The sequence below is a fragment of the Octopus sinensis genome, unplaced genomic scaffold (genome assembly GCF_006345805.1).
Source record: "Octopus sinensis unplaced genomic scaffold, ASM634580v1 Contig18757, whole genome shotgun sequence".
In the NCBI taxonomy this organism is placed as follows: Eukaryota; Metazoa; Mollusca; class Cephalopoda; order Octopoda; family Octopodidae; genus Octopus; species Octopus sinensis.
Window position 1 is genome coordinate 220,573 of NW_021835999.1, and position 144,179 is coordinate 364,751.

The 144,179-nt window shown below is 38.7% G+C and overlaps 11 protein-coding genes, 1 long non-coding RNA gene and 3 pseudogenes across 12 annotated transcripts; 9 read left to right on the top strand and 6 right to left on the bottom strand.

Moving 5' to 3' along the window:
- Nucleotides 1-496: 496 nt before the first annotated feature.
- LOC115231729 (TNFAIP3-interacting protein 3-like) lies at nt 497-1,642 on the top strand. Its single transcript, XM_029801686.1, has 2 exons — nt 497-835; nt 1,295-1,642. The coding sequence occupies exons 1-2, from the start codon at nt 497-499 to the stop codon at nt 1,640-1,642; spliced, it is 687 nt and encodes a 228-aa protein (XP_029657546.1).
- Nucleotides 1,643-8,934: 7,292 nt separating this feature from the next.
- Nucleotides 8,935-10,268, bottom strand: LOC115231730 (tRNA modification GTPase GTPBP3, mitochondrial-like). The gene is made up of 2 exons (XM_029801687.2): nt 9,995-10,268; nt 8,935-9,361 (listed from the first exon to the last, which is right to left on the bottom strand). Exons 1-2 carry the CDS (start codon nt 10,266-10,268, stop codon nt 9,189-9,191), a joined length of 447 nt encoding a protein of 148 aa, XP_029657547.2. The 3' UTR covers nt 8,935-9,188.
- A 240-nt stretch (nt 10,269-10,508) lies between these two features.
- On the top strand, nt 10,509-11,559 carry LOC115231731 (annotated as a pseudogene).
- Nucleotides 11,560-17,431: 5,872 nt separating this feature from the next.
- LOC115231732 (filamin-C-like) lies at nt 17,432-17,916 on the bottom strand. Its single transcript, XM_029801689.1, has 2 exons — nt 17,797-17,916; nt 17,432-17,766 (listed from the first exon to the last, which is right to left on the bottom strand). The coding sequence occupies exons 1-2, from the start codon at nt 17,849-17,851 to the stop codon at nt 17,432-17,434; spliced, it is 390 nt and encodes a 129-aa protein (XP_029657549.1). The 5' UTR covers nt 17,852-17,916.
- A 4,140-nt stretch (nt 17,917-22,056) lies between these two features.
- Nucleotides 22,057-22,637, bottom strand: LOC115231743. The gene is made up of 3 exons (XR_003883544.2): nt 22,380-22,637; nt 22,215-22,349; nt 22,057-22,181 (listed from the first exon to the last, which is right to left on the bottom strand). It is a non-coding gene; the product is annotated as an uncharacterized LOC115231743 (long non-coding RNA).
- A 2,022-nt stretch (nt 22,638-24,659) lies between these two features.
- LOC115231733 (filamin-A-like) lies at nt 24,660-26,834 on the bottom strand. The gene is made up of 3 exons (XM_029801691.1): nt 26,762-26,834; nt 24,917-25,254; nt 24,660-24,824 (listed from the first exon to the last, which is right to left on the bottom strand). The coding sequence occupies exons 1-3, from the start codon at nt 26,832-26,834 to the stop codon at nt 24,660-24,662; spliced, it is 576 nt and encodes a 191-aa protein (XP_029657551.1).
- Nucleotides 26,835-28,981: 2,147 nt separating this feature from the next.
- On the top strand, nt 28,982-30,718 carry LOC115231734 (tubulin polyglutamylase TTLL13-like; the record flags this gene model as incomplete). Its single annotated transcript, XM_036500148.1, has 4 exons — nt 28,982-29,176; nt 29,328-29,498; nt 29,839-30,560; nt 30,592-30,718. Coding segments are annotated over 3 exons (1,002 nt in total), but the record flags the coding sequence as incomplete, so codon positions are not given.
- Nucleotides 30,719-30,810: 92 nt separating this feature from the next.
- LOC118761950 (uridine phosphorylase 1-like) lies at nt 30,811-33,155 on the top strand. The gene is made up of 3 exons (XM_036500149.1): nt 30,811-30,861; nt 32,307-32,450; nt 32,482-33,155. The coding sequence occupies exons 1-3, from the start codon at nt 30,811-30,813 to the stop codon at nt 32,689-32,691; spliced, it is 405 nt and encodes a 134-aa protein (XP_036356042.1). The 3' UTR covers nt 32,692-33,155.
- Nucleotides 33,156-41,174: 8,019 nt separating this feature from the next.
- On the top strand, nt 41,175-42,534 carry LOC115231744 (annotated as a pseudogene).
- A 3,756-nt stretch (nt 42,535-46,290) lies between these two features.
- LOC115231735 lies at nt 46,291-47,034 on the top strand. The gene has a single exon (XM_029801693.1). It carries the CDS (start codon nt 46,291-46,293, stop codon nt 47,032-47,034), a length of 744 nt encoding a protein of 247 aa, XP_029657553.1.
- Nucleotides 47,035-48,191: 1,157 nt separating this feature from the next.
- LOC115231736 lies at nt 48,192-48,815 on the top strand. The gene has a single exon (XM_029801694.1). The coding sequence runs from the start codon at nt 48,192-48,194 to the stop codon at nt 48,813-48,815; it is 624 nt and encodes a 207-aa protein (XP_029657554.1).
- Nucleotides 48,816-56,286: 7,471 nt separating this feature from the next.
- On the top strand, nt 56,287-57,278 carry LOC115231737 (glutamine synthetase-like). The gene has a single exon (XM_029801695.1). The coding sequence runs from the start codon at nt 56,287-56,289 to the stop codon at nt 57,229-57,231; it is 945 nt and encodes a 314-aa protein (XP_029657555.1). The 3' UTR covers nt 57,232-57,278.
- A 16,052-nt stretch (nt 57,279-73,330) lies between these two features.
- Nucleotides 73,331-74,823, bottom strand: LOC115231738 (annotated as a pseudogene).
- Nucleotides 74,824-77,518: 2,695 nt separating this feature from the next.
- On the bottom strand, nt 77,519-78,437 carry LOC115231740 (outer dense fiber protein 3-like). Its single transcript, XM_029801696.1, has 2 exons — nt 77,839-78,437; nt 77,519-77,689 (listed from the first exon to the last, which is right to left on the bottom strand). Exons 1-2 carry the CDS (start codon nt 78,265-78,267, stop codon nt 77,519-77,521), a joined length of 600 nt encoding a protein of 199 aa, XP_029657556.1. The 5' UTR covers nt 78,268-78,437.
- Nucleotides 78,438-109,834: 31,397 nt separating this feature from the next.
- LOC118761951 (ankyrin and armadillo repeat-containing protein-like) lies at nt 109,835-116,695 on the top strand. The gene is made up of 9 exons (XM_036500151.1): nt 109,835-109,839; nt 110,516-110,686; nt 112,379-112,734; nt 114,072-114,179; nt 114,212-114,427; nt 114,582-114,805; nt 115,351-115,505; nt 116,238-116,317; nt 116,349-116,695. The coding sequence occupies exons 1-9, from the start codon at nt 109,835-109,837 to the stop codon at nt 116,693-116,695; spliced, it is 1,662 nt and encodes a 553-aa protein (XP_036356044.1).
- Nucleotides 116,696-144,179: the final 27,484 nt, after the last annotated feature.

A 144,179-nucleotide genomic window follows, 5' to 3' on the forward strand; every position in this document is an offset into this window, starting at 1 on the left:
TTTCTCCTCGTCAGAAACAAAATAATCAAACTATTCAACAAGTCGCCACTTTGACCTTAAAACAACAAAAATATTTCCACATTTTACTCTCCCTTTTGCGAATCAGTTCAACTAGTTGTTATGTAATCATATTTGTCACAAAATTAGACACTTTATGGCATATTTGAGAGATTTATCAAACTGGAGGGAAAATTTTGTCAATTTTGTTCTATTTTTGAGGCCATAGTCACAACTAAGAGATCACAACACCGAGAAATGTCGAAATTAAAAGGTGAGACTCCAATAAATCAAGGATTCAGAGATCATTGAGGAACTTGATAGAAAAAATGAGGATTTAACCAGCAAGTACCTTGATTTGGCCGAGAAATCAAAAAATGTGCAAAAAAGTAGCCCGGAGACTGTTTATTGTGCATTTGGGGAGTCAGTTCAACTGGGAAGAGACTTTTTCAAATCTCCTACACCACACGTGGACGATGACTGGTTGGACGAACTCGAAATGGAGCGAAATGAGCTCAAGAACACAGTGGAAGGTCTAAGAATAAGGAATAAGGAACTTGAAAGTCGGGAAGAAGCCCATTTATCCAAGATTGACAATTTGATATTGGAGAATGACAGTCTAAGGAGGACATTGGAAGAGAAAGAGCGAGCATTTAAAGAAATGAAGGACAGTCGTGACTCTCTAAAGGAGGAGACTGTCTCACTGAGGGAATGGGACGACTACAATCGAGACAAACAGGGGATAATGAGTAGAGAGATAGACACTCTCAGAGATATGTTAAGAGTAGCCAATTCTGAGAATGCCCGTCTGCGCCACAGGCCATTGGAGTCAGCCCATGTGAGGAGTCCCCAGATTAGTCAGCTGAAGGGGTGTAGTCAGGGGGTGTCGAGGTGTCATGAGAGTTGTGAGAGACAAGTCAGAATAAGACTGCTCCCCCACACTAATATATTCCATTTGGTGTCCACTTGTGCTGATTTGTTGAGGAGTGTCCAATTGGCTGTGAATGGGCTGGAAATGGTTGTGTTGACTGAGGGAGTGTAGAAATTACAACTCGTGTTGTGCAGATTGGGGCATTTTCGAGTAGCAGGGGTGAGGAGGACTGTTTTGCCTGTGGTGGAGTCGGACAGGGGGAGTGAGATGGACTGTGTGTCGATTCAGGCGGGGGATGACTGCTATAATTTGTCATTGTTCTACAAATCAGTCTTTTCAAAGTGGAAGGAAAAATATTCTCGATTAAACAGCACATTATTGTCAGTGCAGTCGAATAATGGGGTTTTCTTTGTGTCTTGAATTAAGGAATTGAGGTCACAAATCGGGAGGCTACGAGGTGAGAATTCTGTGCTGCAGGTGAAGCTTGATCGGGCTGATCTTCTGTATAAATATTTAAAGAAGAAGGATGAAATGTTCACAGTTTGTTGTATTGGTAGGAGATCCCCAGTTGTCACGGATGATTCATTTGCCCCTGAACTTGATGGGATGCGGTCACGAGTTCACAAATTGTGTTCGGAGAGACTGAGCTTGCAGTTGAAACTTATTGAGTCTAGAAAACAGATTGACCAACTTCGAAGGGAGTTTAAAGATAGGGAGTCGGAAGTTGTTTTAGTTGTGGTAATTGTAGATGGGGTATCTCAGGCCCCAATGTGAGGAGAGTTTGACTCGTTTATTGTAAGGTGGGACTTTTTGCACAAATAACACATTTGTATGCACCTATGTAGGTGATTTGATTAAAAGTAAAAAGATTGAAAGAGCACTCTATTCATATTTTGATAAGTTTGGTTGGAATACAATATAACAAATATTGGTGTGGTTACACCTCAGTAGTGGAAATACCAATTTAAATTAAGATTGCACTGATTGTCCATATATCAAAAAATGGACGTTAGGAAAGATCATGTATTCTGACAACTGCATTAAAAAATGTAAAAAACCATCCTGCTTGAATATAAAGATGATGAAATTGTGCAATCAGCATTAGAGAGATTTCCATTAAATATTTTTTATGATTTTAATAAAGAATATAAACAAATTATCTATTTCCGAGATCTTGCATATGCATTTCTGAACTTTGGAGGGGCGGAGAAAAAATTCATTGGAAAAAATTTAAATTTTTTTGATACTTGAAAATTTAGAAACCTTGCTTGTAGTTTCCCATTGTCCCCAAACTGTCTAGGAAAACATAGGCGGGGTTTGGAGGAGGAGGTCAGTAGAATTAAAATAAGACCATGAATTGATGGTGGCAGTTTTGAGGGATAATCGGAATTTAAACGTTTTGTGAATATAAAAGAAGTAATAGTTTTGGAGGGTGATAATTGTGACGAGACGTCGGGTTTTGTCGATTTTGAAATGCGACTGGGCGTATAAATATATATTCGCTAATCTGGATAAGGTTTGTATGACTAATTATTTCTAGTCATTGCATTGTGTTTTCATATGCGTGTATAAAGAAATAGAAAATATACACTCCTTGACAAAAAATACAGCAGTATTATAACAAATACATTTCTCAAATTAAAAGGAAGCTGCTCGTGTCCACCCGATCTTTGAAGAAAAGTCTTCTATAAGATATCGACTTTGACTGCGAATGAAGTCTCGCAATGCATTAAAAATTCAAAAAACTCTCCCGCAACTGGCCCTGACAACATTTCAATCTATCATCTCAAAAGATATTTGTAGATAATCTTATGATCTTATGCAATTATCCAATATTGAAAAAAATCAATATTTTTTTTAATAAGCAAGAAAAGAAAATAATTTTCACTTGTTAAATAGCTGTTAGTAAGAAACTAGCGTATCAATCTGCATACACCCATAGCTTCCGAACTGGTTATTTTCATGTATATGAAATCTTTATCATTCCCATCGTCTTCACAAAAAATATTTCTGGAGATTAAACATATTTCATCATCGGACATGATTCCGATACATTCGTCGTCCTCATTAACAACATCCATCGCTATTTCATTTTCAATATTACTAAATTCTTCCCCGACTTCTTCATGGAATATATCTTTGCCGACTTCCTGATGGAATCCAGCCTTACGGAAACAGTTGTAAATTGTTGTTATTTTGACTTCTCTCCAAGCCATTTTGAGCATATGTAGTGCATCCAAAGAGTGATAGAATTCACAACGGATTTGATACAGGCATCGTCTGAATCAATTATGGCAGTCACTCTGTAAAAATTCCAATCAGTAGTTGTGCTTTAGACTTTTTATTATCCCCATATCACATGGCTGAATGCATGCGGATGTGTTTGGTGGGATAAAATACAATCCGACATTTGATAAATTTTCTCCAGCATCTTTTGGCTGCGCAGCACAATTGTCAAGGACCATGGCAATATTTCTTTTTTGTACTTTCATTTTCTTGTTAACACATGATAACCAGTTTTTAACGATTCGTGATGTCATCCATGGATTCTATAATTCTACTGAAATTGACGTGATACTTTATTGGCAACGTAGTTAACTGGAAATGTTTTGATACCTTTGAAGCATCTAGAATTCTTTCTTTTCCCAATGACCATAAATGGGTGTTTGTCCAAACTCGTCATGTTGGAGGATACAATTACTGTGACTCTATCCTTTATTTCTTTACTTCTAATCGGTATTTTATTGTTAAATGAGAGTGTCCCGTCTGGTAAACCTCGGAATATGAGTTCTGTTTCATCACAATTATAAATGTTTTCCAGTGTATAATCTCTTTTAAAAGATCTTTTAATGTCCATTGGCACCAGAATTCCGCAGCATTTACATCGGAATCTTTTTTCGCCCCATAAATGCGTTTAAATGATATGTTTCTTCTTTCTTTCCAACGCTGAAGCCATCCTGAAGTGGGAATAGTCATCCATTTTCATAATTTTAGCAAAGTTAGTAGCTTTGTGGCTTAATATGTGATCATTAATTGGGACATTTTTGTATTTGCATGACTTTCCGACTAATGGCCCAAATAACTTACATTGTCTTAGGCAGATGACATTGTTATTGTTTCTAAACACGCAAACTACATAGCAGATTCTTTGGCTCATTAAAAACAGGTTCGAGGCTTCGCCCTCAAAATCATCGGTCACCTTATTATCTTCCGATAGAAGAGGATCAAACCTAAACCCGAAGTTATCTCTCTTTGGTTCTGACTTTCAACAACCCCACTCCGTTATGCAACAACCCCACTATCCTCGAATTTACCTTCGATCCAACTATTTCATTCAACAAACATCTTCAACAAGGCAAACAGGCTTACAAACATCCTGAAAGCAATAAGTGGTCACATGACTGATACCCCGAAGCCACTCTTCAAACGAGTTTACAAACAATACATACGACCCGTATTAAGTTATGCTGAGCTGAGCGCCCTGCCATCTACAAGCTTGATACTGACACTTCAATCAGTACAAAACAAGGTCATGCTCACTATATCTGGATGTCTGAAATTAACCCCAATTGATCACCTTCACTGTGAAACAAACTTTTTGCCGATTGAAGAACATATAAATATAAGAGGACTATAATTCCTATTTGCATCGCAAAATCCCTATCATCCTTGTTCTGCTGTAAATGTGCTAAACAGAAATGGTCGTTCAATGTCGGCGAATCTATATTCCCGGACCCTTCTAAAATTGATAGTCTGTACAGATGTTCACATCCAATGAAAAGAATTCAAGGTCTAGTCTCAACGTCAGCAATTCTCAAGCTGACGCCTGACTCTGTCCTCAATAAGCTCCACCGGATGTTCATCCTTCAAAAATGCTTCTTGACCGTTCCGCTCAGATAAACCTTGCTCGTTTCCGTTCTGACCATCACCACTCACTAAACCACTATGCACACAAAATGAACATTTCTATCTCCCTCTTTTGTAACATTTGCTGTACTGACGAACACTCAACTGCTCAACTGGTCTTCTTTCACTCAGCGAAAAATTTGATCCTATGGGAGCAACGTATAAGGCGCTGTTATTTCTGCTAGCTGCTGATCTCATTTTGGCTTGAATACTTATTGTCAGAACAGATATATTTCCTTCTTGTTGCTCTTTTTCGTGCTTGTCTGTTTCTGGCACAGCATCATCCTCTCAGGAATAACGACAAAATGGGGAACAGAATTGAAATTTGTGTTTTTGTTCCTTGAGTACTGCCTATTTGTGGCTGTAAATTTGGTTTATTTTTGACATCTACAACCAAGTAGTACTCGTTGGTCATCTTGAGGCCTTCAATAGAAACAGCACTTGTTTAATCGTTTTCTAACATGTTTTAATATATCTTGACTGTTATGACACTTTTTTGTATTTGAGCAAATAGTCAACAGATCTTAGGAATCAAAACATACAAATTTTTTTCTCCTGATTATATGATTCTTAGAATATCCAGATGCATCCATAACTATTCAGAGATATTTCAGATTTTTCTTGGATTTTATTACTCCAGTGTCAATACAAAGATCAGGTTTCCTTCTGTTCTTACCAATCCAGGCAACAGTACTTTTTAAAAAGATAAAGACAAGCTTTTATCTTTACACCGTCTTGCAATCTTTTTAATATGACCAAAAGTTCTTTTCCATGATATTGATTTGCACTTGGAAAGATTCATAAGTAAAATATCATCTGCATAAATCTCCATGTCAGGATGATCCACTTTAGGAATATCGCACATCACACAATTATATAGAAGTGAACTGATGACAGTGAAACTCCTCTCATAAACGAAATTTTCTTCAAAATTGGTTTCCGACCCGTATGTGCGATTCTCTTCCCGATAGGAAACTAAATCCAAACTAGGACCGTCTTTCCAATATTGAAATCGTGTAAAGTTTGTAATAACCCAGCATGTCAGACGCTATCAAATGCTTTTAATATGTTCTTTTGGATCATGCGAACAATTGTCCTCTTCCATGTTTCAGGGACCCAGATATCACATATTGAAGGGGTCTAGCTTTTTGAACCCATTTTTAACTTAAGTTATTTAGACCGTCAAATTTGCAATTATTTTCAAAAATTTTTCTCTTACTGTTCCCAATGTAATCGTATATGTCCTCATTTATTAGTTTTTCGGGATATCCAATACAATGCTGGTTCCAATACCATATTTATGGCTTAGGTCTTTTTGTGTTAACTTGGATTCGAATACAGTCATACTTGTCTAAACCGGACCCCGACAGAATTATAAAAATCGTCCGATTTACAAAGAGGTCCGGTTTATCGAGGTTTTGAGATTGATGAAAATCATCTTATAAAAAGAACTTAGGTAAGATTCTTTTATTTAAATAAATCTGTCAGAGAAGATTGTTTACAGTTTGATTTTTTGCTAAATAACATTTGTTGGGAACGCACTGGTCCTCCCATGGTGGCAACATATCACCTCTCAATCTATCATAATGCCTGTCACAGTGACTGTCAAAATTAATTGCATTTGTTTATAATCGATAACTGTTTCAACAATAAAAAAGTTATTAAAATTAAGCGTTTATGTTTTTTTAATTGATTCATGTTAATTATTTTAGATTTCTCAGAATGTGTCTTAATCTGATACGTATAATATAAAATAAACCACTAGTCAATTGTATGACAAAATTTGAATAATTTCGGCTAGTTCGCCATATGGGAATTTAAATCTGTTTAGCTACGGTGAAGTTGAAAAACTTTTATACTCATGAATGACTGTATTTAGGCCAGAAACTCTTCTCAGTTTTTTAAATGATGTTCGTTTATTAAAGAATGAATAATTGTGTTATGTATGAAAGTGCTTCGTTTAATAAATTGGATCCAGTTTTTAGTTGATTCTTCACTCATAAGCTTTGAAAGATTTCGTGTCAAAGATTTATTAAACCTTTCCACAGTACCGTAAAAAAGATAAATATTGTATCATTACTTGTGATTGAGGGATTTTGTTTTTAAGGCAGAAAGAATGAGATAAATATTCTTAAATTCCCTTCCATTATCTGTTTGTAGAATCTCTAAAAAGTCGAGTTCAAAACATCTTTAAATGCTTCACAAATATCTAAATTGTAATATAAGATTTACAAATACATATTGCAGATTTATTTTTAACTCCTTTACAGATGGCATACTTACTGTAAACATTGATGACGGTAAATATCCATTTTTTACAATCATTTGAGTCCTTAAATTTTTTAACGCCTATAAAGCCTGTTTAGGATCGTTCATTTGGTCTTTTGGCAATCACATGGAATTTAGAATCGGAAACCTGCGATTAGTTTTATTTTATACTTTACGTAAAATAGAAAACTTGCAAATTGAGTATTCTTTGACAACTCTTTCTATAATTTTTCGTTTTATTGTAAAATAAGAGTGTAAAAATTCATGTTGTAGTTTACAAATTATTTCAATGAATAGAATCTGCAATAGTTTTCATTTCACTCTCATTATCCATTCTGAAGTATAAGCTGTAAACAATAACAATAATTTTGGTAGATTTTTTAGTTAATTTATATTTTATCTGCTTTGAAAATGTCTGTACAGGCTCGCCATTTAAGATACTCACTATAGTTTGATCTGCGATATTTTTCACAAAACCTATTATTAAAACATTTTAGAGAGGACATGTTTAAAATTCAGAAATAACGCTAAAAATATTAAAAATGTCCCACGCGAGTAACGCATGATAAAAACCACATTAATCATGACATCTGAACTTGTAAAAATGATCTGTTGACAAGTGACATGTAGCCAACATGGGACGCGACATAAAAAGTCATCCATGTTCGTGTAGGAAATGTATCATCCACTATAATGTGACTGTCCTTGTAAACCAAAATATTACCTCCGAATGGATATTATTTATTGACGTACTATGCTGTTTATATCTAACATGAAATTATAAAAAATGCATGAAAACCTGATTTTACCCAATTAGCTGTTTTTTATTCTCGAAAGCTTTAATATTGCTAATAATCAATCGTAAGTCCGATTTGGATAAAGTGATGTAATAAAGGACGTAAATATTATTTTTCCCTATTTCTGGACGAACTAATCCAAGTTCAGATTGAGCAATTCATTTATTTAATAAATATAAAATCCAATGTATAAACTGGATTCTAAAAAAAGAGAAATTTCAACAGTTGCATCATTTTGTGGAATTCCAATCCCAAGCTGATCAAAAGGGCCTTTTTCTCAGCCGGGTTTTGCTGATTCTGAAAATGTCACATTTTTTTCTCTGCTCTCGACTATGTTCCTTCTTAGTGTGAAGTCCCGTTTATGTAGTCTTTGTAAACTAATATCAAACTAAAACGAAGAAACTTTGCTAAGCTATAAGAGTTGTTGAAAAGGTTCATTTTTATTGCTAGTCTACTGATTAATACCTCCCGTTTTCCACATTCGAAGTCAGTAGCCCAACAAGGATATTTTATAAATGAAATTCGCTTTTCGCCGGAATCCAAAATGATCCTTTTTTTGTTCCATTATTTGAATAAATAATGACCAAATCTACCCTGTAAGCTCACAAGAAAAGCCACCGAGCTTAAAATCGCAGGATAGAACGGTAAACCAATTATCTTTATCTCCCCTATCCTTTCGGCCACTTACCTGGCTATCATCTAACTTTGTTTTTTGGACTCTCACTTGTAATAACTTGTTTATTTTCCCAAGAATATGTTAATTAAACGTCGGTAAAAATTGTAGAACAATACTTCACAAATAATTTATTTTCCCACACAAAAATTTTTAAATATAAAATCCAGAACTTGTTCATCGACACCTCCATTGACCGCATGCCCACTGGAAACAGCCATTGCATTGGCCGCCAATCTCAAATCTTCTGCTGCCAAAACAATCGAAGTCTCCTTCAAAAAATCACCCAAATGTTCCTGCGCTTTCCTCACATACGACTCATGCCACGTGTCTCGACCAATCACTTTGTCCTCACACCTGAAAAAATAAAACACGTGAAATACAAGGCCATCAATCTGGCCGACAGTCCTGTCAGCAGGGCAGTGACTCCCCTTCCTTCGTGACACGAAATGGGATAACTGGGGAAGGAAGGAGGATCAAATTCCTCAACCAAATCTGTTTTTGTGACAACAAAAATGATTTTTGAAATGTCAAAGAATTCACTTTGAGGGACATTTCCCAACACTAACAGTCTCCGAGGATCCTCAATACATCCTCGGGCACTCAAATATTCATTCACATCAACCAGTCCAATCACGAGGTCCGAATCCCTCCACCTCCAACATTAACCACACAATCACATCTCCAATGATCTCCGAACTGCCTCCCCGTCTATTTCCGATGACCCACTTTCAAAAATCCCCGCCGTGTCTGTCAAAGTGACCGAAAAACCGGCAAGATCAAAGGCCACTTCAACACAATCTCTGGTCGTACCACAAAGAGCAGAAACAATTGACTTTGGATGCCCACCTCACGATAACACTCCCCCCTTACATAAATAATTCAAAAGTGTGCTTTTCCCTGCGTTTGGCCTTCCAATAATCGAAATCCGCGGACGACTGTGAGTAATGGCCTTACCCAACGACTGCTCTCGAATGTGGGCTAAAATCCTCCCAAGAAGACTCGACGCCCCCTCCGTGGCTAAAAGTCCCCAATAACAATAACCCCGTGATAATGTCTCCCACGGAATATCCTCCGTGTCGGAAAAGTCAATACAAGCCTCCACTTGGGAAAGGATCTGAGGAAGGTTATCACATCCTCCACTTTTATGATATCCAAGTACCACTCCCGGTATGTTTTGGAGACCGGATTTGTCATTTTATCAGCAGCCAACCGTCCCTGCTGGTCAGTCTCTGAGTTAATCAGTTCGAGGACCGACTCTAATTCAAAAGAGGTCATTTTTTGGTTAAGATAGGCTCTTAGGGTGACTATGTGGGATTACCGACGGGCGAATTCTCCAGGCTGGGCTTTATGGCAGAGGGGAATCACATCGAGGGCCTCAAAAAGGGATTTCCGAACAGCCAGTCCTCCGTGGATGTGGAACTCTGCGTAGTCCTCTCCTGTATAGCTGTGTGGAGCTGAGTTTGAGGGATAGTGGGCCACCTTTGAAGTACAGGACAAGTCCTTTGTCGATTATTTGGTTGGTTTTTGGGTGTTTTATGTGGCGAATGTAAACTTGTCGGTGTTTTGGGGGATTTTTAGAAAAGCCAGCAATGGATTGGAGGACTGTGAGGCATTGAGGTCCGCTTATTCTTATCACGGAGACAGCACATTTGCCTTCTCCACTTGCCAGGGCATAGATTGTGCTGTGAAGGTAGGCCACTGGGGGTGATAGGGCAATGGATCTGCCAATTTTCAACAAACACGAAATAAGCATCCTTTTTCAGGGGTTTTATACTAAATTAAATTTTTTAATAATTAACTAAAGCTTAATTTCTACTAAAAAATAATCGGAGAGTTAAAAATATTTTTAATTATCCTGAGCTTCCACCTGAGCAACCACCAATAAAATATTCTTTTTTAATTATTTGTAAATTGTTTCAAATTTCTGTATAATTAATTAAATTTTGATGCCTACAAATTTAACGAATTTTTTAAATAAAACGATAATCATTTAATGGAAAATTTGGCTTATCAAAACCAGAATTCCACAGAAGATAAATGTGATGGCATAAAACGAATTTCCGTGCCACCAGAAGAGGTCATTCCTTCAAAAAATAGCATAGGGAATCACGGCACGGAAGTTCCTGGCCTTTCTGGGACCCGGGTTTATGGTGACCATTGCCTACCTCGACCCCGGAAACATCGAGTCCGACCTGCGGACAGGATCAGTGGCCGGCTACAAAGTGACTAATCGAATTATTCCAGTTGTTGTGGCTGTTGTTTGTCTCCACTCTCCTCGGGGCGCTGCTTCAGAGATTGGCTCTTCGAGTCGGGGTCGTCACAGGCAAAAACCTGGCACAGAACTGTCGATTGTACCTCCCGAGGATCCCCAACATTCTCACGTGGATTATGGTCGAAATCGCCATCGTGGGTTCTGACATGCAGGAAGTAATCGGGACGTCTATTTCCCTCTACATTCTCTCCCATCAAAAGTACTGTTTGTCCTCACTCAGAATTCCTCTCTACGGTGGAGTACTCATCACAGTGATGGACACGTGCATATTTCTACTCATCGACCGGTATGGGTTTAGGAAACTGGAGTTGCTCTTTGCTTTGGGAGTCCTTCTTATGGCCATCATGTTTGGATATTTGGTAGTTTCTTGATTTATTTCAGTATGTTGTTTCCACGCCGAGTCATGCTGATATTCTCAAAGGAATGTTTACACCGACATGTGCCAACTGCAGTCATGAGGCACTCGTGCAGGCAGTGGGGACTATTGGGGCAGTCATTATGCCGCATAACATTTATCTCCATTCTGCACTCACTCAGGTCTGACTTGTCATTATTTCAGACACGCAAAATCGACAGAACCAGAACTTGTAAAATAAAAGAAGCCAATTTATTGTTTTTTATTGAAAGCACTGTTCTTCTACTTGTTTCGTTTGTGATCAATTTGTTTGTGGTCGCCACATTTGCTTCTGCCTTTTATTCAGGGAAGCACAACTCTTATCAATTGGTTGTTTTTTCCACTGATTTTCAAGTATCAGAAATGTCTAAAAAATAACATTTCCGACGGAGAAGTGTTTCGAAACAGCACAGGCGACCTGAACATATACACAGGGGTTTGTGTGTCTAATTTCAGTGCCAGTCGATCTTTCTGGCCTGTAACTATGGAGTGGTGACGACCTACATTTGGGCAGTGGGGATCCTGGCTGCTGGACAGACCTCGACGATGACTGGCACATACACGGGACAGTTTGTCATGCAGGTTATTCCCTGTTTACATTACTAAGGGATTCCTAAACATCAAATGGAAGCCTTGGAAAAGACTTTTGGTCACTAGAATGATTGCTATTGGCCCCACGATTGTTATTTCCGTGTTTCAGGGGTTGGACAGACTCACGGTGTTGAACGACTTCCTCAACGTGCTTATGAGTATTCAACTCCCCTTCGCATTGCTTCCCGCCATTGCCTTGACGAGTTCCACTAAAATAATGGGGACTCAATTTGTGAACAGCAGGTTTGATTTGAGGTTATTTTTAGAATTTCTAAAATATTTTATGTTTTTCTATCCTTGGTGATTGTTGGAATAAACGTGCACTTGATGGTGGAAATTATTCAACAATATACTCTCGGAAATGGAGCTTTTCAGGCAGGAATCATCATCGTTATGCTTATCTACTTTATTTTTATAATCTACATGGTTATTCCACAAATGTATATTGCAGACAATCAGTTTTCTGGCAATTTCCCAAACCATTCAGTTCGGGAAGTATACACACTATTTGGCTAGAGATCCCCTCGATGAATTGGTCTCTATAAAAGCACAGAGTACTCTGGTGGGGCTGAAGAGTCAGTTCTAACTCCCAATTATTAACAAGTGACTGCTTAATTTTATAAAAAAAAAAACTAATTTTTTATTTTATTCACTAACTATCTATAAAACGGACAATTGTGGCTTTCGACAAACGGCACAACCAAATAAAATTTATTACTAAAATAGTACAACCAATTAAAAAATATCCATTAAATCTTAAAAATTAATAATAAAAAAATTTTAAATAGTAAATCACTCAGTGGGACATGCCTCATCATATGCCACCAACAAGCTCTTTAAATGAGTCAAATTCTCATGCAGCCTGTCAAGCTCAGAGGACTGTGCGTAGAAACTCTCGTTAATTTCCCGCTCAAAACTCTCACTCGTCTCCAAGTACAGTTTCTGGGGTGAGTAAACAAGCATACCTCTGCCTCGGGGGATGAACTGTCCAGGGCAAAATATTCCTGAGTCAATTCAACATATTTTTGTTTACATTTGTTTATTTTTGTGTATAAATTTACATATTTTTCGTAATTCTGCTCAAAAAACGTGACTGCCCGAGAAAACTGTTTGCTGTCTTCAAGTTTGGTCATTTTTCTGGGGTTGTGCTCACCAAATCTCACCGATAATCACGGAAAATGTCCTCAACTGACACGGACTGAGCCTTCTTGGGGACTGCTGGCTTGGACTCGACAGAATTCTGACTTTTGAGCTTTGATTTGAGTTTATATACAGTCCCCTTGTTGGAGTTTATTTCGATGGCAATCTCGGCCAATACTTTTCCCAAGGCCTGGTGATTTTGCCGAGGGTCGAATTTGATTTTCACTATCAGTGAGACCCCACTAGGCATACTGGCCAAATTCCGTTCCAGGCTTTTTCTGGTGAGGGCAAAGGAGGACAGACACTCGGAGACCGCCGTCCTATCAGTCAGGCAGGGGGATTACTTCAAATTCACGGAAACTTCACTTTTGGGCTGCGGAAGGGACTCAAAGATTAGTTTGGGACTGGCTGATGGCTTTTTAACCAATCCGATTGGTCTTTTGGCGGGAGTTGGTTTATGTTTTGAAGTGGCGCCATTAAATGATATATTTTTCGCGCTCTTTGAATTGGCGGGCCTTTTTATTTCTTTTACACTTTTAATTAATTTTTTGGTGGTAAACCATGTTTGTTTGACTTCGTCCTGAACCTGTTCTATCCGTTTCCGTGTATTGGCAATCGAGTCAGCCTTCGCCTCAATTGTAAATTTGCGGGAAATTTTCCCAACAAGATCAAAGGGTGCCGACAAATTATTGACCTTGGAAAGACACGTGGTTAAATCATGTGATTCCACTTTGTCGATTGAGAATAAAAATGAATCTTTTTGGTCTTGTTTTGTGGGGATTTTGATAGTCTAGGATGTCAAATCTGGTTGTACTCCTTTCCCGTCCTTGATTATGACTTCTGGGATGACTTTGTTGCTCTGAGCTATGAATTCTTGGATGGTCTTGTTGAGGGAGTCTGTCAGTTTGCAGTGGGCGATCAGTCCGTGGAAGTTTGACTTGCTTTCTATGTTGTTGACAGTTTTTGTCGACATGAAATTGAAATCACTAGAAATTCAAAACTTGATATTTATATATTTGAAAAATATAATTCATTTATAAATCTTGAGACTTAATTTTATAATATATCCAAGAATTAAAAAGTCCTATAAAAAACACGTTAAGAGAATTGATGCAAAAGTCGGACCAAACTGAGTCACCACCTCCCAGATTGGCCTGGTCTTGAATGTAATTACTTTAAACTAAAAATTATGGAAATACTATTTTTATATTTATTCGACTTATATTTAAATATGGAATAGATGTAAAAAATAATTATGTCAGTCGTTATTTATTACTTGACAAATTTTTCCTTATTCGGAACGTGTATTTTCCTTATCATGAATTCCATTGTACCGCAGTCTACAATGATGTTTTAGTCATGTTCCGTCAAGTCAGGGAGAATTAATGCAAGTTGTGGAAACTTGTTAAACACTTTGGTCATGTCTTACACGTTTCTTCTAATCTACAAAATGTTCATTTCTCCCCTCTTGGACCCTCCTCCTGTCGATTTTGACGAAAAATAATTTTTAAGTATAATTAACTAAATTCGCATTTTGTGAATATAAATGAACTTTTATTACGAAATCTAAAATATGTACAGTCAAACCTCTAAATCTCGTCATTTTTGAGACCGGCAAATCTTGGCGAGATTTAGAAGTTGGTGAGCAACAAAGGCTTCTTTAGAAATTTTCAATTTTTTGAAAAAATGTGGCGAGCAATAGAGGTTTGATTGTATCTTGAAAATTAGAGTCTTTGTGTACTGGATTCAAAAAAATTAAAATTTAAAGATAAATGGTTAAAATTTGCTCCGTCTCTATAGTAATGAGAGACATGTGGTTAATTCCCTTGACGTTTTTAATCTTCTTGAAAATGTTCAATAATAGATTTTTAGTCGCAGCTGTTTATATTCTTGCAGAATCCTTTTTCAAGTTTTCTTTATTGCTGTATTCAATTAAACGATTTATCGCTTCAATCTATTTGTCTTTAAACCATTGTAAAACAAATCCGGAAAACACTACTACTAATCGGATTATATAAAACTACGTCATTCAACTCCTTTTTAGCGAATACATTATATTTCTATCACTATTAGCTTCTAGACTAATGTTCTGTAAAAATTTACGGTTAAAATAATGAATTTTTTGTTCGGTAACAAAACCAAACCAGTTTTAAATATTGAATTTAAATAGCAATTCCTTCTCGAAATAAATATCGATAGTACACAATTAGTTGTTGGTTTGATATTATTCGATTTACCACAACTTTATTATCAATTGTTTCTAACATTCTTCAATTAAATTATCAACGATTAAATATTTTTATTTTGGAAGTTAAACCTTTCTAAAATTAAAATTTCAGAATCTACGAAAATCGACTAAATATGATCCCTGCTATTACTTCATATATTCATGACGACCAAACGGATAACAAAAACAGGTTATTAGGTCAAAGATTAGTACTAATCCGGATATTAATAAAACTCAAGCATATAAGGCGAATCTGCGCAATGCTCTCCGTTGGATGTGATGCCCAACAAATATAATCCAGGCTTCTCAACGCAGTACAACACGTTATAAACATCGTCTGCCGAATGCTGCACACAGAAATCATAAAATGTCTTTCCCTCGGAAGTCAATCCAATTTTTAGCATTTCGAGACCTTTAAACTCACGTTGGTGGAAAACCTGCGGTCCCTTGTATACGAAAGTTATGTTCAACTCCGCACTTTAGGGAAGAAGACAATCCAAATATTTGGACCAGATTTGATCTCCCCGGTTTTAAATTGACAAATTTTGGTTTCCCAAGAATCGCAGAACACAACGTCCTATGCATTTCATTACTGACATGACTGATTTGGTGACCAGCTACAGTCGTGGCAATAAAACAACCAGTAGTGACTATAAATGGAGATCCATTCAAATCCATTGCCGAGTCATCATCCCAACTGTTTTCCGCTATTTTGACAGAAATGAAGTATTCTCCACTACTTTCTACTTTGTATGTAAATTTATATTTAGAAAAAAGTTGATCTTTCATTTCTCATATTTAATTTGGACGAAGGATGGACCGTCAATACTCACCAGCAATCTACCCTCCTGTTCTCCCCCCACAGTTACAAAAAAATAATTTTCTTCCTCTTAATGATAAACAAATAAAAAGGCTAACCCAAATTGACAGTGTATAATCCAGGTCCTTCCACAATTATATTTTTATAGTCAAAAGTGTCTTGTAAATTCATTCCAAGTTCGGGAGATGGAGCTATTTCTACGGAAACAGGTTGTGATTCTTCGATATAAGCAGTATAGGGAGAATCGGCTGTTCTTTGATTATTGTGGTAGATGTAAATGCTGTAAGTACCGGCGAGTGGAACTGTATATGAGACCACAAAACATTCATCGTTGTATTCCTTGTCAATGTTTACCGTTGCCTTTGCAGGACCACAGATAGAGACTGAAAAATTCCCATCTTGTAATCCTTGTGTGTAAACATTAAACGTGTCTAAACATTCTAGTCTGGTCACTTACTTGGAAAATTTGTTGTTCCCTTCGATAACCCACTTCCCCTCACTTTAATTTGTCCCCCAGGAGAGTGGAGTGATTCAACCGTGAATATAAATGGAGAGCCTGTCGACTGGAAATGTTATTATTACCAGAAAGCATTTGTTCTCTTCTGGAAATATACACTTTGTGTTCTCCGAGACGTTTGGGAATAAACGTGATTCCGTAATTGTCAGAACTACGTTCGACAATTCGGCAACTCACTTCTTCCTCGTTTGAGTCAATTACAGTGGCTGTAAACTCATCCAATGAGCTATCTGGAGATTGGTGGGGATTTTGGAACCTGGAATGATGAGAGAATATTCACAAGGCTGACTGACGTGGAATCGGGAACTCCGAAGATATGGAACTTCGTAGACTACTTCTTCGGGTAAAGTGACTGTGAAGGGACATCCTTTGGATTATTTGAGATGTGGCAACCCGGGACTGTATTGTTTCCGAATTTGACTGCGACTTGATATTCTCCTGGCTGGTTTGCTCGAAACATGACAAGACACGACTGTTCCTCTTTCCGATCATAACCAATTTCACAGCTGCCCGGACCCTTCACAGTAGTAGTCAGTGTCCCATATCCAGCATTTTTTATATCCACCGAAAAGGAATTCCACATTCCGACTTTTCCTTCTGAAATAGGCTGGAGATTCACCAAGGAAGCATTGGCTATTTGATTTTGACTTATCTCCAACACAAAGGGCGGCATTCCTGTCGATTTCTGCCGCAAAGTCAAGTAAACAAAATGTCTCCCCGGCTCAAATGGAATGAACTCAATCACTAGGTCGGTTACGTGGTTAGAAAACCCATGTTCGTTCGAGTTACTTCCATAATTTTGCAACTTTGTCCTTTCCCCGATGGACTGATGACATGTGCTTCCATATCTTGGGAGAATTCCTCTTTTTTAGATTCCAACATGAAAGTCTTTGTTGCCATCATTTCGTACTCTTGTTGTACAGAGGAAGATTCTGTCAATTTCATTTAGACTTATCTAACCTAATATGACGACCCTGAAGGGAGACCCAGAAATTTGTTTCCCGCCATTCGTAATGTGAATTTGATATCTTCCTGCTTTTGTCGGGAAATATTGAATTTTAGAAATGTTTGGTTCGACTTGCTTGCACACAACACCGGTCTTTGATGGTCCAATTATATTTATTTCTGACTCAAAGGTATCATCTGAGTCATTCATAAGACACAAACCAAATTCTTTTGGACATTCTAAAAAGAATTCACAGATTTGATTCTCTCTGCCAATGACAAGTCCCTGTCCATGTGCTATTAGCCCTGCATCTTTGCTGTTCACATAAAACTCCAATTCATTCGCTATAAAAATGTAGTCAAGAAAAAGCATACGTTTCTCTAATCCATATATTTTATGTTTTCCAGCTTCCTTAGGAGTATAGGACATATAAAGTGTCTCGTCTTCCACGTAAATCTGATCAAACTGTGCACGCTCTCCCAATGGTGTAATGACATGGCCTATTCACAAATTATATATTCAACTCACTTTTCAACCCGCAAGACCCATATTCGGGAATTGAGAGATTCACGTCATAAAATCGAGTTTTCATATATTTGTAATCTTCTCACTGATTACCTTAATCAAATATTTTAAAAATTGAGTACATCTATTTTTGCAGGTTCTATGAACTCTCCGCCAAATTTAAATTCGAGTAAATATTTCCCACAGTTTTCGGAACAGAAAAGCACAGAACTTATTCCTGGGATATCTTCAATTGTTTTTTGTTTTAGTTTTTTTCCATTTTCATCCCAGGAAAAACATAAAAGTTTTCCATTGCCAGCCGAAGATGTGTCAAATTGGAGTTTAACTGTTTCTCCACAACACACAAAGTTCGGGAATTGTCCTATCAAAATAGTAATTTCGAGGTTAGTTTATTAGTCTGGTTTTACGTGACACACAAAATTAGAGTTATGATAATAAATAATAATAACTGACCAAGTCTTGTCACCAATTCTGCACACCCTCCTGGGGCAGCTACCATTTCTCTTGAAATTATGTTTTTGTCGCAATAAGTGACGTCGATGCAATGAGAGCCAGTTTCTTCTGGAGTATATTCAACACGGTATAGTCCAGACTCTTCTTCGTATAAACTGTGTGGAACTATTTCTTCAGAACTCTGAGAATAGAATAATTCCAACTAGCCTGAATAAACACAACTGGTTTATATCTGTTCACTTGTCGCGTGTCGATCCAAAATTTAGCAGGAAGACTCGCAGTTGGTGTTTCATAGTCTAAAAGTCGTGTATCCTCCAAATTATAAACAGGCAGCGTGGAAACACTAGTCATCACGAGAAGTTAACTCTTACAATTGATCAGGTTGAATAGACATCAGTTGGTGGTCTCCCATCACTTTTGGTGTCCAGGAAAGCTGGATGTCTCCACAATTCAGTCGATTAGTTTGTATCTCACAAGGATTTCCTGCAGCAATGATTAGCATTGAAATACCATCGGGGTCAACAATTTTCGGTTCGAAGGGAATCTGGGTTCTGAAACATGTTTTGCACTCTTTTCCAACAAAATATAGATCTTGAGGCTGATTTATTTTAACATTGTGTATTTGGACTTTAAACGGACTTTCTAAAGTAAATACAACTTGATTTAAACCACTGACGTCGAATCCTTGCATCGTTATATAATAAGTGTAGGTTCCTTCCTCTAGTGGAGTATAAACAATCTTTTGGGTTTCGTTTTCGTTTTGAAATATTCTGGTGTTTATGGATTTGCTGGGGCCTTGGATTTGGCATTTGATTTCTCCAGATCCCGCATTTCGACCGTCGATAGTAAATTCCATATGAGTGCCGACTAATGCCGCAAAAAGGCCAGTTCCATAAACTTTAACAAGCGAAGGGTCAAATCCGCTTTTGCCAATAACACGTAAGGGGGATGAGGATATTTGTGATTCATTGTAGGAGACGACTATAGAATGTTCTCCTAATGGGTGAGTATAATTCATGAAGATCTACCTTCTTTCGTCAAAAAGTAGATAACTTCGCATTGAGTTTTGTTCAAGATAAATTTTTTTGTTTTTGTCAATGTTTCTTGTTGGCCAAATATCAAAACATCCAATTGGTCAATACAAAAGTTTTTAAAATTCGAAAAATCGACTACAAAACTTGCCCATGAATTGATAAATGTTTCTATCAAATATTTTATTCATAAGTACCATTTGACTGGTCGACTATAAATAGTTTCCCTGTTTCTACTTGGGGTCTAATATTGAATATGAAGGGACTTCTGGGGATTTCGATGTTTGCAAAAAACACTGAAGCTCGATAGGAGCCACCTCTCCGAGGGGTAAAGGATATCTCGTAAATCTCCGACTTTGGCTCAACTCTTGTTTTAGTTTCTCTCCCAAGATCATCTATCACTCGAATGTCTAGATTTCCTGCCACAGTAAAGCATATGTGACCAACCATATCCAGCATTCTGACAATTCGCATAAAAATGTGTCTCGATGTTTTGAACTGCCATGAATTCAAATGCTGGTCCCCAAACTCTGACATTTTCAGGTCGACTTTGTTCAACACCCCTAATCTTTCAAGTTCTAAATATAAAAATACAATCATGGGTTTGTGGCAAATTGTTACGTCATCACAAGTAAAAAACAACACATTTTGACCCAACATCACGTTGTAGTTTGCCGAAAAAGTATTATCAACAAATTTGAAAGGAATGTTTGTGCTGTACTGATCATTCAGTGCATTTAGACAGAAATTTCTATCAAAATTTGGCATTACTTCAAATTTGAGATTATTTCCGACAAATAACACTTCGCCAAACTCGCTGGTGTTTATTTTTACCTAAAAATTTGATTAAAAAGTATATTTACGTCGGCTGGTAGAAATCCTGGGTTTTCCAAAACGTCGATGTAAAAAGGAGAACCGTCCAGATCTTGATTTTTGATTTCTGTGCAAAGTACATATTCTCCTTTCGTTGGTGGCACAAAATAAACGCATTTTCCATCATTTCCCAAATTTTCCAACTCAATATTGCATTGACTTGGTCCTCGCAAATTAAAATCTAGTTAGTCATACAAAATACCTATCGATTCGCACTCAGTGGTGTTCCTAAAGAAGAAAACAACAGGAAATCCGACAAATCCTTTCCGGGAACGAGAAGGACAAAATATTTTCGTATCAAATTGCGAAGCAGGAGACACATAGACTGGAAATGGGCTTCCATGGACGTGTTCACCGTCGAATAAAATATTAATTTTGTGCTTTCCAGGAAAAGAGGGAGAGTATGAGCAAAGCATTTCGTTATTTGTGGAAGAATATGAAGAATCAATGTTAAAGCGGCGTCCATCTAAACAATGTTTTTGTAAAAAGAATACTCGGCTGTTCTCCCGTCACTGCAAAAAGATTCAACTCGTCTGTGGGAAGTTTAACATTGAACTGAGTTTTTTCGTTAACCCGAATTCCTCTATTGGATAAACCTCGGCCCTTTGTTTGACAGTCATTGATGTTATAAGCTTAAATCAACTCATATTTACTAACCTTTTTTTACTGTAAAATCGTGACTGCCAATGTCATGTTCGCCATATTTGATTGTCATTTTATGGGGACCTGGTTGTGTGGGAATGTAACGACATTGGGCTTTTGTTTTTGATAGCTGTTTCGCAGCGAGTTCAGAGGCTTGCTTCATTTCGATGGGGGTCATGAAGTATTGACACATATTCACTTTTAATATCATTAATATCAAATACAGTCAAAGTTGTCGTCGTCACTTTCCGAACTGTCTTTAAAGCGATTGAGATAGGCTAAAAAAATTTATTCGTCCGATTAGTTACAATTTAGTAAATATTCAACGTAAAACTCAATTTCTTTTCCTACTTTCAAGTTTTGTTTCGAGCGAACAGTTACTTCTGGTTTGGGAAGTGGAGTTTGACGTGGAATTTGAAGCTATTTGTAAATATGATTGGTAAACCAAATAAGGCGAATCTGCGAAACATTGATTATTATATTCGGCTACGATTATATTCCACCGTTTCTTTACGCAAAAATCACATTTAAGGACATGGGAGTTCACCTGCTTCACATTCAAAGGAGTTCTCTTTCCTGACTCGGAATAACATTTAATCTCAAAATTATTTTTGTTTATTTTCATTCCTAGCCCTTCGACAATAAACTTGACATGTTCCCCAGAATTGAGATTCCCACGATTACTCAATCCAGTTATGGTAATCTAAATAAATCAAAAATGAGTGTTTTAACCAAATTATCATTCCGTTGGGTTTCCGGTTTTACGTTTATCTTAACCGGGGACTGAGCTATTTCGACCGAGTCCGAGTAAATGTGGAGAAAGTAAATCCCAGGACTGTTTGTCTTGAATGAATTTAACGTTCCATAGCTAGGAATGTACTGACAGTCCGTGGCCACGATCGCGCTGGCTGGTCCAGCTACTTTAAATTCTGGGAATAATATACATTGCCCTCAACCATAATTCAACACTTTGGTCAATCGACTTCCGACCACAAAATAAGCTGTTTTGTTGACCTCTATATCTTGAAAGATGTTCCCCCACAACTTTACCGGGCCACATTCATCCACCAAAACCTAAATTTGCTAGAGAGGGCTAGTTACGTCTAAAGGAGATGCGAGGATAGGAGCGTTTTTATAAAGCACGTCGATTGAATGTCTTCCAGGATTTTTTGTGACAAAACTGCACTTGTATTCGTAACCCTCAGTGGCGATTCTCATTTCGCCACAAGTGCCATCTAATCAGTCTATCAGTAATGCCCCAATATAACCTGGATAGGTCAGAATCACCTCAAGTTCAGGGTTAATTTCATTTTTCGAAACAATATCAAAACTAGCCTCCATATTCACCTTTATTCCGCCGTCGAAATTCATGTTGGAAACAACGCATTTATTGGGGTCAAACTCTGCAAAGTTTACTAGATTAGATAAATGACCTTCGGCCACATAAACTATTGGTTTTTCAGTCGATATTGGAGAATTTACATATTCGACATTTAATTCGTATTTCCCGGCATTCATTGGCTTGTATTTACACAAGTAAAGATTTTTTATTTGTAGTTCGAGGCGGCATGGAATTGAAGGACAGTTAGAGTTGGTTGGCTTCAAAAATACCTGTAGCAAATTGCGTTCTTAATTATAAAACGAGTCAATACTTTCATCACTGTCCAATCCGTCAGATAACACTCCTTTATGATTTCCTATAATTTATATTAGAGAAGGCAACTCAAATCAATGTAGAATTCAGTTTCCTGTCCTACAACACCTTTGATCCCTTTTCCGTAAACGCGGAAATTATCATGCCGTATTTGACAGATTGACCGTAGCTTTAATTGTCAAAAGACAAAGTACAAAATATGGCGAATCATCAACAACTGTATTATTGCACAAAATCCACAAAAAGTTGGTTTTGACACGATCCGAAATATACGAACAGTTAAATTTGTTGCGTCCAGACATTTGTTTATTGATTTTCAAATCATTGGCTCCCTCGGCTCCATAACACATAAAAGTCGGTTCAACGTTCTCCGAAACCAAAGCTGCGTTCACATCAAAAGAAAATTTTTTGTTGGTAACGAAATAGTTGATTCCAGGGGATGTTAAACCATTAACTTTAACCTGCAATATTAGACTACATGGAAACCTTGGATGTATCCAGGCCTATTCTTTCATCACATTTGACCAAAAAAGGTGAATTCTTGATTTCTTCATTATTAACAGTCATGCGAATAATGTAGTCCCCCATTCTTGTCACTGTGTACCTGTAGCAATACAGATCCTGTCCAAGTTTGGTGACTTGAATAGAAGCAGCAGCAGGTCCAGATATCTGGCAGTCTCAGAACTAATATAATCTAAATAGACCAGGTAGTGGCTGATTTGGTTGGCAATACACTACAAAACTGGTCTGGTTGTTTAGAACTGCCTTCTCCAGACCAGGACCAAATAATATGTACGTGTTCCGTGCCTTGTCCAAAACAGCAATCTATCTCAATGAATAAAACAAAATTACAGTGAATGGACTCCCTTTGACATTGAATCCTTGATGACAAACTTTTACGGTGTGCGACCCGACTTTTTTGGGTTCAATCGCCCCAACAAAAGTAAAATCGTCTATTTTGTTCATGCAAAGTTTTATTTTTTTGTTTTCTAAGCAAAGTATGAATAATTCTCAATACCTGGATCGAAGATAGTCATAGAAAGAGGTAAATTTGTTGGTTTTAGTGATTTAACCAACAGATTGTTTGAATCTCCAACTCTCTGACCGGTTTTTAAAAAGCCTCTTCCTGAAATTGAAAATGTTGTGAGATCGGGTTCTTTTATTTATTTCACCAATGTTACCTTTTTCCGAGTAGACCAAAAAGGGGGACTTTGGGTGTGGAACTTGGTCAAATGAAACTTCAATGGAGTGCTCGGCTATTTCGGCGGGAGTGTATTCGCATTGATATTCGGTATTGCTTATCTTTTCTAGCGAGCTCTCCAAAATCATTTCGTGTCGTCCAGAATAGTAATTTATTGTAACATTCGGTTCTATCACATTTTCGCTGTTTCCGTCTGCTTGGTAAGAATACCATAAATTAGACCATAATAATTTTCATATGAGTCACTGCTGGATTCTTGAGGCAAGTCAGATCCTATAAAAGTTTAATTCTAAAAATAACTTTGAAATGAAATGCGAAAATAGTTCGGAAGGTCGAGATAAGCTCTTTTTATTCCTCGTCCATGAACACGAACTTTGTTCAAATCGAGCGAATTCTGACAGACTTAAGTTCACAAAATTCAACTTTGACGTCGAAGAAAATAGGTTGATTGGTAATATTCCGTTCGTCGTAAGTAACAGAGGCTGAGTACTTGCCTTGCTGAGGGGGGACGAACGAACAATGGTAATCGTCTCCATTTTTATGTATTTGTACCTAAAAGCATAAAAATATTAAAAGTGATTGATTTCTCTAAAATATGATCACTAAAGTGATTCCATTAAAGCATAAATATATCAGAATATGACAAGATACAATTAATTACAAGTAATGGCAATGTCAAAACTACAATAAATCGAAATACAATAATTATCTCTAGACATAACACTTACCGGTACTTGTAGACCCATTTCAGTTTCTACAGAAACGGCCAGTTCAGAATCTGGAATAGATTGGGTGATTTCAACACAAATTTCAAACACTTTTCCAGTCGAGCCAACTACATTAAATCCTAAAAATGAGTTATTTTTTTCCACAACCAGGATTCCTGATCTTAGCTTGGAAAGGAGGTTCCGGTCGTTTCAGAGGGGCGCCTTCTTTCACTTCTGCCCCACTGAATTGAGCAATATACGTCATCACGGACTTTTCGTCCACGCGTGGATTAATTATTTCATCGGGAGTAATCAGCTTAAAAATGTTAAAACTAAAAAGTTGAAGTTTGTGGTCACACATTAGTTACAGAACCACAAGTATTTAATGAGTAGGGACTATAAAAATACCATCGGAACTGAGAGCCAAGTTTCTGCAGTCTCCATCGCCTCAGTCACGTTTTCCAGCCGTTTCTTGCCGTCCCAGTAGCGCCAGTTGGGGCACAGGCCGGGAGCAAATGAGTCGACAAGTGACCCCACTGCTCGACCGTCGTTCCAATGAGTGGTAAAGTTCTCGACGGGCAGCTCGATTTTGTCAGTGACCCATGAGAGTAATCTTTCCTTTGGCGTAAAACACTTTTCGGTAGTTTCTGGAGGAAAGGTGTCAATTTGAATGGAATAGTGCAAAATAATAATCCATACAAGACCGAGGATAAGTTTTAGATTTTGGTCCACAATATGTCCACTGTCTGTTTGGGTGAGAAATGGGCAAACTTACCGATATTTACTAACTTTATCCCATCCGACGATAGGAGGTTTAGGGCACTGGTCACATTTTCTAATTTTTGGGAGATAAAGCGAGGATTTTTGTTGTATCGTCCCACAGATTTATGAGAAAGGTTTTCTACTAATTTGATAAGAGCGATTCCATCTGAAAAATCCGATTCTAAATTTTTTATGGAAATTTGAGATTTCTTCAAATGCTGATTCACAAATCGTGTAAAAGTTTTGGTTTGGATTGAAATCCATGCATCATCTTGCATGACCACCGATAATTACTTATTTTAAAAGATAAGTATCTATTTATTTTGTTTGAATGGTTTGCCAATCTATTTATTCGAAAATAGGCATCTATTAAAATTAAATAAATATATTTATTAGCAAATGAATTGTTTTAAAAGACTAACTAATCAGTTTTTTCCAGAATTTCAAAGCTCAAGCACGTTTCCAAGTCCTAATCTAAAATTTGGAACCGGGTAAGCCATTTCGTACTTTTTACTAATTATGTTCAATTTCTGTTTGGTAAATTCTCCTTTTAGATTAAATGTAGAAATTTCCAGACAACGAGTACGAACACTTATCGAACAATTTTGTCTTAGCATAGATAAATGTAAATAATGACAATTAGGTCAACAATCACTATTTCTGGGTTAATTGATCAAAGAGTATCTCTCAAATGATAATCAATTCTTAAATATGTATTATTATAGGTTAAATATGAATTAATCTTGGTTCCTTTCTGTCAGTCTGGAAATTCAATAACGTGACTAACTTGTTATTTTTATTTCTTTTTTTATTTTTCTGCTTATTAGATTTGCCTTATAAATTAATAAAATTAGTCAAAACCATTTTCTGTATTTTCACTTTTTGAATCCTTCTTAAAGAACAAATTTTTACGTGGCTGCTTTCCTGGAGAACGATTTTTCTAAAAATCATTTTTATCCAAATACAGGAGAAAGATTATTCAATACAGGAGGGTCTCCCAACTTCAAATTACATTCCTCATTCACCTGATCTTCTTGCATTACTTCTGTGGAATAGTGCCCCGGTGGTTTGTATCCATTTTCGTTAATTTCTCCCTGTGAGTTTATTATTGAGGAATTTACCTTCAGCTCTCTCAAAAAGGTGTCTTTCATGTAATCAACGACTTCTGGAGGCAGCTGTGACAATTTATCACCGTGGTTGATCATAAATTCGACAATTTTTATGTAATTTTTTATGTCATTGAACGTAACATTTTCATTCTACAACTAAACAATGGACAGAATACAGAAATCAAAGTTGGAGATAACACAACCGACAAGTTTACACTGCTCATGTTACAAGAGCGGAGACTTATTTGTTTGAGAAAACTGAACAGATCAAAGATAGTGCATTGCAAGTATCTGGGCATGAGTCGTATCAAAAGTGACAGGGCACTCAACTTGTCCTCCTCCGTTATGTCTAATGGGTCATTGGGGAATAGCCGATACATACTTGGAATTAGCTTCATCGCGTTTTTGATGAATTCTCTTGGAAGGACACGTGGGGAGTATTCACGAAGATACATTTTGAGAACTGACGAATATTCGTGTTGGGAGAATGAATTTGTCTGGCAAAAATCAGAGATTCTTTGTCGTCCGTCCATTAGCACCTTTATGGCATTGACTTTTGAAACCGAGCCAGTTAATCTGAAAATGCCACTGTAATCATCGTCTGCGGTTATGTTGTATTTGCTGTCAACCTTTCAACAGAGAAATGTATTCCATCAACTGACGGATTGTTTCCAATTTCGTCCATTTTGAAAGGTCATCTTACAATATCAAATGCGAGTAAACCCTCAGTCGGCTTGGGTTTTTTGAAATTAAAAAATTTCTTCTTTTGTGGGACTGTGATCACCATAAAGTCTTGCAGAGAGTGAACTTCGATAAATCGTAAAGCGTGCATGGTGAGCACTGTCCGATAGCTTTCGGGGTAGTTTGTCATCATCGACTGGAGAACTCTCTCCATTGACATGTCACTAAGCCCACGAATCATAAAACTGCCGTGATAGCGATGCTGAAATATATAATTAAAATGTGTCGCGCATTCTCTTGACAATGTCGATAATATTTCCTTGATGTTTTGATGGAAACAAATCCCTCATTTATAAAATAGATTATCGTGCAAATTTATGCAGACCAAGTTAATTTTCATAACAAAGAAAAGTAAATTGATAAAATAATTGATGATGAGTTTTGCTTCCTATGCACGTTTTTTTCTCATTCAAACGTCAGTTGCCGAATTTTGAGTCATACTTGACCCAGAAAATTACTAATTTGTCCTTCAATTGCTCTAAAATGAGTTTATCATTCATTTTATCGATTTTCAAACAACTTTCATTTCACCAATCCAAATAACTAACTTGCTCAGATGTGCTTTTATATTGTGTTTTTGGACATAAATAACATTTACAGAAAACAATTTCGTTAAGCTGTGACCACCCTGTTGATTTCCTGGAAAATGGTCGCCCCAAAGATCCCAACATATAAACCACTTTTTTTATTTCTGTTAGTATTGATTTTATTTTTAAAATAATTTTGATTAGCAGCACTCTCTAAGTATTCAATTGACCTCATCAAGTATAAGTAAACGAGTCGAGAAATTTTTGTTTATTAAACAATAAGTATTGGTTAGATTATTTAATTAAGTCGTGTCCGACCCTTGGAAATTTCATAAGCCAATTTTTCCCACCCATCTCGCAATTTCGAGAATACTTGATAAAGGCAATCCCGTGACATTTTTTACCATTGATATCCATTGAATCCTCGGACTTTTTTTCCCAATGATTTTGCTTAGCCTAATGGTTTTTTCCAATGAATCAGAGCAGCCGACATTTCCAAAGAATGCCAAGTTAATAATGACCTTGCTTGTCATTTGAAGCTGTAAAAGTCAAAATAATCAGCAAATTTTGAAACCAAATTTGATTCATTCATGTTAATTATTGAGGAATTAAAGAATTTTGGTGAAACCCGCGCATTACCCCTGACTATGGCCGGGAAGACTCTTTTTTCTAAATACTGGATATTATTTTAATTTTTTTTATTTTAAATGAATTATTAAGATGACTAATTTAATTTCTGAAATACCATATATTTGAATAAATAAATGTTGCTATTATAATAAATCACCTATGACTTTATCTCCAATGAATAATGAGCAACTCGGATCCTTCAGAATTCCGAAATACGAAAAAGAATTGCCAACGACACATTCTGGTCTGTTCATTTTCATTATTTTTTTATTACTAATCGTCAACCCACAATAAAATATTAGACGTATTTGCTTTAACTTATTATTTGCACTTTATCACCATAGAAAAATTGATTTAAATGTTAACAAGTCTTTTTTAATTTTTTTAAATTCTAAATTTTGAAGACGCGGGTTTAACTGACAACAACGAACTACAAAATTTTGCTAACAAAAAACTGAAGAAAAAGAAAAAACCGTTTTCAGTAACTGACTAATCAAATAGGAAAAGAATAAAAATCTGCATTGATTTCTGTCGTTACAAAGCAGGTGGATTAATTCCATAATTTGAAGTTCGGACAACCGCAATTCAATATGGATTTGAAATTGTGGGACAAGACGACGACTGGAATCTGCTCTGGTCGGATTCCTCGATTAATATTGATCGGTTTTTTGCCCTCAAGCCTCATCAGGTCGGCATTTTTGTGATATTCACAGAAAATAAACCACTTTTCGGGGATGGTGGAGATTTGCAGAAAGGATTTCCTCAATCGTAATTTAATGAAGATGAGAAAATTGTTCCCGAAGGAATACAATTTCTTCCCCAAGACATGGAATCTTTCAGCCGAGTTGTCCCCGTTTGTCACGTGTTGCAGCTACGGGGATCTTCAGATGTACATGTCCGCAAAAAAGGGCAAGACCTACATAATTAAGCCCGACACTGGCTGTCAGGGTCGGGGGATTTGGATGACCAAAACACGCGGGAACTCAAGCCGATCCCCAACATGATGTGCCAGATTTATATTTCGAGGGTAGTTTTGTCACCCTACGTTAGCCTCTCCTTATTGATGGGTTCAAATTCGATCTGCGACTGTATGTTTTGATAACCTTCTGCGACCCTTTGCGAATATTTTTGTACAACGATGGACTGGCACGATTCTGCACAGAAAAGTACAGCGAACCAACAATAAAAAACATGGCATGTTGTGCACTTTACGTGAATAATGTTAGTCGAATCAGTACATGCACCTCACCAACTACGCAATCAACAAGCTCAGTGACAAGTTTGTTGTCGACGAGGATCTGGGGAGTAAGCGGCACGTGACAACGACCATGAAGCATTTGTCGGACCTGGGATATGACGCGGACCAGATTCAGGAGGATATCAACGATTTGATAATAAAAACGATCATTTCGATCCATCCCAGTTTGAAACACAATTACAGAGCCTGTTTCCCATCATCCGAGTGCAACAGCAGTTGTTTTGAAATATTGGGGTTTGATATTTTGATTACTGCCAAACAAAAACCAATTCTTATCGAAGTAAGTACAATTTATCATGCTAGGTCAATCTATCGCCCAGTTTCCACACCGATCATCCTATTGATGTAAAAATAAAGGAATCCCTTTTGTTGGAGACTTATTCGCTCATTTCCATTGGATCTTTCAAAAAAAAGAAACCTAACCTTGAAGAGAAAAGACGGATGCAGGAAAGACTAACGAACAACGACGTTTTTAAGATTAACAAGTACAGTGCTTTCAAACAGTTTTTCAGAGATGAATTATTGCGGAAACAAGAAGAATTTCAGTTGAAATTACAAGTTATGGAAAATAGAAGACTTAATAATTTTGTCCGAATTTACCCCAAAGAATGTGACCAAGCCAAATACGACAAGTTTTTTGACAGCATTGGATCTCTGTATAAAGAGACTGCTGCTTACAGGGCAAGACTGAGTTGTGCAAAGTGGATATTTTCAGTTAAATTTTTAGACAAATGCGAGAGAAATTGGTCAACGAGAAAGACAAAATGTACAGAAAAACAAAAAAGTCGCCCATCATTAAACCAAACCTGTCAGAATGTTCGGAAAGTGTTTTGTATCCAATCAAAAAACAGAAAGAAATACAATCAAAACGAACTAAATCTGAGCCTAATAAAGTCGAATTCCTTTTTAAAAATCAGTTGCCCAATCATGGTCGTATAAGGGCGTCTTCTCGGGCTTCGGCAGTCGGAATTCGGAATGATTCAGCACTTCAGAATCAGCTATTCGAACCACTCAGAGAATTCTCAGTATGCCCAATAACTAATATTCATTTGTTAGTTAAGAAAAGAGAGTGCCAGAAGATACAAGAACGATGAAATAGAGACTCTAAAAAACCCGAATACGTTGTATTGGAGCCTTTTCGGACCAAAATCCAGCGAAACTGAACGATACACTGACATCCGAGTATGATATGTTTTAATTGGAATTTAGAACGAAATTTACGCAAGAAAAATCATTGTCCGTCGGAGTTTGGAAAATAACAGTGTAGTACGTAAAATGTTAATGAAAACTCCAAAAGACACAGATTATATTATTGACAACAACTTGGTAATTTATAGTTCACATATTTTTAGAAAACGAGCATTACGCGTAATGTCGATTCTAACTACATTACCGAGGAGAAAACACAGATCCGTGAGTATTATCCGGTTGATGGACAGAAGAATGATTTGTCGGTAGTCGCCACAAAAATGTTCTTGATTCCAACCGAAACTAGCTATGACAAAAATTTAGAGAACTCAAATCCTTAAAACTATTTATTTTAAATTCTAACATAATAAAAATATTACCTCTTCATATTAAAAAATAATCATAGCATCGATCTGAGTCATTTTGAGTGATACATGCAAATTATTAAGCTACATCGATATTCACATGATATTAATTTGTTTAAGCATTTGACCACAAATAATCAACTTTTGTGTTTAGATGCTGGAAATGATTCTTTATAATTAAAATTTTTTGTATATATCGTCGTTTTTTTTTTTGAAATAAATAATGTAATTTCACTAAGCTCCAATAAGAAATCATTTTTAATAAAAAAGCTTGTTTCACATAGTATTTGAAACTGATAATGTGAATTAAATTGAAAGGTGTGACTTAGGGCGTAAATATGGCCACATAAATGATTAACCTTATCTATTCAAAGAAAAAAATTGCTTCAAGAAAATAATTATCGAAGTAGCTCAACAATTTGTAAGTTTTATCATTAGCCCAGCCAATAAATAATTAAACAAAATTTTTAATCTAAGGAACAAAGTAAAGACTTAGCTCTTCCAGTATCTTTGCCTCTTCCCAAAGTTCTTTCGATCTTGTCAACGTTTATCTTTTCTTTCACTCGAACGTTTTGAGTTTTCAGATTCCGTGGTGTCTCCTTAGCCATTGTCTGCGGAAATTGCGTGGCAATTCGCTCCTTTTATGGGCTCTCTTCTGTCTTTTTAATTTTCGAATTAGACACTTGCCAGGAAATTTACTGAGAGAACAGCAAAGGGCTTATTATTCAGTTAATTGCAAATATATCTTACTTTTCAACTATTCAATGTTAAAAATCGTATAGGGGATCCAATCGTGTTTTCCAGAAAAATAACATTTTAATTTTAATTAGTAAATATTAGATTCAAAGAATAGTCATATCTACAAACTAAATTTTGGGTTTGAACAAAAGTAAACCCTGACAAATAGAACAGAACAACAATGTGAAATAAATCAAAATCCCTCGAAATGCTAAAAACTAATTGCAGAGTCTTCTAAGAGATTATCTTTTAGTATAATCCAATTTTAATTCGACGCTCAAATACTTATTTAATAATTCTGATAATCAAAACTTTTTAACCACTTTAATTGATAACAACACTTAAATCGAATTTTCCCAACAACAGTGAAATAAAATGGAAAACACCAATTTATACCACCTTGGAATTGATGCTTCCACAATGGACTTTGAGAAAGAATTCGGAGACATTAAAGTACTCTGAAATATTCTTACTGGATAGTACGTCTGCATTGGCGGGAGTTCAGAACGGGCCAAGATATTCGCTCATTCTCTTTCAAAGAATTTGTTCGGCATCGATAAAGAGTTGGATAATATTTCTGAAAAAACTGACCGGTATGTGATGTACAAGACAGGACCAATCCTTGTGGCAAACGTAATACTTGTGTATATTTAAGCACGGGATTGGAGAAAGTTCAACGTCAATCATGCTTTATGAACTCTTTAAGCTTTTTAAATTTGCAAAATGTGTCGACCCCCTCATAATCAGAATTGGGACATGTGGCGGACTCGGACTGGATCCGGGGACAGTCGTCATCACCCAAAAGGCTTACGATGGATTTCTTCGAGAGTTCCTTTCAATCGTTGCTCAAACTATTCACGTTTAGGCTGTTTTAGGAAAAGAACAAAGACTAATTCCACAATACGACAGTGAAAGTATCTCAGAGCTGCTCGAATGTAAAGAAAATGATGACGACTTTAATCTAATTACGGGAAACACAATGTCTACAAACGACTTTTATTATGGCAAGAAATGAAACTCTATTTTAGCTCAGGGACGTACAGATGGACCAATTTTAATGTACGATGAACAAGAAAGTCAAGATTTTTTAAGATCTCTGTCTTGTTTGGACATAAAAAATATAGAAATGGAGGCGCTTACTGTCGGAACTCTTTGCACTTTCGCCAATATAAGAAGTTAGTAAGATTGATTGATGTAGATGTCGTTATTTGCACGACCCTAGTGGATCGGTATCAGGAATCTCAAATAAATAAAAACAAACAAGAATTGAAAAAAATCAACGAACATGCATACAAGATCGTAACAAGATTTTTGAAAAAGAAACTTAGTCTTAACTAACATTTCATTAATCAATGTCTAACTCTAATATTCGTATATTATAACTACTCAATGTTGCGTCAGATAGAGCTAATATGAATATCACTTCATCAGGATATTAATTATCATCATTCACAGACAGACAATATTAATGTAATGCAACCACAACACAAAACCAAAAATGAAATGTCACGTGAAATAAAGCAATGGAATTTTTTTAAAAATATCTACAGTGACTCCTCTGAAATTGGCCATTTTTGGTTCCACGTGTTTTTGTGGTCAATTCGAGAAATGGCCAATTTGAGAAATAAAATCAATCTTTTGTGTAAATTAAATTTTGAATAAGAACAACTTTTATCCAGAAAATTTTAAGTAATTAAGCATTATTAATGTTCTTAAAGTAGAATTGGATGCCCATCTGCTTTTTTTGAGTTTTAATGACATTTTCCTTATAGCGCCTTATGGATGTAATCAATTGAACTTCATGTTCGTTCTCAATGTTTTTTAGGAGGTCGTTTTCAATTTTAGTTAACTTAACCACAATGTCTTCTTTGTCAATTGAATCATTGGATTCTACTTCATTGGATTCTAATTCAGCTTCTACTTCTTCTTCATTTTTTATATTTTCAATATCCTCAACGTCTTGAAATGTATTATTTTCAGAATATTCAAAATTAAGAAATTCTTCGACTTCTAAGGGATCAAAAATGTCAGTTTTTTACTGCAATATCTTGAACTTCAACTACATGATTCTTTTTGAATGGGTTGCTTGATATTTCTATGAATTTTTCGATAAATAAGTCGACATCTACTGGATCATTAGTTCTCATTTCTCCATGTAACTTGATCATTCGAAAACCATGCCTCTTTTTGAATTTATGAAGGTATCCATTTGAGTTTTTAAAATTATCCAGTTTTAATTCAGCTGCGAATAAATTAGCCTTATTTGAAATTAAAGCATCATTAAGAAAGCCACCTTAATCATAAATTAGTACAAATTACCTTTAGACTCAATCGAATCCATCCATTCAACTAACATAGCATCAAGCTGTGGGAACTTGAGTCTATGCGCATTTTTTGAAGATAGATTTTGTTTTTTACACACTTTGAGAAAAAAATCTTTTTTCAAAATAATATTATTAATTGTCACAGGTTTTATTTTGGACCAGGGTTTATTTTGGACCGAGAAAAAAAATCAATAATAAAAATTTTATTCCACTAAAAATATATTAGTTAATGTTAAATTATACTTTTGTATAGTTTTTTCTTGATTTCATTTAGTTTTTTAAAAAATGGAAGTATGCACAAACCAACCAATCAACAAATTTGATAATTACAGCGTTGCCGTTACGATATTTATTTAAAAATTGGTCTTCCATTCTAAAAAAATTAAAAACTAAATATAATTCTATTAATTAAAAATTTTAAAAATATAACCCTAACACATATACATTCTAATAATAGCCCTAACACCCAAAATCCTAATTCTAAAACACCCTAATTGTTAATTTAATTTTAAAACCCCTATTTTTAATAGTTGTCCAAACGATAAAAAACTTAATTTAATTTTAATTATAAAAATCTTAATCTCAACTAACAAAATTTCAACCCTAACCCTGAACATTTTCTCCTTAACCCTAAACATTTTAACCTTAACCCTAAACAAATTTTTAACCCTAACCCTAAACATTTTCTCCTTAACCCTAAACATTTTAACCTTAACCCTAAACAAATTTTTAACCCTAACCCTAAACATTTTCTCCTTAACCCTAAACATTTTAACCTTAACCCTAAACAAATTTTTAACCCTAACCCTAAACATTTTCTCCTTAGACGCAGTAAATTTAATTTCTTAATAGGCTTTGCATCAGATCACGCCCGAAATGATTTTCATTATGTAATAGCTTTAAATTCAATATATTAGCTTACTTTGATAGTTTTTAGCTTAAGTTCTCTCTCTTCCGAACAAAAAAACGAAGATTTTTGTTATTCTTTACAAAATATGCCTTTTCGTCAACAAAATTAAAAAAATTTGCGATTTTTTAAGGCGATACTTTTCTCTTTTGTCCATATTGGAATCAATTTTTTTATTTTAGAGAAAACAAGACAAAAATTACAGATAGCTAAGTTAGTTAAAGGCCTCACGAGACACCCGACCAGCCGCGCGAATGGCGAAGACGTTCCCTCGGATCACAGCAATCGACAGACGTTCCAGGAGCCAAGAAAACTCTCTTGGATCGTGACTAGTCCTTGAAATCCGTCGACCGAGCGAGCGAAGGAAGCGGAGTGTCTTGGGACCGAAGATCCCGGAGAACTCCAAGGCAATTGGAGTAAAGAGCAGCGAGTTGGACAGGTGGCCGTACTTGAGAATCTTTCGCTCCTCGGCCTGCCTGGAAGCGTGCCCAGGATTGGCGGCGGACAGCGCGAGATTTCCCAGCGAGAACGTGTCCGAGCAGGTAGAATCCCAAATAAGGGATTTCCCCTGGAATCAATTAATATACTATTCTTAATATCACTGATTATTTTCAATTCTTCTCTGATTAAATCCACTAGAACCATTATGCACGCGTTAATTAATTAAATAAATATTAAGGTTTTTTATTAATTTTATATTTTTATCTTTTTTTTTAGTGGATAAAAAAAATATTATTTTATTATAATCTGAGCATGTCGGTCCAAAATAAAACCTGGTCCAAAATAAAACCGGTCACATTAATTGTTTTTCTGGAAATCTTTTTTTTAAACAAATGGGAAAATCTATCAGCCAAATACTGACATGAAACATCTTCATTTTGATTTTTATAAGTTAAAATCTGTATTTTTTGATAAAAAGTGAGACGAGTATAATTACCACGAGAATTGTTCGAAGACATAAAATAACAGGAATTTTATTAATTTGCAATTTGAGAATTGGCCACTTTCAATGGAAATTCGAATTTTTCTTAAGATAATTTTATAAGTGTGGTCAATTTCAGAGGTGGCCAATTTCAGAGGTGGCCAATTTCAGAGGAGTCACTGTATTTGTAATTAAATTGTAAATAAAAGATGCACATAATCAAAAAGGTCATTCTACTTATATTCTAATATTTTTATAAATCCTGTGATCAGATTCTGTTTAGTGCTTTTTTTGTTATTGTTTTTCCTATCGAATATATAGGGAAAAATTATCCTTTTTAAATTATTAAATATTTGATTTTATAAAATTATTTTATTATTTTTACTAATAAATTCACATGTTTAAATTTCTTTGTGTATTAATTTTAACCATCAGCATTATTAAACAGTCAAATCAGTATTATTTTAATTAAATCATCAAGTATTGATGTTCCCAAATCCGAAACGTGCTAAAATGCCAAAAAAACATAAAACTAAACAGATCGATCAAGACGAATCTCCAATGGAAGACAACAACGACATAAATCCCAATTTCCTGTTCGATTTGAGTGTATTTTGTGTGCTCAATCTAATAAAGGATGAAATCCCACATATTTCCGAACATGTCCAAAAAATAGATTCTCTTTCCACAAAAAACTGTTTTTCTACTTTGGATAACCGAATCAAGAATGCGCGGGAAAAAGTATATTCATTTCCCTCATCAGATATCCCACATATTGAAAGACCCCTCTTTTGATGGCCTAATTAGCCATGACCTGTGCAGACCAAAGAAATTGCCCCCGAAAAGTGACCCCACCTCGGTAATGTGAATATTGAATACTCAAGTCCCAAAAAGTGTGTGGCACATTCGACGAAATGGGAATATCCCGGCCACTAATAAGAGTGAATATATTATAATATATATAGGCATTGAATGACATGTCAATAAATGTCCCCACGTCTGTTCAAAGTGCCACTGTCCCCCTCGCCCTTGCTGGACGTGATCTCTCCGTGTGTGCCCTCACTGGGTCGGGTTTGCTGGTAGGCCGATTGCCCAGGAAAGACTGTGGCCTTCATGTTGCCTGCATTCGAACGACTCATCCACCGACTTGAAGGGCCGAGGGCTATTCGTGTGCTCGTGTTAGTCCCCACCCGTGAATTGGCCGTCCAACTACTCCGAGTGTGCTCAGATTTGGCTAAATATGCAGATATTCGGTCCTCATTAGCAACTGGTGGGGGAATGTGGTGATATTTAGGCGGACTGTCCTCCAAGTCGCAGGAAGACCAACTCAGACTGATCCCCGACGTGGTGATAGCCACTCCTGGAAGACTTTTTGATTTGTTGAAGAAAGGCATTTGTGACCTCAAATGTGTGGAAGTGTTGATCATAGACGAGGCTGACAGGTGTTTTGTAGTCCTCAGTGTGTAGATTGTTGGATGATAACTTTTTTGAGCAGATCAAGACTGTTGTGGGTCTTTGTTCTAATAATCGTCAAACCATGCTTTTCTCAGCCACAATGACCGACCAAGTTGACCAATTGAGTGCAATCTCTCTCCACAGTCCGACTAAAGTGTTTATAGACAAGACATGTCAGCTTGTCCTCACTTTGAAACAGCAATTTGTCCGAATTCGAGCAGAACATGAACAGCAGAGATCTTGTGTGTTGGCTGGTCACGTTTTTTGTCTTTATTTGTAGTTTTACTCAGTAAAATTAAACGAGTGATTGTATTTGTTCAGACAAAGAGTTCGGTGAGATATTTGCACGTGCTTATGGGACTTGTGGGGTTCAAAGTTGGGGAATTGCAGGGAAATCTGTCTCAGGTGGAGGTATTTGTTTTGCTTGTTTGCAGAGACTGGAGACTTTGGAACGATTCAAGAATGGGGAATTGGATGTCCTTTTGGCGACTGATGTGGCCTCACGTGGTTTGGATATTGAGGGGGTTGAGACGGTGGGGACTTGATGTTAGTTGGCAGGTCATCAACTATTCCATGCCTACTACTTTGGAGAAATATGTTCATCGAGTTGGGAGGACTGCCAGAGCGGGGAGGAGTGGCACGTTTGTGTTGTGTTTAAATTTGCAGGGCAATTTCATTAGTGGGTGAACATGAAAGGAAAATGATGCGGGATGTAACGAGAGTATCAGCAAGTAGTCCTCTCTCTCGAACAATCTCCACGGGTGAGATTGTGTGTCGACGATAGAATGTCTTGTTGGCTATTCTCGACTGATATCTACATTACAGTCAGACGTGGAACGCATTTTACAGGAGGATAGTTCTGATTTGAGCACGTTTGGTAAATCAGACAAACCGAAAAAACGTTGGTGGAGTAGTGCATTGATAGGGAGACCGAAGAAGGGTGGATTGAGAGTTCATGATTCGGCTAAGGGAGGTGGTTTGCTAATGGAGGGGCACCGTCGAGTAGGAGACAGAGTTCAGAAACTTTCAAAACGAATGTTTAAAAGACAAGAGAATAAATGTGATTAATTTTTTATTGAGTTTATTTGTTTCTACTTTGGTGTATGATGTAGGCAGATATCAAATTCATTTTCTCTACTGTAACAACTCATTATTCTGATTGGAGGATCTACAAATCGCAAAGTAAACTAGATGTATTATCCTACTAATTTGTCTTCAAAAACTAGGCGATAAAGAACATGGGTATTAGTAGAGAAGACAGTTATGCATGTTGACCGTTTTTGGTAACATGTAAATCAGCAGTTATATTAATATTGTATTAGTATGTGAACAGTTAATACAGTTTAATGGCATTAGAATAAGATGTGTGAACTAAATGTCTGTGAAGAGGACCATACTTTTTAAAATGGGGAATTTTCTCCATTCCAATAATAAATTCGTCCTTTCCAATAAGCCCATTTCGATTCAGATCAAGTTCGTTAAAAACCTGCAGTCTTAAAGTGACAAATAACATTGTCAATGAGCGTTTCGATTTGTTCTTCAGTCAAAGTTTTCTTCCTTAAAACTAGCTTAATCGATTTGGCAATGTCATTGCGTCCAATTCGGCCATCTTCGTCAAAGTCTGAATAAAGTCACAACCCATCACCATTTATTCGAAAAATAAAACTGGCCTTCACGGACTGGGCTGCCCTTGGCGACAAAATAGAGTACAAATTCACGTAGTCATCAAAGTCCAGCCGAGACTTGTGCTCAGCAACCACCTTGAATATTCTTTCCACAAATGGGTTGTGCTATGAATGTTGAAAAGTGTACCTCGAATTCTGGAAGTGCGGAGAACTGCTCAAATGTGATGGACGGGAGCCCCGACTCCTCACACATGACGACGTTATTTTTGCCAAATTCAGTAAAGAGATGCATAATCTCTTCGCGGTGAAGATATGTTAGTTCCTGTCAAATGTGGATTAAAAAAACTGTATATTCCTTTATTTTTTCCTCGCTCATAAAACTTGGCCGATTGCCCATTATATGCTAGCAACTGTCGGTCTAAAATGCTTGTTTGATATTATCAATGTGTGATTTATAAATGACATAATATAATTTCAAATATGCATATTTTAACTTGTCTTCAGAGTTTTATTGTCTGTTAATACTCTTTTCCCATACAGTTCGCTCGATATATCGGTAATTATATTAAAGTACATTATGTATTATGTTATTATTTTCAGTTTCTGGATTTTTGTCAAAAATCTTAGAAACTTGATTTTTTGAATAAAATAATTGATAAAAATTGTTTTTTAAAGAATTTTTGTAATATCAGAAAAAATAATATATCATTATCAGTGATCTTGTGCGGAATAAAAAATCTTAAAAATACAAAAATTTGATGATAAATTTATTTTTACGGCAATTCTGAATTATGTTACAAATTTAACAAAAATTATAACATAGCAGAGCATCAAAAAGTAAAGAACATGTAGAAAATAAATGATTAAGGCAACGGGAAACATAATATTTTTGAAAAAAACTTCCTGTGTTTTTGGGGCCAAGACGCTTGCTCATCTCAAGAAACTTGGACACCTGTGCACCTACTGCTCCAGAGATCCGAGGGAATTTATATTCCTTATTCAGAGGATCTCGCTGGCTGTTTTACGCGGGAATTGTCTTTCAATCCTGCAGCCAGTTCATAATAACTAGATTTTTTTTGACGATTTCTCTTAATTCCAAATATATCCTATTACATTTTTGAAAAAATCTCATTGATGTTAAAATGGAGATACAATTCAAAAAGCAAGAAATCGGAACATAAAATTAATTTTAATAGACTTTGACAAATAAATGCTGTAAAACAATTAAAGATATTTATTTAAAACAAAAAAATCTAATTGTAGACATTTTTTAAAATCAATTATTTTTAATTTGTCAGAAATCTTTTTTATTCAAAAATTTTACAAGCCAGTTTAGGATGTTTCGAAAGAAAACCTCAACTGGTCAATTCGATTTCCTCTGAGAAATATCGAAAGTAGCTTATATAATTTTTTTAAAGTAGAGTGGGTGACTGTATGTTGTAGATAATATAAATGAGGAGTTAGAGGAGATTAATGAAGAATTAACAAAGGATTGCGAAATATATCTAGGAAGTATCATTTGCTGATTTTTAGTAAGAGTATCAGAGAGTGTCGAAAGAAATTGTGAATAGTCATAAATTAATACGGATACGCATTTGTCTTTATAGTATCACCTCTTTTCATTTTCGATAGCAACACTAGAGATAGCTGGGAGCGACAACCGCAGTTTACTACATGATTGTAACCTTCATATAATCGGATAGACACGTTCCGTGTTTACATGCTTATAGGACAATGTTATTCGTTTATAAGACATAGGAAGGACTATTTCTGAAGCTTTTCCTTGGGCACTATCTTCCCCTTTATCACCACTGCCGTTTTCAATATGGTAGCATCGACAAGATATGACTAAATAACAGTAAAAAGTTGTTTAAAAAGTTTTACCACCTCCCTTTACGTCAACTGTTTTTTGTTCCTGAGATTAGAGAATATTGAGCTAATAATCTGTCTTATAAGCAAATACAATATTTACTAAAGAGAGCACAAAATCCAGAGAACAGAGAATATCAGGAAATATTGGAATTTTTGTTATTATTTAATTAATGTTTTTTTGGTTGGTTGACCGAAAATAGAATAAACTGATATATTTTGGTAACTAAGGATCGTATTTGACTAATGTCAGAACCTGTGGCTATACAAAATCGCTACACCAATTCAGAACGAGAACTCTACAGCATAAAATGTCACGGAATATCTGAAAATAACCGGGCTGAAAACGACCGTTTGTTGGAAGAATCCCAAAAACTGATTGCTCGGTCTAAAGAATGCGTAGAACAAACTCAACTCGACGTTTCAAAAAAACTGAGTAAATAAATCGTCGTGTCAGAATTAGACCAGAGACTTGCCGACCTCAATTACTGGAACGACGAACTCATATCCCAACACACCTCAATTTCTCAGGAGATCCATTTGATAGAAGCCATTAGAACTCGTCTAGAAAGAGCTCTCAGTCGGATTGCCGACCCAATCAGCACCACCCAGAAATGTCTCGAGTACAGGTACTCCATTTCTGTGACATTAGGGACAATCGGATCGGAATTGACCGTGTGGAAGACGAGATCCAAAAGGAGCTGTACAAAGAAAAGGACGTAATCATCGGGGCCAAAGGCGTGCTGTACAAAACACTAGAGGACGTGTTAGAGCAACTGAGGCAGAGGCCACGCTCTATTTTTAGACTTAATAAAAAGATTAAATTCCAATTGGAAGAAAACATTGAAAAAAAATTGCATGCAATAAAAATCGACAACCACTGCGAGATTCCATCCAACTGTTTGGTGGGCAATCCTCCGAAGAGTAGATCACTGGAGAAGTTGTGTGGCACATTCAGTCTTAGTTACTACACTGAGGAAGATTGGAATGCCGACGTGGCCAGTCTGATCAAGGCCACTCAGAGACAAGTCTACGGGTCCTCACAACTTCGGCTGATGGTGGCCAACATCATTTCCCAGGCCAGGGGCGACATACAACGACAAATCAACGCAGTGAACCTGGCTTTTGAAATCAGCATTCGCGAATCTACGCAAGCAAAGGAGAAACTGAACTGCGAATTATTCGAGGTGGCGGACTAAGCTTAATTCCAGGTCAAGAATCAAATAAGACAGACTTATAAGGCTATTGAAAGTGTCAAGAACTCGATTCAAGAAAAAGAGGAGCCGCTTAAAATTTCCATGGCACGTGCAGACGAGAGAGCCCAACGAAAGGGAGTGGAGTTATGCATGGATGCTGTTTCGTTCAGACTTATCGACGAGGTAGTATATTGGCAGACATTTAGGTTAACCAACTGAGAGGTCTGATGGCACAGTTGGGGTCAAAGTCTGCTCAACTAATATGTTCGGAAAGAGCGTTGATTGAGACTGAAAGGAGGATTGAGGATGAAATTGCGATCAAAGAGAATACTATTTTTATTGACCAAGTGCAGTGCATGAATTTGCGAAATATACTCAAAGTCGATGACTACTAATTGACTAACATTTTATTCTCACTCAAAAACTAAATTATCGACAAAATATTAATCTAACTTGTTGCACGTCAATTTAAATTACCTGCACTTTTATCTTTATTTGTTAATTTTTGACCTTAAAAAAACACAAATCTGTGAATATATTGGGAGACACACCTGAAGAAGGGGGATTCTGCCTCTCGCTGCATCACCGCCAGTTCGAACTGAGGTCCCTCCGTGAGCACAAACTCAATCACTCGGTGGATCCGCCGTAATTGAGACCTGGAGTTGCACACAACCCCACCAGCTGGAGAACTCATACTAATCACTGAAAAAATGAACTTCTTTCACAGACGACAACTAAAAATCCCTACTGGAGATACGAACTATTAATTCAGAAATTTTAGACTATTAATTGACAAGTTATCTCAACCTGTGCTAGAAAAATAGTTCATCCAAATTAATGCTGAGGAGACGGTGACAACAACCTTATGGCGTGAATTAACTCGAACTGATGAAAAATGGAAATGCTATAAAAAATTTGAGTCACAGCTCTGAGATCTTGAGGATATCTAATACAACAAATATTGGATGTCCCGGCATTCAAAAAACTATAGGAGCAGCCTGGTATAATCTTAAACAAATCAGTACATGTAAGATTATACAATGCCTTTGTAAAACTGGTCCTAATGTGCAATTAGGTCCAAAGCTGAAAACTGGGATGATCTGGACATTCTTAGAGAAAGTGAAAGAACCGTAGTTCTTGGAGGTAGTTAGTTAAGAGAATAGTTGAAAGAATAACCAAAGCACGGCACAAACGGAACCTCTATTAAATAAATCACTTTTTGGTTTCTTTGAAGGTAGTAATAATAGATAAACTGAATCGAGACACCCTCTAAAAAATTAGGAAGTATTGTAAGTCAGCTCAACTTGATTATTCTATAAGTTTGGAAGAAAAGTCACAAATACGAAGTTGTCAAAATTCAGTTTCATAGAGAAAGCCACCTACATTACAAAAATGGTTCAAAGTTGCGTTTCTTTGGTATCAAAGAGTTAAAATTAATTGAAGTAGTGGGTTCAACACAATCTTAATCAATTTGGACGTGATCTATTGTACAGTTTATTGACTCTTAGCATTTATGGTGCCACGCGTACTGATCTGCCTTTAAAAAACATTAAAATTAAAAATGTAATGAACAAAAAAAAATAACTTCAGAAAATAATTTTTATAAAAATTATAAATTTAACCAATCTGACGTCCCGACCTACGGTGACAAAATATAAATAATTTTCCTCTTTAATAAAGAATAGCCCTGACAATAAAGAAATGTTTAAATGATGATAACTCAATTTACCCAATTATTTGACAAATTCCCCATTAGGTGATTAAAGTATACTCAAGTTCCTACTCTAGTCTTGAGTGAATATGGATGAGCCAATAAATTTGATAAATAAAGCCACCACCAATGATAAATTGATTTAATACGTAGTAGTTTCTATTTATTCACTTTATTAGAAATGCCACAAAGTCATTTTAAACTGCTTGTTTCGAGAATTGTTGCATTAAAAAGTTATAAAACTAAATCAATTTTCTGGCAACGGCGACTATTTGCTGATCAAGTCGAACTAAAGTAATGACACAAAATAATGACAAATATGACATTGCCGTGGACGGACAGAAAGGGGAGTCGACAACTCAAAAAAATCATCAAAAATCAGGACAAATCTCGAATCCACCCGTTCCTCAGGATACTCACAAATATATTCAAATGACCACCAGCACTAAAAAGTCCTCAGTCCACATCACGTCCACCAAATTGACGTATCCCAACAGTTTTCCCAACGGAAACGACTTTTGTGAGTCTAATAAATAAACCGACAGCCAATCATACACTCCCTCGTCCTTTCCTCGAAGCACACGGCCGTCGTGGAGGCAATCCACAGCCTTCCTCGGTGGGGTGTATACACGACTGATTCCGCGAACCTAATCAACAAATCGCAGTAAAATATACTTTATGATCCCCCCAACCAGCAGGGAGGCCACTGGCTGGTCGACGGGGAGACACATCCCGGGATCCCCCTTCCCACCAAGTCCATTCAAATGACCCATCTTTCCACCCACATTTCCAGAAGGGGGACTCACACTTTCGTGGACTTTGTTGGAATGGCCTATTTTGGCAGCCTCTGATGTGAGATAAGCCATCTGCTCCAGTCGGACTTGATCAGTCACATCTTCGACTGAATTGGGTTGGAGTGAGACGTGGAATTTGTCTGATTTTAAACATTTGTCAATTCGGTCCTTCAACTGGTCAATTTCTCTCCTCTCGGACGAGTCAGTCCACTGATTGACAGAGAAGTAGTCCATTTGGTCGTCGATAACACGAGTTCGTAGTCGACTGCCACTAACATTAATTATTTACCAATTTCTGTCAAAATCTAACAATCTGTCTTTATTATCCAAGGCCTGTTGAAGGGCGGGGTGGGGGGACTCATCGTCCGCGTAATGACGACAGTTCTTACTCCTGACCTACCAATGAGGAGGAGGCCGACCATATCCCCACAGAACAAGCAGGGACCGGCCCCTTCTTGGAGGCAGACCACTCGCCCACAGGAAAGACAGTTGTTGACCAATCCGTGAATGGTCGACTGGCAGGCACACTCCACTCGCCTTCCTGGCACTACATCTCCACTCCCCACGGTTATGTTCTTCCTTACTCTTTTGGCCTTTTTATTGACGGGGATCCCCAATTTTGTGCATTTTTTGATGAAGATTGTGTTTTTGATTGAATCTATTTTGTCCTGTGTTGACTGGTCTTGCACACCCACCAAATCTTGCAAGTACTCTCTGAATTCCTCGGGGTCCGGAATGGCTGCCAGACACCTGTTTGATAGAAAGTGTGTTCAAATGCCTAATCAGTTCGGGAATGTCCTCAAAGCCGAATTCGGCCTTTAGTTTGTCCCGAAGATATGAAAAACGTTCAGATTGGTCCATACAACCACAACGTTCGTTTAATTCAAATATATATTTAGTAATTATTTAAATCATTTTTTAGGCTGTTTTTTTCCAGATTTTTTATTTTTATTTCGAGGCTTATTTTGCATACACAGAGGCTTAAACCCACGGAGACTGAGTGCGTGAGGAGCGTTGTGTGCAATGTAGTACAAATTGAGGAGAGTCTGTTCTCTATCCGCCGAGGTTCCCCCTGTTTTAGGAATTGGAGATTTCTTCCCAGTCTTTCGGACTTTGGAGACCTTGGACTTTTCTTTTTTCGGATTGTCGGACAGTTTTGGGAGTTTTGTGGACTTTGTTTTGGGCTAAATCTGATTTTGGGGTGGCTAACCTTTGGGGTTTTCTTTTTTTTGGGTTGTGCTACTGGCGTGCTTCCATAGAGTGTCTTTGCCCTGGGAATAATAAGAGACAAACCAGCATTTCCAATCGCAGCTGTAGTGATGGCTGGTTTTATTAATCAATTTAGCGCGATAATTGATTTCCTTATGTTTACCTCATCGAAACGTCATCGAAATAATTTCATTTAAAATAACAATTATTGACTACAATGCCGAAATCGATAGTCCTGCCTGCCTAATGAAACAAATTGTTATTATTAGACACATAAGACCTTTTGGAATTCAATTCACAAATACTACCGTGTGAACGACCGCATATGTGTACTACAACTGAGACAAAAAACTTTGACCAACACGGATCGAATAATCAGCATTATAAATGTCTACGCCCCACAAAGTGGAAGACTGAAGAAGAACGTGGATGAACTAGACTCTTTCTATCACATGCTATCAAAGACCTACACGAGTATAAAAACATCCTTCCTTATACTAATTGCCGGCGATTGGAATGCTAAGGCAGGCAAAGGCCGTGGTGAAGAAGTGTTCATGGGCAGACATGGACGGGGGATAAGAAATGCACCAGGTGAAATGCTTGTGAACTTCTGCAGCATATTCAAGCTACTGCTATGCAATACGGTCTTTCCTCATGCGGCACGTCATAAAACCACGTGGACCGGGACTAGAAGAAACAAAAATGGGGAGTACGTCAACATCTATAATCAAATCGATTATATCATCTGTAGACAAGAAGAAAAACATCGATTGCTGGATGCCAGGTCATATGGCGGGGCACTTACACTGAGCGATCACAAAGCCATTGTGGCACGATTGAGACTGAAAAGAATTTTTGGATCGCCTCTTTCAAAAGAAAATGAATCAAACCGAATTAGATACTCAGTGGAAAAACTGATTACATCAGATGTTACCAAGGAAAAATACTCCCAGGCAATCATCGAAAACCTAAAAGTAACAGAAACGGTAAAAGACCCAAACAAAAGCTGGGATATATTAGAAAAACTTATTCACAAAGCTGCAACGGAAACCATTGGAACGACTGCATTCAGAAACCACTCAAACCCATTGAATCCAAATGTTGCCGAAATGGCAACAAAACAAAAAGCCATCCAACTGAAAATTGAAAACACCAACGACAAGGAGGCAAAGGAAAAACTCAAAGAGAGAACGTAGGAAAATATCGAGAACAATCAAGAAGGAAAATCTTAAATACGTGAAAGCTTTATTAAACTCTCGAATATCAGAAGTTGAAGACTTAAAGGATGGTGCGCAAATGTACGCAGCCATCAGACTACTACGCCGACGACAACAGAAAACAAAACTGGTTGTGCACGATGAACATGGGAAAACAATTGGAAACCCAATCGAAATGGTAAATACAATCGCCGACCACTTCGAAATACTATTCAATGGCAGGGCCGATGCTCTCGATGAGGGTGAAGAACGTTATCTAAACAACAAAATAACACACCTTGAAGTTTTGAAGGCTATAAAAAAATTAAAAAACAACCGTGCGGCGGGTCCAGACAACATCAACGGTGAATTGATAAAGTACTCCCCAATGGAGATCTCAACTATAATCACAAATCTCCTGAACGAGATGTTCCATGGAAATACCATACCGCCTATTGGGAAAGGAACGCTAATTCCTCTCCAAAAACCCAACAAGCCGCAAGGTCCTCTTAACAACATTCGCCCAATCATACTCTTGAACACAATAAGGAAAATCTTCTCGCTCGTAACACTGGAACGTATTAAGGACCCTGTTAATGAATATCTGTCGGCTAGCCAAAGTGGATTCAGGCCTGGGCGATCAACTGCAGATGTAGTATGGGGACATAGATGGATCTGTGCCATATCTCAGAAATTTAAAATGGCGACCACAATATTGGGCATTGATATGAGCAGGGCATTTGATACAATCCGCAGAGACAAGCTAATGGAGATCCTCAAAACTATTCTTGACAATGACTCGATCAGAATGGTTCGAGCACTACTTATAGACACCGAGTTAACGGTGAAGATCGGACCCGTACAATCAAGATCTTTCAAAACAAGCATTGGAACGCCCCAAGGTGATTCAATATCACCTGTACTATTCATTGTCTATCTTGAAGCGGCACTAAGAGATCTGAGAAAACTAGTGAAGACTACTTCAATAACTGAAGTGATATATGCCGACGATGTAGACTTTTGTCTCATGATAAGTCGACACTCGAAGAACTGCTGAACATTGCTCCTCATGCACTGGAAAAATGGTTCTTAAAAGTGAACATAGAAAAAACCGAATATGTAACAATCAACCGGGAGGCAAATAGAACAGACGAAAAATGGCGAAACTCAAAAAAGTTGGAACTCTTTTAGGAGATAGTGAAGACATTATGAGGAGAAAGATGCTATCGACTGTTGCACTTAACAAACTGCGGACCACTTGGCTACGAAACCGCGAGGTTGGAACGGCCTTACGTGCCAAATTATACAATGCTTTTATTAAACCCATACTTTTGTACAACGGAGGAACATGGGGAATATCTGAGTCTGAATCAAAATCTCTTGATGCATTCCATAGAAGACAGTTAAGAATTCTTATTGGCATCAACTGGCCAAAGAAAATCAAGAACTCCACCCTATACAATATCTGCAACAGCAGACCCGTCAGTGTGGACATTACCGAAGCACGTTGGCGCCTATTGGGCCACATTCTAAGACTCGACCGGGATGTTTATGCTAACTGGGCAATGGAATCATATTACGCAAAGGACGAAAGATCTGCGTCCCGAGGACGCCCACGAAATACATTACCTATTGTAATCTCAAAAGAACTACAACGCGTTAAAAGACAACTGAAAAATGGAGACGACCTAGATACTCTCAGGAGTATAGCATACAACCGCACATCATGGAAAATTATGACCGAAAAGATAGTCTCATATGTGGCACATGTGGGAACTTAATTAGTTTAAATTACATTATGTTCCTATGACAGTGCTAATAATAATAGACACATTAGACTGTTTTTGAGTTTTTCACAAATCGAATATATGCCTGCAAAGCTGCATTTTTCTGCAGTTCCTGATTTAGTTTGGTGATGAGCCATTTGTTGAGTCTCTACACGTGTGGACATGAATCAAGCCTTGAGTGCCGCATTCTCCACAAGCGGACGATCCACCTCCCTCTCGTGGTTGAAGGGCTCACACTTCCCTGCCGAAAGCTGCTCGGTCAGGGCAATCTCCTCTCTCAACCCTTCCCTCAGAGAATGGCCTTAATTTATAAATTTCTCCACAGACAAATGTCGTTGATCTCCGCGTCGATGTATTTTGAAATATCCGAGTCTAAGGATTGTGTGGGCTGGCTTAGAGGAGTCACGTGACTCCGTTCTCTCACCGAAATGTCCTCGACTCCCAAAAATTCATTTTCGTCAAAGTTTCCTTCAAATAGTCGCCTCTCTACTTGATCCTCAGAAAACTTTTCTGTTAAACTGACTCCTTTGCTCACGGACTTGTTGAACTAAAATAGTCAGCAGACACGACTTGTCTGCGGAGGTAGGTCAGAGACCGCGTGTAGTTCCAAATGTCGTCAATATCGCCCTTGGGGGACTCCGTATTACTTTGGATGGCCTCCTGCAGTTCGCCGATGGACTGTTCATGTCTTTCGATCTCGTCTTGGATAGCCTCCGTGGACATTAGAATGCTTCCATACACTCCTCCGTAAAAGTTTCTCTCCGCACTGAAATTAGAAAGGTCAGATTTACTGGGAAATGTGATGACCAACACAAAACGTGTCCGACCGGTCGAGAATGAACTGAAAAATGGAATTATCTATTCGGAGACGGGAAGAGAAGATGACTCCGAGCTTCCTCATTGACATTTCCGTCGTTTTCTCCTTTCATATGGGCAAGGACAAACGTGGGATGCCATGAACCTGATGTGGCGGACAATGCACCCAAACATCATTCGGTTGTATTCGGGCAGAGATTTGATTCTCCGTTCCAGACAGTCCACCAACTGGGTCTCTGAGTGTCTCCCAATCCAGACTAACCAGGGACCGACGTGAACAAGTCAGGCTTGGCTTCGAACAGGGAATTGCCGAGACGTTCGATGTACAGTTTGATCAGATCAGCGACAAAAGTTATTGAAAAGTCGACAATCTGAACTTTTTCCCCAATGTCATAGAGTTGGGCCACTCTCTCCAAATCAGGGACATTTGTGCAACTTCTGTAAATCCCCTTGACGTGGATTCCTGTATTAAAAAGGACTCTTCTGACCTTCTTGTTCCACGTGGGATATCCATTCAGAAAAAAAGTCAGGCAAAAGCAATCCGTCATTTCCTCCTCGTTCGGAAGCTTGTTTTGGGGTGACTCCAAACACCGGGGAACGGACTGAGATGAGACATTGGCACTCACCCTTCTTTGTCGATATAATCGGTTTTTTCCTGAAGCGACTGTCTTTCTTCTATCAAATGACAGAATCGACGTAAGAACTGAATAGAGAATTAATAACCTCGTTAGTCAGCCTCAGTGACTTGCCCCAATGTCGGTCACCAACAATGTCGTTTACTGAATTTTGTTTAATCGTCACTGTTTTGGATCTGGTTTTGTCGTGGCTACTATTTTGGGTGTGAAATGACTATGTGTACAAAAGACGTTTAAAAATTGTGGACATTAGAGTGAGCGTCAACCCTTCTTTTTATATCTAATGATGTTTGCGTCCACGTTTGCATCACAATTTCCTTTAAAGTCCATCCACGAATTTTTTTTGACGTAGTTGCACAAGTTCACTTTTTACTATTTATTTATGCCAATCAAAATGGGCTGTCCCATTCTATTATTAAAGGGCGTCAGATTAAAAGGTTATTACAGTCAAATGCAGACACAACCAGTCTGTCCTTGTCATTTAACCTTATTGTGACTTGTAGTGATGTCAATTTATTTCATTGATTGGGATGATGGTGTTACTTTATTAATTCGACTCGGTAATCAAAACTAATTCATTTTAAGATACAGTGACGTCATCGTTGTCGTTAAAAATAATAATAACGAACAGGTTCTACAGTTGAGGGGCGTGGAGATACTAATAGAGATGACGATTGGTCCAATAAATTTAGGTCATCAGCGTAACCAACAAATCATAATACAGTATAACCTCCATTTGGGGCAGACCTCTGGCTTGGGGAACCTCTATTTTTGGGGAAACCTCTATTTTTGGGGTAGTTTGAAAAGGATATAATTTTTAGCGGTAATTTCCAAATTTAGAATTACCGGAACCTCTAAGTGGGGCACAGGATTTTTAATTATATACATATTTGCTATTAAAATTAAAATTAATTATATAAAATTTCATTTGGAAGCCTCGTGTAATTTTGTATTCTTGTTGTTATGGCTCGTAAGCTTAGTCTTGAGTTAAAGATCAAAATTGCCAAGGAATTAAGTGAAAATAAACATCTTACTGAACGAGATATTGTAGATAAGTACAAAATTAGTAAAGGTTTTTTATTAATGTAAGTTTTTAGGCGCTGTGTCACGTATTAAAAAAAATTATCTCAATTTTTTTAATACTGGGGCTGTTCAAACAGATTTTCCCAGAAATATTCAACGCTCTCCTCATACTTTAAATCTTTCAAGTCCAATTATCTTAACGCTTTATTGGATTTTACTCTTTATTTTGAGGACGTTGAGTTACAAATTGTTAATTTAAAAAAAATAAATCTTCGTCATGTCATAATAATTGTTGGAAAAACATGGCAAAATTTAATCCTGAAACAATAACGAATTGTTGGGAAACATTAATAACTGTCGGCAACAGATTCCTAGTTCAAATTTTTTAGTTAACAGTGAGAAAGAAAATTTGGACACGATAATTGCAGACGTAATTGCTGAAAATGAAGAAGAAAATAATGATGAGTCAATATATGACCAAACTGAATGCAACTGTTCACACTTGGACACGATAACAGCAATGAATAACCTTGAAGAGAATATTCACCGTTTGTTTCCCGATGCGTTAAAGACTATTACAATTTCAGAAAAATATTGGGCATACATATGAAGAAATCTGCAACAGGAAACAAAATAACAGATTATTTTGTGTAATAGAATAAAAATTTTTTTCTACTTGAAAAATACTCTAATTATCAATAAAATTAGTGGAAAACATGTTTAAATGTTCTTAAAATACTTTATTTATTTATAAATTAATGAAAAATATGCTAAAACTATTAAAATTTTTATAAAAATAAAGAAAATTTCAGACCTCCATTTTTGGGGAAACCTCTATTTTTGGGGCAATTTTTCAAAATTGATGCCCCAAATGGAGGTTATACTGTAATGTCAGACTCGTTGATTGGTCAGACCGTTTGTTTGACAATTATGAAAAAGATTGCTGAATTAACCACAATCGAACTTTCAATAATCATTCAAATTCTTGTCGAATTAGAAAGTTCGAGAGCTCGTTCTGAATTGTCAAATTTCACGTTATAGTATTCAGAAGAGTGCCTAATAGACAGGCGTGTCCACAATACAGTAAAACCTCTGGTGCTCGCCACCTCTATTGCTCGCCACATATTTTTCGAAAAATTAAAAATTTGTAGTAAATTTTGATAAATATTCTATTGCTCGCCATTTTCTAAATCTCGCCATTAATTTTTAAAAATATTTTTTTTAGGTAAACTATTTTTTATATAAAAGTTGATCAGAAACAAAAAATTGATGCATTTACTTCTTTGATCTCTGCAAAGATTCAATAATATAATGCTGAAAACATTTATAACTGGAATTTTTTAACCTTAAAAGACGGTCTTCTTTTTGCATATTTTGCCTGGAAAAAAGTAACGACCAAAACAATTACAAATTGTTTCGGACATTCAAAATGGAGCGAATGTGAAAATCAACTCGAAAAACAAACTGTTGAAATTGATAATTATGATCAAATGGTAAATATTTTGAAAATATTGGACCCGGTGGATAAAGATGATTTTATTAATCATGAATTTACCAAAATGTATGAAATTGAAGATTACTTTAATATTGCTGGAGATTCTTTCCCACAAAAATATGACGATGAAGATACTCATAATGACGAATCTCATGTGAATTCAGAAGAGGCTTTGAAAATGTTGAAAAGAATAAAGTCATTCTTTTATCAAAATGAAAATTTTGATATAAATTCGTTGGAACTAATCGACACCGTGATTAGAAATATGGCTGAATTAAAAAAAATATTAAAGATTTTTTAGTTAATTTTTTCCTTTTAATTTCTTTCGATTCTCTTTGTTTCTTTACTCAAATATGACTTGGAAGGCTCACTTATGATCGGAAAGTATCGAAAACCGAGATGTTTTCAAAATTTCAAAGTCAAAAAATTTATTGATTATTTCCATTGCTCGCCATTTTTTCTTTGGTCCCGAAAATGGCGAGCACCAGAGGTTTTACTGTATGTAAAAAACAATTTACAGTCAACCCCGGCCTGGGCTCCAAATTTTATAAAAATTAATGCAGATTATGAATTTGTTATCAATTTGTCAGACACAATGAAAAAGAGCATTATTGCTGGCACACACAGAATCAGGCTTGAGGCAGACTGAAAAAATCCATACTAAGCATCCCCTCCTAAAAGCTAAAACTAGACTGTGCTCATTTCCTAACTAAGTTGAAAATCATAGGCACAGGGAACAAGCATTTGTTGACTGTCTAATAGAAGGTCAATCACACTTCAGCCACTCACATGTCAAAGTCATCGGGCACTATTGGAATACATTTAAAGACCAACAAGGGACGCCGTCAATATCCTCGTCACTGACATATTCCGTGCCCACTGCCACAAAGTTAAGGTCATCCTCCAGTGGTACTCCATCAATGTCAGTCCCACTCTCCGACGAAACACAAGCCTCATCCACGGACGGGACATGGCGAATCTGGTTAAAGTGAGGGACAACCAAATCGAGGAATATGTTCTGAAAACGAATGAGAGTGTCAGTCGAGTAAATCGACCAGTCTTCCCACGCACGGAAACAGTTCAATATTTTGTTCTGCCCAAATTAGAAGGCAGATACCTTGAACTGCTCTCCCCTCAACTTGTCCTCGAATCCCTTATAGACGTCCTGCAACACAACAAAAACCGACTCCAGTTGGGGCTCAAGGCTGGGAAATCAGGCAGAATAACAACAATTGTCGGTAGAAGGAGGCTTTGGCGACCTTACACCCACTGTTGTACAAAATGTCGGACAGGAGGTACATCCGGGCAATCTAATGTGCCACCAATCAATGACCAGTTTGTCCGTGGGGAGTTGCCCAATCGAGGAGACCAGTTGGTGGACAATGTCACGTGCGTGTTCTGCGTGTTGAATGCACCAACACATGACCTCCCCCACCGAACTCCGGGACATTGTCAACTCCTCCAAAAACTGTTCCAATGTCCGCAAATCACTGAATAAACACACAAAACTGACTTAGGTGGGAGTGTCCGGACAGTCGGGAAAATATCGGCCAGTCTGGTTCGAATAAGGGGATTGTCGGCGTAGTTGAGTGGGGGAGGGGGCATCCACAGAGGACCATTCGCGAACATTCGGAAGTGCTCAGTCCTCCAATGGTAGAGTCCATCCCCCTGCCATGAGGACACCTCTACCTGCAGAAGGGAGTACATCTTCCACCGATAGTACACATGTTCGGCCGATTGGCAGTCAAACAGGAATCTGAGAATATATTGGGGACACACCTGAAGGAGGGGGACTCGGCCTCCCTCTGCATCACGGCCAGTTCGAACTGAGGTCCCTCCGTGAGCACAAATTCAATCATTCGGTGGATCAGTCGCAATTGAGGCCTGCTGTTAGACACAACACACCCCCCTGGCGGAATGACCACCTTCACCACATTCTCCACCACATTCAACGGCTGTCCCGACAACTCGATTGACTTGGCTCGCAGGTGTGGGGGACAGAATATTGGACTCCCCACTTCCACTGCCGGTCCCCACGACAGACTCAACTCCACTCCCTTCACCAGGCGGCCTGCTGATTAGGCAATCGACCACCTTGGAAGAACTCGAATGCCCGTTCTGCGTCCAGTCTATTCATATAAACCACAAACCCCGTCTTGTCGCCCACCCCGGCAGCCCCCAACTCCCCGAACTGCCCAAACAAGTCCATCAACTCCCCCTGTGTCACCTATTAGTACAACAACCGAATAAACTGACCTCGACTGACTCAATAAGAATATGTGAGGACTCTGGGGGGACTGTACAGTCAAATCGGGACATTCTTTTCCGTCGTAGTGGACATGTGGCTGCACTTTTTTTGGAGTATTCACGCTCTTTTTGAGACCTTGGGTGATTAGGAGTCACAACCGGAGTAATTCCTTCTTCAGTTTTTCAATGTTGGTCTTTCTTTTGGCACTGCTGGCAAAGGACTGTTCTGGCCGGGGGGGTGATTCGACCTTCGACATCACTTTGGGTTTGTAGAGACCAGTCTCCTCTTCTTTACAGTCGGGGGTCTTGTTTACTACTCCCCCTCGCACCCAGCTGCGGGATATTCCGTGATTGGCCGTGAAGGCGTCCACGAATTCGCGGTAGACGGTGGCAGTGGCCTCGTCCTCCGCCTGTTGGAATGGTTGTGACTTTTTTACCTTTTTCTTTTGTAATTCCAACTCTCTTTTGGTTATTCGGTCTATTCCAGGATTGAGACGGTTTTCGTTCATTCTTATTATTATTACTTATTGACATTTTATTAATATTTGAATTAGGCGTTACCACACATCACACTCTAGTTTAATTACTAATATTCATTTTAATATCCTTTGTTGAAATAGACTATTCTTTGAAAAATAATCAATGATTAAAATATTGAGATTTGTTCAAAGTAAAATTTAACCGGTTGCCCATGCGTATTCATCTGCTCATTTAAGAGTGATGTGCTGAATAGAAAATCCACCAAAATGAATTTTGATTCCAGAATTTGCATTTTAATCACAAGGTAAACCGCGAATAGATTTTCAATGGATCTGATGACCGCATACTTTAAGATTAATAAATGGATTATAATTTATTGAGTACTTCATAGCAGAGATTAACTCCAGAAGGAGTATTGTGGTTTGAACAAGTTGTTGAAAATCAATGTTTTTTCATATCGAAAATCATTAGCGAGAGGCAATGGGCAACCAATGAGGTACTAATCAGCCACATTATCGTTAACGATAAATATAAAACACGCATACACCGTAGCGTGTCCAAATGGATTGGCGATTAAACAAAAACTCGATTGCAGAAAAGTATTCTCGACTTCCACAGCCGGACAACTCAGTCATCGCCACCTATGTCTGGATTGACGGAACCAAAGAGAGAAGTCTTCGCTCAAAGTCCCGGACTTTACATTCCCAGCCAGTCACCCTCGAAGGTCACTTTGCTGATTTGATGACAGATTTCCCCGACTGGAATTTCGATGGGTCGAGCACTGAGCAGTCGACGGCAGAGAATTCCGACATATATATACTTCCCGTTCGACTATACAAGGACCCCTTCCTCCCTCCAAACAACATTCTCGTATTGTGCGACACTTACAAGCCCGATTGGAGTCCCACTGGTCTGCTGTATATTTAACAGCCCAGACTGCAACCTTCGCTTTAAATGCAAGGAATCGGTCAGACAGGCGGACAAGTACGAACCCCTGTTTGGGATAGAACAGGAATACACTCTGTTCGACCTCGACGGCCGTCCCCTCCAGTGGCCACAAAACGGCTTTCCTGCCCCTCAGGGTCCATACTACTGTGGAGTGGGGGCAGATCGTGCATTCGGGCGAGACATAGTGGAGGCACACTACAGGGCCTGTCTATATGCAGGAGTAGAAATCTGCGGAACCAACGCCGAAGTGATGCCTTCCCAGTGGGAGTTCCAAATCGGGGTCTGCAAGGGTCTCAAACTGGGCGATGACTTGTGGATGGCTCGCTATATTCTCAACCGTATCTGCGAGGACTTTGGCGTGGTCGCCAGTTTTGACCCAAAGCCGCTGTCTGGGCCGTGGAATGGAGCTGGGGCACATATTAACTTCAGTACCAATCAGATGAGAAACAAGAACGGGATTGAGCACATCTACAAGGCCGTCGACAAATTGGCACAAACCCACCTCGCCCACATGAAGGTGTATGACGGAAATGGAGGACTCGACAACTATCGACGACTCGTTGGGGTCTGCGAGACTTGTGTCTATGATAAATTCTCATTCGGGGTCGCCAATAGGAAGGCCTCCGTCAGAATCCCCATCAGTTCGGCGGAGAATGGATGTGGATATTTCGAGGACCGACGGCCGGCAGCCAACTGTGACCCCTACGCAGTCGTGGACGCACTACTCCACTCAATAATTCTGGATTCTGCTGTGAATAGTTCTTAATGTGTCCTAATTGTCTTTTCCTACTAATATAACCAAGTGTTATTAAAGATGTTAGCTCAAATGTGCCATGGTTAGTGATGTATATTCTAACTAAAGCTACAATAAATGGAAGGGGCAAATCAGAGAACTGTGGAGATGTCATACAAAGTGAGAACAATGTATTAATTCAGTAGCTCGATCAATTAACTAAGCCACTTTATTACAAACAACTCATAAATTGATCGGTTTTGAAGTTTATAGATTGATTTGACATGAATTTTTTTTATTAATTCAACTTTAATATATTCTAAAGTTTAACCATTTAATGCTACTGATGCATTGGTCAATTTTTAACCATGCTACTAATTCGTATATATTATATTCCGAGAATCCAAGGAGATTCATTGTCCCCGCTGCTATTCGTTATGGCGATGGATCCCCTAAGCAGGATGCTTAACTCCATGTTTCCCAAACTCGAAATTAGTCGGGAAGATCCCAATATGTTGACATACTCCACCAATCATTTCTTCTTTATTGACGATCTGAAAATAGTTGCCCTCAAAGAAGATGTGTTAGTCAAAATGATGGAGGCTGTTAATGGATTTTTTGAAAGTGTCGGCCTAGAGATGAATTCGAAAAATCAGCATCTAATGTGGAATCTTTATCATGCTGTGAGACTGTCGATGGAATCAACGGATATCGCTACTTGGGTGTACTTGAAGATGGCGGAAGTAATGTTCTCAAGAATAAAGTTATGGACTCCATATTGGAGAATGTCAAGAAGAGGATAACTATGTTGTCAAAAACAAACCTGAATGCTGTAAATTTGTTTCGTGGAATCAATGAATATGCATTATCCCTATATAATTATTATATTGGGCTAATCAATATCGAACCTTACGAATTTGATGAGATTGACCAACAAATACGCCGATTGCTTACGACTCTCAAGTTACACCTCCAGCCTGCAAATAAGGAGAGGTTGTATTTGGACCGCAAGACCCTTGGAAGAGGACTTGCCTCAATTTCTTTCAAAAGCGAATTAATACTCTTCCAGTTTCTTAAAAGTTTGGAAAAACAGTCGACTACCTGTCTGCGGAGGTCGGGTATTCTGCGAGTAATAAAAGGAAAAAAATGGCACTTAGCCACAATCGCAGAATTTCTTGTCTCCAAATATGCAGCTGTCGGCAGGGAAAATCTGACCATTGAGTTACTGAAGGACGCACAAAGGAAACTCTTGCTTAACCGAATTAACAGTAAATCACTACACTCGGTGATGTTCAAATGTATGGAGGAATCAGATGTCGACATATCTACTTCTTCGCAATGGCTATCGAAAGGGAACAATGGTCCACGAAGCGAAGCATTGTACTGTCTTTTGCAAGATAGGAATTTGTTCTTTGCATACACGGGATCACTATGCGTCCACTGCAAAAAAAGCAGGCAGACTGTTGACCATCTAGCCACGCGGTGTGGTAGGATGCTAAACAGTGATTATCTCCGAAGACACAACGAAGTGGTAAAGTGTATTCATCTCCACTTGTGTCGAATGTATGGAATAAAACGAAGCAGGAAATTGAAAGGACATTCAGTCGTGTCAACACTGTCGACCCAAAATGTCGAAATCAGAGTTGACACTTCAATTATGACTGAAACAAAGGTTCAATTCAATAAACCTGATATCTTCGTTTATGACAAGAGGAAAAGAGAAATTCATTTAATCGAAGTGGGAGTTACCTCGCAAGACCGTTTTAAAGCAAGTTGAAGTGGAGAAATTTCACAAATATGACCTGCTTGCAAACGAACTGTCAGTTCTCTATGAAGCAAAAGTAAAGATTATTCCGATAGTCTTGACATGGGATGAAGTTATCTTGACGTTCTATTAAAATCATATGGATAAGTTATCCCCTGAAGAAGGAACGAGAACAAAAATCCAATCGGTTGTGCTAAAGAGGACGCTAAGAGTATGCTTATTGAACACAAACATGGAATGAAGGTAGATGACTAAAAGTACGCCTCTGCTGCCAATTTACTTGTGGAGTTGGCATGTCGTGAGGACACTCAGTTGAACAATTACTTTGACGCAGAAATGGAAATGATGAGAATTTTGTTGCAAACTCTTCTTCCAAGCGAAGAAGAGAAATCACTGACGATCTGGATTCTTAAATAATTTAAGATAGAATTTACATAATTAATTTTTATTAAACATTGTTTTCCGAGAATCAATTCCTTATTTTGAAAGTATGTTAACAGGAGGCGGGACTGAAGAACTGAAAAAGAAATGTCGTTAGAGGAAGGTCATTTTGGAAGGATATCTAAAGAGAGGAGTAGACGACAAGAAGAGTGACTGGGGCGAAATGGTGACGGACTATTTGCTACAAAAATTAAAATCCAGAAAATCATAAGAAACGACTGGTTCTAAACGTAGTTAGTCGTTTATGCCCAATACAACTATACCTTTCCAAGTTCAAAGTGGGATTTTCCAAATTCAATACGGATTTTCAAGTTCAAGGATTTTCAAGTCGGTTATTGAATTCATTTATTAATTTAACATCGCCTTACATTACAAAATGTACGTTAATAAAAAGAAAGAAATAGCTGAAAAAGAAAAAATTTGTTGACCGTTTACGAAAATGATGGGGATTGGAATCAAGTTGCATGTTCTCTCGGAATAAAAAGAACAACTGCATACAGGTGGATAAAAGAAGGCTTTAAGCATATGAAGTTTATCTAAGTTCAGTAGTTTTAATAATTGACAATGCTCCATGTCATACAGACATTGAAAAAATACTTGAAGAAAATGAATTCACAGAAAACAAAATACTTCGACTTGCACCTTACAGTCCAATGTTAAATCCAATCGAACAAATATGATTTTTCTTTTTACAAAATGAAAGCTTTTGAACTTGGAACGGAATTTCAGCTGATACGGAATTTCAGCAAAATGTCAAGAATGTGTCAAAAATTCACACTGACAGCCATATCCACATCACACGAGCCAACAAGAAGAGTTTTGCCTTGAAAGTGATGCACTTTGAGGGGATTGGTGTCCGTCAAATTGAATCTAAGCATATATTGACACAGTTTTTTTGATGAAGAGTGAGTATACTGTGCTAAAAGAAAGCCCACACGATCGTATAGAAGACTATAATCTTTCTCGAACGAGCTTTCGAAATAATTCAAACTTGTTTCCCAACAAAGAAACGGTGTCATAAAATGATAATTTTAGAAACAACTTGATGTTAATCCGAAATTAAAGATCAAAGAAACAAAAGAAAATATCAAATTAGCAGATATAACACGGAAATAAGGAACTAAAAAACCAAGTTCTTCCTTCCCAAGTAGACATGTCGATCATGCCTGAGGCATAATAAATAACATGTGTTATGAGGGTATAGAATGTGCCCAATGCATATTACTTGAATGCGTAATTAACCGCCGTAATCGATTACATTTCCGTAATTTCTGACATATAAATACATGGGCGTGTATTATGTGTGTTTCCTTTGCTAGTCTTGATTGCAAAGTCATGTTCAGTAATACACAAACTATGCTTGTCTGGCGACCTCACCATAGTCGAAATTCTGTCTCGTCGTTGCAGAAAGGGTGCGAAAAATTCAACAGCAAAATGTTGTAACTCTTCGGTCTCGACTTAAGGACATAAGCAGTGTTTGTCCTAACAAAAATGTTGGAATTTCACACGAAATTCCCGTTAAACCACTTCCTAAAAAGACTTGTGTGGGAAACGAGGACACCCAGCCTCCCCCCAACGTCCAATCAGCCCCCCGGAAGTGTCGTGGAGGGAACACGGCTCGAGGTTCTGCGAGACCCCAGACCAATCGAAGTGCCTCCTCGGGGACCTTGTGGAATATGGATTTCTGCCACATGTTGGGACAACAGTCCCCTGTCAACAGACCAAACATCCCCACTATAGCTACTAGGCCAATTGCGCCTCCTCAACGTTCTCTTCTTAAAGTGACCCCTCCTCCGAAAATGTTTTATTCTCCTCAAAAAGTGACTCCCCCAAAATTGCATCCTTTCCCCCAAAGAATGTATTATTCGCCCCACAGAGTGACTCCTCCAAATGTTTTTTGTTCCCCCCAAAAAGTGACCCCTCCAAATGTTTTTTATTCACCCCAAAAAGTGACTCCTCCAAATGTTTTTTGTTCCCCCCAAAAAGTGAGTCCCCAAATAACCCCGACTGTGGAGATGGTGTCCCCCATAGCCCACACAAGAGTGACTGCCATCAGAGTAGAGCCCGCCAGAGGGGAGAGATATTTGGCCTACGAAGGACTGCTGAAAAGACTGAAAGAGCGTGGACGGTTAGAGTTCATTTGTGGTGGTCCCGGCTGTTCTTCTGAGTGTCATCGCATGGACAATGTGACTGCGGGTGTTTACGATGAGTCGTGGGATGGTGTGAGGGAATATTTTGAGTTGGTGGATGCAGTGCGTCTGACTGATGGGACTGACACTATGACAGAGACTTTCCATTTTGGAGAAGGACTGGTCCCTCCACACGAGGAAGGTTGGACTGTTATTTGAGTGTGTAGATGACTGTGGGGAGGAGAGACTGGTGGTCGTCAACTACTACGAAAACCGTATTCCTGGGATAAAGAGAGACTGTGGAGTGTTTGTGCGACTGGCCGACATTAACAGTGTCCTCGCGAATTCAAAGGACACACGTTTCCTCCAGAATAAGTGCAGAAAACTGGACATTCCAGTTAGTAGGTTGGTATAGTGGTAGTTGGAGTACTGCACTGAGTGTGAGGTGAATCTGCTCGTCCACTTTGCTAATTCCTCCCACCCCAGAAGTCGTCTTGTGATTGACTTGGCTGGCACTGAGCGCCTTCTCGACTCGATCTTTTATGAACAGAACCCCAGTCGTGTGTCCAGACGGTAGAGTTTATACAATTTGTGAATATTCTTTATGTTTGTACAGTCTTATTTCCACTTGTTTAAAATGAATGTCGTGCGATTAATATCGGTGTTGTAATGAGAGTATTTATAGTCGCAATTGGAGAAGGACGGGCGACGACTGAGTTCGTCAGTTCACTACAACTTTGGATTAGTGTTTGTGCCCCAACAGGAGTCCTGGATTGTTGAGAGAATGGGGAAATATTTAAAAACATTACAACCTGTTTGTTAAGTTATGCATTGGAGGGCCCCAATTTGCTGATTCCATTTTTGGACAAAATAAAATACGTGCAGAACCTCAAAGAAATAGCAATCGAAATCCCTCAGCAGACGGCCATCACGTCGGACAACGTCAGTCTGAGTTTGGACGGAGCACTGTACTTGCGGGTGATCGACCCGTACATGGCACTGCTTGCCCATAACCCTGCAGGCCAGCTACGGAATAGACGACGCCGAGTTCGCCATAACAATGCTGGCACAGACCACCATGAGGGCGGAGATTGGCAAGATCATCCTCGACGTTGTCTTCATGGAACGAGAGAAACTCAACCAAGGCATTGTGGGTACTCATCTCCCCTCCATAAACCATTAGAAGCCATAAACAAGGCTGCGAAGGATGCCTGGGGGATTGTTTGTCTGCGATATGAAATCAGTTAGTCTCCGTCGAGTACTTTAGAGGACATCAAACTGCCCGCGAGGATCCAAGAAGCCATGCAAATGCAGGTCGAGGCAGAGAGGAAGAAGAGAGCCTTCATTCTCGAGTCTGAGGGGAGACGACAGTCCGAAATAAATGTTGCCGAAGGGGAAAAGATCTCCACTATTCTCAAAAGTGAGGCTCAGAAACAAATGAAAATAAACGAGGCAAGAGGACAGGCCCAGGCTGTCTCGTCCTTGGCGAGAGGACAGGCCTTCCGTCTCAGGAAACTCGCCAAAGTGCTTGTTCGCCCGGTCAGTGGTCAATATTATATTTATAGGAACAAGTGAGTGCGGCCTCCATTGGAGTGGCAGAACAATACGTGGAAGCTTTCGGGAAATTGGCTAAAACGTCAAATACACTTTTGCTGCCTGCTGATGCGGGAAACATCTCCAATGTGGTGGCTCAGGTTTGTGGTGATGTGTTCATTTTACAGGCCATGGCCATTGGAACTCGAATCTTTCGGGACCAGACGAAGCCCAGAAGAACACACAGGAGGTCTCCTACCAAATCTCGCGGATAAAAATTATTTTTGGTTAGACATAATTGTTGTCATTCTTTTAACACAATTAGCCATAATTAAATTCCTCTGAATGAGATGCACTCGAGTGCACTTAAGAGGGGGTTTATTCATAAATCCATTCATCAACACAACAGTTGAAACAATTAGCCATTATAAAGTAGTTGGTGTGCTTCGTAATACTACATGATTGAAAGAAATAACTTACACCACTATATGTGTAAATGGGCCCTAACAATGGCAAATTCTAAAAGGACATATATAAAGTGAATGGAACCACGCAACGCCGAAATCTAGAGAGGGCTACTAAGCTTGGGTCTGTCTAAAGGAGTGGGTTGTGCATTTAAGGGGTGAAGCAGTGCACAAAGGATGCATTCCTATGTTGCCTGGACACATTTAAGAATGGAGCAATACACGTGTGTAAAATTTGCCAATTCTTAAAAGTTCTTAAGTTGTAAAAATAGAGAAAATAGTCATTTCGAGTAAACCCACATGAATCAACAAAGTTCAAGTGAATAAATTTATCTTTTTATTAATAAAAATACTTTTAATACATTAATTTTAATAAAATGAGTTTAATCATTCCCAAACGTAAGCACCGTGCCTCTATATTTAGGTACCCCTGAGACTAACCATCCCCCGAGGAGGGTAATTATCCCTACGCCGGCAATTATAAAGTGAGTCGAACGAAATACCTCTCAACCAACTGCCTGCGCACTTTCTCGAATCAACGAAATTTACGGGCACTGGAATGACAAATGACATTACCAATTCCTGCTGTGTGGCTTTTCATTTTCTGTGAGTAACTTTGAGTGACCTCCAGCTTGTGTGGCTTGTAGTCTCTTTGATGTGTGGTCGACCCTCGGGAACTGGCCTGATTCGGTCTTTCAGATGGACTAGACGTAATCTTAGACACACTGCCCTTCAGCCGGCTCTCGGAAACAATAAACTGGCTCGTTCAGAGTGTGAGCATTTTGAGTCAAAAACGTCAGATTTTGGGGATGCGGGGCGTTTTTCCTGACTTGGGGATTTGGCTGAATTATGCAGCACATTTACATTGAGAGAAGTAGTGACTTTTATTTCGGGGAGTTTTGGTACTTGGAGTGCCTTCATGTTGAAAACACGGAATGTGTCAGGTCTGGCATGAGGCCAATTAAATTACTTTGTGTGGTCCTTTTTTCGAGATTGAATAACAGGGACGTAAAAGAAATCCATGGATATAATATTTGTTATTATTATGTTTTATTCTAAAAATACTCATTCATGTTTTTGTTTAGTTTATTCAATCCGAATTGTTATGTCCCATTGAATTCCCGATCAACACTTGAAAAAACAAAACACAACAAATCTCAATCGAGAATAATTTTCCTGACATCGAAAAGAGTGAGAATTTGAGGCCAATTATCTCAGATCTATACTAGCTGGCTACGGATAACGACTTGGGTGCTAAAAATATGTTAGGAAGCAGCATGTGTGGATAGATGTAAGCATACGACTTGATTGCTCATGTTTTCTTGTGCCAAATCCTTGACAGGTCAGGATTGTATTTTTCACCGATAATTTGGTCACAAAATGGAAGGCTAAACTGGGTCATAAACAAATTGGACAAGATCGCTCTTTAGTGGAATATTGATCTTAGATCAGTGGGTAAATCTGAAATAAAGGGAGATTATCAAAATATCCGTTGAGACAAAGATTGGTTTTTTTGGAACAGAAAGTGACCGGATACTTTTACAGTTGTTAGAAGAAGTCGTTTTATTATCTGAAAAGAAGAGGCATCTTTACTGGAGAGGTGATGAGGAAAGAATAAATATTAATTAAAAATAAATGTTCAAATAATGCCAATATAAACTATCAGTTCCTATAGTTATTTAAAGCACAAAATGGAATCGAAAGAACAAAAATATAAACAAAGTACAAATCGTTCGATCGCCAGACTAATAAAATATCTCACCTCCCTGTTGGGAAAATCCGAGACACTGGAAGATTGGATGTCGACAGTGGAGGCACACTTTTCCAATTACCAGAATCTAAACAGATTTGACTTTTTTAGCGAAGTTATCAAATGTCATTAATTTGCAGCTGAATTATGAAATCACTAAAATATCTCGTCATTTCTGCAGCAAGCAAAACCAGATAAACCGACGTCACTTAATAAAACGAAAAATAATCAGCAAAGAAAAGGCGATATCTTCCAGTTCCAGTTCTACTCAGTTCATACGAGTCCAAGAACGTCTGTCGAAAATGATCTTGGAAACTCTTGAGGAACTAAAAGGGGACATTCCGACGTCCACCACTCCGCGGATGGTCGACAGTCTCAGTTGCCACGATATTCCGATCCCAGACGAAAACAACATTTTCCTGACGCCTCCCAACCTTGTTCGTCTACTCGATGTCCTCGAAAAAGACCCGCACGAAGGCCTGAAGATGCTGAATAAATGTCTAACCACCGATGTCATGACCTCAGAACGCTGGGAGAGCATTGCGGGTCATTTGAGTACATTGTTGAAGTCGTCCAGGACTTATAAACTAACCTTCCGGTTTATCTCGAAATGCCTTTCCACCATGTCCGTTCACTCTGCTGCGGTTTTCCGGATTTTGGTCGAACATGCGAGATTTGCTGGGGACTTGACTGACATGGACGTGGAGATTGGGTACCTCATAAACAGGTATTGCACAGAACTCCCGTCCATGTGGCTTAGAATTTCTCCAAAGTTTAAAAAAATTGTTTATTTTGATAGTTTTGCTCTGAATGTGATTTCTGTGCAAATTGAGGCCATTTTGTGCGACAGGGAGTACAGCACCAAGTTGGGTCTGGTCGAATGGGACCCCAAGTGGCTAAAAAGGTGGCTTCATGCAAACTACAGCAGGTTTTCTGGTCATATTAACTCTCTAGGAAAATGATTTACGACTTACTGCAAGTCAACTCACAATATGTCAACAATCTCGTGCAGTTCTTCCTCAATCGGTCCGCCAAAGAAAAAGGTTTGTCGACGTACTGAAAAAGCAGGACTAAACATTGGTTCAACGAAATACAGCGCAGTACAATTAGAATACTTGGAATACTTTTATTACAGCTCAGTCCTTCTCTACTTTCTGACATACAAGAGAGGAATAGACATATTCTCGTACGTGGTGAGGACGTGGTAATCAATGGCAGTGTGCGAGCAACGGGACTGATCTCAGTGATATAATATTGCTCATCAACACTGTGGCGCTCAATGAACCTGACGAGACTGAGGATATGAGTTTCAGAATTCAGATGGAAACGTTTATACTTTCCATTGCCGGGAAAATTAAAACTGCTTCATTGATATTACCAAATTTGGCTGAGCACGACACTTTTTTGGCCCCAATTCGAAACAACTTCAAGTCGTCATGTGGTGGATTATTCCGGGACGATCAGATAGAGTATTATCTGCGACTTGTTTTACACATTTTGTCAGCGATTCCACCCTCGACAGTTCCGCGTATTTGCGAGTCAACAATATCATTTTTGAAGACTTGTTTACCAACTTTGATCAGCAGAAATACGAGAGGAGCACATTCTTGGGTGATTTGATCATCTCATTTCAGGACTCGTCCCCCGAATTGTGAACGAACTTTACTTTTTATGCCCGAAAATGACGTTTTGGGATAAATATTTACAATTCATATTGTTCGTCTGGAAAAATGTATCCAAAAAGGAAATTCGTTCTCTGACTCCCGTCGTGGGGGACATGGGAGAGGTTACATTCCTGAATATACAACTAGCGACGGCTCAACGACTTTGATCTCCTCGAACTGTGGAAAAGTCTCATTGCCGACACAATTTTCCAAATTCCCCACTGCATGTGTCTGCTTGAGAACGACGAGCTTGGACACACCATTGTGGAGTATCTCTGCTTTCGCCAGCAGCCCCGTCACGAGGTTTGATTCCTGGCATATGCGGAGGTTCATAGAACAGCTCGACTTGTCCTCCACAGAAAGAGTGCCAAATGCATGCAGGAATGCCTCTATTTGCACTACTTAATTTCACAACTTTCCGAAACTGTCACAATGGACGTATTCCAATCAATTCATTCGTAGAACATTCACTCGGGGTGTCCTCAGCAGTCCAAGAATTGCCTCCTCAACCAATTGGCGGCAATTCAGTTTTACTATCCATCCATTTATATCATTCTGACTGGAGACAACGACCCAGTTGGGGACCTCGTCAACGTCTGCATCAGTCCTGAAACTTGTTTAAATGTAGTCCCCTCCCAGTCATTCCTGCAGTGGGGCATGTGCTTTGAGGATAACACGACGGTGGGGTTGGATATCCTCGACGGTCTCATTTCTTCCCTCGACATGATGTGTCTGTTCGAGTCCAGATATCGTTTTGCTGAAAATATCAAGAAATTCCAAGTTTTTATATGTCGCTACCAATCAGAGCAATCAGAAAGAAATAATCGACGAATTATATGTCAAAAGGCAAAATATTATCAACAGACTTGAGTTCGTGGGGGGTCCCTCAGAAATACCTTCACCAACCTTTCAATTCCGCGATCACGTGGGAAAGATTGTAGAGACATTTCCGGATGTTTTAACTTGTGATTTATTCAAGAACTTGGACGACGTTTTTTCAATGGACGGGGATACTTCCGCGGATTTGTTGAGGTCCCTACTTCTACGGCATTCCTCAGACGATCATATATGTGGAAATTCTTCTAAGGCCAGGGACGACTTCCTCACACAGGGAAGTCACATGGCTGCACAGTACGGACTGAGATTAGGATTGGTAAGCCATGATTCCTAATTTGTTGATTTCGGGAAACTTACAAAGTCACGTTTGCTCCCTCAATGAGGTCATCACTGTAATGGAGACACAAAATATTTCGGAAATAGGCTACGATTGGTTGGCTGCGACCGTCTATCTCTCGTTCAGAGGAAATCAAGTCGAGAGTGTACGGGGTCTACTAAAGTGGGCGTTGAAGTGTCATTTTAGTTTCAACAAAATGGCAGGAAAAGAGCTTTTGTGGTCAAAAAGTTGTTCGAATCTCATCGGGAGTGTTGTGGAGGATATTGTGGCATCTGAACTTCCCGACATTGCTGCTGCTTTCCAGTGCAGCTCCATCACGATTTCTGCAGTCGTCCAACGCTTGCTGACGCAGTTTTTATGGAATTACGTCGACTTTGTTCAAATTCTCCACTTTTTCAATGCTTCCTTGCTTTTTGGCTGCCAATTTCAGGTTTGTGGAGTTTTATATTCAGATTTATTTGTTTGTGGCCATTTTTTCATTTTACGGAAAGCGCATTCGACGACACCATCGCGACGGGGACTTGGAAATTTGGTTGCTGAAAGGGAAACTTGAGGGACTTTGCTTTAAAGAGTTGGTTCCGTCAATCGAACAAATCCACGCAACCCACGCAACCCTCGTCGATAGCAAACTGAAGACTCATATTTCAACGACTTAACTTGTCCAGTTTTCAGCTTTTTATTAAAACTCATTCAAATTTTCTAATTGACGAGACGTCCACAGGAATGGTTGCCTACCTTCAGCCGTGTCACTTTGTCTCTTCCACTTAGGTCCTTATGTCAGATTATATGGTCCCTTTTTTATTTAAGTATTGTTGTCTTTTCTGTGTCTATCAAATTATGATTGATTAAAGAAATTATGTCGAACTGCCAAATTTTAGGAAAAATCGGAAACTTTACCCCCCTTAAAAAACTTTTTATTCCATCTGCGTTGTTCTCACCCACCCTATCCAATATTCTGTTCGATTTTTTTCGCCTGATTTTCGGTCGCATTATTGTTTTGTCCACTCGACAGGCTGGTTGACGCACAAATAAATTCCTCTTGGGGCTTATCGACGGCGCATACTTTACTCATACAGTTTGAGGTACACTTGACACCTTGCTTACGTATAGACTTCGTTAGACACAGTTTGGAAAATTTTCCATATTTGAGTAAAAAACCTTACCGCTGTTGCAATACACAATTTTTATTACTTTCAGGATTCCGAACCTCCAACTACACAACGTCGCTTTTTCTCAAAATTTTCCCAAAACTTATTCACTCTCAAATAAGTCAGGCCTCTTCCGAATTCTTTTTGCAAAAGTCTGCTTTGTACAGTTGGAAATGCATTTAAATGTATTGAGCAATTGGTCGTGAAACTATCAGTAGTACTACTCATTCAATTGACATTTCAACTCAATATTTTCCACTACCGAAAATTATGTGAAAAGTCGAACAATTTATTTAAAGAAATAAAAGGAAAAATCAAACATGATTAGAACTGCATTACTTGACCTTTCTTCTTCTTTTCCCCGCCCAACTCGAATTTCTTGCATCGTTTGAGAGTTTTTTGTGACTTTTTCTTGCATTTAGTACACTCTGTCTTTAAAACAGGTTTCTTGGTATTTTTCGCCTAAGTTGTGATTAGAAAATTACTTTTCTACGCAAAATAGGCTTTGTTTGACCACCGAATCCCTGCTGTTTCCTGTCATATCGTCTTCTTCCTTGAGCTGTCTTTCTCTCTTTTGACTTTTTGTATAAACTCACTTTGTGTGTGGTGTGAGTTTTGCAGTATATGCAACATTTTTTAATTTGTTTGGGGATGTTAACCTATTCGACATGCACCACACAACAAACCATCTCGACAACGTGGACGGATAATTATATATATTTATTAATAAATTAAATATAACAATTGTTATTTGATAATAGAATATATAAATTTCGGATTTTAAACTGGGATTTGAGACTAATGAAGTATCTTTTCGAATCTTTTCCAACGTTTATTATTAAGATATGCGTTGTACAACTTTAGCTTGAGGTTTGTTTTTGAAGTTTTTGATGATTGCATATCTTTTGCATTTTCTTGTATAACTGCAGAGGCTAAAACTCTCCGGAACATCACAAAGTCAATGTCGTCTGCATATAATTTCCTTTGGCATCGATCCTTCGCAGTTTGTTCTGAAACAGAAAATCGCAAACATCAAAAGATATCCGATTAAGAGTTATCAGAGATAGATGTATTCAGTAGTATCACTGCTCTTTCCTGGTTTATATAAAGGAATTAAAATTCCATCCCCAAGTTTGAAAGGTGAGTTTGTCTCAAATACCATATTGAAAATGTTTGTAATGATGGCTGTCAATTCACTTGGTGCATACTTGATCATTTCTCCGTGTATTTTGTCAGGTCCAGATGCCCTGCTGTTGTTTAAATTTTTAATTGCCAAATCAGTCTCCTTTGGTAAGTTCAGACTTCTTGGTGATTTGTCAAAGGGTTCAAAAATCGAGGTATCATTCTTGTTTAAAAGGCTTGAAAAGTATTCGGCAATAATCCCAATCTTTTCTTTATTATCCAATACATTTCTTCCTTGACTGTCGTGAATACAAATATTCTTAGGTTTCACTCTTCTCTGCATAAGGCGAACAGCACGAAACATTTTCGTCCGTATCCCAGCCTCTCAATTTCACTGACACTTTCATTATTTTTCTGACATAAATTTCCTTCTTTCTTTTTTTGATCTCCCTGCCAACACAACTCCTTTCTCTTCTTAGCACGTTATAAGTATCAGGATCTGTGGTAGATTCCATTTTGAGTCTTATTTTCTTCTACGGGACTTAATTTAACATTTCTGTGGTTCTGTGTACGTGCTATTAATAATAATATTCGTAAGATATAAGAACGAGGTCAAATAATTCCGTTTTATTTATCCAAGTACATCATATATTTTTCCAGGAAACCAACTTGATGATTACATTGCCTGTCCATCCGCTCGTCTAATTAGTTAACATGTCTTGTTTCCATTAATTAACTATGATTTTAAATGGCTCAGCAACTCGGAGCTAATGTGTGGCTGTAATATGACTTGGTCTGTTCACGTTCCTACGGGAAGTGTAATAGACGTCGTTTGTTCGAAGGGCATTTAAAATGAACTCGATAGCTCCGTTTATTGAACAGGCACAAGGGTTTCGGAAATTCTAAATTATATAATATTATTAAAAACATGTCATAGTTGATAATAAATAAAGCAATAAAATAGTGTGCAGGTTGTTTGAATGATAGGGGGAGTATATATATTCAACTACAAAGGGGACGTAATAACCGAGCACGTATACCGGCAGAACATAAAGTAACAAATGAGACTGACATGACAGGAGGGCACACGCAGACCTATTCCGAGTGAATGTAATCCACTCCCGGCACCCCATAAAGTCCCCGATTGTGACCATTGGGGGGCTGACGTACTGCTACATCCAGAAATTGGGGTGTTGGCTGATGGCGATAACGAGCGAGAACACGAATGTGGGGATGACATTCCAATTCCTGCACAACATAATATCCATTCTGGAACAGTGCATCAGTCCCCTCACTGCTGAGAAATTGGAGTCGAAAATGCACTTCATCACGACCATTCTGTCGGAGGTGGGGGACAACGGAGTGCCCCAACTGACGGACACGGCCGCCCTCCTGTCCATCCTCGACTACTCCAATCTCAAAATTAATGTGAGTGTGGTGATTATGGCAGACGAGGGCAGCCCAGTCCAAACTGACAGTGCAAGTGACGGGGCAGATCGGGTGGAGGAAGAACGACATTGTCCACCGACGACACGAACTGTTCCTGGACATAAAGGAGCAAGTGCACTGTCTCATGTCCTCCAGTGGTACATCACTCACTCCAACAGGCGATGTGCTGACCAGTCAGGTCATCGGCAGTATTCAAATGAAGTCCGCTCTCAGTGGCATGCCCGAATGCTCCCTCGGCATCAACGACAAGATCATCCGCTCTTCCTCCACCAAGAACAGGTCTGTCCTCACACTCACCCTCCAGTGCCAGGAGTAGGAAGTTGGTGGCCATCGACGGGTCCACATTCCACCAGTGTGTCAAACTGTCCAAATACGAGACCGACCAGGCCATCACCTTCATCCCCCCCGACGGGACATTCGAACTGATGAGGTAGTCCGTCTCCTCACTCACAGCTACCGCACGACGGTCGACATCAATCTCCCCTTCAAAGTGACCCCCATTCACCGAGAACTGGACAAGAACACGACGGAAATAACCCTCGTCCTCAAATCGACCTTCCCTGCCAAGAATAATGCCACCAAGATCGTGGTGTGTCTTCCCCTCTCCAAGAGGACTGTTCGAGTGAATGTGCGGGCAGGGAAGGGCAAGGCCAAGCACAAGCGAGGGGACAATGCCATTTTGTGGAGCATCAGCAAGATGAATGGAATGCAGGAGTACCACTTGGTGGCCGTCGTGACTGTCATGGAGGACGCCCGCCGAGCCAAGGAGGCCAATCCCAACATCTCCGTGTCCTTCAAGGTCGAACACGCCTTCTCGGGAATCAAGATCCACTACTTGAGGATATTGGAGTCACGACTAAACTACTCAGAGAGAGACGTCATTAAGTGGGTCAGGTATCAGACTCGCAATGGCCTTTACGAGATTCGATGTGACTCGATCTGATATTCTAACACTAATATATTTGGATATATGTCTTCTTATTTGAGACCTATTCGAGCATAAATCTGACAGATCCATCTAATTTGTGTTTAAACCATCGACAGTGAGTCACTCATTTGACACTATTTTTGTTTTCATTCCTGGCTACCCTTCTCATCGTGATCAAAATAATTAAAATATGAATGTTAATTTAATTCACCAAAAAGTAGAAAGTAAGCAAAAATGGATTAATAATCACTTTGTTGAATAGCCGCATCCTTGACGAAAAAACGGGAGTATTTGCCAAGACGAATGGTCTCAGAAATAGCCATAAAACTGATAGTCTAAAATAGTTGGAGGGTGGGACGATCAAACAATATAGAATATGATGACAAAATACACGACCATGATGAATACAATTAGAAACTGATAAAAGACATGTCCCTCAGTGTAGTGTCTGATTATATCTACTATCAAATAAATGTTGATTCCGATAATGAGTAGGATTAGGGCAGTATAAATCACTTTGGAAATTCTACAAAATAGTAATGAACAATTTACCTGCGGTTGACAAATTGTTTGCCCATTATTTTGGGGGAACTGGTGAGAGCAACCACGGGGACCAGAGCGAAGGGAAGTTGAATGCTCATCAGCACATTCAGCAGGTCGTTAAAGACAGTTAACTTGTCTAATCCCTGGAATAGGGCGACTACAATTGTCGGACCAATTGCGATTATTCGAGTCACCAACAGTCTTTTCCAGGGGTTCCACTTGATTTTGAGGAATCCCTGGATTGAGTACACAAGACAACCTCCATGACATACTGTCCAGTATATGTTCCCGCCATCGTCGAGGTTTGTCCTGCCGCCAATATGCCCACAGCCCAAATGTAGGTTGTCAAAATTCCGAATTTGCAACCCAGGAAGACAGACTAGTCCATAATCAGCAACAGAAAACCCCGGAATAAATGTTCATATTCCGGGCGTCGGTCATGTTCTTGAAAATCTGCCCGTCGGGAATATTCCGAGCAATGCATTGGTTGTACTAAAAGTGGGGAACTAACAGAACTATTTTCTGAGAACTCTCCGCCGAGTCGTAGTAGGCAGACGCAAATGTCGCAACCACAAACAAATTAATCACGAACGAAATGAGCAGCAATGTTGAGCTTTCCAGGAAGAAAAGGAAATTTGCTTCGCGAATGCTCGAGTCCTTAGACCTATCAATCTCCCGCGTCTACAGTGAGTAGGAGGATGAACCTCTGTGAGGGAGGAGTGCAAATATATGTTGTGAGGCATGATTACTGCCCCGACAATTCCCACAGCCTGGATGAGGGCATCGTAGCCACAGTTTTTGCAAAGTGGCTCGAACATTCCTTGAATGATTTGCTCTTGGTTGGGGCCGCTAACAATGTACTGGAGGTAGGGAAAAGAGAATACCAAATATCCGAACATTATTCCCATCAGCAACACCCCCGAAGCAAACAGAAATTCCAATTTCCTGAATCCGTAGCGGTCCACAAGCAAGAAAATGAAAGTATCGAAAACAGTTATAATAACTCCTGCGTAGAGTGGGATTCTAGACATTCCACAAGTCGACTACTTTTGGCGAGAAAGGATATATAAGGCAATCGAAGTCCCGATCACTTCCTGCATGTCCGACCCCACAATGACCAATTCCACCATAATCCACGTTGTTATATTCACTGCTTTGGGCAAATATAATCGACAGTTCTGCGCCAAATCCTTTCCAGTCACAACTCCCAGACGGAGAGCCAGTCGTTGAAGGACTGCACCCAAAATGGTGGAAAACATCAACAGCCACAAAAGCTAGAAATTGCAAAATAGGGACACCTTATATCCCGCCAACGTTCCTGTTCTCAAATCAGATTCAATGTTTCCCGGGTCGAGGTATGCGATGCTGACCAAAAAACCTGGACCAAGAAAGGCGAAGAATTTTTTGAATGTTATTCCCTGTATAATTAATTACTAGGAGTGCCTTTTCTTGGGGTACTTTTATTTTTTGGATCAATTCCTGGTCATGAGAAAAATCTTCGGGTGTAATGAGAGGTTCCATTGTGTTCTTGTTTAAATTGATAAGTAAAAATGTATTTTAAAATTATTATTATTACCAACAAAATATATTTTTTAAATTTATAAAAATTAATATTAAATCTAAATACCAAAGTCAAGAAGTTTTTTGGTAACAAAAGAAAGTTTTCCGCAATTTGGGATCCACAAGTTTTTGAGTAAAGAATATTCATTATTATTAAGCATTTATTTTAAATGACTTCCTAAACCCACAAAATAATTGAAATATCAAATTGTAGTGGATAAAAGTAATTATACGTGAAATCAAAAATTTGGTTTTTTAATTAAAGTTGGTTACTAACATTGTTAAGAGGGATGTGAAACAAACACTGATTTAGTTCCTGTTTGAAATATTAGAATCTCTTTTTAGAATAATAAATGATATGATTTATTTTAATTTTGAATCATTAAGGTTACAATAAACAATAAATTCAACAGGTTGATTAGAGTGTAATATTGATCAATACAAGATGCCGATTATGTTGCTCATTCTTCGATTATTATTATTATAGCCGTTCCTCAAGATCGCAACGTAATGTTGAAATCTCGCACTGGCCAGCCACATAAGATCAAGACAGAGAGAGAACATGTTATTAGAAACTAACTAATCCAAACGAAAAATGTCAAAGGAAAACAGAATAAGCTAGTTATTAAATACCGGCTCGCAGGACTGAGAGGCAATTCCCGCGTAAACGGCCAGCGAGATCCTCTGAATAAGGAATATAAATTCCCTGGGATCTGGGTGCACAGACGGCCAAGTTCATTTAGATGAGCAAGCGTTTGGCCCGAAAACACAGTAAGTCTCAACTGCAATTGCCCAAAAGCAAAATCGTCGGTTCCAGAACAGAAGGGAAACCCGCTCTTTCCAGTGCTTTGTGAATTAGATTGTTGATTTCAGTGTGCTGAGGAAATCGGCCGGCACTCATTCTACAAAACAGAGGACGGAGGGGGTCAACTTTAGGGGGTGAGGTCTGCAAACAGGGAGGCGATTACAGATACCATTAATTATTTTCAGACAAGAAATCGGCCTCATGCAAAACGGGCAGATACTAATTTTACATGATTTATTTTTAAAGTTCTAAATAGTAGAGCGAAAGACAACGGTTAATTGATAAAGTACTCCCATCTCAACTAAAAAGTTAACATGGAAAAAACTGAGTATATAATAATCAACCGGGAGGCAAACAGAACATACGAAAAATGGCGAAACTTCAAAACAGTTGGAACACTTTTCGGAGATAGCCATAATGAGGCAAAAAGAAAAATACTGTCGACTGTTGCACTTGACGATCTGCGGACCACATGGCTAAGAAACCTCAAGGTTCAAGTAAACTGTGCCATTACAAGCTTTCACAATCTTTCGTTAATGGTATAATATGTTAATCACAACTTTTTTCCCTTCAATAATTGTGCTTGCAAAATTTATGGCACCTACATACTGAGTAAGACTCACAATGCTGGCAATGGAATCATATTCCAAAGACAACAAATCGGCGTTTCAAGGACATCCACGAACAGCACTGCCTTCTGTCATCTCAAGGAATAAAATAAAACCGCATCTTGGAATAATATGATCAAAAAAGCAGTCTCATATGGGAGGGAGCCTAATTAGGTTTTCTTTACATTATTTTCCTATGATAGTGGGAATAATAATAATCTGAATAAATCACGCTTAAGTTGGTGATGTGTGCGACTAAAGAATATTCACGAGAGCAAGTGAAAGATTTGGTAGAGAACGAAAAACAAAAGTTGCTAATCATCGAAAATCAAGTTTATGACTGTGAATCGTATGTTGACCAAGTAAATAATTCAAATAAAAGTGCAGCATCCCGGCGGGTCGTTCATTTTAGAGTCCTACTTTGGTATATATCTCTGAATATAAAAAGGGACTGACGCCACAAGTAACTTTGAAGACATCGGTCACTCAAAGGACGCCAGAGGAGTCCTCTCTTCTTTAAAAATCGGCGATATTGTGGAGGTATACTTGTTTATATATAAATAGGATGAACACATTCAGTATCAAGTTCTCTTTTTGTAATAATGCTTAGGCGGAATATGTTTCCAGTACTGTCGTTCAGGTTTTGATTTGCTAATATTTTTAGAATATGATGATCAACGTGCCGACTATTATTGCTCTGTCACCATCCCATGTCTAATTCTGTAGAGTTGTGTTATTGGGGGGTCTACTCTATTACTTTTACCACTAAACGAATTGTGCATTTTAAATATTTATTTACGACATATCTTTGTTATAATTACACTCTGTTGTCTGCCTCTGACAGATTATTCGACAGTCACTACCCTAAGTCTCGCTCTCTCCACCTATTGGTCTATTTCACTACCCTTCCTCATTTATTATGTGTCGGAATTATGACGGGCTACTTTATCCTGCTCCTAGTTGTATTTAAATGTCCTTATTTTGAACACAATTCAACTAATGTTAGGCACTATTGTAATGCACTTGAGGGTGGTTGTTATTGACACAATCGATCAATCTGCGCTATTAAATGTATTAATCAAGGGTTAGTTGTTAGTGAGTCCTGAAATACAAATTTAGGTCTTTCTAGTGTTGACAAGTAGGACTACCTTAGTCACTCGTTTCCAGAATGAGAGGAGCGATGTAGGGAGAGTGACGAATTCCAAAGCTGTATCCTGGGGCGGCCGTTTTCACGAAATTAAGCTGAATGGTGGAATATATAAAAGACCTCTTCCTGGTAGTACGTCGCCGGACTGGGCTTCTGAGTTGTGTCCGAAGGCAGGATATTTCGACTCGTCATGCTGTAGATTGGAGCCTTGTTTTTGTACATATTTGGACTTATCGTGTTGTACGCTCCTGGCCCCGGAGTCTACACTGAGAGAGGAAAGAATACATTCTGCAAATCCTGGTGGAATCCTCCGATCTTGCTTTTTGGGGTCATTGAATAAGCGGGTGCCTGTTTGTGCTGACTGGCATGACACTTGCCAAGCACGGAAGGCAGCATGTAAGCATTGGCACCTGCGGGGTCACCACTTCTGGGGTACCGGGAGTTATGTCACTGTTCTTGTCAGATCGCTTCAGTCCAAAGGAGTAGGCGGGGGAGGAACGATATGTTTTACTATTCTTTTCCGGAGCATAGAGACCGGGTCCCGGGGTTTTGTCGGATGCCCATTCCTTTGATCGAGAAGAAAGCGAGAATTTAGGAATTCCATCCTTGCCCGTCCTTAATATGGAAGGATCGGGGTAATAACACGGTCCCGGACTGCACGACTGAGTCGTTTTTGAATATTTCCCAGAAAAACTATAACACGGAGCTTTCGTGTGGACACTTTGGAAGTCGTGTTTGTCAACTCCGAGTAGGGTCGGGAGGGGATATTTCGGTCCCGGACTCGGAAACATGGCGGCAATTGGTCCGCGAGGCACCGTCGGTTTATACTCTGATCCCATTTGATTGTTTGCGGCTCTTCAAATGGTGTATTTAATTTGTTGGCATAGAAATCGTTTTTCACGTGTTGCCATGCAGTCCAAGAAATACTGCGGTCTCGGTCGATCAGCACATTTAGTACACTCCACGACAGTTCTCTAGAAGGACCGTTTCTAATTGGTCATGAAATTAGTCTTCCATTTAAATGATCACAATGAAAGACATTATTTTGATCGCGTCATAAAACACAATACGAAACCGAGAACTATTTGAGTATAAATTTTGTCCTGTTACAAGTAGAGAACTCAACTATTTATGAATACTTTATTTATAAAACCAATAAAAATCAAAAAAGAGAGTCCTGCAGCACATTCTCGACTTGAGTTGGTTTATCTGGAGTAACAAACAGTGTCTACCTGCCAATACCCTTCGAATATCTGCCAATACAATTTCCCTTATGCGGAAAACGGCTCCCTCACTCAACCACCCATCCTGAAAAGTACATTCCCTCTCCTACTCGTCGTCTCGCTACACCAACCTCCCCGTCGTTTTGGTGGAGAATAGTCCTGACCTCATCAATCTCGATCGAATGGACGTAGAACAGCGAATTGTAGTATGAGGGAAGCACGCCAGGAATATATTTCGAAGCCACCCGGGGAGGTGTGTACGACTTGCCCTCCTCGGCCTCCAAGGCCACCGAATCGACTCCCTCCCGAGTCGACGTGATGAAGATTGGTCTGAGTGAGTCCCGCAAAAGAGAAAAGTTTCCGCGAGTTATGCTGGGAGGTGGATCCGGGTAGTCCACTGCAATGTCCCGTCAAATTATACGTTTAGAAGAACGGATTTCCACGAGTTGGTAGGACTTGGCCACGGGGTTGGTGGTCGGGTCAAACCCAATCTTCACCCAGAGAGTCCTCCAAGGGCCATTCCGATATGTGTAGGCGAACACTGAGATGTATCTCTTGAATATGTGGATCTTGATGAGTCCCCGTGCCATAATCTCCGACGATGACCAAATCACTTTTTCTTCAAAGCACTGAAGTGAACTCTAACAATCCACCTTTTCGAATTCTCTGTACAAATGTGGCAGTTTAGTCTTGAAATTGTTGCAAATCTGTTGGTTGGGGGCTTGTTTAGGCACTTTGTCCCCGAAATAGAAGATGTACTTGGAGGGCGTGGAGTACTCTGCTAAGTCAGTCAAATTCTCACTCTTAGTTTTATTCTCGTAGCGATAGGCGTAGTCCAATGATCTTTCGAGGCGGAAGAAAGTCAGCGGCTGCATGAAGAGAGGTTGGGGCTTCGTCAACATCGTCTTCAGGTCCACACTATCCATTTTCAGCACGTTTTGGAGGAGGAGTATCCTTCGGGCTTCGTTCTCTCGACTGGGAGGTAACTAAAGTCGGCCAATCCTTCGAAACAAAAGAAATTCCGTGATTTCCCCACACATTCCACGGAAATGCAATCTCCACGTGAGGAGGCACGGAAAACGAAAACGTGGCGTTCCTTTTTAGTCCCGATTACTGGTTTGGAATACACGTCGTGGGGACGGAAGTTGAGTGTTGGGTAGGCCTCCGAATGGGTCAATGCCTTACGTGTACTACAAGTGGTTACTTTTGTTAGGGTCTCAGTCCCCCCCAACATTCCGATTGCTTTGTCGGGAGACTTGACTATTGCTGGGAATTCAATGCACAACAAGTCATCCGTATTTTTAATTGAAAGATCATGTTTAAACATACTCATTTTTCAGATCAACAATACTTTATTATATTTATAATCAAAAATATGATTTGTTTTAAAATTAATTCCTTATTAAGTAAATCGTTTATTTTACTCGTATAGATGGGGTCATCTTATGCGGTGACTTCAAGCGATCACAACCCGATAACGGTGAAGATCAAAAGAGAAGTTGTCACCAGGAAAGTTCCAATTCCATACAATTACAAAGCGGCCATTCTGGAAGCAAGAGCAATGGCTATTCCTAAACGTCCACCTCACGCTGCTTGTAGTCGAAGGATATCCGGTCTGGCGAAGGAGAGAAATCGCCTCAAAAAGTTAAACCGAATGTCTTCTGACATAATTACCCGCATCCGATATTTAAACAAGGAATTGAAGACCAGTGAACACAGGCACACCTATTTTAAATGGAATCGCATTCTTTCTACCGTGAACCGTAATCGAAGTGTGGAAAGCCATTCGGCACGTGGCCAGGGGGGACGCTCCCGAACCTTTCGAAGATTTTGATAAAAAAGACGTGAACAACCTCATGAATTTCTATGCGAAAAATGCACACAAAGAGTACAGGAAATCCGACTCACTCCCCTCCAACAGAAGCCTAAAAAAACGGGCTGAACCGCTCCTCCTCTCGGTAAAGGAGGTGGAAGATACCTTGCACTCAACAAAATCTTCGTATTCTCACGGCCCGGACAAAATCCCGGTCATTCTATTAAAAAACCTTGGTGTCGAAGGTGTCAGATTCCTAACATCCATTTTCAACTATTCAATCAACAACAACGTGATTCCGTCAATATGGAAACAGGCCCTAATAAGGCCGATACTAAGCCTGGAAGACCAAGAGGGGACCCGGCATCTTTCAGGCCGATTTCCCTGTTATGTTCGATGTCAAAAATCCTGGAAAGACTGGTTCTTGGCAGAATAGAGGATTTCTTACCTGAAAGACATTTTCAACATGGGTTTAAGAAGGCCAAGTCCACGTCTTCGTGCCTCCAATCCTTGTCTAACTTCATTTGTACCGGTTTTGCCAGCAAACCGAGGCACCAAAAGACAGTGCTCTGCTCCGTCGACATCCATAAAGCCTTCGATTCCGTCTCGAGGAAGCTCCTCTCAAGGAAGATATTCCAATCCGACTTTCCTCTGAAACTAACAATATGGATTACCAACTTCCTAAGTGGACGAAGGGGAAGGGTGTGCCTCGGTGGTCTGAAGTCCAAATCTCGTCTTCTACCCAACGGAGTACCTCAGGGATCCCCCTTATCCCCGGCCCTCTTCAACCTATTTTTGGAAGACCTCTCTCCCTCGACAACAATGACATTGTTCTCTCATACGCGGACGACATCGTACTATAGGGTACTTTGCAATATTTACTTCAAATCAGCTCTCTATATAGGGTCGGACACTTTCTTTGATCGTCAGAAGATCCACGTATTTTGAAGAACGTAAAGACAATTTTATCGCGAAGAAATAAGTAAAATATTCACTTTAGGCTAGTGAATTAATTTTAATTCATTCACTAGAATGTCATATTTATACAGTTTTCACGCTTGCACATATTATCTTTTGAAACAACTCCCACGTCAATAATCCATATTAAATTCTCTTCTTTGTTGTAAAAGAATATACCAGCCTTGTTTTATTGATTTTCAGCATATTAAAAATTTTTATTAGCCCATATTTCAGCAAAGCAATTTGACATAATAAATACAAGAAATTAATGCATCCAAAAACTTACGAAATGATTCAATGAAAAACTAAAAGAAAATGTCAATAGTTAGCAAATAAAATATAATTCAAATTTGTTACTTTTATTAGGAGCAGTGACATTCTATTTTAAACCCAAATCAAATGATAAATTAAATTTTTAGGGTGCCCTAAACTGCGTAGTCTTTAACAATCTTTCTCCCTTTTCTAACTGTCAATAAATTAACTTATTTTTTACTTAAAAATCAAATGATTGAATATTAATTTAAAATAACATTTATTACAGCAGGAGTCTTAATCAACAGAATTAAATGAGTAAATTAAACGTCACATAGAACATTAAACAAATTTACACGACGTATATATATTGACTCTTTGATAATGCGACACTGGTTGATGAGTATGAAATAAAAGACCGGACATGGCACAGTACTGCTAAATAAGTTAGTTAGTTAATGCAAGTTCGCGTTGCCAGTAAACAAAGTTTATGGTTTCGCTTGTGCCATGTTTTTAACTATTCTTGTCGTTAGCCCCTTCCATCCCTTCCGTCGTCTTGCCCTCTTTCCGATTTCGTCCAGATCGTCTGCATCCTTCAATCGCCCTCCGATCAAATATACTGCTAAATAAAGACACCGGAATCATCAAAATATTCTATAATAAGAAGAAATCAATCTCGAAGCGATATCCTCAGTTGATGATTCCCAATGATTGTGCCGAGTTTTTTGCAAAACAGATCCTCATATATACCAAGTCCACTAAGAGATCTGGACTGGTCGGAATCTTCGCGTACGAGACCTTGTGTTTTGAAGCAGGGATCCCTCCCTCAGTATGGAAATGAACTCTACATTTCAACAAACATTAAAGATGCTTTTGAATTTGTTTTTCTACATAAAGTCTCAAAGGACTCAAATTCAAGATGACTTTCCTCCAATTTCAGGTAATCAATTTATTGCATGCTTTTTTCCATTTATATTTTGGTAATCTATAAGGAAAGAATAAATTGATTGAAAAAGACTTGTAAAAATTTGGCATAATTTGAGTTAGAATCAAATAAAAAACATTTATTAAGTAACACAGGTGATATAAGATAAGTGGAAAAACTAAAGAAATTTCCGAATATAAGCATCAGCAAACTCAGGTACAAGTTTGAATAAAACGGGTTGAAGAAACGACCTGGTAAGCCTGACAGCCACCACCTAAGCAATGAAAATGGGATAAGCCGACCTCGAATACGTGTTGAGATGAGACAACCTGTAACACAATTTGTGTGGCCTTTCTACGAACATAGTGGTCTCTGTCCGATGTGCGAATGAGAACATGAGACACAAATACATCAACAGTATTATCTGGGATGACGAACTCGGAGACTATCATGGACAAATACATCATGGTCCTTCTCTTGACATGGAGTAGACCAGAATTTAAATTCTGCGAATGATAGGAAGCAGAACATTATAGATAATCTCGTACACCACAAAGTCGACAACACCCGTGGAGCTCTGATGGCGGTAGACGAGGGGGATGAGGTCGATGGCATAGGAAATGAGTCGGCCCTGGAATGACACCCCTGCTTACCTCCTCCTTCCGAGGACCACAAATTTCATCGAGAATGTTGAAGGCCACTCCCATATACCGTGCCATTCGAACAGGATCAGCCACAATCAGCCAGTATAAAGCATGGAGACGAAACTCACGGGAGAACGAGTAAATTCTCCGAAACTCGAAAATGCCTGTGGACTAATGCACTCCGCATACGAATGAACAAGTATTTCTTGACAGCCGCCCCGAACACGTCGTTGCGGACATAGGAAAAGATGAGGCCTGTGCATTTGGCTGCCCGTCGGTGAATGTTGGGGAGTACACAGTTTTCGTATATAAACAAATGCCGCTTTATAAACCAGAGAGGGTCACAAGTCAGAGGAGTCTTTCGTTCTGCAATGTAACAGAATAAACCGAGAGTGGATTTCCTGCAATGACCGACAAATGACAACCGTGTATGAGGAAGCATCGAGCGTGTGTGGGACTCGATCAGACGTCTGAACAAAGTGAGCAAATCAGAATCACTCCTTATCACATTCTTCGCAAAACGCACACAAGCTTGGCGCACTCCCCTACTTTCCAATGTTAAAATATAAATCAGGGCTTCGAGGATGGGAGAAAAGTAGTTGTCGTACCCAACCACCAACACAAACTCCTCCAACATGCCAATTAACACTTTCTTCATCGGCAGAGAGTGCTCACTTTTGATACGACCAATCAGGGCGTCCATTAGACGGTCTTTGATTGAGAAGAGCATTTCTGCTGTTACTCGGGGTATTATTGACATGAAAAACTGAACGGATGCTTGCTTGTACTCATCAGAGTTGAATCTGAACATTAACCCTCGAATTATGATCGTCACGATTAAATCAAATGCCTGCCACTATACTAACACCATGACTTGGTAAGGGTGACACAATCCGGGAATAATTGGAGATTTCTGTGCAATCAGAACAGAATTAAGCACGTCTTTCAATTTGTGGAATGACTGAGTGACCCGCAGAATAGTTGTTCTCTGCAATGATTAATCGGAAGACAACCTTCACCAACTCTTCCATCGTAGCACAGGCAGTCTCAATGAGCATGGGGTCATCATCACACAGAAACCCAAAAAGAACACCAAACACGTCAAAGAAGCTGTCTCGAGGACTATAGGCTTTACTCGAACAGCACGCCAAAATGATGTTGCCATAAACGAGACGGTCACATCTGTCAGGCGTGGGAAGTGACTGGAGAACATATCCCAAAACCTCCAAATAAGTCTTCCTACACGTGATTCCACGGAAAATAAGCATCGTCGAGGACATTGCATTGCTACTCCCGTCCCGCAAAGCATCACGACAGTGAAGGAAGACAGCCTCGAACACGACCCTCGCCTGAGTGCCCAATGATGTGGCCATTCCCCGAATAGAGAACTCGACCAGCAAAGTTAAGGAATGAGATATCTACAATGAGAGCCACTCCATACCAGAGGGATTATGTAATCACCAAAAACATGAGTTCCCAAATTGCAGATGGAGTGTAGGATACGAAAGGGGAACTCCCCCTCCCAGGGAGGACCCTATCACATCAGAATATTGGCCATACCAATAATTGGACAATTTGTGGGAGAACTGGCTTGATCGAATAATCGCCGGCTATTTTATAGAATGTGGAGAAGCCAGAAATAACCTCGTCTTGAATTAACTGGTTGTGGTGTTGGAAACACATTGCAAAAGCCTCGGCAATGTCAGTCCCCATGAATATCGCCCACAATCAACAAATGCAGTCAAACCTGTTCTTTGGTGCAAGCAGACACAACATGTCTGAGGATTGTGACAAATTGATCGGCGTGGCTTAATTGCACCAAGTGGGGAATAAAGTTGTATTTGAGTGTGTTCATTTTGCGAGTAACATTCCTCAGTGAGGAGAAGGCATTCTGCAAATGATAGATCACACGACATTTCTGCAGTGAGGCAGGGACGCCAATTCGAGGACAACGGCGAGGAGGACGGGGATTATTGTGCGTAGTGTCGCGTAATAATTGAACACTACCGAATTCCACACTTTCAAAGCGGGAGATGAGATGTGTGAGAGGGGGTCAAATTGACTTGTATAAATAAAGGAAAGAACCCGAGCAAACAGGGCGTCCCCCAGGTGTGTGCGCAAATACTAACATAGAGTGTCGAACTAACCTCATAATTGGCCTGGGAGGGGAGTATCGAGTCAAATAACTCAGGAGTTGAAGTGGGGACAAATCCCACAATTTGACAAAACAGTCGTCCAATTAGGCGGATGGAGCTGCCCCGAATGAACGAATTCTCATCCACCATGCAAGACAGAATGATTGGGGCAATAATATGCACACATGTATCACCAAACGAGTACACAATGCACGTGAGAGTTCGCAGTGAAATTTCCCTCAAAGTTCGGCATTCACTACAAAACATCTGAGGAATAGTCCGATTACTCAACCATCAAGAGAGGAGGCATCAGTTTGGAGATATACGGAATAAATTCGACAGGAAAGTCTCGGATAACATGCAAGCCTATCAGCAGACATCCATCCTTCAAGAGAGGACATTGGTCACTATTCACGACTGCGGCAATATGGTCCAGAGTGGCCGTCACTTTAGCTGGGCCCAACACCTTCACGATCTCGTAATACCCTTCGATAGTGCAACCCACAACAAACCATCCACTGCACAAGTCAAATTGACTCGGTTTGAGAGGAGTGAGTACAACCACCCCAATAGCTGGTCGACTGCCTCCGAGTCGATAGTCTTGGCCACTGTGGAAAAAGCTCGGACAGACATGGCACGCACATTCAAGTCGAAGCTCGTCAACGACAACTTCAAGCAGGGGATTACTTGATGGGCGTACATTCGCAAATCCTCAAATTGAGAACAGGGACACAATACTTCCACACGAGCCAATGTAGCCAATCGAGTGAATATAAGAGATGACAAAAGACTGCTCCGGTCGTCTTTGAATCCTTGGAGAATGACGGGCATAATTATGGCAATAGAGAGTGAGTCCACCACATTTGTTAGTCTGAGCAACCCACTCAATGCTTCGCCCGTCAACTGGGGGTTAACGAGAGCCGACAATATGGATTGCAGGATTACTACACTCATTATAATCGGAATACTGGTTATTTCGGGATTTTTGATAAACGACGAAATCTTATTGAGGGCACGACTGGCACTGTCTCTGACTTGTCCAGTCAAGTCTCGGAGTGAGTCCAGCAAGTGAGAGATCACGCTCGGCAATGCCCGGGTCATAATTTCCTCAGAACTATGGGCAATTGATCCCAGGATTTCAATCGAACCTGCCTCTTTATTACAACAAATTACAAATTCTTGTCCTCCAAGAACGATCAGAAAGTGCCTCCAGGAGCTGGGGGAGGATTTTTTCCATTCCTTCAGTGCTCAAAGTTGCCATAACCACACGCGAACAGTCAATGGCGGCCTTTCGGACATGGTCATTCTGGTCTCCAATCAGATTGAGGAGATGTGGGAGAAAGGCCACAATGTATGGTTCGAATGACTTGCCCACAATTTTGCACAATGCTTTGAACAGGAAAGTGGCGTCTTAACTTATGACAAGTCGAATATTACTTTCACGAGCAATCAAGTCCTTACTAGCAAAGTTGGCAGTGAGGAATGTAACAATGTGGTATTTGTCGAAGGAATCAACCCCCAGACCATGACACAGTCCTGCCAATCCGTAGGCAAATCCTAGTCGATCCACATAGACTGGAGATTCGACAAGTCCATTCTTCATTCGAAGAACAAAGACCTTCTCTTTGGATCGAATAGTCTTTGCGAAGGTTGGGAGACACCGGGCTACGTTCTCCTGAACCTGAGACTGAGACAAACAAGGAGATGCCATTTCGGAGGGAGTGGAGAGTGCGCCCAACAGTTTTTCTAGAATAGAGGGCATTCTCTTGTCGTTTCCGTCCAGATGTACGGCGAGTGCCCCCATTATGGTCACCAAAGCATACCGCCGCATGTCAAACTCGGCAGAGTTGGGAGTCTCGCAAAGAATCCTGTCGAGAACGGGCAATAAACCCCGGACATGTTTCTACAACAATGAATGAATGGAGAACCTCTCCGTATGTCTGAGATAGAGTAATGGCGACATGATAGTACTGCTTGACCACATCGGGACTGGAGTCATCCACTGCCGATGAGAGAATGAAGCGGAGGACATCCATCACAAGCCCCGAGGAGTTTCCGTAGAAGGAGACCAACTCAAACAAGGCCATTCCACCACCAAGTCGACCCCACCAAGAAGTGTTGGTGTTGTAGGCCTCCTTTATCTTGTCAATGATGTCACTGATCGAGACTCGTCTCATTCGAATGAAACAAAAGGCGAGTGCTTTCGAGGCTGCAACTCGTAGTTCAGTCTGATGACTCATCGCCATGTCAAACACGTCGTCAAATACCAGTCGAGTTACCTCCCGATCGGTCACATCGAAAAGTCAGAATAATCAATCGAGCCACCTACTGCTCGGCCAGTCGACTGATAGAAGGATACGCCGAGTGAATGGACACCAGACATGCACTCTTGATCTGTCGAAGCAGGACAGGACATTCCACAGATTCCACACAAACTGACATTTTGAGAAGAGTCTGCCATTATGCCCACACAAACCTCAAGAGCAACAAGTTTAAGGACGTGGTTGTGCTTGAAAAGCATATTGACGAGTATCTGCACTTTGAGAGGACAGTTAGTCTCGAGATTGCATAAGAAGGCGGCCAAATCAAACAAGTGGACGGCCTTGTCAGTCATATCAACTACTGTGGCCTCCCCAAGCACTAGGAGGTGGTCAGTCGGTATCATATCGACGATGCTCTATTCAGTCAGAGGAAGGAGTCACCTGGTCATTGGGGGCCCATATCTTGACCTTTTCCAGAAGGTGGATCAAGTGGGTGATCGGACGAACATAGATGGGAGAAAAGGACAGAGAATGACCCATTTTACGACAATACTCCGAGGAGATAATATTGCTGGTCAGAAATAAAACATAACAAGTCTGTGCTACGAGAAGGTCTCTCTTTTTCTCTATTTGTGCGAATACTCTGTCCCCGGTCTCGATCAGCTTAATGGCCTCCAATATATGCTCAACAGGGTCAGTCCCCTCAAACAACACGACTTTGCACCGCCAAACAATATTCCCTGGGAATGAGGAAATATCACCCAACTCTTATCGGGAGAGAGATTAGGGAATGCATAGTCCACTAAGAATTGAGTGAACATGACTCCAATTCGGTGGAGGACACAATCTCGCAGCAAATCATGAGAGTGGGACAAAAGTGATAGAAAATTGTCTGGCCTGATATAACACCCGTCCAGTTCACTCAGAATAGATATCAGCCAATATGGCCTGTCGATTAACTACGAATTCTGTGACTAATCAGACCTGGTGAACTCTTTTAGAGATGGACGCCTCATGGGAGAGTGTCTCGTCGATTTTAGCAAGTTGTTGGGGAGTCATGGACACTCCATTATACAAGCACGTGAAAATGGGCTACTCTTGAGGACAAACCACTACCTCCTCAGTCTTCCCACGACTGTCCTTCATGTTCGTCTCCCTGATGCTTCGATAGAACAAACACAAATCACCCTTCGACCAGTCCGACGTCAAAAACAAGACCCCCGTCGGAAGCCTCCATAATGGCACGTTCTTCCTCAGTCACCCCGGCAGTGAGAACAACTCGGTCTCCCTCCAGCAATTCGTCGAGGATACTACTCCCGAATTGACGAGCAAACGGAAGATTGGAAGAAATATAGGCTGATAGATTGAGAATAGACTGGCTTTCGAGGTTAGCCACTGCCAAATTGACACAGAATGACACGGGAATGGAGAAAATGTCATAATTGGCTCGCAAATAGTTAACATTGTCTATAACCATCAGAATGTGGTACTACACAATCTGGGGTGAAAGAGGTACGGCAGGACACTCTCCAGGCCGTCCACTGAGTTTAAAATGACACGGAGGACTCCTCGGAAACGGGAGGGAGAGAAAACACAGCACACGGACAAGCATTTCCTCTACAATGGCACAAAAGAATAACATTGAGTTTGGCATGTTCCAAACTGTCAAACAAATAGAGCACACACTTCAGAATGTCACCAATGGACTCCGGAAAATGACATGTCAATTTGTCACCAAGAACAAACAATTTGTGAAAATAGATAATAACGATGGGCCACGTCAAGTCCGACTGAGGCATTAATTCCAAGGCCAGTCTATGAACAATTCTCAGTTCTGTGGTGGTGATAAGAATACAACCATTTCTGGAATACAGCACTATGGACTTGTCGAGGAATATGCCAATAGTGTAGCACACAGTGGGACGAGTTTGCCCCAACACACTCAGCATTTCGAGGAGGGGGAGGGACAGGGAAATTCCCCCCTTCAGACTGAGAACACGATCAGTCCACTCAATAATATGATTGATCAAGTCAATATCGAATTCTACCAATAATGAATGAATGATACCCTCGAATGAATTAATAACTAAATTCCCCACCAGTTTAGTATAGCCCACAATACTCCACAGTCGATCATATCCGAGAATGCTCTCCTGAGAGTGACACCGAATGAGTACAATAATGTTGGGAGTACATTTGAACAGACTCCATCCAGTCAGAGTCCTAATCATCGCCTCGAGGACACGCACAGAATTGGTCTCACTCATCAGGGACAGTAGAGAACGAAAGACACATTCACACGACTGGTCAGTGACTGCAGTGGACTGTGCCAAATACCCCATGCATTGCAGAACAGCCTCCTTCTTGACCACGTCGGAAGGAGACAAGACTGGAATGAGCATTCCACTCACCCGAATATTTGTCACATAGTCGCTCAAAAACGGAGGCAGGAGGACTGGCCTTGCAGACAGCTCGGAATGACTGGACTGCCCTGTCTCTGTTTTCTGCCCCTTCCATGCATTCTGTGTATATTACTCCACGCATTGCCTAGTAGGGCCTCCACTAGAAGGAGGACGGAATGGTGGTCGCAGGTGATGTGAGGGATGAGGGCATCGAAGACTACACTCACACGAGGACATACACATGTTGAGTTGGTGCATGTACATATTAATAATACGAAGGAGGGCCGGCCGGACGAGAGATATGTCCACCAGGCGGGCGACGTGTTTGGCCGCAGTCTGAGAATGAGACACAATCCTGACCAATAGGGAACAGTCTCGAATGCCTCTATTCTGCACATTCGCTATTAGACTGGACAATATACTCTGCAATGTCCACATTTCCATTACCGTGGCATTGTTGGGGAAATATTGCTTTCCCACACTGCAGAAAATGCAAATGCAGTAGAACAGTCCAAAGTCGACAATATCGCCAATCGTGTCCAGAATGCGGGCACACGCCGAGTAGGGGCAGTACAACTTAAATTCATCAACCGAGTAATCACATTGATCACCCCACTCCAAATGCGGGCCATGTGTTCTCTCAATTTGGTTTCCCTTCTATGTTGTCTGGCCATTCGAGAGAGTGTGGACAACTGGAATGTCAATTTCAATGCCTCTACAATTTCCCGCCACAAATAATCCACGTAATTATTCCCCCCAGTGACGAATTTGGCTATACTGCCCTCCATCAATGAGGAAATGGCCGCCAGTCTCCACACCCAATCGGCAGCACTACTGGAAGGGAAAACTGACAAAATGTTGGTCGGTCCTTGCGGGGTGTGTTGGAGGAGGAAGAATAGGAGGAAGTGATGTTGAGATTTGTCTCCCAAATAGGCAGGGAGGGGAGAAGCATATTCTGCCAGGCAATAGAGCTGTTCGGGTGGGAGGACTTGATAATGATATATATTATACTTGCAATTTGCTCACTAAACACCCCGATGGGACTATTAAAAAGATTGTCGGGAATTATTTCATCCATCAACACACAAGGTTGAATTTAGTAAACATATCAATTTAAACAAATATTGCTTTAAAATATGTTAATTTATTAATACATTTCCCTTGTTTTCCATGTCGGCATTGTATGTTTTTATACCAACAAGACCATCACTCAAAACTAATAACCCTAACCCTTTCTTAAAATTAGGTTTGGCCTTTTTAACCCACAAGTAATCTCTCAGTGACACTTGTGTGCTATTAATCCCCTGACAAATCATGTCCTCCAAAACACGAGGCACATCTCAGGCAAGCAAAAACTTAATTTCCATGATAAAATGACAATAAAATATGAACATTCCAAATTAATCTTTTTGAAACTTTCGAATATCGGAAAGGAAGGGTCTTGGTGTATCCTGGACAATTCCATTGATGGATGGGGGGGCAGGGACGACAGGAGACTCCTCTTTCACATCCGAGTTACTCTCCTTCGATGAAATTTGTTTCTAGTCAGTTCGCCACTCAAAACAGACTTTATGGCGAGACAATATTTTGTTCCTTTCTTCTCGAGGAAGTGAGGACAGTCTTGTTTGTATGCTCACCTTTTTGATCTGGAAACTGACTTGACAAATTACAGTCTTCCGATCATCGAGCAGGCGTTGCACCCAACTGGCCGAGTGGGCCTCGAGCAAGCCCTGCATTTTGGTGGGGACGTGGATAGGATTGGAGACATACTCGTCGGACACATTTCGGTAGTATCTGTGGGGTGAGAACGCACACTACTTGAATTTGGACAAGTCTTGGAAGGACGGAATGCCCGACTTGAGTGTCTGCTTTCCCAGGACGGCGGAGAGGACGAGCACTGGAAATGAGTGGCATGTCTACCCAAGTCCTGGTCTTTGACAAGGAAGTGGACTGACTCGACGTCGACGAATGTTTCCATGAGAATGCGCCCAGTGGCAGCCTCGTAGAGCATGTGTGCGTACAAATACACGTCGAATGCGGTGGCGGACTACGTCGACACTCCCACCAACCTTAATACTGCCGTGATCCACGCACAGAGGTCGATGAAAAGACGAGACACCCAGAAGGGAACTTTCTGTTTCGGCCAGTTTGAAGATGCCGTTGATGAAGAAGACATTTCCGAGGTGGACATTGCCATGGAACAGTCCGTGGGCGTGCAAGTACTCGAGGGCACGGAGGATGTGGAGACCCAGCGTGTTGACACCCGAGGGGGGGAGAGGAGTGTTCGGTCCACTCATTTTGCGGATGAAGAAGGCGTTCATCTTGTTCTTGCTAATCTGATCCCGGACTGACCCGTTGGGGAGGAAGACGTGTGTGGAGTACATCCCCGACACTGCAAAGTGGGAGGACACGACGGGGACGATGAACTGGCACTGGGGGTCACCATTGGGACACACCTGGAACTTTTGAATGAGGGCGAGGACGGCTTCGACAGTGGTTGGGGACATGGTCTTGTGGGGGGAGTACTCGGTCTGGGTGGCGAGGGGGGAGTACGAAGGACAGCAGGTAGTTGGTCTTGCAGTGGGAGACCTTCGACACAACAAAGTAGTTCTTGGACCCCCGCCAACCAATGTCTGCCAGGAGACGGTGGACAGTCCAGTTGTTGTCGCTGCGGAAGAAGATGAAGGCATTTTCGGAGTGGAGGTCTGGGGTGAGAGGGAGGACTACTGTTTATGTTTCGACTCTTCTCGTACGTCTCCAAGAACTCCCGGACAACCCAATAGCGGGAGAGCAGTTTGTCCTCCAACACTCCATTGAGGAATAACTGCATCACCTCATCACTCATACCTGCAAATCCCCCAGTCTTTTCTGCACAAATTGGGCATCCAGTTTCCCTATCACTTTTTTGGGGGGGAGTGGCGGGGTCTGCGGGTACACTTTGCTGAGTTTGGAGTGGAGGGCCTCGAACTGGCTGTATCTCTTGCCCACCGAGTATTTTACATTCTTGCCATACCCTCGAGTCACCAGAATGGAGTATTCCTGGAATATTACCCAACCTCACTGTGTGGTCTTTGAAGGTCGTATGGTCGGTGATGGTGGCCTGAATGGGGTCCGAGTCGTCTGTGTGCTGCTGGCCTGCTAACCAATACGTCATACCATTAACTTTGGTTGAATATTAAGTCCATTGTTATTGGGTTAATTTATTAATCCATTTTTAATTATAGATTCAAATACTCAAGTAAATAAAAACTAAAATATCAAAACAGAAAAAGTAGTGCTGGGGAGTGTAGATAAACCTCAGTTCTCTAAAAAACAATTGCTTGGAAATCCAATCCGGAAGGTCTCTCGTTGTAGCAAGTGCAATCAACACCAACCTAGACTTTGCGGAGTAGTGTGAAGACAGAGTGATAAATGGTAGCCAGAAAGACAAACCAGTGACCTTTTTGATCTTAAATAGGAAGAGGCATTTACAAATTTGCTTGGTGCTTCTTTTTCTGTCTGTGCGACAATAGTTTTCCTTGTTCTCCGACAGACGTGGAATAGAGGAGAACATTACAAAAGAGCTTGTTTGACTTCCTGAACTCTTAGAAAAAACAAAATATTAATAAATTTACATACAATCATAGTGAACGCGCCTAGCAGTACAAAAACGCTATTCCCGGGTTTCCCAAACTTTTTCTATCGCGACACCCTAAAATGTTAACTTTATCCTCGGCACCCCTAACTAATATTTTAAATAAATATTTGATAAAAACTTTTTACGCAAAAAATATCAACAATAAAAAATTTTTTCGAAAAATTAGTTATATGATAACCCAGTGAGAATCCATATGCCGGAATTCTTAATCAATCAAAATAATCCTTTTATAATATTTACAAATACAGTTCCTGACAAAAAAAATTGGATTTGTAATAAATCGAATTTTTTTAAAAATAAATTATAATTTAATTTTCTTACATCATTCTTGGCAAAATTAGAATTATTTTTTTAATTTTTAAAATTATTTTTGGTTTTTAGAATTTAATTTTAAAGCAGAATTTAAAATTTTCCGGACAAAATAATTGGATTTGGACAAAAAAATTGGATTTTCGTATAAATGAAGCGTAATTCAAAAATCCATTTATCTGATAATTCTAATTTTGCCAAGAATGATGTAAGAAAATTAAATTATAATTTATTTTTAAAATCAATCGAGCCACCTACTGTTCGGCCAGTCGACTGATAGAAGGATACGCCGAGTGAATGGACACCAGACATGCACTCTTGATCTGTCGAAGCAGGACAGGAGATTCCACAGATTCCACACAAACTGACATTTTGAGAAGAGTCTGCCATTATGCCCACACAAACCTCAAGAGCAACAAGTTTAAGGACGTGGTTGTGCTTGAAAAGCATATTGACGAGTATCTGCACTTTGAGAGGACAGTTAGTCTCGAGATTGCATAAGAAGGCGGCCAAATCAAACAAGTGGCCGGCCTTGTCAGTCATATCAACTACTGTGGCCTCCCCAAGCACAAGGAGGTGGTCAGTCGGTATCATATCGACGATGGTCTATTCAGTCAGAGGAAGGAGTCACCTGGTCATTGGGGGCCCATATCTTGACCTTTTCCAGAAGGTGGATCAAGTGGGTGATCGGACGAACATAGATGGGAGAAAAGGACAGAGAATGACCCATTTTACGACAATACTCCGAGGAGATAATATTGCTGGTCAGAAATAAGACATAACAAGTCTGTGCTACGAGAAGGTCTCTCTTTTTCTCTATTTGTGCGAATACTCTGTCCCCGGTCTCGATCAGCTTAATGGCCTCCAATATATGCTCAACAGGGTCAGTCCCCTCAAACAACACGACTTTGCACCGCCAAACAATATTCCCTGAGAATGAGGAAATATCACCCAACTCTTATCGGGAGAGAGATTAGGGAATGCATAGTCCACTAAGAATTGAGTGAACATGACTCCAATTCGGTGGAGGACGCAATCTCGCAGCAAATCATGAGAGTGGGACAAAAGTGATAAAAAATTGTCTGGCCTGATATAACACCCGTCCAGTTCACTCAGGATAGATATCAGCCAATATGGCCTGTCGATTAACTAGGAATTCTGTGACTAATCAGACCTGGTGCACTCTTTTAGAGACGGACGCCTCATGGGAGAGTGTCTCGTTGATTTTAGCAAGTTGTTGGGGAGTCATGGACACTCCATTATACAAGCACGTGAAAATGGGCTACTCTCGAGGACAAACCATTACCTCCTCAGTCTTCCCACGACTGTCCTTCATGTTCGTCTCCCTGATGCTTCGATAGAACAAACACAAATCACCCTTCGACCAGTCCGACGTCAAAAACAAGACCCCCGTCGGAAGCCTCCATAATGGCACGTTCTTCCTCAGTCACCCCGGCAGTGAGAACAACTCGGTCTCCCTCCAGCAATTCGTCGAGGATACTACTCCCGAATTGACGAGCAAACGAAAGATTGGAAGAAATATAGGCTGATAGATTGAGAATAGACTGGCTTTCGAGGTTAGCCACTGCCAAATTGACACAGAATGACACGGGAATGGAGAAAATGTCATAATTGGCTCGCAAATAGTTAACATTGTCTATAACCATCAGAATGTGGTACTACACAATCTGGGGTGAAAAAGGTACGGCAGGACACTCTCCAGGCCGTCCACTGAGTATAGAATGACACGGAGGACTCCTCGGAAACGGGAGGGAGAGAAAACACAGCACACGGACAAACATTTCCTCTACAATGGCAAAAAAGAATAACATTGAGTTTGGCATGTTCCAAACTGTCAAACAAATAGAGCACACACTTCAGAATGTCACCAATGGACTCCGGAAAATGACATGTCAATTTGTCACCAAGAACAAACAATTTGTGAAAATAGATAATAACGATGGGCCACGTCAAGTCCGACTGAGGCATTAATTGCAAGGCCAGTCTATGAACAATTCTCAGTTCTGTGGTGGTGATAAGAATACAACCATTTCTGGAATACAGCACTATGGACTTGTCGAGGAATATGCCAATAGTGTAGCACACAGTGGGACGAGTTTGCCCCAACACACTCAGCATTTCGAGGAGGGGGAGGGACAGGGAAATTCCCCCCTTCAGACTGAGAACACGATCAGTCCAATCAATAATGTGATTGATAAAGTCAATATCGAATTCTACCAATAATGAATGAATGATACCCTCGAATGAATTAATAACTAAATTCCCCACCAGTTTAGTATAGCCCACAATACTCCACAGTCGATCATATTTGAGAATGCTCTCCTGAAAGTGACACCGAATGAGTACAATAATGTTGGGAGTACATTTGAACAGACTCCATCCAGTCAGAGTCCTAATCATCGCCTCGAGGACACGCACAGAATTGGTCTCACTCATCAGAGACAGTAGAGAACGAAAGACACATTCACACAACTGGTCAGTGACTGCAGTGGACTGTGCCAAATACCCCATGCATTGCAGAACAGCCTCCTTCTTGACCACGTCGGAAGGAGACAAGACTGGAATGAGCATTCCACTCACCCGAATATTTGTCACATAGTCGCTCAAAAACGGAGGCAGGAGGACTGGCCTTGCAGACAGCTCGGAATGACTGGACTGCCCTGTCTCTGTTTTCTGCCCCTTCCATGCATTCTGTGTATATTACTCCACACATTGCCTAGTAGGGCCTCCACTAGAAGGAGGACGGAATGGTGGTCGCAGGTGATGTGAGGGATGAGGGCATCGAAGACTACACTCACACGAGGACATACACATGTTGAGTTGGTGCATGTACATATTAATAATACGAAGGAGGGCCGGCCGGACGAGAGATATGTCCACCAGGCGGGCGACGTGTTTGGCCGCAGTCTGAGAATGAGACACAATCCTGACCAATAGGGAACAGTCTCGAATGCCTCTATTCTGCACATTCGCTATTAGACTGGACAATATACTCTGCAATGTCCACATTTCCATTACCGTGGCATTGTTGGGGAAATATTGCTTTCCCACACTGCAGAAATGCAAATGCAGTAGAACAGTCCAAAGTCGACAATATCGCCAATCGTGTCCAGAATGCGAGCACACGCCGAGTAGGGGCAGTACAACTTAAATTCATCAACCGAGTAATCACATTGATCACCCCACTCCAAATGCGGGCCATGTGTTCTCTCAATTTGGTTTCCCTTCTATGTTGTCTGGCCATTCGAGAGAGTGTGGACAACTGAAATGTCAATTTCAATGCCTCTACAATTTCCCGCCACAAATAATCCACGTAATTATTCCCCCCAGTGACGAATTTGGCTATACTGCCCTCCATCAATGAGGAAATGGCCGCCAGTCTCCACACCCAATCGGCAGCACTACTGGAAGGGAAAACTGACAAAATGTTGGTCGGTCCTTGCGGGGTGTGTTGGAGGAGGAAGAATAGGAGGAAGTGATGTTGAGATTTGTCTCCCAAATAGGCAGGGAGGGGAGAAGCATATTCTGCCAGGCAATAGAGCTGTTCGGGTGGGAGGACTTGATAATGATATATATTATACTTGCAATTTGCTCACTAAACACCCCGATGGGACTATTAAAAAGATTGTCGGGAATTATTTCATCCATCAACACACAAGGTTGAATTTAGTAAACATATCAATTTAAACAAATATTGCTTTAAAATATGTTAATTTATTAATACATTTCCCTTGTTTTCCATGTCGGCATTGTATGTTTTTATACCAACAAGACCATCACTCAAAACTAATAACCCTAACCCTTTTTTAAAATTAGGTTTGGCCTTTTTAACCCACAAGTAATCTCTCAGTGACACTTGTGTGCTATTAATCCCCTGACAAATCATGTCCTCCAAAACACGAGGCACATCTCAGGCAAGCAAAAACTTAATTTCCATGATAAAATGATAATAAAATATGAACATTCCAAATTAATCTTTTTGAAACTTTCGAATATCGGCAAGGAAGGGTCTTGGTGTATCCTGGACAATTCCATTGATGGATGGGGGGGCAGGGACGACAGGAGACTCCTCTTTCACATCCGAGTTACTCTCCTTCGAGGAAATTTGTTTCTAGTCAATTCGCCACTCAAAACAGACTTTATGGCGAGACAATATTTTGTTCCTTTCTTCTCGAGGAAGTGAGGACAGTCTTGTTTGTATGCTCACCTTTTTGATCTGGAAACTGACTTGACAAATTACAGTCTTCCGATCATCGAGCAGGCGTTGCACCCAACTGGCCGAGTGGGCCTCGAGCAAGCCCTGCATTTTGGTGGGGACGTGGATAGGATTGGAGACATACTCGTCGGACACATTTCGGTAGTATCTGTGGGGTGAGAACGCACACTACTTGAATTTGGACAAGTCTTGGAAGGACGGAATGCCCGACTTGAGTGTCTGCTTTCCCAGGACGGCGGAGAGGACGAGCACTGGAAATGAGTGGCATGTCTACCCAAGTCCTGGTCTTTGACAAGGAAGTGGACTGACTCGACGTCGACGAATGTTTCCATGAGAATGCGCCCAGTGGCAGCCTCGTAGAGCATGTGTGCGTACAAATACACGTCGAATGCGGTGGCGGACTACGTCGACACTCCCACCAACCTTAATACTGCCGTGATCCACGCACAGAGGTCGATGAAAAGACGAGACACCCAGAAGGGAACTTTCTGTTTCGGCCAGTTTGAAGATGCCGTTGATGAAGAAGACATTTCCGAGGTGGACATTGCCATGGAACAGTCCGTGGGCGTGCAAGTACTCGAGGGCACGGAGGATGTGGAGACCCAGCGTGTTGACACCCGAGGGGGGGAGAGGAGTGTTCGGTCCACTCATTTTGCGGATGAAGAAGGCGTTCATCTTGTTCTTGCTAATCTGATCCCGGACTGACCCGTTGGGGAGGAAGACGTGTGTGGAGTACATCCCCGACACTGCAAAGTGGGAGGACACGACGGGGACGATGAACTGGCACTGGGGGTCACCATTGGGACACACCTGGAACTTTTGAATGAGGGCGAGGACGGCTTCGACAGTGGTTGGGGACATGGTCTTGTGGGGGGAGTACTCGGTCTGGGTGGCGAGGGGGGAGTACGAAGGACAGCAGGTAGTTGGTCTTGCAGTGGGAGACCTTCGACACAACAAAGTAGTTCTTGGACCCCCGCCAACCAATGTCTGCCAGGAGACGGTGGACAGTCCAGTTGTTGTCGCTGCGGAAGAAGATGAAGGCATTTTCGGAGTGGAGGTCTGGGGTGAGAGGGAGGACTACTGTTTATGTTTCGACTCTTCTCGTACGTCTCCAAGAACTCCCGGACAACCCAATAGCAGGAGAGCAGTTTGTCCTCCAACACTCCATTGAGGAATAATTGCATCACCTCATCACTCATACATGCAAATCCCCCAGTCTTTTCTGCACAAATTGGGCATCCAGTTTCCCTATCACTTTTTTGGGGGGAGTGGCGGGGTCTGCGGGTACACTTTGCTGAGTTTGGAGTGGAGGGCCTCGAACTGGCTGTATCTCTTGCCCACCGAGTATTTTACATTCTTGCCATACCCTCGAGTCACCAGAATGGAGTATTCCTGGAATATTACCCAACCTCACTGTGTGGTCTTTGAAGGTCGTATGGTCGGTGATGGTGGCCTGAATGAGGTCCGAGTCGTCTGTGTGCTGCTGGCCTGCTAACCAATACGTCATACCATTAACTTTGGTTGAATATTAAGTCCATTGTTATTGGGTTAATTTATTAATCCATTTTTAATTATAGATTCAAATACTCAAGTAAATAAAAACTAAAATATCAAAACAGAAAAAGTAGTGCTGGGGAGTGTAGATAAACCTCAGTTCCCTAATAAACAATTGCTTGGAAATCCAATCCGGAAGGTCTCTCGTTGTAGCAAGTGCAATCAACACCAACCTAGACTTTGCGGAGTAGTGTGAAGACAGAGTGATAAATGGTAGCCAGAAAGACAAATTGTGACCAGCTTTTTGATCTCCCCTTAAATAGGAAGAGGCATTTACAAATTTGCTTGGTGCTTCTTTTTCTGTCTGTGCGACAATAGTTTTCCTTGTTCTCCGACAGACGTGGAATAGAGGAGAACATTACAAAAGAGCTTGTTTGACTTCCTGAACTCTTAGAAAAAACAAAATATTAATAAATTTACATACAATCATAGTGAACGCGCCTAGCAGTACAAAAACGCTATTCCCGGGTTTCCCAAACTTTTTCTATCGCGACACCCTAAAAATGTTAACTTTATCCTCGGCACCCCTAACTAATATTTTAAATAAATATTTGATAAAAACTTTTTACGCAAAAAATATCAACAATAAAAAATTTTTTCGAAAAATTAGTTATATGATAACCCAGTGAGAATCCATATGCCGGAATTCTTAATCAATCAAAATAATCCTTTTATAATATTTACAAATACAGTTCCTGACAAAAAAAATTGGATTTGTAATAAATCGAATTTTTTTAAAAATAAATTATAATTTAATTTTCTTACATCATTCTTGGCAAAATTAGAATTATTTTTTTAATTTTTAAAATTATTTTTGGTTTTTAGAATTTAATTTTAAAGCAGAATTTAAAATTTTCCGGACAAAATAATTGGATTTGGACAAAAAAATTGGATTTTCGTATAAATGAAGCGTAATTCAAAAATCCATTTATCTGATAATTCTAATTTTGCCAAGAATGATGTAAGAAAATTAAATTATAATTTATTTTTAAAAAAAGTCGATTTATTACAAATCCAATTTTTTTTGTCAGGCACTGTACTAATTGCCATCATTTTTGTTTTATGACGGTAGTCTGAGATTGGTGATTTTAGAGATATCAGGCACATGCCATGTTTTGAAATAGATAATTATACATAAAATGTATTAATTGATTCTGAGTATTCTATTTGTCCTGTCAGATGATATCTTCAGATTACGTTTAAACGAACTTGTTCCAGTCAAGATTGCAATGCATTACTTCTTCAGGCAGACAGAGTCTGGATTCAGATAAAGAACGATGCTTTCGACCATCTTAAATGAGGATTTGTTGACGGTTGGGGTACAACTGAATTCGGCGGACGACCTAGACAACCTCAAAGATATTGCACGCAACAGAAAATCCTGGTAGAGACTAACGGAGTGAATCTTACGGAACAGGGCACAGAGGAGTAATAATAAGTCATAATATGTCGCGAGCCGAGCAAAGTCGCTTGATCTTAAACGGTATAAAATTAACTTATTTTGTAGATTTAAAAATGAAAACAATGATTTTTCTTGGTTAATGTCTGTAATAGACGTATATTCGAAATATGCGTTTACAAGGAATCTTCAAAATAAAAGTAGAGTAGAGGTGGCGAATAATCTGAATGATATTTTTATGGATTTTGGTCCCTGCAAGTTTCTCCAATCAGACAACGGAACAGAATTCAAAAATTTTCATGTGACAAAAGTATGTGAAGAGTTTTGTGTTCGACAAATACATGGAAGACCAAACAATCCCCAGAGTCAGGGAATTGTTGAACGATTTAATCAGACGGTCACAAGGAGCCTTTCAAAAATTATGAGTTTGGATGACACCAAAGAGTGGGTAAAACACATAAGAAAGACTGTGTTTTTGTACAATCAAACACCTCATTCATCTACAGGTGAATTATTTATCTTAAATTTTTTGCAGGCGTTAGCCCCTTTGAGAGATATCGTGGAATTCCTGGATTCAATACTGTTTCAGGAAATTCTGATGTAGAGGCAGCTGAACTTCAATACACTCCCGAAACTAACAGTAAATGTTTTTATGGATTCTCCATATTATAAGAGAATGAACAGGAAGATGGGAGTGCATGTGTCTAAATATGAATTAAACATTGGAGACATTGTATTTATTTTATAATTACTTAAAAGGTTCGCATTCAAAAAGATTATGGGACGAATCCTTCCTTGAGATTAACCAGGTTTGAACATCCATACGGGGATCCATTCACTATTGTTGCAAAATTGTCTAACAATTTTGTCAATGTGGAAAATAGTGATGGATCAGTAATGAAAGTACATGCCAAACGACTCAAGAAGTTAGATAACAGTCAGAAATAATAATTGTCCTTGATCTATCAAGTTATTTTGACATTGATTGACATTGAGTAAATTTGATTGGTCGCTTGTTTAAAAATTTGACTTTGGTACGAATCATTGGACATTGCTTCGCAAGTTAAATTCACTTTGATTTTTAAAGTGGAATTTACATTTTCTTGATTTTGGTTTTATGCAGTCAACGTCACTCTCGGCCATTATGGGAATATATATTTACTAAAATTCCAAATAAAAAATGAGATCGGCAAATCTAATCCCATTTATCAAAAACAGAGGATAATTTGAATATAATTAATTAGCAGCAGAGGATAAGATGGAATGGCAATTCCCACGCAAGATGGCTATTGATATGCGTTGGAAAAGCCATGTCCGTTCCCGATGATCATTTCTTCTTCTGCTTGCCAAATCCCCCAGTTTAATAAGGAATTTTTTAGTTCTGGGGCCGAGGACTCCCGATGTCTCCCTTTCGTGTGACATCACAAAAAAGTATATAAACAGAAATCAACTTAGGAAAATAATCATATAATGGTTATTATCTAGATTAACAGATAGACTATACTCCTTCTATTCCTCTCACTGTCCACGGCAACGGACCTCTCTGTCTACGAAGAAACACCCGTGGGGACATTCATTGGCAACTACTGTCTTCTCTCAAAGATTTCATGCAGATTATACACCTCCCTCAGTTTTGACAAGGACATGTTATCTATTGACTTATCGGGGGATATTAAGGTTGTCATTTCTGAAGACTCACTGCTTAGGTGATACAGAGAATTGACTCCGATAGCATCCCGGGCAGAATCATCAACATCAACCTCACTCTCAAAAAAGTCTCATTGGCGACTATCTACGATATTATTAAACTGAAGGTCATAGACATTAACGACAATCCCCCAAAATTCCCGAATGCTGGACGGACTATTATGCTTCCCTCAATTTGCCCAGGATTTATTCTCCACTTGCCTAAGGCTGAGGACAGAGACTTGGGGATCAACGCCATTCAACGGTATGAGTTGTTGGGAAGAGGACCTTTCTCACTCACGGAAAATAGGTCGTCCCCAGTCCTCATATCTCACTCCGCCAACGCTCAAAAGTCGGTCAAACTTCGACTATTGGTATTTGACGATCAAAAAATCGTTTTTTGGTCATTTATGGACGTTTTTATCACCTTTGGCGACTCCTACAAAGCCACGACTCAGTTCTACGACGTGGTCCTCAGTCACTCGGCCAATAAAGTGACCCCAATACTCAATGTAGGGCCCACTAAGGACTACATACAGTACATTTACAAATTAGAGGGGAACAAATACTCTATTGACACATATGGAACAATAATAAAGAATGATGATGAAAAAATAGTCAAAGATCAGCTAAATGTGTTAGTGGATAACACAAGGGGGGAAATTAAGTCCTATCAAGTGCAGATTGAGACTGTTGAACGAAAAAACTTGTCATTAAAATGGACTAATCAGACAAGCAAGATTTTCAACGTGCTAAGGAACACTTCCTTTATTGCTCAGTTGTGTATAAGGTGTCATGAAAATGATTTAAACGTGGAATGCAAAACCAATACTAAAAGTGTCGTTCTGGTAAGAGTTAAAAGCAACGTGTTTAATCTAACACTCGTGGATTATTCAAATGTCATTCCCAAAATATACGTGTACGTGTATTGCACGTGGGTAGAGAATATCACAAGATATAGTATGTCGCGAGCGCAGCGCGCGACCGAGCGCTAGACGCGACTTTGACACCTAACAAGCCTATCATCAACAAATATATTTATTAAATTATTTAAAATTTTAACATGATTTAAAATTAAAATTGAAATAACTTAAGTTTTCCATTGAATCCCATAAAATAATTTATAAGTAGACCTTAATAGAAAAAGTAAAATCAATGAATACTGAACGCTAATTTGGTTTAGGTTGTGAGGGGGGTAATAATTTGACAGATCTCATTGCTATTTTTTCGTTTTAATCTCTAAAATTAGGTCTTCTAATCAAAAATGAACTGTGCAGACAGGCTTGCTCCTTCAGAAGATTCTTGTTTTGACATTTTTATAAATTATGAAGCATTTAGATTTTTTCTCATTATTCTAAAATATCAATTATAAATTTTAAAATATTATTTTTATTTATGAAATCGGTTTTAAAGCTCATTCTGCTTTGGCATCGATTTTAATTTTTGTTATCGAATATATTTAATCCCAAATACAAGCCTGGGTATTTGTCAATTTATAGATTTTTTGGTTGATCGGATCTAGAAATTGAGTGGTCGCTCGCTGCGCTCGCGACATAGTACATGGTACCCACATGAGGAAACGTCGACAGACATTGTTCAAGTTTGAATTATTTTATTCAAATAGATATTTCCCAAAGATGACCAAGTACCTCAATTATTGAGAATTTATGAAGACATGCCTTTAGCCACCATTGCCTTGTTGGGAGTGGATAATGCGTTTGAAATAGAAACAAATGACTACTTTTATTGCCATCAAGTGTTTCGCAAAGAAAATAAGTTGGGTGCTTCAAAGTCGGGTCGCGGAAAATTTTCGACAGGGAAAAACTGGACAGCCTCACTATAGGTTTTCTCTTTTTGAACAAAACGATCAATCCTTTGACAATCAGAATACTGGACTTGAATGAATATCCCCCCGTCTTCAGAAATAAAAGCTGTGGCATTTCGATCAAGTTGGATACTCCGTCGGAACTTGAGTTGGCGAGAGTGTTGGCAGAAGATGAGGACATAGGACCCGACAGGGACATATGGTATAGAATGATGTCTGTGGAGAATATGAGTGATTACAACAAAAGCCACGGGATGTTCTCCATTGATTTGAGTACTGGGCGACTGAGAACAAACAAAAAAATAAACAGGACGGGGTATTTCCTCGTGAACCTCCGAGCCTCTGACTCAGGACCCCAGAATTTGTTTGCGGATTTACACTGTCTCGTCCAAGTCGTTGATCTTTCTTCCGTTTTTGTGTATTCCTACAAAGGAAGTGTACTGGGACTATCTTCGACCATCGAATCGTCGAACATTCAAGTGGGAGATGTTTTCCTACAAAATTCACGTTTCACATATGAATTCACTTTTTTGTCGTTAATGACACGAATGGACATTTCCGATGTGACCCCGATTCTGGGAATGTGACTTTGGTTAAGCAAATGTCTCCTGGCGACTATTTGAGGTTGACCATCAAAGCTGTTTTCCGTGCCAATCCCTCCTTGTGGACGCTGTACTCCGTAGATTTGTTCTTACGGAATCCAATGGTGAGCGGATTGAGTGCCACTTTCCTGTCAGTTCTTGTCGTAGTTTTGATAATTTGTGTCGGGTTAGTGTGCTTGGGGGTCTATCTGTATCGAAAGCACAGATCACCTCGAAAAATAGAGGTGAAATTTACATCTACCCTATAACGACACACCGAGTAATTATAACTAATTATTTTTATTATGTGTAATTTATGGATTTGTAGTCCGATTATAACAGTGGTATTTGCTGGTGAGAATATCCAAAGTTGTGCTTAAAAAATCCAGGACTTTGAATACACGAAAATAGCATAAATTCAATTAGTTTATGAGTCTGTAATTTCTTGCATTGACAGACAGTATTCGCATGTCTTTTAACCTTATAAATTCGGTTCTACATGAAATGACAAGCCAAAAATACAAAGATTTAATAAAGAATATGATTGTTTTTATTGATTAAAGCAAAGATGAAAAACGAATTTTTGATATGCGAAAAGTCTTTTTCTAACGAGGCTATGAAGCCTTCTATAAGTTAGCAATTAAGAAAAGTTCATTTTTATATTTTATGAAAATATAGGTTCATCCAAATAAATCCAACCAGCCGCTTGCGTTTTTCAAAACTGGATCCATTAATTGTTCTTTTCCAGAAATCGTGAGTGTTTTTATTTTATAATTTTCCTTAAAACGTGAAATCCGCGGGTGAGATGTGTTGAAATTTTCAATATAAAATCGCTGAGATATTTTAAGTGCCATTTCGCGTATCATTTCATTAGTTATGGTGTGATCACAAAACATCCATTTGTTTTGTGATTAAATAAATATTTCTTTATTCCAACCTTATGAATGGAAAAACAACCTCCTCATGGATTAAGTTGAGAGGAATATGGTGTATCAAATCTTCGTATAGAATGTTCTCTTTCTTTATGCATTGGAGCATTATTCATATAAATAATTTCATCTCCAGCTAAATTGTTATATAATGTCATAAAATTTATAAAATTCATAAATTTAACACTGTTATCCGTATGTCTAATCGTAGCATCCCTTTTACTTCCACGTTTACCAACATACGTATTTCCACTTTTTACAATGGTTATAGCTGTTGTTCTCTTTACACTAAGATCATACCCACTTCATCTTTATTTATAAAATCTCTTCTCGTAGTTTCTGATATTCTTGAATTATAGGGTTTCTCGAGCTTTAACGTCGAAAGCGCAAGCATTAGTGTTGACACATCAATTATTAATGTTGACACATCAATTATTAATGTTGACACTTCAAGCGTTAGTGTTAATTCTCGCATATATAAGTAAGAATTAACGTTTTTCGCGAAATTCTGTTTTGGAGAGCTATATGTCGACAAAAAAAAATACTATATTTTTTCGACGTTGAAGCTCGGAAAACCCTATATGTTTGACATAAAATTGATTTCAAAAAGACAAATCAAGAAATATAAAATAAATGTGAAATCGGCAAAATATAAAAATGTCATAATTGAGTGTCGCATAATCAAAATGTAATGTAGTATTGTTAAAATTGATATAAAAAATGTAGGAATTGAATACCGCATTATTGTAAAATCTGATGTAAAAATGTCAAAATGGAATATCGCATACTCAATATTGGATATCGCAAAGTAATAGATATAAAAAATGTCAGAATTGAATTAAAATGGTATAGTAACGATCGAAATGAGTATTAGATTAATTAGTCAAGCCGATCGATGACGGCAGCAGTAAACTGCGAACAAGTACTAGAGCCTCCCAAGTCGTTGGTAAGAGCCTAAGGTGTAAAAAAGCAAAGAAACCGAGGCATCCTGAATGGCACGGAAGCAGGCCCGTTCGATCCGGTCTGCGTGGTCGGGAAGGTTGAGATATCGGAGCATCATGCAACTACTGAGGAGAAGAGCAGTGGGATTGGCCAAGTCACGTCCTGCAATGTCGGGAGCAGTTCCATGCACTGACTCGAATATGGCCCCATCTTCGCCAATGTTGCCACTGGGAGTGACCCCCAGTCCACCGATAAGACCCGCACACAAGTCACTGCAGTAATTAAATTGAACAACCTAAGAATATCCCCGTACAAATTGGGCATGAGCAGCAAATCAAAGTTGGAAGGATTCTGGACCATCTACAGTAGGAAAGGAGAAGTACATTTAGACAGACTTTGTCGAGGTAGATCTCGCTGAAGGGAACGTCTGGGTTGTCGGCGGCTGCCCTGCGACAACACTTGAGGAAGAGCCCGTCAGACATTCGCCTAGGAGTGAATAGTCAAAACAAACATTATATTGGCCTTGTGGACTGCTGTCACTCCACTGCGGTTGTTCTCTCGGGCATATTTGAAAGCAAAATCTGCCACCCGACGAGAGGCGGACTCAGTAATGAGTTTGATGCTCTGAACAACCCCCGGAGTGACGACGTGTTCTATTCCACTATATTCCCCCTCCGTGTTTTCACGGATAGTGACAATATCCACGTTCTCATACGCCGTCTTGTACCCGGCCAACGACCTGCAGGGTCTCACATTAGCATATAAATTGAATGTCCTACGATTCCTCTCAATACACCCACTTGCGGAGGAGCAGGTTGAGGGACTTGTGACCCTTCCCAATGGGCGTGGCCAGTGGACCCTTCAGTCCCACCTTCGTCCTGGTCATCGACTCGACGCACTCCTTGGGAATGTTGTACGATCCATCAATGGATTGGACGGGGGTCACGGCCACAGTCTCCCATTCGATGGGGGCCTGTCTCCTCAGAGGTGATCAACCTGTGCCGCCGAGAATATCTTTTGGACTGACGCGGATATTTCAGGGCCGATTCCGTCCCCAGGGATGAGAGTGACCGTCCGGAGTGCCTGCAATATTTGACTATGTACATACTCCACGAAACATTACTTTTATCTTGATTTTATTAGAAAATAACAATACAATATATTTAGTGTTGTACTGAGAAAATGTTTAGGCAATTGTAGACATGTTCAGTATGGACACCTCACTTGCATCCCAATCTGCAATTTGTACATTTTCTAAGTCATTCAAGAACAGTTTCAGATTAAAATCAGAGTTCGATCTTGCCAGTTGAGTGAAATGTCCTTACTCCCCACCTCAAATTCCACTTAAGAATGATGTCTTCTTAATCAATTAACATGAGAAAACTCCGCAAACTAAATTTCTAATTAAAAAGTTTTTTAGACAAAGAAGTGGAGAAAATATCCTAATCATTGATATCTGGAAGAAAAGTCAATTTCTTGAGCTTAATATTCCTCATTTGTATGTGAGATGGATTCGATCAACATACAACTGTCGGGGCTTCCCTTCGTCCCCCCTGCAATTGTACGCTTTCTCTTTACTTCAGGCTGCCAGTTCAAACCCGAAATTGGGACAGAATTGGGTCCTCAAATGGCTGTACTCGTTTGCCTTAATATCTGCAAAAAGAGCGTAGTTACACAGACTCTCATATAGCCCTCAAACACTCTTCCTTCTTAATAGCTCAAAGTTAGAAAAGAATAAGGCCATTTTATCGACAAGATAGTAAAACGAGAAGCACGGCTCCTCCTCCCTACACATCAGCAACGGATCCTTCTTGATCTTAAAGCTAATAAAGGTCTATGACCGGTTTTCAACACAGTAGACTCGTTTGTAAGAGTCAGTCCGACAGAAATAAGCAACATTATAATGAAGTCTGAGGGCAACGTTAGAAGTCTGAGGGCTTATTCATTTTATATCTGTCTAGAACTAAAAAGATATGATTGCCTTTTCAAGATAAGATAGTTCAGTATTAGAAATTTTTTTTTGTAAGCAGTAATTGAGGGCAACAACACGCATTTCTAAACACGTTCCAACTTTTCGGGGTGGGGTTACATAGTGAGCTACTCTGCAGAGGGAGGGGGGCCATTTTCTATTGGACTTGCACGAATACTTGCTATTTCTGTCCATATTACAACAAGCTAGTATTGAAAATAATTTATTAAACTAAATAATAATAACTAGGCAACCTCATGTCAACTGGTCAGTCACTCTCATCTACCACAACCTACTCGGTCGACACATTGGTGGGGAATTGGGTGGAGGACAGGAGGGACGAGCACTACAGAAGGCGACAACCCCTATCTAATGTAATGTGTATAAACATTGCAGTACGACCACTACTATGAGACCACCTACGCGAGGGACTACAATTATTAACATAATAAAGGAGTAACACGAGAATAAATAATTATACTAATACTGAAGAGGGGGAGAGGAGACCTTGGCATCCACGGTTCCTCTTTCTTGCAGAAGATATCCCAGCAAGCATTGATGACATTGTCGACGACCATGTTGTTCACATTGTAGGCAATGAGTTTGAAGATGAAGAAATCGTCATTCTTCATGTAGTCATTTACGAACAGACAGAGAAGGGAGGGATTCTGACTGACCTTTCGGATGTAGCTGCCGACATAGCAAGTCCTTTGTCGAAAAGATATGAAGTAATATAGCCAGTTGAGACAAGAATCGAATTTCGCTTAGTTTTCACTTCTTGGCACTCTAAAATGGAGTTTTTTTGTGTTCCCAAACAGTGCGTAAGTCTGTGATACAAATGTGCCTCTTTATCCAGGCATCTGAACGTATTGCTAAATGAGAGGCCATTTGTCCTCTACAGGAATAAAGGCATTTTTTGCGTCGCCTTCCAATAATCCAAATGTTTTCCACAATAAATTTTTAAAAATAAGACATTGGACCATCTCCTGAGAAAAAAGACGACTTTGTTTCGTTAGTGTTTTAAAAGGAGCTATCCCAATGGGAATCTGGATGCCTATCCACTACATTACGTTGAATTGCAAGACCTAGCTTAGGATCACCATCTGGAGGGTACAAAAAACCTCATCAATTGAGTGAATTTATATAGGAAACCAAAATTTTTTAAGAGTGTTCATGACTAGTGCAGGCATATCTCCATAAAGAACAAGGTTTAAAGAGAGAGTCGTGCAGTTATATTCGACAAAAAGCTGCGGTATTCTAAAGCTCCCATTGGAATATCAAGTTTTTTAGTCTCAGTTGAGCGAGCAATGACACAGCCATTATTGTTGGAAAGAATTATAAGAGGCGATGAAATTTTCCTGGTGAATTATGCAATAATATTCAATGGATAAAAATTATTTTCAGCTCTCCATTGTCTCATAGGATAGAAGCACCTCCATTTGTTGACACAGAAATTAACTTCGAAGGATCAGACTTGTTTCTTCGAGAGCTCGACAAAGTGCTTGAAATATGTCCACTCCTTTTCCAGATAGGTGAAGTGACGATAATGACAAAAATTCTTCATATTAAAATTCGGTAAAACTACTCTAACAAAACAACTAGTTGTTCCGTATTGGTTATATCTTTGGAACAATCCAGAGCCAAAGAAACAACAAACAAATTCTTTTGCAGCACGAATAATAATTTACTTCAACATAGAGTCGAATTTGGAAGAAATCTGCAGACAATGTCGTTCGATACGTTTTTAATGTGTTTCGCGTCGCATAGAATATACGCGTAATGTAGAAGTAATTTTACAATGGGATGCTGATCTTCCTGTAATCTTTAAATTCAATTTTTTTCGATTCATTCTTAGTTTTGTAAAAGTATTCTTTTGATTAATGAGGAAAAACGTTGAGTTACTTTTTTTGAAGCACCGGATCTTGTCGATAATAAAAGTTCCGTGTTGTATAAATAGGTAATAACATTCCAAACAGTACTTTGTGGGTAATATCAGCAAACAAGAAGTCTCTCCATAACTTTTACCTCTTCGGTATGCCGTTATAACTAATTTTTTTTTGATATTTTAATTGTTATTTATAAATTAAAAAGGACGTGAAAAGATAGCTAAGCTAATTACTGGCCTTACGAGACACCCGGCCAGCCTCACTAATTGTTTGTTTTAGGTTCAGAAAATTTGCTTTTCTCGTCGACTTGATAATTTGAAAAATGAAATTGTATTTATAATAATCAGTATTTATTAATCAATTGTATTGAAATTACGTCTAATAAATCATTTAAAAATAAAAGAAGCTACCACAAGATAATCATTTATATCTTATTGCAAAAAAATCCATATTTTTTTGATAGTCACATTACTTTTTTACACACAAAATTTGACATTTTTCAATTTAACTGGAGTTTCAATGATATTTATTTGAAATTCATGAAAATAATTAATAGAAAATAGGTTAAAAAGAATACACGATTTTATTATAAAAGTTATAAAGGCTATCAAAAATACTAATCATTATAAAACATGTCAAATTAAAAGTCCCTCTGCAATTCTGCAAATAAGTGTTTTGGCGACACGGCCTTTTATACCATTTACAAGTCAATGTTGCAGCTGAGAACATCATTTTTGCAATCTGGAAATTAAATTTGCAGTCAAGAATGTCAAAAATCATTTCTTACTTGCAGAAATGAGTTTACTGACCGCAAATTAAATTTCGTACATGCAAAATAGAGTTGTAAATGGTATAGATCTGGAATAATTAAACGGGATGTTTCTGATTTATAGTTTTCTTCAAATAGTTGGCATATTTTTTGCTCAATTATCTCTATCTGTGGTTTTTCCACAAAATATACTAGAAATGTCCAATCACTTGTATCCCATTTATAAAGATAAACTTAGATTTGCCTGCCTGGGGACAGAAGAAATAATTGTTGCTATTTTGAAATTAATTGTCATTCTATGTTTACATTAGTTTTGTTCCATTGCTAGGGTCTTTTCTGATATTAGGGGTATTACAATTAAAAGTTAATCGTCATAGAAACGGGATTTAATGGGTACGAATGAATTTCAGAAAGCATTTTACGATAAACTAACGCGGCTTGTTTTTCGTTTAATTTATCAAAGATATGAGACTATCGAACTCCTTAACCGATACAATATCGAGAGAAAGACAAGTTATAATCAAAATAGTACTTTTATTGACACATGCCCAAATGAAATTTACAAAATAGGTCCAACTAACGATATGTAAATATATTTTAGTTATTTATTAGATTACATATTCTAGTTCCCGCAAACAAATTTGACAATATTCTGCTTGAAGAATTTCATCAAATAATTAAAGATTTGACCGTCGGAATTTATTGTTTCAGTCAAGTCCCAAATCTTACTTTGGAAACCAATGCTGACATGAGCAGTGAATGCAATATATCGCCGGTTTACAAAAAAACCAGAGTTGCTGAAATTGTGACTGAAGTGGACTACATGGTCAAGGCCCTTTGGCATGGGTCTTTTTTCCCAAAAGAAAAAAGACTCAAGTTTTCAGACACGTGGAGAAAAAAACTAGATGTCGACGAAAATGGTCAAATACAGACCAAAAGAGACATATTTAGCGAATTTGAAGCTTGGGGTATTAAGTAGCGATCACTGACAATAGGAATGATTGATATTTCCAAAAATGATCAAGATTACAAAAAGTTCAGAATTTTAAACAAGCCGTTAGACGATCAGGAAAAAGAAATTTTTCTAAAATACAAGGAGTCCTATTTGATGAAGCTATTCTTCAGAGTGTCTCATGTTGAAAGATATAAAGTATGGGTAAATAGTGACCATTCAAAGAATATACTCATGTTTGAGTCTATTTGGGACATTGAAAGCATTATTTTTGCTGATACAGAATTTATGAGTGATGATGAAATCCACATTGTCACAACAAGTCTCCAACAACATCAGAACATTATTAAAGACGGTTTGATATCTCAGGTTTCTATCTTTTTGGAATCATAGCATCGCATCAATTATTATTTGTATTTAACCAAATTTATTTCCTTTATGATTGACCTTCTAATAAGTCTTAAAAAGAATCTGAGAATACCTGTGCTTAATGCAATGAAATCAATACTCCCGGGTACTTGAATCCTCTTTTTTATTTTAGGAAGTATTCAAGATGAAACAGAAATTTTACCGTTGATATCTCGAAAAGAATTTTGTGATTTTCCTACGAATAAAGTTAAGACAGTACATCTTCATGGCGGTTCTTTCCATTAACTAATCAAATTAGGAATTAGTTTTGAAGTAGATTCTCCAGAATGTGTTCTTGATTCCTCAATTCTTTCCTCACTGGAAATTGACTCCAGTAACCAAAAAACCATCCAAATTGTTTATGTACAAAACAAACCGTACAATTTGTTGTTAACAAAGATATTATGTTGTCTCGTTTCCTACTGAACCGTTTAAATACCAACTCTCTAAAAGTCCAAAATGGTTTGAAGATTTCATGAACATCACACAAAAAATGAATTGGACTAATCTTAAACACTCTGACTCACAAATCCAAGACTACTTTAAGAAGCATTATGGATCAAAGGGAGCCAGCATTCGAAAGGTGGTGAAATACATTTTTTAATGGTTTTAGAATCCGCAGGAAGGTCTTCGTTCTGCATGTTATCGAGGATCTACTTCTATTTTTAATGCATTGATTGGGGACGTTTCAATGTCATTTATAAACACAAAAGACAAATATGGATACTCCCTCATTCACTATGCTGTCCTCAATGATCAGTCAAACATATATCTTGGCATCGCAAACTTTGGAGGAGAGATCAATAATTCGTGTGGCTTTAATGCCAGCAGTTAAATAGTTCTTAAAATTTATTTTAGGACATTTTTTAACGGTTCATTTAGCGGCAAGAGTGGGAGCTTTATCTATATTTCAAATTATGATTTCTTCATCACCAAAATTGCTAGACTACGCGGACAGCAATGGATGGTTACCAATTCATTATGCTTCTGCATTCAATCACCCATCGATTATTCGCGTGATCAAAAAAAGAAGCAATATGCAACTAAATTGCTCAAAAAATATGTAAATTTAATTTTATGCAAGCTCGTTAGTTTGTTTCAATCTCCTATCCATGTTGCAGCAAAATACGGAGCACTAGACTCGATCAAATATCTATTGGATAGCGGAGTTGATTTCTTGACATGCGATTCAAACCAGGCTACGATAACCAGACTGGCAGCATTATCTCTTCATCCATCAGTCCTTAAATACCTAATTGAAAAGAACTTGAAAGGAATAAGTGTATGGGAGGAATTGGGAGGTATCTGTTTGTTGTGAAAATTATTTTTAGAAATGATACTTGAAAGTAATTCTCGAAAAAAAACTTTAAAGTGTCTGGAAATATTATGCGACAAAATAAAAAATGCAGGAGAATCAATATATAATTCAAGTTGTCTTTGAATACACTTAATTAGAATGTCTAATAAATTTGAGAATATTACTTGAAATGGACGAAGGTAGAGATGACGAAGAAGATTGTCTTATCTCTTCAATTGTGAATAAAATTTCCAACAAAATCGAAATATGCAAAGAACTAACTCATACAACCTTCATGAATTATTTTGTCTTGCTTTTATATTTTGACAACGATAAAATTATATTGACTGTCACCGAGACTCTTGCAAATGTATTACAAAAAGTAAAAAAAAAGTCAACCGGTTAAAATTTTTATTTTTATCATAAAAAGACTTGGAAAATTTTGTACTCCCTTTGCTCGGTCTTTTAATGAGAAAAAATGAGGATTTGTTAATGCAAACAATAATATCAATCGGATTTCTATCCGAGAATAATCACGACATTCAAATGAGATTCATCGAAGGAGGGATAACTCATAGATATCTTAAATTTCTTGAAGAGGGATCTAGTTATTTTTAAGTCTTTTTTAACTTCAGATGAATTAAGGATTGCAGTCTGTGACTCAACTTGTCTTCTATGCAACGGAAATGATACAGCTCAAAATGAATTTGTCACAAGAAATTTTATTTTGTAAATTTAAATTCTCTTTCTTGTAGAATTCTCAAAAAAATGATTAACGTCAATTGCGTCAACTTAAAGACTGCCACTTCTCGTGCAATTAGAAATACTGCAATAAAAAATCCAAGAATTCAAAAGTTATATATTGAGTATGGCTTCCATGAAGATGTCACAAATCTATTTCAAGTGATTAAATTTTAAAATACAAAGTTTTTGAATTTATCGGTTAAACAAGAAGCAGCCACTTGCCTAGAGGCACTGAGAGGAAATGTGGTTTTACAGAAAAAAAAGGTGGCAGAAGCGTTGGGTGTTTCAAGAATTACTGAACTTCTACTGAGTGTAGAAAGGCTTAAAATATTCGGTTTGTAAATAATTTATTAATTTAAGCATGTAAAAACATAATTGCTTTAACAACTGAGTGTTTTTACTGGCAGAAAAAAATTTGTGATTCAGAAATTTTAAACGTGTTAGTAATGATGATGAACTCTAATTCGTCACTTTGCATCAAAAAAATCATCATCAAAACACTTGGAATTCTTTGTTTAGGTTTTTCATGTGTTAAAGATAGTCCAGGTTTAGCACACAGGTCGCTCAGATCAGTACAAAATAAAATATCAACAGACGTTAATGTTCAGTTTTTACTCAGTTGCTTTTATCAATCGGAAAATTCTGATCTCAAAGTATTCTTTATTGTGGTCAGAGTCTGTTTTAGCTAAAGGCAGCAAACACACTTAGTTGTTTAAGTCTCAAAAATAGTAATTCAATTAGAATACTTTCGTTGGAAAAAAAGAAACTTATGTATAAAGAACTAATGCGTATATTCGACGAAGAGAGCACTGTAAGCTATCTGTGAATCTTCTTACTCTAAAGCAGCTTGTAAAACTACAAATAGGGAGCACACTTGTTAACTTTTGCTTCAATTCATATGAAGAAAAATATAACCTGTATTGTTGTGGAACATTGAAGAACGAAACATTTTATCAGCTTATGAATGATTCATCTCCTGAAATACAATCCGAAGCTGCTTTTCAGGCATTTATTCTTATTATAAGTTAAAAGGGCATAATTCTTTCCCGTCTTATGTCTGACGATGACAGAGTACGGTTCATTGCGAAATGTATCTCAGTTTTAATGGAAAACTTGTCTTCAAAAAACTCTAATCATGTTATTGTGGCAGGTATTTTTATATTTCTCACTATTTTATTCAGCAAGAAGAATTTCTAGTTTGCTGAATTCCGATTGCGGAATCGGATCTGCATTTGTTACTGCTGGTTTGGTCGAAACGTCTGTAAAACTACTAAAAAATACAAACCATGATGTTGCAGAAGCTCTTGCGACACTGATTGGATATTTGACATTCAATACTACAGCCTTCAGAATGCTGTTAACTGCTGTACGGTGCATTCCAAAAATATATTTTGATTTGATTCAAAATATTAATAAGGACGCCAAAATAAATTCTACTTTTGTTGAAACATTTCAAGATAATTTAATTTCTGGTCTACCCATATATAGGTTTAAATTATTTTATATTTCAAAGGAGACCAAAAAGTAGCATATACCCCAACAACAGGAAAATAGGTGACATGTACTCACTATGTCGATTTAGAATGGAGACGAGTTAGAACTGCAGTCGAAAATCAGCAAAGGCGAATTCGTTTTGGTCGATAACTAATAAAAGTTGTTTTAACAATAAGAAAAAATTTCTTTTTAAATAAATCCCTATTATTAGTTAACAAAAAAAAGATTACACTAAGTCTGGTAGTAATAAATAGATTTAATGCATTATAATGCAATAAATTGTTGTTATTAATATTTTAATTCCCTTAAAACTGACACTCTCATCTCTCAAAAATATAAAGCGACTCTTTTATGTCTATTCAGGTTAAAATTCGCTGTAGGTTTTTTCAGTCAAAACCAAGAATTAAACTTTAATCTGTTTTAGATTTTTTACAACTATATTTTAATAGATAAATAGTTAAAATACATTGAGTAAGGCGAAATATGTTAATCAGGAAACAAAATAAATTATCGACCCAAATTTAAAAAATTTATTAAAAAAAGTCTTCCCTGAAAATAATTGCAATGCGTTTGAAAATTTCCAACAATTAATTAAAAAAAACTGATATCCATCAATTTTTGTTAAAACAAAGTAAATTACCCGCATAAAACTTTAGAAAACTCTCTAAAAAGTGAATGAAATATATAATTTATTAATTACAAAATTTTAAAGAAAATATACTAAAAATAATTCATAAAAGAATGTGAAAGGTAAAAAAAATTTCCACTTTAGGATTTTTAAATATACACAGAATATGATGGTAGAGAATTTAAAAATTGATTTTCGCTTGCACGATTATTTATTATTGATAAAAATTACTTAATTGACAATCGAATCAAAGCTAAATCTGAGTGGATTATTTTTTTGTTTTTGTGTTTTTGAAACTATTTTGAGAATTAATTTGTTTTTATCCTTCCAAAGTTCGAAAAACAGTGTTTTAAAACATGATATTTACAATTTTCTCTCGAATTCTTAAAACATAGTTTCTTGTTAAGGTATTGATTACTAAATCTAATTTCTCTGTGTAACTATCAATTGCATTTTTTTACTTCCCCGTAACATTTCTTAATTAAAAACGGCATTTTCGTACAAAATTAGCATAAATAGAAAAAATTTCCCAACGTGTTATCTTGTTTCTTAAAGTAAGTTAAATAATTTTATGCTGCTATAAATAATATTTTTGCGATTTTTGAATAATCTAATATTTGTGGAATTGTATTAAAATTTATTGAAAAAATCTATAAAATTAGTATGAATTGTCAATTACATAATCAAAATTAAGCTATTGTTCAAAAAATGTAGTAATCGTTGACTATTTAAAATGAAAAATGTAATTATAAATTGTACATTTGCATTTATTCTAATTTGAATAACGAGCTAAACGATTTTTATTTAAGCTTCCTAGATATTTTAAACACTACGCGTAAATGGAATCGTCAAAAGAAGATAATTTCATGTAAGCTCTTTTAATTTTCTATCAGCGATACTAAGCTGCTTTCATATTGACCCTATTCACAGCATATTGATTAGATGACTATATTTTATAAGTTTTAACAATTGAGTTAAGTCAATTATATTTATGTATCAAGCTGAGTTGCACAATTAGAAAAACTGTATGTATAGTTTTGTACATTTCCTATGGATCATAAATAAAATCTTGAATTAATTATTACCTGAATGGGTCCTTAAGTGGATCGCTTAAAATGCTTAGATGTTAGCCGCCAAGCGATATACTGCCTATGCTATCAAATTTTATTGCATTCTTTTTAATTAAGAGACTGTAATTGTCGATAAGAGGCAATTTTGTATGTCAAAGGGATGCCTAATTATTACATTTTAACCCTTGCGATATACTGCGTTATAAAATTGTTTAAAAATTCTTGCGCCGCTTTTTTTCTAATTATCATTTATAATGAAGAATTTTAGTAAAGTTCCCTTTCAAATGTAGCGATCAAAGTTTTATTTAATTCTTTAGAACTGAAGAAAATGTGCAGTGTAATGAGGACTCTCCCAATGTCGAATATCAGGCAACTTTAGGTTTGTTTGAAGTTATAATTCGTCCAATTAGCTGAAGAATTTGGGAAGGAAAATGCTTCTGCAAAAGTCAAAAAAGGAAAAATGTTCAAATGTCGACACTGTTCCTTTACTACGAGCAATGCTGTTGCTTTCAGTCTTTTTTATGTTTAGGCCGACTTTTACAGTCACAAAGAGGGGAATCACTTTAACGGGAGCCAAGTCTATCGCTGTGAACATTGTTGTTTTGTTACGAGAATCAAACATCATATGGACTATCATAAAATGTCAAAACACAGCGGAGGAGAAAAGCCTTTTTCATGTCATATTTGCGACTACAAATGCATCAATCGCTCAATGTTAAATAGTCATATGAGGAGTCACCAACCGCCGTGTCCCGAGTGCAATATTTCCAAGTAAATTCATTAATTTACAAATTTTAGATGCAAGTGTTCTTCAAAGTCAAAAGGAAATAAAAGAAAAATGCAAAATGATTTGGAATATTCCACCAAAGTACATTATTATCATAAATTCGTCATTAGAAAATTGATCAGACTTTTCCAATGAATTCTCCAATGCTAACCTATCAGATTCAACAAAACATACTGTTAGTTTTTTATTATATCTATTTCCTGTTGACCTATAAAACAATTATAAATCCCAATAATAGTTATTGTGAACATCCTGTCATTAAACTAATTAATTTTAATCTTTTTAGACAGTCTATGCTAAGTCAGTATATGGTTGTGATCGAAGTTAACTATAGTTTAGAATCACTGTGGTTCTTTCTACAATTTGTCCAACCACAACACTTCTTATATTCCCAGGTTTGCCTATTTCTCTCAACTATTAGTCAAATTAACTCAATTTTTCGAGAACCTGTTTTTGCTACTATAAGGGAATCAGAAATCAAAGAAAATGACAAGAAGGATCTTTTTGTAGAGAATATGTCACACGGAGGAAAAGATACGACCAAATTAGAAACGGAAACTAACATCCAATCCTCATCTGAAAAACTAGAGGACGTTTCTCAATTTGGAGGTTCATTATGTTAATATCTAATTTGTAGATGACACTCGAGATAAAAGTCGCGTTTTACACGATAGTGATGAGCACAAGCAGGCAGTTGAGGATGGATTATTTTTATGTGATGAAAAAAAAGTATTTTTTAAACTAATTGAAGGCTCCTGTGGATGCAAAGCAGAAAATGATGGAGTGCTACCCGTGTGGAATCATTTTCCGCCATCCAGAAATGTATTATTCTCATGTAGAGAGCCACGCAAATGTGACTTTCGAATGTTCTTTGTGTGGACAACGCATACTTTCTGGGCGGAATTTCAACAAACACCTTCGAGAAGATCATAGGGGATTCAATTAATATATATTCAGCTATTTTATAACTTAAACTAATTTCATTCTATTGTTTCCCAAAAATTTAAGTTTTAAATAATCATATTTTATTGTTATTTCTTATAATTCAGAGTTTATTGTTTTAACGTGCATGTCTATCGAAAACAGGGTCACTGCGGCCTCATGAAAATCTTACCCAACACCCTGGAGGCAATTCTCATCAAAACGTAACAAAAAATGGTGAGTCCCTTTTTCCTGCAAGTCCCCTATACGAACTCTTGTTAAACTACCTCAAAAATCATCTCCGTTTCGAACTATCGAAATGGCCTTTCTAAAGAGCCTTCCAAGACTCTCGTGCACGTCGGACAAAACCTCCATTGCTATGGTCTGGGATCACTTAGTTAGCTAGGACTTTTCTCTTTTCTTAAAACCCGGTGATCCTGGGGTAACAATAAATAAATGTGCATGTCTGTTTCTAGTGGGCTTAACTGAATGTTTCCAATGGAACTATCTACAAAAGATAACGAACAGCTCGGAGCGCAAAATCTGTTACTCATTCTCCCAGCCTGGTGTCATTGCCCTGCTAATCCGTCATTGTTATGGGCTATCATCGATCAAGTAACGCACAAAGTTGGCGAATGAAGTAGTTAATGTCTCTCGAGAAAGATCCAAAGGATATCACGTGGTTGTTGTCTCTTGATTTATGAATGCAAATTATATCTCAAAGGAAATTTCAGGCAAGTCTAAAGAGGCGCTTGCACAATTACAATAATTTAATTATGAAAAATATTTAATAATGATTTATTAGTGCCTGTCATTTGACAGTTCTAGTTGATCACCCTCATTGGCAAACAAATATTCTTTTAATTGAAAGTAATTTGGATATGAGTTTCGGACTGAGATCTCTCCAGTCTCACACTTGTGTCACAAAGTTCGCATTTATGGGGACCAAAGGGATTAGCGTGGCGCTATGTGGTTCACCAACTCGCTTGAATCTCGCAATTCAGACGTATTTGGAAACGCTCAGGGGGCACCAATCTTGTGTGGACTTGTGAAAAGATCACCGAGCGAGGATGAGGTTGAGTGTATCGGGATCAAGTGACGTTTGTTCGGTTTTTACTGTGGTCTTGGTGATTTAATAAATAAAATGAAAATCTTTCAAAGTTTGAAAAAAGAATTAGACATATAAATCCTCAAACATACATAATGAAAAGAATTTGATTTAACAAAAGCAAGTCGCTCTCTAAACTTGAACATCTTAATAGAATTCAATCAGTTCAGCGAAGGCCTCACTTTGTGTACGCTCAGTACAGCAAATAATTCATACTAGTTCAGGTCTTGATGGACTTTCACTGATCAGCGAATCAACCTTCTGGAAACTTGTCGGGATGCAACCCTTTGCTTTTTCTACCGGAGTGAGCATTTTGCTGCTGGATTGTTAACGACTACCAACCTCTTACAATTAAGCAAGTTCGGGGTTACCTAACTACTTTATTGATCTTAGCAGTTCTTAATTGGTCTTAACGATTTACATCGCGCTAACCTTTGACGTTGTGCCATCGAGATATTAAATTAGTTATGGTACGTGTCGCTTAGTTTATCTTATTTAAAAACGAATGTCATCAGGTGACTTGTATGAAAGTATTTTGTTCGACAGAATAAACTGATTAGAGGTTAAAGAAACTGACCACAACTATGCATGCTTACTCCACCGCCCACACACTTCTCTTGAGAAATACCCTTCTCTCCCAAGCACATATTTTTTGTACCAAGAATTGGAATTGAGACAGTCACAAGTTTATCACTCGAGCAAAAGCCTTGATGAAAAATATCAAAAAGCATTCTACAATTTTCTTCTTGAAAGTATTGACACTTTTCAACAACAACGTTCAATGTCCGAATCCGATCTCCATTCTCATAAGGATGAATCTTCCGGGGAATCAATGGTTCTAAATATGTCTAATTAGTCCCTATAATTAGATAAAGATCAATGAACAACACTCACACTCAGATATCGAACAACATGACCAAAATAGTTTTTAATTATTGTTACTGGCCTTAGGTATTGAAGAAAATATCACTGATTATCCGATTGACCTGATTGTATATAAAAATATAATATAAACTATTTATAGAAACAAACTAAAACATCAGTAGAGCAGGAAAGACTCTCGAATAAGTGGAAATCGGCATTTTTTGTTTTAACATTGTTTAGACAGTTTTTACATATTGTAAGACGATAGAAGCAGTGTTCTTTTCGTTGATATCTCCGCGAATACATGTGATGATGAAAAAAAGATACTTTATTCCCAGCCGATGTCACCAATGCCAAAACCTGATCTGGGCTCAACTGGAAAAACTATTAAAGTGTTCTACATGTCGAATCAAATGCCACAAAAAATGTAGAGATTTGCTCAATTACGACTGCAAAATACGTTCTTCATAACAAACAAAGTTTGTAGAAATTTCCCATATGAAAAAGAACAGAAAATGCAAGACAAATAAAAACGAGTTCAAAATAGAAGATTTGATAGAATATAAAATAAAAAACGATTTTTTAAAGTTCGAGTTTATTCGGTTAAAAATTAAATGTCATTTTCTAAAGGAAAATATTTACAATCGACCCTCAAATTCATTCTGACATGATTGTTGAACTAACGAATAAACTGGCTAACGAAAGTCTCAAATGGAACATGCAGATCGTGGTCAAAAGTAACTGAAACATATATCGTCTCAGTTATATCTGCAAAAAACCTTGCTTCAAAGGACAACGACTGCAACTGCGATCCCTACGCTACCATTCAGGTCGGAAACAACAAACAAATGACAAAAACTGTCACGAAAACGTCGAATCCTGTTTGGAACGAAGGCTTTCAATTGTTTTGTTGTTAATTCAGTTTTTAGCGAATGCGACCATCTATCAAAAAATATCAAGATCAGAGTCTGGTTCGAATTAAATATGTTTATCTCTCGAGGGACGAATCCAAACACATGCGTTCAAAAATTAAGCACATTTTTAACGGAGCAAAAGACGGGTTTTTGGGCCAGGTAGTTATCGACATAAACAATTTGTGTGGGGAAACTATAAAATTATATAATCTCGGTTATATTATTTCAATTCAAATCTCAATACAGATAATAAATCAGACAAGTCGTTGGTTTCCGGGAGTATAAAAATTGCTGTGAAAGTGGTATCCAATGAAAAAGAAAACATAGACCCTTACACCACTCAGTATTATTTTCTTCATCAAGTAATACACCACAAATCAGTTTAGGCAATTTTTGACTACCTTTATCGACACAGTAATTTATCAGACGAACTCGTATGATTCAAATAAATTGATTAGCAGGAAACTTACGAGTTTTTCAGTGGATACCCTCAAGATATTATCGATGATTTTGTAATGTGCTACAGAATAGACAGAATTTATCAATGGATGACGTACTTTAGTGACTATGACCGTTTAGTCATTTTGTATGTCTGTGGGACCGCTATGACTTTCTTTCAATCGTCAAAATTTTAAATATTTTATTAGCAAAAATAAACTCCTACTATGCACACAGTATCATTGTGGATCGGATAAAATGCATCATCGAATTCGATAAATGCGATTTAACGGTTTTTATAGCATTTCATTATTCCTTTATCAGCTTCATAGATTCGTTAAAATAATAAAGAAATTAGACAAAGAGATTAATGGATATATCACGAAATATAAAGTAGTCGTCGTTCTTAACATTTAGATAATTTTTCCTTCAAACAACCAGAAATGTCTGGAAAACTTGGAGGTTACTCTTGATTTATTTTCCTGCACCATATTTTACCGATTGAAGGTGATAACTGTCATTTATTCCAGTACTTAAACGAGGACGGGATTACCCTAACAGGGTACATTGAAGAATCTATCGAATCATCGAGCACTTACAATTATCAGTACATTGTTGAACATTGCAACGAATTGTATCGTGATGCATATAAGCAAATAACTGAGCCTGATCAAACGAGCGATTCCCCGAACTTTTGGCAAAAAGTTCTTGTCCTTCTCGGACTAGATTATGATGAGGACCAGGCAGTTTATGACAAAATATTTGAACGGTTAAATTCTGTTGTTTACCAGACCAAACAGAATCTTTTTCGACTTTCGATTGTCGAAAATGACTTCGATTACAATTTGGAATTGCTTGACATCGGACATTAAATCTTTTCTTATTAGTAAAAAGATTTCCGAATTAGTTTAGATGAAAACTCGTGTGAAAATAAGACAAGTGGATTACTCCGAGAATTTATCAACCTTTTTTTCAAAATGAAATGGTTCAATGAAAAAATCATGAACGAAGAAGAGGCGATTTTAATCGACACTTCTTCTTATTTTACGTACAAAAATTAATGGAAGGTAGGTGGTTTGAGCCTTATATCACATCCTGGCTTGAGGAAAACGAGATGACCATCCACAATTCATGCAAGGCTGCCTATTTTAAAGACAGGCAAAACTATGTAAATTAAAAATGTGATTTTTAGTTTGAGAAATGTGCAGATGACAAATTATATTCTACTTCTGTTGTAGACACGTTCACGCTATTGAACCAGAGCTATGAAATAATTGAAAAAATCAAAAATCGATGCGGGCAAGTTAACAATAAGTACATCAGGAGATTTGCTCAAGTATTGCACTATTTTTATAGTAGACAATTTCGATGACGTTGCTCTCGTATTCGAATATGATCAAAACGGATTTCGAAACGATGCTGGCAGAAATAAAAATGGTATTTTTATTTGTCTAGGTCTTAGGCATACCTCTTACTAAACAACATCCACCAACTGAGAATCGAATTAAGTAATCTTTACATCAAGATTTGTGAAAAAGATGTAATCAATAATAATTATAAAAGTCTTCGGAAGAGACTACTTTGATATTGACCCAGCTCCAAATAAAGATCAAAAACATTCTCGATGACCTGATCCAACTCAGCTTCAAAACGTATTCTTTCAGTGTGTATTGCAGAGTTAGGAAACAAATGATTTGTGAGGTACAACAAATGTCGAAAACCATCAATTTAATCGACAAAACTGAGCTTACTGTGTCAAATAACAAAAAAGAATTTGCAAATAACAATGTTGATCGAATAATAAATCCCCTAATCATATTCTTGGATATACAGTTTGTCAGACAACTTGCATTTCTAGCCTGACTGAAGTTTCGGACACGTGCACAAACTCAAATTTCCACAAAATACTCAAAGTCTATTGGAAGAACCTCATGAATTTTTATGAAGAATACGTTATTTTTCCGCCACTCCCTTCCGTTCGACAAACAATGCAGACAGCAAAGTTGACTGGGATTCTGTCAAATATGGGCAAGTCTCTCCAGGCGTCAAAATCTAGCTCCGTTATACTAGTAAATGATTATTTCAGGACGAAAATCAACACTTAATTTACAAATTTCATCTTTTGGAAGTGATTCTTAACCATTTGTCAAAGTATTTCAATGCCGGGGACAAGGGTTTGAAAGAGTCGTTTATCAATAATTGTCCGATGTTTAATCGAATTAAGAGTGTACTCAAATTATCCACTTTGCCGACAAACGAAATTATCAGACGTTTTATAGAACTTCCAAGAGAGAAAAGTATTATACTAAAAGACTTTATTTTCAAGACCAAAAAACAATGGATATTCAAGGGTTTGTCTCTCTCTATATTGAACTCACCATGGACCCGGCTACGAAGCATAGAATAGCGATTATGAAAGGCAAAAAGAGTGAATTTATTTTACAGTCAATTCCCTAACAAATTTCATTTACCAGGACAAAAGCAATTTTAAACTACTGTTGGAATTTCATATAATTGGAGGGGAGAATATGACAAACAAAAAATGGAAATACGTAATAAAAACAAAAAAAGGAACATCCATTCCTCCCCACGAGACATTTAAATTGTTCATTTCAGTTAATTTAATTTAGCTCATTTGACAACGACGAAACGTTTTCTCAAATTCAAATAATGGTTGTATGTCGGGAGTATCAACTTTCTAAAGAAAGTCCAGTAATTGGATTGGCGGTCATTAACCTATTGAGTCTTGAGTTAACAGGATCCTCGTTCATTAAGGTGCCATTGAACCGAGTAATTGAACTGGAAAGTCCACAGTGGGACATTGTCCGAATTTTGGCTCAAAGACCAGATGACGAGAATGCTAGAGAGTTTGTCCGTTTGAAAAATATAAACAGAGATAAAATAAAATAAACTTATTAACAAGAATTAGTTAAGATTATAGAAATAAATTAGTTTTTTGTTCAATTATTTGAATTTACCACAAACTATTTGATTGCAAACAAAACAGTTATCCAATAAAATGTCACATCATAAAAAACAAAAGATCACTTTGTTTTGGACCCACTTGGTCTCGGCTTCTGAGCGAAAGAAAAATTGCTGTTGTCAGCATGGAAGGACTTAAATGAATTGAGAAACACCTTATAGATGAAGAAGATCTTTACATGTTACGCAACACAGCTTGAACGAAATGAAGGAGACTGTCCATGAAACTGAGTTATGATGTTTTAGATTCTTTGTCATAGCTAATTAAATCCCGTAGTGCCAATAATAATTTGTCAAATGCTATTAGACAGTCTATCTACATAACTGTTCTATCAACGCAGCTATTGTTTACTATTCAGGTTATTCTGATTTTGTACTGTCTATTTTATTTCAAGTTTCAGATGTGGAATTAGCATTCAAGCGTCCACTCTTCTTTTTCTACATAAGGTTCCGGTTTTATAACACCGACTGTGATTTTTGAGAAACGTTGTTTGATTTTAGGGACATGTTTTAAACATTTGACCATAAGTAGAAATAGCAATGAACAATAAAAGGATTGTAAAAAAATAATTGAAATTGCCCAAACATGTATTTACGGTAGAGTATCACTTTTTAAACCACTCAAATTTATAAAATCAACTTATTCTCCCAAATAAAGAAAATTAGTAAGATCTATGCCGACCGCCTTGAGTCTCGAAGACAGAAAAGTAATACTCGCGAGAAAGATTTTTTACTTAACTTAACTGTTTTCCATATATTTATTTATCAATAATTTGAGGTTTGTCTGATACTGCAGACTATCACGTGCCTCAGAAAACTCACATTTTCGCCGATTCGTCACTGTCGGCAACAATCCATTACCAAGTTCAGAGTTTTCAAGTTGAGGAATGTAACAAATAATTGAGAGTGCAGAATCTCTTTGGCATTATTACTAATTATATACGTAGTAAAACATAATCTAATTACAGAGTAGTTCGTAAGTGCCTCGCAATTAATCGATTCGATGACCTGAAGAAAAATTTGAGTGAGCAGGAATAAAGTTAACGGACAGTCTAGTAGTATATCAGAGTTACATATCGAACTAATATTTTTGTGGTTAATTAACGCTGGTTAGAATATGGTGCCACAAAAAACAGTCTTTATTTATTGAAAGAGGAACCAACTGCGCAGTTAATTAAATGGTAGTTTAAGGAAAGTAACATGCACTTTACCGACAGGACTTGACAATTACAGGAAGGCAAATCGATCGTGACTTGTTTAGAAATCAATCGGCGATTCGCCGTGCATTTAAAACGCCGTTTTAGTCATTTCTCGTTAATTTTGTGTTTTCCTGTCTTTTATGCGGTTAGCTGGCATTTCCTTATTTTTTCGCTTCCTTTAAGCCCAAATTAGTTCTTTAATGGTTATGGCATGTGCTGTGGTAATCAGCACTTGCGTGGCTCACTGTTTTAGAATGGACCTCGAACAGGCACAACAGAAACTCCTAGACATCCTCTCTGAGCTTCCGACTCACCTAAGACCCAAATTCGTGTTGTGGATTGAGTACAAACTGGCAGAATTAAAGACAACATCCACAATAAACGAAGGTTTGGACGTTATCGGGTCATTTGTATAGGCGAAGGAAACTTTGAACGTTGGTGGACATCCATCTTCTGCGGACTTTTGACAGAATCCATGAAATCCCAGCATGAACTGCCCCAGGGGCCTCCAAAAGGAACAGAGAAGATCCTGCACCCCGAATTCAATACGGAATACGAAACATCCGAGACAATGTCCGATCCAGTCAACAAACTGAACGAGTTTAGATTAAGTCCAGAAATGTCCAGTCTTGCCTCCAATCAGGTATTTGTCTGATAAGTGAATAGGTAGACATCTCCTTTGGCGACTATGTCTATGAAGAGAATGAATAACAACAGTTCACGAAGAATAACTGCCAAATACCGAGTGATCCAATTCCCGGAAGATGTTTATGTCAGCGACGACAAACTAATGTGCCTGTATTGTGACCAGATATTGGACTACCGGAGGCTCGATTCGGTGAAAGACCACATTCGATCGAAAAAACATATTGCCAATAAAACTAAATTAAAGTCACACAACTGGTAAAATATATTTAATCTGGTCCTGACTCCAAAAGAAATAATTTAATTTCGCTTGTTTAATTTATTGAAAATTAAGTTTTATGTGAAACCCATTCAAGGAAAAGGTGGCCCATGCAGAGGAATTTCGGTCGGTTATAAAGAAATGCACTCCAATTGAGTTCCTCTGCAGAAGGAAGAGAAGGCGTTTCCGGATTACGGTCGGGTCATCAGAAGATCATGTAAGGAGAGTACGGCTGTTGTTGGAGGCAGGGATCACCTAATTAGCTAGTTCTGACCTATCTTTCTCGGTGATCTTGGAGTTAATAAATAAATAAATAACCTGATAATTAGCAATTTCACGTGCTCAAATTTGACCAAATGTGATGTCCAACTTAATTTTAATCTTGATAATTGTTGTTTCCATATTTTTCCCAAACGCGACAATTATTATTTATTAAGAGCACACCGCAAAACAGCTGCAGTAAAGTTATCTCGCCTGTGTCACCCTCATCTGGATGAGTTTTGTTAATCGCTTTCAGTTTCCTCTTTTCCTCGATAGTTATTTCAGGAGCTCAAGGTAGTCTGCCAATGTCAGCACATTTCCAATCAAGGTAGATCTTGATATAATACGGATGGGAGCGTAATCCGTGGTCTTGCTTTGGGAGCGTAGAAGTGTTCCATCGCGAGGTTAGCGAAAGTCCTTAAGATGTGACCGAATAACCCCCATCTGTTACTTCCTATTTCTCCGCTAGGGGGTGTGTATTGTAATAGGAGTAGAGGTATTTGTTTGATGTGTGTTTTGGGGGAATATTCTTAAGATGCATCTGATGGAAGGATCTGAGACTTTCATGTATTGCAAGTACCAAATAGAAGAATTGTACAATAGGACCGGTTTCACGAACATAATTCTATTTTTAGAGATGCGGAAATTTGTTTACCACTTAACCATATAAAGTAGTCATTAGATGAAGAAAACTTTTCAGAACTGTCATAAATTTTATCTGGTGTCAAACGCGCAGGATATATCAATGCAAAGTATTGCGATATATTCTTTGTGTTTTAGAATGCAAACGGGACCTTTAGGTCTTCAGGGTTTTTGAATGGATTGTTTTTTTTGGAGAACGATTAAAATATATTAGCTAGTTTCAACAGTTCTGCTGGAATATTGTCTACCCCTGCAGATCCTGCGGTATTCAGTTTGTTAATGACTTGCAGAGAAACTTAATGCGGATTTAAATTTAGAGAAATGTAAAAACAAATTTATTATTCGTTCTAATAAATACTTAATCGAGACTGGTTTGATACATGTGTAGAGCCAACTTGCAAATAAAAATATATTGCTCCAGAGTCTGGACCACCAAGGTCCTCGACTTCCTCATAAACTCCAAAATATGAAGAGGAACCACGGGAAGTTGTTGTCGAATGAGGTTCAAGATAATAAAGGAGACCATGACCACCCCCGTCCTCCCCACTCCCGCACTGAACAGTCACCACCAACCCTCAACCTGCAGTGCACAATGGGGACAGCAGTCTCCTCACTCAACAAATTGTCCAAGTACAAAACAAAGGAGTAGAATCCGGTCAGATCACTGGGAACTCCGTGGTCGGGCCATCCCGTGTAACGAAGGTGCTGGACGACCAGACATTCCTTCAATGACTACAACATGACCAAACTTGGACAACATTGTTAGTCACACAGAGGACACTCAGCACAAATACTCCACGAATTTCCTCCGAAACAGTCTCAACATGGAATATGGAATAAGTAGTGGTCTCCCCGACAAGAGGCCAGTAGCGATAACACTTCTCAACCCCCTTTTCGACCAGTCCAGTGACCATGACCACCACATTTACTTGTTTCTCCCAAATAAGCTGCGGCATTAACTGACAGACAAACATGGTAGAAATCTGGGGTGGTAATGTCCAGTGGGCCCTGGGAAGCAATAAAGTGGGCGGTGACTGGGCCGTAAATGTAGTTGATGTGGCTGGCATTGATGTACCCGTTCCCTCCTTCCAGACTGACCAGATTTTGGTCATCTATCAATATACTGCCAACACTACAAGGGACAGTGTCTCTGTATCGGTTGAGGTGGCGATAGTCCACTCGGTTGGCAACGGACATGGTCGTGTTAGGCCACACCTTGGGGACCAACTAGAACATAATGAATGATCAAAACATTATATTGCTTCCTCAACTCCCCACTTTCTAACTGTGACTTTAATTCTTGGATGGAGGCGGAGAGTAATTCATGAGAGGATTCGACGGGGTCGGGGAGAATACTGGGGAGAATGAGGAGAAGTCGGTCAATGTATTCTTGACTGTCCAACGTCACATTCATCAGATTGACAAAGTTCTCAATAATTTCCACCGAACGACACGACACGGTCACTTTACTCGACTCGACATTGAGGAATTTGGAGAGGATGACGAGGCGGAGACTTGACTTGATCAGGGACAGACATTTGAGAATATTCTCTGCCTCGTGCAATGACATGTTCAATGTGCACTTTCCGTTGATGAAGAGGACAACACAGCCCACGCCCAGACGACAGACATCCCCCACACTCTCCACGTACAGAGGAATAAAGCGATCAGTCCCTCCCTACACAATAATGGAGGACAGTCACCGAGAGAGTAAAGTTGTACGACTCGTCAATGAATGGCACACTCACTTCGTCCACGTTGAGAAAGTTGACCAGACGACGATATCGGGTAAGGTCAGAGACTGTTCTCCGATCAACAGTGCTGTCCAACGACCTGAATCAACACAAAACAGTCAAACAGATAGAAATTGGCACTTTCGACGCAAACACGATAAAAGGACTTTGCTGCAAACATTGAGACAAATTCGAGGGAGAAGGATTGGGGTGGGATGGAGGAGGTCTGGGTGGAGGAGAGTGGGCTACCTTATCTCCCTTCACTGACATTTTGATGACATTGCTCTTGTAGGTCACTTTGGCAATTTTGTCCCATCCAATCACACAGAGCACTCGGCTGGCACGAACGAACCGAATTCCTATACACCCGACGGTGGCCTCTGCGTCCATTCCAGTCAATTTATCCTTGCAGACATAGCAGTGCACTCCCTCCTGGTAGAACTGGCATTTGGACACCCGGAAGAGGAAAGAATTGAGGGTCACGATGGGAGGCAGTTCACTACCACTCCCACTCTGAGGGAGTACCTTATATCGTTGAGATGGTCCTCCATGCTCTCCAACTCTCCTCCAGTCCCTGCTTTCATTAGACGGGCATACCGTGAGAGAAAGTGGCATGGAGAAGGTTCAGTTCATCCTTCCCAATTTGGTGGTCGAAAGTGTGGAGGAGTTGGTGGATGGAATGGGCGTAGAGCACTCTAATCGGATTAACCCATTCATTACTTTGCGTTGTATTCAACTATGTTTTGAGGGTCTTTTACGAAATGGGCAATTCGCAGGTAGAGTGGGAGCACTGGAGCATCCTCTCCATTTGAGGGTCCCTCGATCTGTTCTTCCAGAGATTTGTTTCGGTCGAGCCAGACCTGTGGGTATTCAACACTCAGAGGACCTCATTTTTTGTGTGTACAGAACACAAATACAGTCCAAAGTACGAGCAATTGCTAATTCCTGCCATTTCACAAACGTAGGCAATCAGTTCTCCAACTAGACGATGTCTCTGTACAATGGGAGGCTTGGAGGTACCTCAAACTGAAAGGACACGCTGGTTTTGTGATTTAGGTGAACAAGGACGGACATTGGCAACTAAAATAGTAAAAAGGGAAAAGTATATAAACAATGACATGCACATATTTGGTAATTTATTATCGTCATTATAAGAAATACTACCAAAAAATCAGTTTTCAACAACACTAATAATTCAAATCGCTTATTTATTAATTAAAAGATAATTAAATATTCTGAAATATTCCAGGAATTTCCACCACAAGCCACGGAAACAACTAGGAATAAGACTACTCAAATACCCCAAGTGCCAATGAGTGACTGATTCCTAATTTTGGATACTTTTTTGCCCAGAGTGGGACAAAGTGGTCATCCAGGCAGATCCGTCCCCCTCTGTACATCTTCTCTGTCTTGCCATCCAGTTCTTTAATTATAATATCAGGGGGAGCCAAGGGGTAGTTCGCAGGGATCTCCACATTGAATTTGAACCATCTCCCAACTTTGTGGTGACAGCACGTGCCAGTCCACAGTGTGCCTCGACTGTCGGCCTGCAGTTTGAACCAGTCATTTCCGTTGGCCTTGTTAGTTTTGACGTACTGAGTTAGAGGGGTGGGATTACTGCTATGAGAGAAATATACTCTTCACGTAGTCGCTCCTCCCACTCTTTCCCATCCATTGGAGATGCTTTGCTTTTTAGTTCAGGAATTGATGATGCATCCACCATTACAAGTTTTATTTTTTATTTTTATTTAATTATTGTAAATCAAAAATAATCAATATTTGCTAATTTAATCCCAGAATAACATTCCTTTGTGGGTTTTTGAGTAGTTTAGTAGAATAAAAATTTAAAATAGTAAAATCAATAACCGTGTTGTTGTTTGTATATGCAAGCTGATGTGAATCGATCCATATCCGAGGAAAGTATTTTGCCCAAACTGGTGTCATACAAAGTGACAGTGACAGAGACATTGTCATCCGTGGCTGCCAGACATGGGACGACCCCCCGCAGAATCGCCCGTCTAAACAGGATTAACTCGTCCTACGTATTCCCAGGACAGGTAGGTCCCCTCAATGTACCCAGACTCTAATAATCGAGTATCCTGTCTCTCCCGGAGAGGAATCGACTGCCTTTCTGAATGACCCAATCTTGTTTGAAGCCCCAGCCAAGCACATTTCCCCTGGGTCGGGCTGTGCTGAGGGAACATTTCCCTGACTGACAAAAAAATGTATTTCGATACTGACCTGGACGTATTCCGAATAGACCAGCCACTGGTCGACCTCATTTCCATGAAAACATTGCAAAGCCTCCCTCAGGATATCTTTGGAGAGAGTGACCCCTCACTATGTACAACACCCAACCAGTTCATTTATCTCCGATTTATTTTTGTCCACGCTGAATCCTGGCTCCAAATGGACTATTCTCAGTGATTGGTTGATTTAATGTTAAGTGGACTGGCCTTGCAACAACACCTGTCCAGTGCATGTTCGTCACTCGACCAACACACTCGTCCTATGACCTCCCCGATCGACCATTTCTACTTGGCAGTCAAGGCCGAGTCAGGTTTTGACAAGCAAGTAATCGACCAGGTCGAATTCGTGTATATACCACAGATTTTCACCCAATTGCCTCCGCGAGTGTGTTGTGAGGACTGGAGAGTAGTCTATTCGACTGGAATGGACGGGTATTCTCTCATGAACCTCATCCGTGCATACAAGCAGGTCGAACGTGCCTCTCTCCTCGTCATTAAGGATGTCGACGGCATAGTTGAGCACGTTTACCAACAATAGGTGTTTGGAATATACTTGTCACACCCACTGGTGGTCTCTTCGGGGTTTGGTGGGAATGGGGAGACATATCTGTTCACATTCCACCCGCAGTTCACAGTAGAGGGTATATCTGAGTGGTAGATATTCCGGTGGTCGGGGGAGAATGACTATTTCATCAAGTGCAGTCACGAACAGCTCATATTTGGGGCATCCGAGTAGACTTTGTGGGTTCAGTCATAGTGGACACTACGGCCTGTCCATTGACGGGGAGTTGTGTAATGGCACTACTTCCCCCTGCAGAACATTTGACAACCAAACACTCACCCTCGCCACTGACTTTGTTATCACCAGTCTTGAGGCGTGGAGTTACTAATCTAATTTTGTTCATTCTACTTTATTGTGATAGGGCAGTGTATAATAAATGTTTAATTGGTTTATAATTAATTATTATAATGTAAATAAAATAGCCCTCATTGTGGTCATGCCCAGAATTCCCGTTGGATGGGAGAAATGTCCAGCCTATGGGCAAATAATTGGTAAAATTGACTAAATAAAAAAGAATGCTTTGTCCCCTTCAAAGTTCCCTTGGATCACAAATACGGGATCCCCCCACACAATGCATTTAATCTTACAAAGCTGATGACCAAATTCCCCAATGTGATTATTCAATATAAATATAGATTGGACTAATCGTGAACCTGACCAACTCCTCCTTCTACTATCAAATCCCCAGAGACCCCAACTATGCATTCTCCCATATAATGTGCGAAGGGTAACCCCCCATGTCGACCATAGACACCACGGGGCACCCTCCCCTGACAAAGTCGGAGATTTTATTGAAATAGTCCGCCGTTTTTTGGAACACCACAAAGGACTGTTGATTGGTTTGTTTGTACAACCATAATTCGATAGGAGTTCACTGCACTCACGGATTTAACAGAACAGGCTTCATGATTGTCAGTTTTCTGGTCTCAGAGTTCAACTACTCCGTGCCTGACGCCCTCCTGTTGTTTTCCCAAGTAACCCAATCCTCCAAGTTTAGAAACGACCCCCGGGAATATATAAGACCGGCTACATCCAAGAATTGTGTCTCCGATTCAACACAGGGGAAATGACTCTCCCCCCGGTCACCCAGCCACCGTGGAAGAACACGCCACACCAAGTCATCCAAGAGTCGGTATATCCCGATTGTGATAGTCAGACATTTTTTGAGAAGAGAAACGTGGCGGGGGTGGTGTTGGTGGATGACCAGGACAAGATTCTGGAAGTCCGGAAGCGAGTTCGTGACATTGCAGAGAGGGCGTTGAGTCAAGTGAAGGTGCGGGGTTTGAAGGATATTGCGTGAGTGGGTGAGTGGATTAATGGGCAGAGAGGAGGAGTTCATCGGGGAACATCCAGTGTCCATGACTGTCGAGAACATGGAACGATTGCGGGACAATAAATATATGGTTACTTGGAAGTCTGATGGGTGTCGGTGAGGAACTGTGGTTATCTGGAGGTATCTCATGTTGGCGGTCAAGGAGGGGGAGGTTTATATGCTCGATCGTTCCAATTCTGTATTTTTTGTCAAAAACATGTCTTTTTGGGAGAGAAAGTGTGATCGACATCTTTCTGATGTACTCGTCGATGGGGTTTGATTGACTTATTCATTGAAGGAAATGGTGGCCGACAGAGTGAATGAGACTACGGAAGTATTGCGGTATTTGATATATGATGTCATCGACTTTAATGTTGCCCCTCTTTATTATGGCAGAACTCGAAGATGGGGGCTGCTAATTTCGACATTCGTCATAAATCCATATACATCGATCTGATAGAGCCAAGACACCGCAGGATTGCGAAGGGAACATTGGACAAGTCGAGGGAGCCTTTTTCTGTGAGAAGAAAGGATTTCTACGAGATCAGTACCACCAAGAAACTGCTTGGGATAGATTTTGCCAATAAAATGCTTCATAAAGTGGACGGTCTGATCTTTCAACCAATTGAGATGGTTGATTGCACATATTACTGCAGTCCTACCACTTCGGGAGGTCTACCAACTCCCTCAAGTGGAAACCTCCTCATTTAAACACCGTCGATTTCAGACTGATTGTTGAAAATAAATCAATTCAAGGGTTTGTGTACTCTGTGAGCATAGTCGTATGCCCGAATACGATATTTGTCTGCAGCTTATTGATAATGGAAAGGAAGTCAACTCTGAGTGTACAATGCTGGTAGAATTGTCTATCTTTATCATGCAGTTTTCACCCCATTTGCGCAAGTTTGATGGAAAGATTGTCGAGTGTTGCAGAAATGGGCACAAATTTTGGGAAGTGCTTAGGGTGAGAGATGATAAGAACACTCCCAACTCTGTCCACACATATAGGGGTATTCAGTAGGCTCATTCTGAATGCAGGAGTCACCCAAAGTATAGATCACGTCGTCACCACTAATAAACTTTGTGGGCTTATTGATCATATCCAAAGTGGCTAGAATTTGTTTCATGAATTACATTTTAATTGACGAGTCGTTTTATTTAGGCGTTTATTTTACAAGGAAGGGATTTAAAACTCGTTAATAAATTATACCACCACAATGTTGATGGTGTAGAAACTATTAGTGACAATGTCTCAGATGAGCGCAAATTATTGTTGCATTCTTCCAAAATAAGCATTATATAGCGAACTAGGATTATACTTTAATTTGCGTGGTGTGTGCATGTACGTTTCCAAGAAGTTAAGGAAAACGAAACCTATGAGCCTTCCTGCAGATCAAAATAGTTTAAAAAAGACAGGACCGTCGCCTGTGGGACCTCATAATGCCACAAGAGCTAATGGTGTTAAAGAAGATATTGTTGGTGATGCTGCCAAAACTAACTTGCATTCTCTTTCTGCGATCATCGGAAATGTCAATGGTGTCTGTGAAGGCGAATGGGTGTCTCAGATTGCCCTTGCCGCGAAGCAAAGACTTGGAAGGATGTCAAGAGGTGGTTGAAACCTTGTCTGGAGAAGTTTAATGAGAAGTACTCGGCAAAGTACTCCAGTTTATGCCAACTAAAGAGCATGGCTAGACGGAATAATTTATCATATCACAAAAGATGATCCGCCCCAAGATATTAATCAAATTACCGATGTTCTATATGCAGCACAGTGTGCTTATTTGGCCTTAACTATGAGAGCCAGATCACAGAGCACATAGTTGGAAAACACGGAAAGAAAAATCTCTAAATTAGCAGATGAAATTGACACAGTTCGTTCCTTCTCCAGACAAACCTTGCCTCAGGCAGAAAAGCAAAAGGCAATGGATGTTCTCTGCCGCTATCTTCGAGCAATGAAGCCACCCTATATGGGTTTGGTGATAGTGAGTGCTTGTCATTTTGGGAAGATGTCTGGAGCAAGAAAAATATGGGGCCCGTAGTTTATGATTTTGTGGGTGTGAGGTGTACTGGCGGTGAAACCATGCGACCTCAATTCACAAGTGATTTTATTATGGACTAGCTCGGCAGCTCGCTTCGCTCACCGCGACCTAGCTCCTGCGGAGGGCCTGTTTCATCAAACAACTATAAGTTTATGTAGATGTATAAAACTACCTGGTTTAATGTAACCCTATTCTATCGCCTGTTGATAAACGATGTTTGTTGTCCGTCCTTCCTTGGCATATATGAATAAATTTTCTCTTCTACCTACCCTCGAGCATCCCACATACAGCTGTCCATGTGAAAAGCACTCACTCTCTAAAAATAACCCAACTACCTTTAATGACTGTCCCTGGGCCTTGTTTATTGTCATTGCAAAACTCATCTTTAAATCTAAATGGTAATTCATCAGAAATTATCGGAATTCGTGGAATATAAACATCCTCACCTCTATACTTACCTGTTAATATCGTCGCCTCTATTACGTTAGCCATTAAATTTTGATAACTAACCTCGTTCCGTTGCATAATTTAGGTGGCGCAAGATTTCGTAATAAACCACTGGAACGCCTATCTTTAATTTTAAAAGATGATTCGGCATTCCAGAGGGATCTAAGGAGTTTAAAAATTCAACCGGATATTCGCAGGCTCTTTCATGGTCCATAATAACGTCTACCGATTTGTATATTCTTTCTTCTCCAGGGATTTTGATTAATAAATCTAATTTATATTAAGTACCTCATCATTTAGCGGAGCTAATATAGCCCGTTCACGAAACCAGTCGAAATTTCTGTAGTGTTCTGATAGTTCAGAATATACTGAACTGAATAATTCTTCTGCTGTATTCACATATATACAGTGGGCGCAAAAAAAATCCGGTTTTCTAATTTCTCTATTTTTTTATATTGTGCGATATAATATTTTTTTTTAATCTTAAATTTTAGTGAAAAGTAACTCTTATTTTTTTATTTTGATTATTTTCATTATTTTTTTCAAGAGATATTTCCAATTTAAATTTACAATGCGCAAAAAAAACCCGGTTTTTTAAAAAAATGTCAAATTAATATTTAATATGCCGTCCTTTAGCCATAAAAACATCGTACACCCTTCTCGGCATGCTGTTTATGAGTTTCTGTATTAGATCTTTCGGCATATTTTCCCAAATTTCGATAATTTTATCTTTCAGCTCATGCATATTTTTTGGAGGATTTTCGTACAATTTACTTTTAATATATGCCCAAAGATGTTCTATTGGATTTAAATCTGGCGATTGCGGTGCCCAATCCAATAGTTTGACGCTTCTTTCGGCAAAGAAATCTTTCGTGATCTTTGATGTGTGTGGAGGAGCCATGTCTTGTTGGAATATGAATTCATTCAAGCACATTTTCGCAGCGGACTCCCACAGATTATTTGATAATATGTTCACATAAGTTGCTGAGTTCATAGTTCCATTTATAAATACTAGATTGCCTACTCCATAATACCCGAAACATCCCCACACCATTATTTTTCCCCCTCCAAATTTAACAGTTGGAGATAAGTGCGATTTTTCTAGACGTGTGTTTTTTTCCTATAACAAAATTCCTTTTTTTGTGATTAAAAATTTCGAAACAGCATTCATCACTAAAAATAGTTGATTTCCATGACGTCATATTCAGTGCGATAAATTTTTTTGACAAGGAATATCGTTTTTCGATATTAATTTTAGACAGATACGGTTTTTTTTGACACACACGTGAATATATTTCCTTTTGTTTCAGATAATTCCCAATTGTTCGTTTTGAGACGATTTTTCCTGTCAAAGAATGAAGATCCTTTGACAGGCAACGGGAAGATTTTTTCGGATTGTCAGAAACAAGCGTCAATAAAGTATTTATATCATCATTATTTAATGTCCTAGGTCTTCCAGAACCGGACAGTCTCTGTGTTGTTCCATATTTTTTGTATTTACGTATGTAATCTCCCACTGTTGATCTGGGAATTTCTACTTCTTCTGAAATTTGTTTATATGTCCAATTAAGGAAATAAAGTTGAATAATTTGTCCTTTCACAATTTCTGAAATACACGACATCCAACAACAACAAAAATGACAACAATTTCAAATTTTTGAGAATAAAAGACTCAATAATTAAAAAACCGAGTTTTTTTTGCGCATTTTAAAATTAAATTCAAGATATCTCTATGAAAAATAAAAAAATACTTAAAATTAAAAACATACTCGATTTACATTTCAAAATGATACTAAATTAAAAAAAAATAATATAAAATTTATATTGAAAAATTCGAAAAATAAGAAAACCGGATTTTTTTTGCGCCCACTGTACATAATTCTTCCGGTAGACTGATTTTCTGATCCTGTATATCTGAAGTAATTGCCCCATTTCCAATATCTAAAAGGATATTTGGAAATATGCTATTGACGCCTTGTAAATGTGCACGTACATTTACATCTAAGCTTACCTTTTTGACGTGTGTCCACAGGTATGACGATTTGAGGCAGGCATTCAATTCATCCGCAGGCGTCCCTCTTTGAATAATTGGCAGAGTTTGTCTAAAATCACCTGCCAATACAACTATTGCTCCCCCAAACAACAGTTCCTCACAATTCTTGATATCTCTATATGTTCTGTCGACTGCTTCGAATGCGCCCTTATGAGCCATTGTGCATTCATCCCAAACAATTAACCTAGAATTCATAATTCTATAACCCGCAACTGAATTTTTTTTTTACATTACAAACCGGTTCAGTATTGTAAGACAGGTTCAAGGGAATGTTGAATGTTGAATGTGCTGTTCGACCTCCATCTAAAAGAGTTGCAGCAATTCCAGACGATGCAACTGCTAATGCTATTAGATTGTCGCTTCTCACCTTTGCTAACAATAAATTTAGAAGATAGGTCTTACCTGTACCACCTGGTGCATCAATAAAGATGATAGAACCATTTTCTTCTTGGATGACTCGGTTAATTTCTCTGTATATTTCCAACTGCCCAGGTAATAAGCTTTGTTCTCTTTCTTCCACAATTTTTTGAAGTTCTTCTAAATTATAATGCTCATCTAAAGAATTTATATTATGAAGATCACTGATTGTTAAACCAAAATCACTTACATTCTTACCTACGACAGATATTAGCAATCTGTCTATCATGATTAATCCAATGTTGAAAATCTCTTCATCAAAAATCGATCTATTCTTCTCTCTTAATATATCTTCGCACATGCTTTCTCGATGCCCTTCCCACAGTTGCTTAGGATTAGCTAACCCACAATGGGCTAGCATCAAAGTATATAAATACCTTAGTCGCGATGGAGAATCTGCAATTGCGGCTTCTGTTAAAGTCTGATTCCAGTGGTTGTCATCCTCTAAAAGACCTAATTTAAAACAGGCTTCTCTGTATGTTTCGCAGACTACACCATTGACAGTCCGCAGATCAGTGAATGATTCTGGCCCTCGAATGTTGTGCAAAAGTAACCTAACACAATAACATTCAAAATTATTTGGATGCACGGTATATACTCTACCCAATGCATCCGTACTTACAATACCGTTATGTCCGTTTACTGGCTCTCCTCTTATCCTTCTTTTAAATTTCTTTCCGGCCACTTCCCACGTATAATATCTAGGCACATCAACATAATAAATTGTCTTCGCAAATTCATCAGTCTGACATAATTCAAAGTAGGCCATAAGCGTTGAATTTTTTGGATTCATAACTTGATTACGGGCAGTTTCTTCTCTAAAATATATCCTTTGTCCATTTTCCAAGTGCACCGCTAAATGCATTACTAATGGATATCTTTCATGAATCGGATATCCGAAAATTCTCCATGCTCCTTCATTACTGCAGATGAATCGTCCATGCTGAAAAAAGCTTGGCTCGTCACGCTGCTCAATTGTAAAAATTGCTTGATCAGACCCTTTATTAATGTATTTACATACATATTTAATTGATCTAATAGAATTACAAAATTCAACATTAATATGTGCATCAAAAATCTTACATAACAGAGGATTATAAGGCACCACCCACCTGTTGTCAACTGTTATTTCATTTTCTTTTCCTTCGTGGAGAGTTGCAGTAAATCCTCCTTCAGCTGTGCCCCTTCTTCGGTAAAGCGGAAATCCATTTTCACCTGTTTGCGTATTATATATTAAGTTTTTAGGGTACCCTTTAGAACACTTACCATTTCGCATACACGGTGATGATCTGTTATACATGCCACATGGACCATGTATCATATTTCTTTTGATGATCTCGTATAATTCTCTATCTTCATTTGGATTTGGCAATTCTGCCCGTATGCAATCGTCTATTTCTGTAGCCCTAATTTTAGTGACTAACCATAACAATATGTGTATATGTGGCAAACCTCTTTTTTGCCACTCTACTGTATACATGTGGCATCTTGTCTTTCCAAATATCTGTCCCTTTGTGAGAAGATCCATCATCTTATCGACTTTCCGTTTAAAAACTCTCGCAATGATGTCTTGTCTATACTCTGCCTTTTGCCCTATAAATATGTTATCACTAATTTCTGGCCATTTTTGATTACATGTAAAAGTGATAAACAAATCCGGTGTTCCGTAATTTCTTACGTACGTCATCGCATCTTGTGTGCGTTCATGCATATATCTTGGTCCTCCCGTGAATGACGACGGCAAAATAACCATTAGACCTACATCAGTTACATTACCATCATTAATTATTGCATCTCTTAGATGTATATACTCCTCAGCTCTTAGTTTTCGCTGATTTAAACGAATGTAGAGAAGTCTCTCTGCTTCTATCTTTGCATACATATCTACAACTAGCTCGGCAGCTCGCTTCGCTCACCGCGACCTAGCTCCTGCGGAGGGCCTGTTTCATCAAACAACTATAAGTTTATGTAGATGTATAAAACTACCTGGTTTAATGTAACCCTATTCTATCGCCTGTTGATAAACGATGTTTGTCGTCCGTCCTTCCTTGGCATATATGAATAATTTTTTCTTCTGCCTACCCTCGAGCATCCCACATACAGCTGTCCATGTGAAAGCACTCACTCTCTAAAATAACCCAACTACCTTTAATGACTGTCCCTGGGCCTTGTTTATTGTCATTGCACACTTTTTTTTTTTCATTTTTGTGGTTTTATTTTTTTTTATATTTAATTTTTTCATTTTTCCTTTGTAATTTCCTTTTTTTTTTTTTTTTTTTTTACTGGCGGAAATGGGGCAGGGGGAGATGCGGCAGGCGGAAATGCGGCAGGCAAGAAAGCGACACACAAAAAAGATTTAATTAATTACCTTATTAAGCTGACCGTTTTTTTCAGCTTCGTTTTTCCTCCTTCGGTTATCTATTTAAAAATTATTTTTGAATAATAAAAAAGTTTAGGAAAAGAGGCATACCGAAAATAAATTCTATCTTTACGAAAAACTCAAGTAAATCTTAATAATAAAATGGTATGGTGTGTGTCTGTCTGTCTGTCTGTCTGTGTGTCTGTCTGTCTGTCTGTCTGTGTGTGCACACCAACTTCAAATTGGCAATACGATGTCCTCGACTTACATGATGAGGTCCTTAAAACCTTCCCCCCAAAAAAAATTAAAAAAAAATTTTCTGCATTTTGGTTAAAATGAACAACTACAATGTCCTCGATCTACATGATGAGGTCCTTAAAAACCTCCCCCCAAAAAAAAAAAAAAAAATTTTCTGCATTTGGTTAAAATGAACAACTACAATGTCCTCGATCTACATGATGAAGTCTTAAAACCTTCCCCCCAAAAAAAAATTAAAAAAAAATTTCTGCATTTTGGTTAAAATGAACAACTACAATGTCCTCGACTTACATGATGAAGTCCTTAAAACCTTCCCCTCCCAAAAAAATTAAAAAAAAATTTTCTGCATTTTGGTTAAAATGAACAACTACAATGTCCTCGACTTACATGATGAAGTCCTTAAAACCTTCCCCCCAAAAAAATTAAAAAAAAATTTTCTGCATTTTGGTTAAAATGAACAACTACAATGTCCTCGACTTACATGATGAAGTCCTTAAAACCTTCCCCCCCAAAAAAATTAAAAAAAAATTTTCTGCATTTTGGTTAAAATGAACAACTACAATGTCCTCAACTTACATGATGAAGTCCTTAAAACCTTCCCCCCCAAAAAAAATTAAAAAAAAATTTTCTGCATTTTGGTTAAAATGAACAACTACAATGTCCTCAACTTACATGATGAAGTCCTTAAAACCTTCCCCCCCAAAAAAAAATTAAAAAAAAATTTTCTGCATTTTGGTTAAAATGAACAACTACAATGTCCTCGACTTACATGATGAAGTCCTTAAAACCTTCCCCCCCAAAAAATTAAAAAAAAAATTTCTGCATTTTGGTTAAAATGAACAACTACAATGTCCTCGACTTACATGATGAAGTCCTTAAAACCTTCCCCCCCCAAAAAATTAAAAAAAAATTTTCTGCATTTGGTTAAAATGAACAACTACAATGTCCTCGACTTACATGATGAAGTCCTTAAAAACCTTCCCCCCAAAAAAAATTAAAAAAAATTTTCTGCATTTTGGTTAAAATGAACAACTACAATGTCCTCAACTTACATGATGAAGTCCTTAAAACCTCCCCCCCAAAAAAAATTAAAAAAAAATTTTCTGCATTTTGGTTAAAATGAACAACTACAATGTCCTCAACTTACATGATGAAGTCCTTAAACCTTCCTGTGATTGCACATTCTGTCAAAGTCAATATGATAATAGCTTTAATTTTGATTCATGGTCGATAATGATATATGCATTTAATTTTAAAGAGAAAAACATAGGATGAATTGAATTTCTTTATCGCGAATAATTGGGAGTTCATCATTGTTAATATTCTCGCTGTCGTTTTTCATCAAGGATATTCTTAATACGTGAGATTTTT

Bases quoted from the DNA above. Each gene is read 5' to 3' on its own strand.
- LOC115231737 (XM_029801695.1), top strand. From the start codon at position 56,287: ATGGGTCGAGCACTGAGCAGTCGACGGCAGAGAATTCCGACATATATA.
- LOC115231733 (XM_029801691.1), bottom strand. From the start codon at position 26,834: ATGTATCTTCGTGAATACTCCCCACGTGTCCTTCCAAGAGAATTCATC. The intron at 25,255-26,761 runs GTATGTATCGGC...TCACCCAAACAG, and splicing joins CGCGATGAAGCTAATTCCAA to ACAGTGGACATATTGTGGAC. The intron at 24,825-24,916 runs GTATTTTTATAG...AACATTTTTAAG, and splicing joins CTTGGCTCTCAGTTCCGATG to CTGATTACTCCCGATGAAAT.
- LOC115231736 (XM_029801694.1), top strand. From the start codon at position 48,192: ATGGCGAAACTCAAAAAAGTTGGAACTCTTTTAGGAGATAGTGAAGAC.
- LOC118761951 (XM_036500151.1), top strand. The intron at 114,180-114,211 runs CAAAAAATATGT...TTTTATGCAAGC, and splicing joins CAATATGCAACTAAATTGCT to TCGTTAGTTTGTTTCAATCT. The intron at 114,428-114,581 runs GTATCTGTTTGT...ACACTTAATTAG, and splicing joins TGTATGGGAGGAATTGGGAG to AATGTCTAATAAATTTGAGA.
- LOC118761950 (XM_036500149.1), top strand. From the start codon at position 30,811: ATGTTAATGAAAACTCCAAAAGACACAGATTATATTATTGACAACAAC. The intron at 30,862-32,306 runs GTAATTTATAGT...CTTACTGGATAG, and splicing joins ATATTATTGACAACAACTTG to TACGTCTGCATTGGCGGGAG. The intron at 32,451-32,481 runs GTGGCAAACGTA...TGTATATTTAAG, and splicing joins ACAAGACAGGACCAATCCTT to CACGGGATTGGAGAAAGTTC.
- LOC115231740 (XM_029801696.1), bottom strand. From the start codon at position 78,267: ATGGGATCAGAGTATAAACCGACGGTGCCTCGCGGACCAATTGCCGCC. The intron at 77,690-77,838 runs GTGCCAATGCTT...CTCTCAGTGTAG, and splicing joins CAGAAGTGGTGACCCCGCAG to ACTCCGGGGCCAGGAGCGTA.
- LOC115231732 (XM_029801689.1), bottom strand. From the start codon at position 17,851: ATGTCCTATACTCCTAAGGAAGCTGGAAAACATAAAATATATGGATTA. The intron at 17,767-17,796 runs GTATGCTTTTTC...ACATTTTTATAG, and splicing joins AATATATGGATTAGAGAAAC to CGAATGAATTGGAGTTTTAT.
- LOC115231735 (XM_029801693.1), top strand. From the start codon at position 46,291: ATGCTATCAAAGACCTACACGAGTATAAAAACATCCTTCCTTATACTA.
- LOC115231729 (XM_029801686.1), top strand. From the start codon at position 497: ATGGAGCGAAATGAGCTCAAGAACACAGTGGAAGGTCTAAGAATAAGG. The intron at 836-1,294 runs GTGAGGAGTCCC...TCTTGAATTAAG, and splicing joins GGCCATTGGAGTCAGCCCAT to GAATTGAGGTCACAAATCGG.
- LOC115231730 (XM_029801687.2), bottom strand. From the start codon at position 10,268: ATGCTTATTTCGTGTTTGTTGAAAATTGGCAGATCCATTGCCCTATCA. The intron at 9,362-9,994 runs GTGGCCCACTAT...TGTTATCGTGAG, and splicing joins ACTTGTCCTGTACTTCAAAG to GTGGGCATCCAAAGTCAATT.